Source organism: Ylistrum balloti, unplaced genomic scaffold, assembly GCF_031769215.1.
Source record: "Ylistrum balloti isolate Yb309-2 unplaced genomic scaffold, AGI_CSIRO_Ybal_v1 Utg369848, whole genome shotgun sequence".
Lineage (NCBI taxonomy): Eukaryota > Metazoa > Mollusca > Bivalvia > Pectinida > Pectinidae > Ylistrum > Ylistrum balloti.
This window is the reverse complement of record NW_026782002.1, coordinates 215,910-321,389: the sequence shown is the minus strand read 5'-3', so window position 1 is coordinate 321,389 and position 105,480 is coordinate 215,910. Positions and strand designations below refer to the sequence as shown.

Genomic DNA, 105,480 nt, shown 5'->3' with positions numbered 1-105,480 from the left:
TGTCAGTCATGTGGTAGTGCTACTGATAAAGACAATTACCTGATAAATTAAACATGGAATGCATCTGTATTAAAACATCACCCTATCAATGCATGTTCGCGTGCCTGAAATAGCCATCTGATCAGTATCAATTCCCTATTACACATTTCCATCAATAAGTTTGTGAAGCAGTTTATCTCTGACCTGGACATATTGTTCTAGATGACGAGAGGAAAAACCAAGCTTGCCAAGACCAGCGGATACTTGTCATTCCGGGCATTTTATCGGTCAATTCTATCAAGCTGATCATCAATATTCTCCGATTACGGTAGGAACATCAGGAGAATCATCGTCAGCCTCCCTGCGTCTAAGGCTGACACCAATTTATAGCTTGAAAGATGAGTTGGCAGTGGTAAACCTATAGGGTGTTTCCATACCACTTACAATTACACTTCTCATCAACTCGCGCTTGTGGGAAGATTTTATTGACAGTGTTGGAGTCATTCTTCAGATTCCGGGCATTTCGTAAGAGAACTGAAAATAGAAAAGTTAATTTGATACTCTGAAATCATTTTTAAGGTGAAAAGTAAATATAAACATGTTTTCATAACATTATTTGTTTGCAAAAGGTGTTTCTGCGTAAGATGTTCTCAACAGAAATAATGATGGGGATATTTCTTAACCATCAATTTGGGAGTTTGACAAAAATTATTCTACATGTCAGAGTATTTCTTGGCTTCGCTGGCATTGACTGGTAAATGTCAGTACGTACATGACATGTCAGTTACATGTAACCAAAACCATTTGCCCTATATTTTTAGTATGCATGTACCATATACACAAACAATTTATCATAAGAAAATAGCGTTTCACACTTTTTAAAATAGGGGATATATATAAACGTATACCAGTGTTTAGAAAATAAAATCAAGTTGCGTAGTGAGAATATAATGTGAAGAATGTCAACCACTCATAAATTGCATAATCGACCATTTTTAATTGTTTCCATATGCACCTTGCACATGTTACAACACTCGCACCAATTCAGAAATACATTCAAATTGCGCAATTTCATGAAGCGTTTTATTTCACTGCACGGTTAAAACCTTTCTTTGGTTTATTTGGATGTGTTGTTTAAAGGGTTATTTTCTGTTAGAAAACATGTATTCCAGTATAGTATGGTATTACGAAAAGTATATTAAAAACACCAATAGGAAAGCCATGACCATCCTTAATGCACGATATTAAAGTGTAATAAACTAGCAAAGCCAAGCTGGTCGATATTTTAACTTATTTTGACAACAAGCAAAGCAGGGATGTCAAAACAGTAGATAACAGAATACAAAACGATGATATCGAAAAAGAATAAAAAAAAAAACCAAATGTTCAATTGCAATCCAAAACAGATTGATTATAGTTTGTGAAGCATACTTTTTCCAACAGTTTATCGTTACTTCAGAGATGAGATCGGCTCCATACATATTGATGGAACCAGTTAATTAATGAGTTCCCTACGCGAGTAACTGAGAAAGTTGACATGAAGTTTTCGACAAGAAATATATTCAAGTTATGATTTTTGCGTCTCTGTCCTGGCCACACGTGCGAAGGAAGACGAGATGTATTAAATTCTTTCCCTGAGCGTTGTGTCCTCAGGAACATCTGGTTCCTAGAATCCATTACGTCTATTCAACGGTTTTTACTTTTGTTTATTTTGTTAAAGACACTTTTCAGTTTTCTCTTTTTATACATTGACAATGCAATATGTTTAATTTGTTTTCATTTCACATGTGCGTTTTTTGTACAATCTTAAGAATAGCAGTTAGTAGGCACTATTGGTGGACTTTCAGTCCACAATGTTCACCGTAACCTGCATGCTACATTTTAAGCTATTCGAATACTGGCATTATTCAGAATATGCAAAAGTACTTGACATTCCTCTGAAATTATCAGATATGTGAAAATTACAAAATTCATTTATTTATGAGGGTATTGCACCTCACCATGTAGATTTTGGCACTACCTTCGATATTAGCTTTGGTTTTTATCATTTGTCTTAGAGGTTTCACAATTTAGACTTTAAAGATCATTGACGAATCATAGCAGAACGAAACAGCGGTTTGATGCAGTTTAATACATAATTTGGCTCTACTATATCTAATTCTTAATCTGTATTGAAACGTACTTCTGTGTTTTTTTAAACAATCTCCATGTATATAGATACTTAACAGCTGTGCTTAAAAAGATAATAAAACATTATATCTTCTCTAAAATAAACACTGTACACCATAGGATTTGAGTATAACCACACTTCAACGTCAATTATTTATACACCAATCTGCGATGTTTCACTTCACGGCTATGTTAAATGTATTTTATCCTTGTGACTGTAACAACATAAACATTAACGTAAACTAGTGTAATCTCCAAAAGATTTACAAGTGTTAAACATCACTCTGCAGGTAAGTAGACTGATCGGATCTCATTTAAGTTTACATATCTAAAAGGGACTGCTGTCAGTTGCAAACAAATTCTAATAATGAGCAAACCCAAAATGTATCTTACTTAGGAAATCTTACCGACACTCAGGCATTCCAGGAGATTCATAACATCAACCAGAGGCATAACAAAAATGACACTTCTTTCCCTTCTACTTGAGTAAATTTTTAAATTAATACCCGATGACCAACTTTTTTACTTAATTTATACCTAGGCTGACAGCTCTATCGTTATCATTAACACGGATACTAGTGTCATTGATCAAAATCAAAGGAAACATAATTTATTGAATATGTTGAAAATACCACTCCACTTTCTCATCGCCAATTACTATGTAAATAGGAGATGTCATGTAATGTGTTTTTCTTAAAGCAAAATGTATATTTCTAATGAGGAAACAAGTTGGAGGTTTGATGGATGGATAATTAAGCTACCATATTTAAACACGAGGCTATTTTCATCCCATGCTTAACGTTTTGTGCAGAGCACTGCAGAAGGTTACACAGTATCTTATCAAGAAGCAGAACCGATGAGAACTTCTACAGATATTGATTCCTGCTGGAATCCTGTTCATTGCGATCGCTATCATGATTTTATTCGAAAGTATCGTATTTCCTTGTGCAGTATGAAATCAGAAGTTATTTTGTTCTCGTTAGTACTCTTGTTATTATTTATAAGGACTATTTTCTGAGAACATGGCATGACACTGATAGGCCTATGTTATAAAAGGATTAAGTGTTTACCGTCTAGAATTGTTGCTCTTATTCTCCTTACACATTTAATGGTTTCTGATGTAAATCGTAATTTTGTCCATCAATACCAAGAAAGAATATTCCGACATGTCAACACACTTAACTTCTAAAATCTAGGGCAAAACATGTACAACAGAAACATTCATGCAGATACTTCTGCAAAAGACCAGATGTTTCGGAAGAGAATTTGTCTTTATCGGCAACACCAATTATGCAGATCTTAGTCAATCTAACCAATGTCATGTTCCAAAATATGAACAAGATAAGAAACAAACCAACAGATAAACTAACGAACACCAGAATATCACACAAATAAAACATTTCCAAATAAGATCATTATGCCGACCGTAAATCTTCATCATTGTTTTTTCATTTATCACCATCTTTCATCATTATCATTCTGTAACGTGAAATTATGTTATTTTAACCTTATCTATTGACTTTGCTGATGTATCAGTTCTCTGCTTTTCTCAATATAATGTATCGTACCATTAAGAAATATATATATACATTTATGACAGGTCAATTTGATATCATCCCGTTGTAATCCGTAATGTTGTCTTCAACATACCCTGGTGCTACAGTTGTAGTGTTGATAGACTTTATATATATGCAAGTCTTACCAACAATATAGGTTATATGAAGAGTGTCACTGGTTATATATAAAGTGTCACCATGCTGAATTGCTTATTGTACAGTATGCTACTAGTACATATCACACAGATAAAGTGTGTAATACCGACTGCCACCAAAGGCTTCAATGCAAATGTGTATCAGAGGACATAAAAGTTTTTTATAACATCATATTATCTCAGTCTAAAGACAGATCAAATAACTTTCCTCATCTTGGCAGATCATAACCACTGCGAACAAGAGTGAAGCATTAAGATAACCCAACGTGGAAGGGAAAGTCAAGAAGATATATATATCTTTAATGCTGCAAAGGAAGGACATATTTTTGTCAAGTCCGTGTACCCGAGCAAAGTGTAGACTATTTGCTACAGTTGTCACTGTTTATATGACACAGGTGTTGTTTTCTCCTTGTAGCTCTTAAGCCGAATTCAATTAATACAGACATAGAGATTTGAGTGGTATTGTAGACCCAGGTACCACAATGTTAGCATCCCCTAAACGTGAAACTGACATCTTTGACATATTTTCTAATAGTAACATTTCCTTCCCTGTACCAGCATTGTAATTCGAAGTCGTATACTAATTACCACAAATTTACATCCCCTAAATTCAATACTGGTATTTATAAAGCGATTTGCACAATGTAACAATGCTTTTGTAGACGTATATAATACTAATTTTGACAATTTACATTTGTATGCAAAGAATGCAAGATCGATGTTGTTGATGTTTTAAGATTTCCTCTCAAACACCTTAATTATTGACATATTATTGTAGCCGAAATACTCATATATTGTTGTGATCTTTTTGTACGACCCCTCCACACGACACTTTGTGGTTCTTAGGCAGTGAAGCTCACTTTGCGTCTTGTAGTTTGTTGTCCTTAGGCAATACCCTTTACCCTAATTGATAAGGATAACGTGCGACCGGCCTCCCACATGCGATTCAGCGCAGTATCAAATACTACAGGGTAACCCGCTTAGAAAGGTTTCTGGTCTATTAACCCAGCAAACAAACAGATTCTTCATTAAAAAGTATAGTGATCTTATTAAAAACCTGGAAATAAGCTTTATTCATTTGAACAATTATCGACATTCTCCCTTCAAAAGACCAAAGTTTTACCTCAAAAACAACTAATTTAATCAATTTAATTTCACTTCCATTTTTTTCAAATTCAATTTGCGTTTGCGTCATTCTTAACTCAAACACCTTTTTTCTGTTGAATATTATTAACGTGATGTTTGAATAAACCCTTCATTTCAAAGTATTTTTAAAATAGAATTCTACATGTTCGCGCCTTTTTAATAACGAAGTCATGAAACGTGCAAATGTCAATTTAGGGTATGCCAATCACGTATAAAGACAAAAAATCACTTTAAACATCCATAGAGATATGATAAAGGAATAGATTACCGTCTTCACATTAATTTCTTTTATCAAATGTTTGACTATTCTTCATTTATAAATTACAAATTATTAATTACAAAGAAGGTTAAAGGATTCCATCTGAGGCGCCATTGATGAACTGGGCGAATCAGAACATATTTTAGTTCGAACAAGACATTGTTTTTCAAGATTACAGTCTTAATATTGACCCGGACAGTCATGGAACGTTAAACGAAGCTGTTTCGCAAACCTATATCACTCCAATGTTTTCAACATATGATTGATACCTCAGTTTATCTATATATCTTCGTATGCTTTTGACGTCATCTGTACACACAGGTAACGATGCACTGCATAGTGTTGACGTACGCAAATGCGCATCACCATCATTTGGTCTGTGATGTGACATGCCACGACATGATAACGACCCACAAAGCGTATTCATAATGGCGTCTATCAGCTTATGTCTCATTACGGTTAAGAATGTGATTTCGTAATTGCTCACACTTTCTTTCGTTAATTAAAAGGATTCATTTTCGCGGATATGATAAATCGGTCTACATTTTTTGTCTTTTCACAATATAAGCGAACTGAAGAACCTTTTGAAAATAATGACAACAACAATAACAATAAATAAAATGTCGACATGTCTAAAAATCATTCATCAAACTCGCATTCAATGAAACAGGTCAAATAATAAATAAAAGAAACATTTACAAGGAAACCCTATTAAGTACAAGGAGAATAAGAATATGTGTCCCGGAAGGGTAATCACAATTGACGAAACACGACATAATGTAATAAGATTTTTAAAAGAAATGCACAACCATGCAAGAACAAGATGTAAAACAGTTGATATTACCACCTACCTTTAGAACTATTTACTATCGAATGAAGCGATATTGACTTTGATGCCACTGTGTCGATTCCTTTTCATTTCTGATTCTCTTTGTTGTAATTAAATATATGAACGGATTTGGTCACGCATCCTGTTCTTAAAGTAGAGTGCAATTCTCTGGTAGTAGCGTCGCGAAGGCAGCGATTAGAATAAGTAAAGTACAATGACCGTCTGTAGGCTTAATGTATTTAAATAAGCCGATTTTGTGAGCGAGTAAACAATTCAGAAAAAAAATGTTTAAAGATGAGCAATTCCAATGACGAATAGAGCCTTAGTGAAGACTTCAGAATCACTTTGCACAAATTATTACATCATTTATCAGTTCATCTCGAGTCAGCTTTGTGGTGTTTATTTATCATAGTTTTCTTCTTCTAGTCTAATTTCATTACCTTTTAAACATTGTTTTTCATTGGCAAAAGTTGTATACTGACAAATGCAAGACTAATATATTTGTTTAATGGTTAAAATATTTTTCTTTAATGTGCATTACAGGAAAAGATAACATGAATCTCTAGATTAGTTACAATCAAAGAAAATATATAAAACTTTTTTTTTTTTAATTTTTGCAGACCATTTTACAGAAAATTTAGCAATAAGGTACCTGTAAAGAGATTCGAAAGATATCTTAATTCTGAAGAAAAAATAAGTAGGTTGCAATGTGACGGTACATCATAACAACAAATTTCAAAAATCTATCTAAAATTTACGCGTTTTGTGTCTACTTCATTATATTCAAGTATTATGTAGATGTATGATAATGATAATGTGGATTATTTACTATCTGAAACAAGAAACAGAGCATTCCTACTATTCAGTTTTGTTGTTTTCATTCCATCCGAAACAGCTTACATTCCAGTCAAATGATATGGTCTAAGTAATATTCGATTAGACGGTCCACTTCATATGCATTGATAAATTGCTTGAAATACGTACATGGCAGAGAGAATCGAACGGATGATTAAATTGACATGATATACAGTAGAGTTAATGATCCATAGTTAGAATGAGGAAACTTATCAGTACATGTCACTCTGTTATTGTAATCTGAAATATATTCCATAATCAATATAGATATTTCCTCGTTGTAAATGTCTGTTTTAAAATAAATGTACCATTGGTCTTAAGAAGACCACTTCTATTTATCACATTATGATTTCTTGATATCATTGCAAATGTTTATAAAATATTTGCAAAAAATATCAGGTAATTATATCAACGCGTATCCATTTGCATCTCATTTGCAAATAAATAACAGGCATCTATTTGAAGGACTAATGTTAAACACTGTAATCATTCTCGGAGATCAGATTACTCTGAAATAAAGACCACTTTTGTTTAAATGTCTCATTTAACCTATAAATTAAAGCAGGTGTTTTGATGATATCCTCACCTAAAATAAGACAAAATTATGTCAAGAGAATCCAGATTGGTATATCTAAGTGTTTCTTTTCCTGTTCAAGCATATCAAAGCCAAATTGCATATGTTGTTATCACATTGCATTGTGTTCATCAGTGATTTTGTATATCAGAAGACAAAAGATTTTAACATCGTGTAAGTAGCATTAAATTTTACACAAAAAGGCCTAATAACCTCCATTGTTCTTAAGGATATCATAAGACGGTGTAAATATATCAAAGCAGTATATGATTGTGTATAAATATATATAGAATAACGTTTTTATCATAATCTCTAAATCAACATTATTGTATCGGTGGTATAAGTATAGAACATGGACAACAGTTGTTGCTTCTATCTTTCCTTACTTAACAGAAACCTACACAAAGGGGAAAGTGATGAAACATCACATTTACTGCTTCACAGAGATCCATTACGCAGATATACTAATCCCGTAATAGTTTTATGGCCTGGTGGACATAGTTGACGGACACAAGAAGATGATAACAATACAAATAGGTCAACTTTTAAAACTATATAGGTCAGAGTATTATATAAAATAATTTACATGCCAGGGGAGCGTGTCATTTCTTTTTCTACAGCGGACAATATTTGTTTATGGTGACCAGATAAATACATTACCCGTGGCAAAATAAACGAAATGCGATACATAAAATAATAAGTTATCCGTAGGGAGTTTGACACTTCAACTGTTTGATAAAAATCAAAATCTATTTTGTTTGTTGTTGTTAATAATCATGAATGTTTATATGTATGCAGATGGTATCATCTGAATATAAATGAAAATATAAGATTTTGTCAATTTGTCAATGTCTTTGATTACAATGGTATTTAGTTGTAAGAGTATCAACCAATACATGTTGACTCATTAAATGCACCTAAATAGTAACCTCAATATTCCCGAATTATAACAGTTAGTCTTAGAATTCAAAATATCAACACTTTTTACCCCTTTAAAACAAATCGGTATAAAAGCAGAGTATACAAATGTAGATTTACATGAAGATTTTTATTATTGGGATATATGCAGTCATGACACGAGATTGGCAGGCGGCGTACAGTCATGTCATGTGATTATCACGTGAATACAGCCAATTATCAGAGAAGTCGTATTAGCAGATTCTTAGCAGTAATGCAAAACCATGTGATTAATTGCATACATATCATGTGATGTCATTTTGTTACGTCAGAGTACATTGGATTCCAAGGAAAAAACATCACTATATTCCTTTTTAAAAGGCTAAACCGCAGTTCAGCATTTTTGTGAATTAATTTAATCAGAATTCAATGGACGGAAAGTGAAAAATAATAATAAAATTTGAACATTATTATCAAATGGATTTCGATTTAAAAACCTACCATAATACGAAATCTGTTTTAATCTGAAATAAAAAATTACTTTATCAAACCTTCTCAATAAGCAAAAATATGATAAAATGGATTTGACCGACAATATTCAATGTGTCTGTAAAGATATGTACAACATAGTTTTCAATCGGTATTCTTTACATGTTATAACCGTAGTAAATAATATCAATTATATGAAACTACCTAATAGAAATGTATAATGTTGAACTGAATAATAAAAGATGAATTCTTTACATGTTATTTGTAAATTTGATAAATATGACTAAAACACTTTATAATCTATAAACGTTATTTATTGAATTATATTTATTTGATTGACATATCTGATAAAATATCTGGAAAAGTTCTTTCACAACTATGTTGGTTAGCAATAAGATTTAATAATATTCCGCGTTTCAAGATTTCACAAGCATTGAATGCTGGGTTCATGTACATCCTTACCTGTTTTTAAATACTTCGACCAATTTGGATTTCTTCTTATTTAACTCCTAGGTTAAAACAATAAAGGCCCCCTGTGTCACAGGCGAGGTCAACAAGGATGAAACAGCTGTTTTATGTAGTTTCATTCACTATTTGTTTATACCATCATGTCTATATTGAAATAAGTTGAAAAATGTTAAGCACTTTAGTAAAATGTTCTCTATATTTAGAACGACTTCAACTGGGTTAATCATGTACTATGATAATGGCATAGTAAAGGTAATGTTTTCTTGAATTGATTTATACGAGTTCATTGTCATTGTTTAATAATGCATTTATCACCTAGATACCGCATTGATGGTCGGTGATATAGGAATAGTGCTGGTTTGACAAGTAAGGAAGTAAATGTGACCTTGTACATCAGACATATATCCTGCACAATATGATATGAATCAGCTAATATTTTGGCAAGATATCAGTATATATTCATACACTGACCATTGGAATGTCTAACATCTTATCAGTGACAATAACCAAATTCTTCTGATGTACAATTTATACAGTTAAGCTTTTGGGAACGAACCTAAAGGATAGCTAGATGATTTTGTCGTGGAAAAAACGAATTTTGGATCGGCCTTGAGTTTCCAAAGTTTTCCCAGATCGAAAGTACTTACTTAAGTGATTGACACAAAAATGGCACCAATGCTTAATTATAAGATATATATCGTTCATGTGTCTTACCAAAACTCGATACAGTAAATAAACAGGCGGGCCAATATATCTAAGGACAGGACAGTAAAAACATCGGTAGAAGAACAAAATATGTAACTTTATATTTACTGTTAATGTTCCAGTTTTATCTCTCAATAAGCTATTTCCAAATATGATTTTAATTCAATGATACAGAATATAATTTGGAAAGAAAATGTTTAATTTCTAATTATCTTTTAACAATTGAACCACGAATTCAGTTCTGATCAGAATGACAGAATTAAAAAATTATGATTCGATAAAGCATATTAAGGTTCAGAATATATACATGTACTTGACATTCTTCGAAAATCATCCAATACATTAATTACAAAAATGATTGAATCATGGGTTAAGTTTAAAAAAACTTCCCAACAAGGTTCCACCATCAAAATTTAGGCCCTTAGCATCACTGACGAACCCTAGAAGAATAAAACTATTGTATGGTGCAGTTTAATTCATTGTTTGGTTTTATTGTATCTAAATTGACGAACCCTAGAAGAATAAAACTATTGTATGGTGCAGTTTAATTCATTGTTTGGTTTTATTGTATCTAAATTGACGAGCTCTAGAAGAATAAAACTACTGTAAGGTGCAGTTTAATTCATTGCGTGGTTTTATTGTATCTAAATTTGTAACAAATGTGCTATTTGTCTTTTGTACAATCTGAAACATTAATAACAATGTTAACTCTGAACAAACTATGGATAATTCTTTTCTGGAAATTGAGAACATTGTAATTCGATGGAAAGTTCTGGTTATGGTTTGTTTGTTTGTTTGTTTTTTTTTTTTTTCAATTTGACTTCATTTCACAAAGATAACCGCCATATTTTAAACATTTTTCGTCATCATCGGTACAACAAGTAAACAGCTTCTTTTGCGTTAGTTTAGATTTCCTTACAAACCGTTTTAGGTATACGTAACAACTCGATTGCCTTTTTATTTCCATCCTCGTCATTTTAACATCATACCGAGGGCACAATGAAAAAGAAAACAAGTAAAGAGGGAGGTAGCATTCGACACTAATAGTAATATTGAAGCAAACTAGTATTTTAATCTCAGCTGCATTCGCGACTTTTTCCGGTCTATTTGATTATTTAAAAAAATGTTCGCTACAATCAGGCAAAATGGGGAAAAAAAGTTTATAACGAAAGGTCTTTAATTGTTTTATCTTTAGTGTTTTATTACGGATTACTAAGATTAATTTTTATCCTGTTTGACCTTTTTTTCTTTTTTATTTCTAGCGACTTTATATATTTGCAAAATCACTTAACCACATTTTTATAGTCACTTGGGTGATATTCTTTGGGGGAATGTTTTCATTTGCGCCATATTTGTTTTTCGCCTTTGCGTGCGGTTTAGCAATCACTTTTTCGAATCAAACCATAAAACCATCTTTGAAAAAACTAGCACATTTTCTTTCACCATTTTAAGAAAAAAAAAGTTGATCATTAAACGCAATAGATAATTAGCAATGATCTACGAAGCGTTATATGCGTAGTATATACATCATATGTATTACTGAAATGAACCTATGGAGACAGATGTGTCACTATACCACTGTATTTTGTAAATCGTTCGCCTCCGGTTTACTTGTGTATTCGATATCATTATTTGTTTAGGTCCTCAAAGTCGTGTCGCGTAATAAGAGAAGGAGGGTACATATTGTTGATAAAGGGATGTGACAGATACACGTCTGTGGGTAATCTTATACGCACTTCGTATCTTCTTTTCATCTCTTCAATTTCACGCTAAACAGGTATTTATCAAAATCCGTTAAAAATTCTTATCGTGATATGTGCTGCCAAATTCAAGATAAAGCTCATGAAATTGTCACATTTCACTTGTCAAAGTATAATGGTAGAGTGAATACGCTACATTGTAATCTTTAGACCACAAATGGCACTTACGAGAAATAAAGTTCATATCGTATTTGTAAAATGTCTCATATCGCACATTTTTATTATACGTACAATGAAAAATAATGGAAATATATATGTCTTTTCTGTCAAGATATGTGAAATAGGACAGACACATTATCACTGTACGTATCGATAAATGGCACGATACGTGTCATATTTTATAGAAATTATTTTCTTTGGGAGACAGACTCGCTGGCTACTGGTCGTATCGCATGTACACCTGTTCAGAAAAATCTAGGCAAACGATCTCTCTTACTACAAGCGCAATTTGTAGGCGCCGAGCGAGCGTCTGATATGATATCTAACTAGTAAAACTAATGTAAATTATTAAGAAAGAGATCGCGTCTGACGACACTTATCATGATTATGTTGTGGAGTAAGTTTTTTCTTCAATTTTCCTAATTTACTCGTGTGAAATGGTTTAGTGAGTAATTCTGTCGAGTTGAATGATTTCTCTATCAAAATTGCAACATTACCGCGTTTTTCTTCCTTAAACATGATGTGAAAAAAGATGTGAATTTGCGTCGTTGCCAACCATCGATTATTTTATCCTTACTAATGATTGAAGGAAAACTTGATATTACTTCAGCGAATATTTAGTACATGTCGAGGATATTTAATTGCTCCCGTTTAATACCATAATATATATTTCACAAGTACCAGAGAATATCTATCTTTCTTTAATGTGAAGTACGAGTGAAATATAGATACAAGGACTGAAATAACCAAGTTATACGTTATACGAAACCATAAAGTTTCATTTTAGTATAACTTAGTCGATCCAAACTAATCCAAAACGTTTGACGTCAGTTTCACATTACTCTTGACTAGAAGACGTCATTTCTAATACGTGGTATCCTACCATTTTATATTGTTATCAAGTAAGAAACACTACACCATTAATTGGTGTAATTATATACGTATATCATTAGGAAAAATATGAAATTAATCTTATAGCAATACCATTTGGAGGACTTTATTAATATTTATAAATGTTGGTAATCCTGGCAAAGGGATAGTCTCATGTGGAAAATTTCACATTGATTCATGGCAAAATAGGATGCTTATTAACGGGGAGAATTATTCTTTGATGCTTTCTAGGCTAAAAATATTTATGAGAGTCTTTGTGAATCTTTTCATAGTCTTGGAAAGTTTTACGGTCGTTGTAATGAACTCAATGAGAAATATTCTATTCTTAGAGCGATATGAAGGTGGACCGTCGGATCCCTTCTTTTATACCACGCTCTCATAATTTCCTTGGATTGGCCAAGATTTGCATGGCGGGTGTCGTCGATGAAGCTCAAGACGCTTATTCTTTCGGAACACATGGTCTTACTTTCCTTGTCCTTTTTCAGGAGTCTCCATCTAAATCTTTAATGTTTTCACAGTTTACCACGTTTTTATTGAATTATGAATATGTTGATATGTTGGAACCTATCTATGGCGATGCTGCCATGGATTTCAATGCTTGTAGGATGCCATCAATAAAAAGGCTGCTAACCCCGAACGTCACCTTACATTTCATATGCTTAATTATGATCCAAATGCAGCAGCTTATCAAGATATTGGCATACCTTTCGATCAATGTTGATTTTTCTCCGTCCCCTTGCAAGTTTCATACTTTAAGAATAAAGCAGGTGTATGATACCGATTTATTAGTGATTCACCTATGCCGTATTAGACCTAAACATCTTTATGTCAGCATTCCATGTTCGTCTGTTAGTTGTTCATACTTTATTACCTAGCATCGCCTGTATAATGCAATTGCATGCATGCAATATATGGCATGATAGAATTATGACATAACACTAAATGTATTGGTTTGGTTGGTATTGCTTAACGTCCTATCAATAGCCAAGGTTATCTAAGGATGGTCTTAGGTTTGTTTTTGGGAGTCCAGAATATGTTTGTGTAAGCCTCCTTGTCATAATGCGGAACGGAAGATGACTTGACAGCTTCATCTTGTCACAAATCTTCGACCAACGTGAACTACTAACATTTTTAAAGACGCTGGTATGTTTCGACCGGGGAAGCATTCCTCACTCGGACGAACACTCAACTAGAACGATTAAAATAAGTTGATAGCTTGTTTCGCAGTTAAAGTTTACAACACCCAACTAAAGGCCAAATGAGAAGTTTTGTCAAGGGAGGCATGAGGAAGACTGAAAGATCTATAAATAAGAGAGAAGTGAGTTTAGTCGTCTTAAGATTACATAATAGGAGCAGCAGGTACAATGCTTACACCTTGCCTGCAGGTCGGCACTTGACTAATATTAATATTGTCATGTTTTATCTATGTTTTGATAAAAGAGACATCTTGTTGGAGTCCTATGGAAATCTCCATCGAAAAAGATCAATAAAGCAGAAAAGATCGATATTCAAAGCGTTAAAATGCGGGTAATAGATTTTCTCTTTTTATTTATTTGTTCATTTATTTGAATTTCTCGACACAAATTGGTCATGGATACATCTTTGCAGCAGGATTGATAATTCAGAAAATTTTATGGAAAGGTCACAAGACTTTTTGACTTTGTCAAAAAAATAATACCTTTGTGGTATTGTAGAAGACGTAACTTCTATTATTCCTACAGATACTGTGTTCAGATGACTTGTGTTTTCTGTAAGCTGTTGACGTTTTTAGTATTGCATTTTCAGCACATAGGTTATATGTGAACACTGTTTTGTCATATACACGCGCTGTGATATATTTTGTTGTGGTATACTGCCGATTTGTTTCGTGTTGTCTCAGTATACAGCTACTGAGTTATAATTTGTTGTCGTATACAGCCACTGTGTTTTAATTTATTGTTGGTATACAGCCACTGTGTTATGATTTGTTGTCGTATACAGCCACTGTTTTATAATTTGTTGTCGGTATACAGTCACTGTGTTATAACTTGTTGTCGTATACAGCCACTGTGTTTTATCTAGTTGTTGTATACAGTCACTGTGTTATAATTTGTTGTCACATGCAGTCACTGTATTATGTCATGTTATCATATACAGCAACTGTGTTATAATTTATTTGTTGTATACAGCCGCAGTGTTATAATGTGTTGTATAAAGCCACTGATTTATAATTTGTTGTCTTATACAGCCAACGGGTTATATGTTATTGTCATATACAACCACTGTGTTATATATTGCTGTATACAGCCACTGTGTTATTATTTGTTGTCGTAAACAGTCACTGTGTTATATTTTGTTGTCATATACAGTCACTCTCTTATATTTTGTTATCATAAACAGCCACTGTGTTATAATTTGTTGTATAGAGCCACTTTGTTATATATTGTTGTCATATACAGCCACTTCGTTATATATTGTTGTCGTAAACAGCTGCTGTATTATGAATTGCTGTCTATAAAATGTGTTATATTCTGTAGGTGTATACAGTCGCCTTATTACAAATAATCGGCATATACAGCCGCTGTTATATTTTTCTATCGTATACAGCCACGGTATTTTATTTTGTCGTCATATATAGGAACTTTGTAATGTTTTGTTGTCATAAAAGCCAGTGCTTTGCATAGGCGAACTGATAAATCGTCATGTGATACAACAGTATATCAAATCTGTAATTTTTCTCTTCACAATGTTTTTAATAAGTTGACATTGTTATATCTTGTCATTGTCTCGCCATACTGTGACATTTTGTAAATATGTCACCATGTTATATTGTATGTTGTTCCTGTATCGTTCATGTTGTTGTCTCATCATACTATCATAATAAGTAAATAATATTTGTGGCATTCTTCTGGCACTTTGCCATACTTGTGTTGGCATACTATTATATTCTGTCAATGTGTTACCAGTGTTTTTCTTTTTTGCATCTTGTTGTTATTACAAATGCCAATGTCTTGTTTCTGTGTTATGTTTTGGCACCATGAAACACTTTTATTATGTTTAGCATGTCGTTTTATCCTGTCACTGTTTAGTGGGTTTTTTACATTCGTTAACACATTTGTTGCTCATTTTATACTGTCATTTTATGAAGTTTTGTTGTGTGGACCACCACAGTGCTTTACTTTAATTTCTTATATGGCAGTAATTGAATATTGTATCACCACTATCATCACTGTGTTACGTTTGTCGTTTTGTGATGACTTTGGTCTGATGCTGCCACTTTGCGACACTTTTGTCTTTTCTTGTTGCTGCTATTAGAAATGGTCCTGCAGACAGCGCATAAGAACTGTACGTGTTGTTCCCTTTTCATTATTGTTAAGAGAGGGTGAAATTTGACATCTCATCTTTTCATTTCTTACGAAAAAAACTATGCTTTCCTAATATCTTTCTTGGGATTACCTCATTTTTGGACTTAAGCGGAGCAATTCTCTGCTTTACGATTAGCATTGTGGTGGTGCAAGGAATCTAAGAATAGAAGTTGTTATAATACAACCAGCAGAACCAGTGCGACGGTTCGATAACTACACGATCACCTCTATCAGGCAAATGACCATTGTGGAACGTACTAACACGGACGTACGTAGTGTACGAGATGGTACGGAATCGAAAACTTTTTCGGTTGTACTGTAATCCAATATACACTATAGGTCGAAAATAGTGTGACGAAATGGTAAACAGATTACAGGCCAAAAAATACAGCAGGTGGTAACAATGTACTATAGTCAATTAGACTACGCTTTGATTAACACTTGGTCATATATGTGCGAGAATTTGCCCCTCTCCCCCCTCCCCCCTCCCCCTCCCCCTCGTCCCTGTTAAGTACTGCCCGCTGTCTATTGACATATCCAACCCGAAGAAAATGTTCCAAAAACACTTGTTTACTTGTTGGAAGTAAAATGTGACTGGATGAAGTGTCCTGTGTGCGTTCGGCAGTACACTTAAATGTTCTAGCACTATACATTCAGCATTAGTCCACCAATATCACATGAAAATACAGTACCATCCAATCAACACAAAAACTCGTCACGTGATCTCACCTAAAGTACACAGGGGGATAGTCCGAAGAGTCTCAGTATCCATACGCAATTCCACTTTTGTCTTGGTCGCGTCAATGGTCAGAATTCCTTCCTATATAAAAACGTCAAATTCCAGCAAGCTCTGCAAAAGCCGGTATCCAGGCAATGTTTTAGATAGTTTAAAAAGCGCGAAAGTTATAAATCTTACATCGATGAAACGATAAATAGTTTTCCACAAACTGATATATGTTTGAAAGCAACTAACTATTTCTATTCGTTTTTACCAATAACTTTAACTTCCGGCATATTTACAGAAGTCGCTAGAATTTGGCGTTTTATATAAAGAGGGATTTTGACTATCGAGTGGGACAGAGGACAAAAATGATATCGCGTATTGATTGAGACGCAAAATAAAAGATGCAATTATTATATATTTACTGTATTTTACCAACTAGAACAGGGATCTAAGTAATTCTTTTATCTTTATATTGAAAATATAAGATAGAAATATATCTCGATTTCCTAATATTGCAAGACCGACTTTTGCCATATTAAAACGCTGACATTTTGTAAACAGATAATATTTAAATAAGATGTAATTAAATACAAGAAATGATGCATAATATTTAGTAAATATCACAAATTATCATATTTTATAAGGACAAAAGAAAAATTACTTTTAATATCAGTTCACACTGCTTAGATTAACTTGGTTAACTTCCGATTTTGTTGGTTGTTTTAAATATCTCTTTTAAAAAACAAAAGACAAAAAAGATTTTAAATTGAATAATATATTGAATTCTCCCGGAAGCACAGATATATATAATCTTTACTTTCAGATCATGAGAGATGCTGTTTATTTATCCTCATTTATGTATGTACTTCACACTCAAACTTCGCACATTGATACGAGGAAATAGTAATACAATAAATATCTGAGCCAAAAGAAGGGTCTTAACAACATACCAATTGTCCTTTTACCTCCTAGAAGAAATTACCGTTTGAATATATCTTAACATACCCACTGTCCTTATACTTCCTAGAATTAATTACCGTTTGAATACATCTTAACATACCCACTGTCCTGATACTTCCTAGAATTAATTACGATTTAAATATATCTTAACATACCCACTGCCCTTATACTAACTAAAATTGATCATTGTTTAATAGATCTTCAAAAGCATTTTTTTTAATGTGTAGACTGAACAAAGTAAAAAGTGTCTTTAATCAATTATATCCGTAATTCAATCACATTTATTCTGTTCTTATTTTATAACCCTCGTTTACTTTCGTTTATCTGCAGTGTAGATCACTTAACTTTCCACGCCCTGATTCATTTGTTGCACAATACAAAATATACACATGTACTAAACGGTTTTTTGAAAGTTTCTTACATATGTGAAATTGTAAAATTGCCAATGCCCCTTCCCTATTTCGATATTCATCTGTCTCCTTCTAAATCTCAACAATTTAGACTATGCATAACGGACGCTTTCTGGAAGGACGAAACATCTATATGATACAGTTCCATTCCCTACTTGACTGCATCTAATTCTAAATTTATTTTGATATGTGATACTCTCTTTCTTTTTATCCTTTGCACAACTTTTAATCGTAGAAAAATCACTTGCCAATCTCTTTTTATATAGGTATCAAAACAAATATTCGGTCTTATGGAAATCCGAATATTAATACATAAACACACAAAAAAGAAAAACAATTTTAGCAGAATTATTCACACAAGATCGATTTCTTCAGTACCGACAAAGCATGCATACGCTAAAGTAAAAATTGATATCTACTAATTGCAACGTCTCTTGTTATTGCCATCCATACGGCTAAAAGTGCATAAGAGCTGAAGTGAAGTTAAGGATATCCTGTGTACATGTTACCGGTACGGCAACACCATTAAGATCTTTATAAATCGACCCTATTATGTATTACGTTCAAGCGTTTCATAATATATATATATATATATATATATATATATATATATATATATGCATGTATATATTCTTTTTAAAATTTCATTTCCTTGTGACTGCAATCATACACAAATCACAGAATATGTACTTTTGCTTAGAAGGAGAAGTCCTAGATTTTTTATCATCAAACTGGTTATATACTAACAAGGCTTTTTATGTTACGTTTGAAGTGTGCATATACTGCCCTAGGGGTGACTCTAGATTTGATAAATGATAATAGTTAAAGGAATGCTTCGTTGTTATGCCACCATTTCCCAGCGGCATTATACAGGAATTTGATGATATATGGAGAAAAACCATACAGCAGTGTTAATGAAAAACGGCGAAATAAATAATCTGTATCGTAGTCCTATAGCTGTTCAAAATGGAAAATACAATAATAAATGGTATATAACATTTCTAGCATATTGGAAATCCATGTTTGCTCAATTAAGTTCAATTGTCTATTTCACGGTCAGTAAAGCTATTTATTCCTTTAAATATAAAATTTATTTAAGTTACAACAATCGTGGAACAAGTAATGTCAACTTTTATTAATCAACTTCGATGGATAGAACTCAAAGAACGAAGCATACAATAACATTTGCGCTCATTTTTCATTATGCAGTTACAAGGGCCTCTGTTTGAACATTTCTTTTGCTCGTTTATTCTCTTCGTTTCATCGATTTGAACAGTGAGCAAAACTTATCATAATGAAAAAACAATTATTGGCACCAGTCAATGCAATTAAATTAAGTATTTTCACGGATTTTCTTCAAGTAGATAACGATTACTTTGACGATCGACCTTGTAAATATGACATTAATCCTCTTAATAGTTTTGTTAACACATTCATTGACGTAATTCCCAACAAAGGTAGACTTATAATAATGTTATTATATTGTTAATGAGATGTTTGTTTCCGTTCCTTCACTGTAAATGATAGTTAAAGTATATGCTTTATACGTCATAAATCATAATTTCTATATGAAATTAGCAGATCTATTGCAGTCATTGTCATGATGAAACGCTTCACAATAACGGTAACGATGAAATACCGTTGACAAATATGTCAGGTGAATTTAGCCTGGAGCTATAGGATATGTAACGACAACATTAGGTTTGATGTAATGTTAGTTTGTGATTGCGATCAAAGACGTATTACACGCTATGTATTTTTGTTTGCTAGCATTGTTATTATTATGTAATTCGACACTTATAAGGTGTCCCCCAACATGATGTACAATACGCATCAACGTATCAATCACACCTGACCTATGATGTCAACCAACCCTCAACAAATACAATGGCGTAAACAGATCATTGGCTTACTTACTAACAATTCCTTTTTATAAATGACTAAATCATATCTGCCTTTAACATCTACGTTATGGAAAATTCTTCTATACGTTCATTAATTTAGAATACAATACGTAAAATAGCATTTGATCATATTCATATTGTTTTAGGTTAACTATCACGACTTAAATGAAAATAACGCGCGATCACTCGGTATCTTTTTGGTATTAAAAATAATCAATACATTTACGACTTTATATTGATTTTTGTAGAGCTATGGTACTATTTATAAGTCACGTCTGCGTGCGGAAGTATTTTAAGTGTAAAAAGCCTGTTCATTACGCAATGTAAAGGAAAAGGAAAGGAAAGCACGCAACGTGAAATCAGAAATGGAGATTAATTTACTCGAGCGATAGCACGAACGATACTTTTTTACCACAAAGCCTAGATATCTCTCCTAATTACATTTACTTTGATATTCTAGAATGAGTTTGATAATTGATGTTGAATGTTCACGCAATGCCATCTAAAATTTAAAGCAACGCATGCTAGCAATATATCATCTATATATCTGAAATCAAATCTAGACGTCTCATGAAATCAAAGGAGACATGTTATATATATTGAAAAATACTTTTTAAATATCTTTTCTTTTTTTTTAAATGTTAGATGATTTTTTAAAAGTTGTCATTTCATATACTGTTCAATAATTAACATCAACAAATTGCATTCAACATTTTCAGAACGAAACCGCACTTTTATCAAACAAAAGTTACTTATGCACTACTGTTTTAAATCCTTTGTGTCTAACGGAATCAAACCACAACAGAGAAGTTTGGTGCTGGTAGTAATAAAAAACACATATTTTATGAAATAAGATTAAACACAATCTGAAGAAGGCTGATAAAATTCATAAAACTGATGTCGCACCTGGATATTGAAGATTAATTTTAGAAACATTGCACATCCACCATTACGTGACATTCGATATCTTATTAAAGTATAGCTTTATTAATGTCACACGACTGAAGCTTATTTTCACCATAACGTCATCTTTACACCATTTTTCACTTTCAATACCACTAGCATTGAATATCCGTACAAGAGAACATAGAATGATCGTCATGATTGCTTTCTGCCTTCAAATTCCCCTAGGCAAACGTGACATTGATTTATATCACCAACATATTGCATGTTGCAATTTTATCACCAAGGATGAAGGTTGGACTGTCACTTAAGATAACAAATATATTTTACACGGAAAATGATGCCAAAAGGGATTTGCCTGTAGTTACATAGTTATTTCAGTTAGCACGAAGATATATCCCTCACTATTTGCCTAACAGAGTATGATCATGATGAAAAGACCTTGACCATTCTGCTCACACTATGACGCTTGTTTCTCAATATCTTTATCTCAATTGTTCTAAGTGTTGGCCGGAAATACACAAACCTTGACAGATGCCATTTTTTGTGAATTGGCAAAGAAAGATACAGATAGGAATGGCATCTACATGTTCTGATATTTGGCAGTTCCAGCAGTCTTCAATTATCATCAACGTTCATCATTGAAACAGAATGGGGACGACGTTATGATGGGCAAACAATTAGAGGTGGAGAAGAGTTCACATTGAATAATCTAGAGCAAAATAAATTCTTGGCTTAAAGTGGAAGGAATGGAAGATACTAATATAGCTACGTATATACGTATACTGAAACAGTTAAAAGACAAACAACGGACAGAAAGTGCGCAGGAAACAAATAAAACAAAAATAACAGGATATAAGTCCTTGGCAATGACCCTTACTGATAATGATGTACAGAACAGGTTCATACACAACAATGTTACAACTGCATCAAACAATCGATAAGCATCACCGTTTGCTATCAAAGAATACATTTACCGTTAAATATTTAACTGATTATAAAAGCCCAACATGTATCATTTATAATTAAATACTCAATTACCAAGGGTTTTAATAGGTCTGAATATATACATGTACATGACGTTGTTTTGAAATTATTCAATTCTGAAAGTAAAATATATAAATGATCTGCATTTTTGGCTAGAGCACTAACCATGTCTTTTTGAAACTTAATTTCAATCAATTTGAAGAATCAATTCGTCGCCTCTCTCCTGTAAGGAAAATTTAGGTCCTTAGCATTCGCGTCCTACAAGAACGCTACAGTTCAAATCATTATTTGATGTTACAGTTTAATTCATTAGTTAACGTTTATCCATCAAATTAAACTATAAACTGTATTGAGAAATGATATTCACTTGTGCATATTCTGTATACAAAAGGAAGCAAATATACTTCTATTAATATGTTACATTAAATTAGGTTACAGAGATCCAGTTAACAAAATATTTACTAACCTTAACAGACACCGCGAGACTATTTTAAGCTAATGAACAGAAAAACGTGACATATTTCCGTCATTTTCGAATTGATACAAAATTCGATTTATATTATATTTGCAAGAGAAACCGCTCGTAATTTTTAATATTGATAATAAATGTAGTGAAATCGATTTTAAAAATTGAGAAATTAATTATCAAGATTTTTATGCTAGAAGTGTTCAATACTTAAACAATCTAACAATACATTCCTGAATATTTTTCGTATGCTATCATAATTGTGTGTGCGTCTATGCATAATATACAAAATTTTCAATTGCATGTATTAATCATTGGGTTATAAACAATAAAATAACCATCTGGATTTGGTAATAACGCGGGTGTTTCTTCTTCACAATGGGATGCGTGACAGATAATGAGGTAGTTGGCCAAAAAATCAACCGCTTAAATGGCTGTTATTTTTATTGAAATATTCTGTCGATATTTTTAGTGACAGGGAAATAAAAAGGCAAATTATAGAGAACTTGTTTCTGCCTGAAAATAAGGACTGTTTCATAAAATGGAAATTTACGGTTTTAACAAGTCCGTTCCAATGCCAGGGAGAAATGAACCATACAACTCGCATGAGGAAAGCGATTTATAGAACACCCATTTAAAACACATCACCTCATGAAAAAAATGTAATCATAAAAACAGGTATTTCATAATCAACTTACCTGTAAAATAACGCTGTATTAGAAGCCGGGGAATAGGTAAAAGACAAAATTATATTTATACAGAATTAATATCAGACATTAATCTCATACTTATTGTTGGCGCGCCCATGGAATAAAATTGCATTTTAACTAAGAAGTAATTGTATTAAAATTGCCGCTATACGCACTATAAAACGAAAATATTAAAGGAAACAAAAGTATATAAAATACTTACTTCCTGTTGTTTTCGACTAAAATAATATGCTATGGGAAACATAATTTAATATTATAATCGAAATGTATAGAAGATTTCTTAATTTAACTGATAAAAACATTTTAATATGTATTGCGATGCTACACTGCATTTTAAACAGTATCTTACTATGTTACGGTAAAATACTTCTTTTCTGAACAACTTGCGAATTCATCCTTTTCAGATTTTGTATCAGAATTTTATCGACCATTTATAATCGCCATGAAAATAAAGATATCCATATGATTACGTTTCAACAAGGAGCATTCCTTACACAGTGGTAACGCTTCTGTTAGCTATGAGTTATTATATGTTACAGCTAATTGATTGGCACTTAACGAGGTAAGCTTTATGTAGAACGTAATCGTATTGGGTGCTTGTTGGCAACGTACATCGAAATACTGGCACTGAACTTTTATCCTTCTAAAATTCAGAAGCACGTGTAGGATCAGCTGACAGCTGACTTAGAACTACAGTGTAATGCACGTGTAGTGTTTGGTAGGGGGTGGGTTGATTTAACAGCCCCTAAATGCTAACCCCTGTGTTGTTTAACCTGAGAGAAGTCTGTCAATCTTTCTGCCGGACCTGTGCTACAGTGTAATTGATACGACGGTAATGATTCAATGCGATAGCTTGACCACTGGGTCGCTATAAAAGCGTGATCAGGGCCGCGGCACCGAACCATCTCTAACGTAACCGCTATACCTGTACAATCAGCTGATAGCTGTCAACGCGAAAGGATGCATCGTTCATTCCCTTCTCTCCTGTTCTCTTCTGTGTTGCTCTCTACAGTGTATGCTGTAGCGATCAACCAAACAAACGATACTTACCAATCCTTAGAACAGGAGAGTAAGGAACTCACTTCCATTCCAAAACAAGATAAATTAACAGAAGATCTATATGCAGATGATTACTATTCAGACATTTTACCGGAGTTGACTTTGGAACGTGATGGCAGTACTGATGTCGAATATGATATGCTGAATGATACTACAAATGCAACGTCCTTTCATGACTATGAAGAAGTTAAATATCCAAAGCATAAAAAGTGTCAAATTTGTAGAATTAGAGATGAACAGAAACGACATCGAGTGGAGGCAATTAAAAACAGAATTTCACATGTCTTGAAACTGGATGTACTTGGCATGCCAAACACGACAGCGAAACGATTACCAAAGGTACCATCGTTTTTACGTTTACGTGAAAAATATGAAAATGCGCAAATGCAATCTGATTCACCAAGTAGACGAAAGGAGGAAAGACTGCGGTACCAGGACGTACAGGAGGAATATGGCCAACCGGAGAGAACATATAGCTTTGCAAAAGAACGTATGTATCTAACTTTTATTCAAACTTGACTTAGTATATTACAAACAATAAGTATTCATTAGCAAAGACTTAAATTTCAAATGTTCAACACGTAAAGTGTTTTTAGTTTGTGATAGAACATTTGCAGAATAACTGTCAGTGTTATTATAACTTGTTTCATTTCAAAGATAAATTGTATTACGAGCTTAAATGCTTGTTTTGACATTGAAATCCATATATAACTAAGGAGACAATACGACACACATAATAGTTATGGTAAACATTAAGTTTAAATGATATTGATATTCAAGAAATTTGCCTTGCTTATCTTGCATGCTTTATTCAATTATTATTGTCAATGAACAGCAAAATGACAATTAAACGAAATTTACAATTACCACAAACCTCTCTCAAATCACTTCTTGCCAAAAGTTCTGTGAAAATTTCGATTTTTTAAAGTGCAAAACCAAATAGTTTACAAAATCATTAGCAAACATATTTTGGGATTTTTTTTAATATCTTATCACTGATTAATGACAGAACATTCTAGTATGGATTTTGAGACTGAACTCTGATGATTATAGATAATGCCACCTTACTAGCTCATTTTTATTGCATGATCGAATAATTACAATGATACGGTACAACACCAACCACACACTATGTAATTTTCAACCTGGGATTTGTAATCAGTTTCGTTGCCATAAACATTAAACCATTACCTGATCACAATTGCTAACAAACGAGTTACATCTGTCTCTGTAATATACTCAATGTAACAGAAAAGCTGGTATCTTTGTGAAGAAAAGATTATATTTCACTACTGAAGTTCCAAAGGAACGTACTACTTCTCCCTTACCTGGGTTAATGATAGCTCACTTAAATAGTCCACGTGAGAATATATACACAAGATGTTGACAAACACAATTCAATAAATATTCCATAGCAATTAGTACGAACAAACTTTGCTGTACAAACGTTTCGTTAAACTTATCATCCTGTATCCAACACGCTCGCTAACATTTTACCTCACTATGAACCGTATATATTTTCCAGTTGCGAATTGCCGACAAGTGAACGTTTTTGTACTTTAGTTTTGCCAAGATCCAGACGATATATTCTATTGCGGGATATGGGTCGAGGTTACATTGCATTCATACAGCGAGGGTCAGTAGCACACGTCGGCCTTCAGCACTATGTCTGCTCATCAAATCCTTATACTTGGACTTCTAGTCATGGTGCAATACGGTTAACATATATCAGTAAATACTGACTGCTACAGTCATAATCAGACATAAATACACGATATTTTGTATGAGTCGGCAGTTTTTTTAATCTTTCAACTGCTTTGTCAACATTATTTGTGGGCCATATTTTAGTTCATATATCATTAAACATATAGCTTATGTACATTAATACAAATCGACCATAACACAACACAGAGGTTAAATGGCTTAAAGAGTCCAGAAAAAATAGCATATGCATTGTATAGTCATACCCTTGCCACAGAATTTTGTTTTATCATTCCGTGCTGTAGCCAATGGGGCTATCTTGATTGCATTACATAAACTAATTACAGTTGTAACTATTTCATGGTCGCTGCCTTGTATTTATTTTCCGTTTGGATGTCATCTGGGTGACAGATTTCTAAAAGTAATATCGAGAACAACTGCAGTGTGATTGTTGTTCAAAGATAATTTCTTAATGACATGTATTAAAATGTATTATACACGCTTCAATTGAGGTGGAATTTATATTTTTTTTCTCGAGATAAATAAACTTGGAAAGCAGAAGCTAAACATTTTGTGAGTAAAGATGGCTGAACGCAGACAGAATACATACTAAGAGCGCATGTATAGCATTGGGTTCATTGGAAATGGATACGACTTTATTTGGCTTACAAACCCTTTGATTAAAAGGCAGTCTGGCCTACTGCACTGATCTTGCATGAAGTCATTCTATTCATCTTCTACAAGTGATACGTACATTTCACATCTCTATTTTGAAATATTTTCGTGTCTTTTTTTCCCTCTGTACGTTTACTTCCTGGGAGAGACTTCTGGAAATGCATAATATATGTTATCTTCAGCGACGTGTAAAGCGCTGGAGTAACGTAGCTCTACATGACGCCAAAATGACGTCATATTATTTTTCTGATATAGATTGAATTTACACGATCACATTAACTCTTGTGTTAAAGGGAGTCCATAATGCAAAATGTAAATTTTCGAGTAAATGTATAAATCAAAAACAATACTATTAGACAGAATTATACAAGTAGTCTGATTAATTTATATTAAGTGTGTCGAGATTAGAAACATATTTCGTATGCAACATATAAGGCACCTCAGTTTTGTCAAACAATCAGAGCTATACAAAGCAAAGACAGAAATCATCACAGCTACGCAAGAACTAGATATAAAATGGCAATGGATTAAATCATTAGATTTCTCTTGCATTACGTTTTTGGAAATATTTATATATAACAGCTAATTTGCCAATTCAACGTATGTTTTTGAAATCTTGAAAATAACACTATGTGCATATTGCGTTAAATGTTTAACATCACACATCACTTGGAGCACAAGTAATGAGTGTCAATGTCGGGTGGCGCAGTGTTAACGCACTCGCCTTTCACCTAGCCGACCGGGGTTCGATTCCCGGAACTGGACGTGAAAAGGTAAGGGGTCACCTGCCCGACCACGTGGGTTTTCCCCGGGTACTCCGGTTTCCTCCCACAATAAGACCCCTCGCGCGCTTACATCCGGGCCAACAAGAGTGATTATTATAAGTTGACATAACTTGTTTCGCAATTGTTGTAAAATAAATAAAGTTTATATTAATATATTCATACCTAGTTTTGCAAGAAAGATGAACAAAATAAGAAAATAAGAAAGTCAGTATTACCATTGCGTGCCGTTAAGAAAGTACCGGCAGATATAACCAAATCTGATAATTTTTAAATTGTATAGTAATTAACTATCGATTTTTTCATTCGCATGGTGGTCGAGAGAGGGATGAGATATTCCTCATTGGTGTCGAAGGCAAAATTACGCATTCGATAACATTTACTTGCTAGTTTCTGTGTGCTGAAACCTGCATGTCATAAGGGTTGTTATAGGAAGATATTAACTGCCTGTCAACCAAAATGTCTCGTTCAGTGAGTATCAGCGGTTGATAGTTTTGATGAAAATGGGTTTTGTCACACGTAATAATTTGATAAAGTCTAATACATCATCGCGTTCACGTTCACCATAATTCCTTTACTGCAAGTTTGAATTAAGATTCTGGCGACTTAAAGAATTTTCCATTGATGTTTTTGCATGTTGATTTCAGCGTACAATCAGAAACACTAAATTATTCGACGAATACTTTATGACCACACTTCCTAAAATTTTGATAATGGTCAAAAATGGATTTATATTAGGATTTGTGATTGTGAGAATTTAGTAATCATTAGAAAATGTTAACCTTATCATGTGATTTAACGTGAAAATCTGAACCGTGTAGGCACCTTTTATGTAGCATGTTATCGATATCAAAATAAGAGTCAATATCAGGTAATTAATGTAGGAACGTATTATTCGTATCAAATCATAGAAAATGTGAAACAGCCGATTTAGTGCAATTTGTATATAGGCACGATGGAAATATATACATACATATAACTAGACATCACGAAACTTTTACAAATATCACAAATAGTTACAATTTTAATCAATGCAGGTTGCATGACTGATGAAATGTTTGCTTATAGCTGCTGTTACCTAAATATGTTCGTATAATATTACCATTTTCGATGTTCCAGTACCTGACGATATGGACCAGGAATTTCCAAACACGATATATTTTGAAATGCAAGTCACACCAGAGAAAGAGACCAACAAAGCTCTGTTATGGGTTTACATCAATCCAGATGATGTCTTAGACAGGAATATGACCGAGATATATGTATATACAATTGACCCACCCGGTAAATTCAGTAAAGTTCCCACTAAACGGGAAATTGGAAGAAGAAAACGGCACAACATGAAAGCTTCAGGATGGCACCATTTTGATATACTAGATGAGGTTCAGAAATGGACCTACAGAACACATCTGAATCTTGGACTTGTGGTAGAAGCTTTGGATGAGACGGGTAGAAATCTGGTAGTACTTCCACCAACGTTTGGAGATAATGATGGATACGTAAGTCATTCTATTGTCGTTTATTGAAATGTTAAATATATTTTTCATTTATGTCATTCGTCTCTTTTCGATTGATATCATAAACCTTAATTTCAAATTTTGAATATCTACAATCCTTATATTGCCTTTTTATTGAGTTTTGATATGTTCATTCTCAAAGTGTGCTACTTTTATCTTAAACTATTCAGTTGCAGTATTGCGTTAATCTGATAATGACGCTCAATCCAATGAGTGTAATAAAACCATTCAATCTCCATAATTCTCAATAAAAACGAATGATTCCAATAATTTCAATCACCATGATAGACCTAGGGCAAAATATGACGATACAAAGGTAATATTATGGTTATATAAACTTTATGTGCTAAACAGCATTTTTGAAATAAAGTAGGTATTTTTAACTCATGAAAGATATATCTAATCCATGTGTGTGATGATCACTTGCATATACAATGCATTTTCTCCGTACGTGACAATACTTTCTAATTCCAAATTTAGGAGTGATGGAAATTCCAATCTAGTGGAAATATAGAACTAACTTATCAAGGCATAGTTTCACCGTGTTTGTGTTTTTAATTAGCTTTCTTAATTAAAAGATATGTCATAGGCTCAGATTGTATGGTTATAATATACTCCAATATACATTGTACAAAAGATAATGAAATAGCCAACCGTAACTGGCTGAAAACTTGCTTGTAAATGGACTCTATTATATCCTTATCATTGGATATCAGATGATTTGTTAGCTGTAGAACAAGGATTTGTCAAGCTATCGCTTGAGAAATTGCTTTCAACACTTTGCATATTATTTCCATATTTATTATGGATCCTTGTGTCATCCAAATAAATCTCAACGGCCCATTCAAGCTCAAGAGAGCGTATCATGATAATAACTATCTGATCGAGCGTCGTAGGTATATTAGTTGCTTAATACCTTCGACCCATTTTGTAATTGTATTAAGTATATTAAGGCAGGTGTGAAAATGCCTCGTCAGTATCCTTATATTTAACCTAAATACACAAACACAGCTGGACTAGAATACGCCCTTCAGTATGTTCCTAATCATCAAACGTAATTCAGAGAGCAAACACGTCAGCAATGTATTGAAAAAGGTCATGGGCGTTGAATAATATTGTTAGTTGTTAAACAAATCATGAATTGTGTTTGGCAAATGATTGCATCTATCGACCCTTAGTGATAAATGCACTTTAAAATACTAACAATTAAAACCCATCAATAAACATTTACCTTGTAACACACGTCATTGCTTTTTGAAAAGAGCATAATTGAAATGCATATCAAATCTACAATTTAAACAATCGATCCATTTAACTGTATTTACTTTATATTAACACCTGTTATATTTGAGATAACTAACACCTGTGATAAAATGGAGCGTTAAAACTCATATCGATTACAAAATACAAAAACGGTAAAAGATGACAGAAAAAAATTAAATAAAGTAAATCAAGTAAATAAACTTGCTGAAATAGAGGTCATTCTTCCAATTATGATTTTATCAATATCACTTTCCTTCGTGACTTTTTATTTATCTTTTCATTCATCAAAGTAAACTGTTCATTCATTTCAGGAACCTATGCTGGATCTGCGCACCTCTCTGAGGAAGTCAACACGGTCTAAGAGATCTTCCGAGCTCTACTGTGACCAAAGAGAGGAAACAGCTTGCTGTAGATACCCTCTAGAGGTTGATTTTGTCGCGTTTGGATGGGACTTTGTTATAGCACCCTTAACATATGCTGCTTACTACTGTGCAGGAGAATGTAAGGGCGAACAATTGGACGATACACTACATGCTCATGTCATCCAACAAGCACCGTCCCCAACCTTGAGTCAGCCAGCGTCAGCTCTTAGCAACATCGGTCCATGCTGCACTCCGACAAAAATGTCCGACTTAAATATGCTTTTCTTCGACCATAACTCCAACATAGCATTAACGCGATTGCCCAGGATGAAAGTAGACAGATGTGGATGTGCGTAAGTGAAGGATAACCCGTTAGAAAGAAAGAGACAGGATGGTCATGTATCTGCGAAATAGTAAAGGATGTTTGTTTGATTGGGATGATGGAAACTATTTGTCTTTCAACCATCTTTCTCCTCGTGATTGTAGTGCTGGTGCAACTAAACATATAAAACCGGCTTTGAGATACAGAAATGATTGTTTTACAAATAAGTAGAGAAAGAGACGACTGAATAGGGCAGATAGTACCAAGTATATAAACATTACCATTTGCTGACTTTACAGAGCAAGGTGTAATATATAAACACGAAATCCATAGGATGGCATCGTGTTGAGAACGCATCACCTTAAAGGTTATTGAGACGCTACTGTTTATATTATATTGTTGTCTTTTGGTGCTTTTAGAGATAAACAATGCATCACGTGGTGCTACGTCATACATTTGCGTCTTTCCTGTCGATCTCATTATGTACGTCATTTCCGTCATAGTCGCTAAAGCGACAGCTCTATCTGCCATATTATTTAAGTGTGTACTCTTATCACCAAGATATATAGTTCATACCAAACTGTGCTATAATTGCAGAGCTTTTAAAATCTCTATGTATTGTGTTCTATGTGTGTCGTTCCCATTTCAATGTTACTGTCATTGTGTTACTCTCAAATGTTCTTTGTTAATTGCATAGATGTTACCTTGTCAAATAGACAATTTTACAAATTCTTGAAATATATTTTGTAGTATCTGTATGAAATGCATATAGATATTAATATTAATCTAATTACAGATAAATGGTTGTATTTCAAATATATCAATTTGGTTAATTGTATTGATAATGACCATTGTTTATAAATGAAATAATTATGAGTAAGTTTTAATCTTTATGAAGTATAGAAAATATTTTGGAGTTTAACTCTGAAGTGGTATTGTGTTACAACCATTCTAAATGGTTAAGATTATATATCAAAGCATAATATAATTGTACATTTGATGTATAGTATAGTTCAGTTAACGAGAACGAATTAATCCGTGACATCAATTTATATGATCAAGAGCAAATATGTTTAGATATACAATTAATCAAATCTTAGTTTGAAATAATAAAAACATTTAAAAGTGGAATCGTAACCATGCGGTAAAAGAAAATATCATAAATAACGAATTATTGAGTTGAATAGTGATACAATATATGTATATATTATTAGATACAATTACATGAAAACTTATGCTATTTCTTTCATTCGACGCTGTTATTCGTCTCATTGTGTATTTTTTGTTTCACTTGTCCCATAATTTAGAAACTTATTGAACAACGTCAAATGCAAATGATTTGGACATTGCTTTAGTACATTCGAACCCCAACTTAGTCATACCTATCTTGTTTCTAGCTGACTTAACGGTCAGCAGTGTGACCGTATACTGTACCATGACATTGATTTAAATCAGCAGTATGTCAATTCGTGTCGTTTCATTCGTAGTCGGTGCATTGGTATTGAACCTATTTAAATGTGATGACAAAGATTCGTCATTTCGGTTCAATCACCAAAAATAACGTTGGAAGCTTATACCTTAACGAAACAGCATAATTGCTGTGATTACAAATATAACTTGTATATATGGCAAAGCACGGAGTGCTAAAATATCTGACTCAATTTTAAAATGATGTAATTTTGTTAGCAATCCAGCGAAGCATTAGGGTAGTAGCACCACATATGTAGATAATATTTCTTGACATGATTCATGCTTCTTTTGCATTCCAAAATATCATAGCTATATGTGATTGACAAACAAGTAGATTATAATAATACATTAGCATTCAATCACAGCGTTAAACGTTTTGTGTCAGACGCCATAATAATTAGAGACCAAATGTTCTATGTTCAATTACGAGAAATGTTTTATTGTTGAGAATGCGGAGTGCCTTCTGTGATGTATTGACATCGGAGATCTGTGATAGACAAACTCATTAAATGTGAAAATTTCAATCTCGACTTTGTTGTTTATATTACTCGGAGTCACGCTAATCACTACAGAAGAATTAGCGTAAAAGTTTGATCTGCTTTGTAAATAGGACCACATAGGCCTTTCACTGGGGTAGAAAACCAATAATTTTTATATACATGATATTGATATGTGTTGCAATGCTGTGATATGTGTTGGAATAATGTGATATGTGTTGCAATGCTGTGATATCAAGTAAACTAACACACGCAATTCAGCACTGCATTCAACTTCGTCTAGAGATTATCGAATGATTTCATATAATTATTCAATGTATAAAAAAAAATTAGTTTGAAGTCATGGTCTTTATCTATGGCGTATATTTGTGACTAGAATAGTCAGAATAGGTTATGCGTCATGCGTTTATATTAGACCATCACAGCGAATGCTAAAAGTAGGACCAACATGGCGAAAGTTTGGGCCATTAGTTTTTTTTCATTGTGTTTGGGTTTTTAATCTTTTATCTAAATAATATGTTGAATTTTTAAATGTTCAGACTTAGACATCGAATTGTATTTAATGAAACATGATATGAATAGTCTACTAAGAGCAAAATATGACGTTACAACTATAATATGACTAACTTGAACATGATATAACGACAGATTTACTATCGAATCCCTGGCTACTTTATATATAAGATAAAAGAATACTTTTTATATGTAGAATTAAAATAACAGTGTTATATGCAGCAGCTGTCATGGCGTATGTTTCAACACTGCTTCAACATAACCGGTATTGTTATAAACGAAATAATCCCTATTGTCCTAAAATGACAGGGCTCAATTTTAATTGTCACGATAACCTCCAAATACAAATGACCTAAAGAGATCTTGCCAATAACCTGAAAACGAAAAAAAGATCCCAAGAAATAAGTGTACCTAAAAAAGATAACAATTATCAAAGAGATGAAGCTTTAGTTTTTCGAAATTTATGAACCACGTATGATATGTAGTACGCACCCTTTGAGTATGGTATGACAAATCAAAGGCGACAGTTAGCTACATTTGCATTTGGCTACTGTAAAGTTTAGTTATTCAATGGATCATTTTTTGGGGGATTCATAAAAAAAAAAAATACACAAGGCATACATGTTTTGAGGAAGCCAAGGAATAGACTAATTTTATAAGCTCAATTTTCGAGGCATTCATTTTTCGTGGATTGAATCCATCTAAGAAATAGTAAAACATAAAATCCTCCGGAAAAAAATCTTCACTGTATTGGAAAGGATTGGTTTGAAGTATCAAAACATTAAGCACATCCTGATAAACAATGACATTATTACGAATTTTTTCACAAAAGGACACTTAAGTAAATTTAGAAGCAGATATAGCATTGAAAAAAATTGAATGCAATATATAGCATTAAAAGGTACAATTTTGAAGCTAAGAATAAGTATAGAAATTTCATCAAGGTAAAGTAGGTTTAGCGTAACCTCTCATGCCATGTTTTAATTAATTTTAAAATCCCCATGACAAAGAACATACACAGGCATTTGATACTCTTTTGAACCCATCCTATATTGGAAATCATGAATTTTTTTAATCATGGTCATAAACATTTCCATCTAAATTAATGAAAATGATTTCGATCAGCTTTGATTTCCTTTATATCGTCTAGTAACAGTTCAGGCTCTACGCAACACTAATATTTGCAGTTTAATTCATTGTTTGAAGTACTGTATGCAATTTTAGATTTATATTGAAAGATAATACTCATTTGTGTCTTTTGTACAATCTCTCGAATGTTTTTCAGGACCACTGACAGGCCAATCACATTTTACGTTTGTTTAATGAAAGGAATACTTTTTTAATATGAAGCTTTTGTTCAGATGTTAAGCTATTAAGTTCGTACAAGTTACATCTAAATTGAGATCATCCTAAATACACGGTATTAAGAAAAAGACGCTTGCTCTAACGGAACATCTCGTTTTATCCTTCTTGTATACTCTTTCATGAGTCTCCGTCAGTTTGTATAGTAATAGGACGTTAATATATCCTTTTGGTCATTTTAATTTGTATATGCGAGAGTTCTGACATAAGACTTCTCTTTTTTTCGTTTCCTTTTGAAACTTTCTTGTCAAATCTTTTCCTATTCTAAATCAACTTTTACTGAAGGGAAACAAAAATATATGTAATCAAATATACTAATAACCAAAAGAAAATAAATGTTATTGATAACACCAACTACTTTATTTAGAACTCAGTCTGAATTTGATGCTAAGATACTTTCATATTTAGGTCAGATATGAAAATGTGTTCAAAATACATTTCCTAGCATACCTTATAAACTTGTTGATTAAAACATTAACGAAACAAATATGTTTTCTATCAGATATTACAGAACGCATATCTTACATACTCTTACACAATAGCTATGACATCAGGCCCTTGTCCCCTGAAGGCCGTATCACGAATAATGCATCGGCGGCTTATCATATGTGACGTCAGCATTGATCTTAAATCATAGTGATATTGTAACATATTTAACATTGTCAATCATCAGATATACGTCATAGCGGGACGAAATTCACACGCTATACTCCTTGCCACAAATAACATATATAACACTAAAGTATACATATTTTGTGTATCTCAATACCAACACATTTAGATTCACCACGCTGCCAGTAATTTCCATTTCAGTGGACCACAAACAGCTGATCGTTACTGGCACATGCCAATCAAAACATATAAAGATACAGGGGGCAATATCATTGCGATTAGCACTTAACAATTAGAAGGCCTGCTTAGAATAATTCTTAGCGGGAGCTTCTTCAAACGGAATCGACATTTAATTATTTACTAGAGCAACAACGACTACACAGCAGATTTTCCAGTGTCAGCGATTGAATCACAAGTAAAACGGATTAATTCACATGGTGCTTCACATTACGACATGAAAGCAAACACATGTTAAGAATCTGACACCCGAAGTGTGGAACAAGTAGGGCAAACTGAAGTAGTCTAGCTACTATGGGTTAGTTTGAGATATGCTCTCAATACGCTTGTATTGGGTTTGAAATCAGAGTAAAATTTATATACACTCTGATGTTGTTAACACTTCCTCGCACTTGTTTACTTTCAGCAAACAACATTTTATAGTTTAAACTGCCAAGAGACCATGTCAAACTGAACGTAAAATCTGCTACACTAGCACTTCTCTAATTGACCTTCCACACATACTGGAAACATTACTATTATTTAACAAAAATCTACTATTACAGAAACTTTACAACAGTGTGCTACCATACCAATGGAAAATATATTTATTGAAAAGTCAGCATATCAACAAAGTTGAACAGAAGCACTTTGGACAATGTCAAAGGAAATTAGAAAGGGGCATAACTCCCTCAAAACCTTAGAATAACAACGACTTAAAAGACACTGTAAATTGCTTGTTATAACTTATTTATCGTAACACTAGAGACGAGCTCGTGTCACTTACTGGCTATCGCAAATAACAATATCGTATAATAAATAGTTATAATTGTCTTGTATTCATTAAAAAAATTAACGGAAACAGAAAAGACATCAAACGGAAAGGAATGTCTCGTATACCGTGCCATGTATAGCTGAAAATAGTTGAAAACAGGCGTGTGATCAAACAGAAAGCTGATTAAAGGCTTTTGATCAAAATGACAGCTGATTAGAGGCTTGTGATTAAAATGACTGTTGATAATAGGCTTGTGATTGAAAGGACTGTTAATTATTGGCTTGTGATCGAAAGGACAGATGACGATGGGTTTTGATCAAATTGACAGCTGTTGATAAACTTGTAATGATGCTAGGTATTGTTTTTTTTATCATTAAATGGACAACAGATGATGGTCTTGTGATCAAATGGTCCGGCGACGATAAGCTCATGACCAAAAGGAGAATTGATGACAGGCGTATGATCATAAGGACAATGGTGATATGCTCTTGACCAAAAGGGGAGCTTATGACACGTTTATCATCAAAACGAAGCAACTTTAGGCTCATGACCTGAAGGAGAGCCGATGTTAGGTTTGTGATTAATAGAACAGCTGATGATAGACTCGCGAGGAAAAGAACTGATGATAAGTTCGCCTAAAAGTGATTTGCGAACACGTGGAGTAATAATCTTGATAAGATTTTATTTATGAGTGTAATTATATTGGCGATATGTAGCGTTTTATAGTGGGGTCAGACCCCAGGGCCAATTCTTACATCATGATTGTGTTTATCTCTTAAAGCCTGTCATTGCTACATATGGTTAAAAGTGGATATCTCATCAGTTTTAAAGATATAAGAAGAACCCCAAGTCATATGGGGATGGGGCCAGACCCTAGTGCCAATTCTTACATCACGATTGCGTGTATATCTTTATGCCAAGCATTGCCGTGCATGGTTATGGGATGGGGATCTAAACTGATTCAAACATATTTCCCCAACTGAGCCCCTCCCCTCCTGCCATAGGGGGCAGAGATTCACCATTTATACAAAATTAATTCCCACTTCACCTAAACATAATTTACACCAAACTTGGGCAAAATTCAATTAATCCTACATGAGGATTAGGAAATTAAGACCTTGGAATATTTCTTCTCTTGGGCCTCGCCCCTCCAGCCCCAGGTAATCGAGACCCATGGATTGTACAAATTGATTCCTCTTCACCTAAACATGATTCAAAGTAAATTGGGACAACATCCAATCTTTCCTTCAGGAGAAGTAGGATTTTAAAGCATTTGCTCTGTTTCCTCTTTAGGGCCCCGTCTCTCCCGCGCCAGGGGGCTGCGATCCACCATCTATACAAAATGATTTTTCTTGACGCAAAGATGCTTCTGACCAAGTTTGGGCAAAATCAAACCATTCCTACAAGAGGAGTACGATTTCATAGATTTTGCTCCTTTCCAACATTGGCCCCGCCCCTCACGCCTAAGGGGCCGAGATCCTCCGTTTATATAAAATTGAATCTTCACCCAAAGACTCTTCTTACTAAATTTGGGCGAAATTCATTCCTACAGGAGGAATAGGATTTTAAAGGACTTGCCAAATTTCCCCTTCTGGACCCAACCCTCTGGCCCTGGGGAGTGGGCGGGACACACCATTTATACACAAAACTGTTCCCTTTTCCCTAAAGATGCTTCTAACAAAATATGGTCAAAATCCCCTTAGTCTTTCATGACTAGAAGATGAACCGTCGAAAAAAATAAGACAAACTCTTAGTATTAGAAACAACTGTAACAACATGAGTTGAACATAAACAAAACAAAATTGATCAGAGTGATATTGTGTTATTAACTGAATCGCAAACAGTACAACAAGTATGAATATCAACGTTAAAACAGTCTACTTAGCGAATATCTGCTACGTTATATCTGGACGTGCTTGCTTGAAGGCCTCCTCCGTAGACAATCTCTTCATCACATAATCGTATTCTTTTAGCTTTGGTAAGACAATAGCAATGTATCCCTCAGTATGTGGCTGGAATAAAAAGACATAGATGGAATGAGAATACGAAAAATTAGAATATTGGTTTGAAAATAAGAACAACATAGTTTTTTGTATACGTTAGATCGGTGACAATATTCACAAAGAAATGCTTGTCGATTATGTGTAAAGCGCTATGAAAGGGATGCTTTTGTTGTATTTTTTTGGCAGTTTCATCAAAATCCTAAGAAGAGGATACATCTTATTTCGTGCTATGATTCACATCTATTATTCATATCCGACATGTGAATCTAAATTTAGTTGTGGTAACGCGCCACGCACGCATCGTGCATACATCGTGCACACACATTCACTATACAGTATCAAGCACAATAGTGCGGTAGTATATTTTGTGCAGTTTGGTAAAAATGGTTGGCTTATATTACAGATTGCAAATAAACGGAAAACTCACGTAGTTATGGCGAAATAGCGATCATGGGCATATTAAGGTTGATTGGTGATTACGAAAGTCTCTTTTCGACTGGAACCTGCATGAATTAGTCTTATCTAATAATTTCACACACTGTACTGTAGCATGTGGTGTGGTTCGGGCAACTAAAATTACACATGCACCTTTATATAGGTATATTCGTCCCGGATCCGTACCGGCTAAGTATCCCGTCTAACAAACACAACACTTATCTGAGTATATATTTTTGGTTATAAGATGAAAGAAAAACGAAAACAATACAGAAGTAATGAAAATATCATTTTCTCCTTAAGTCAGGTGCGGCACTTTGTAAACAAAAGACTTCAAATTTTGAGTGTATATAAATATTATTAGTCCGTTTTAATAGATCTATATGTGTCTAACATGTACATTATATTAATGGCTTCATTAGAAAAAAAATCTTGGTTTTACTATTATGTATTTAAAAAAAAAAGAATAAACCCTATCCCACACTTATCTACAAGTCATTTCAAAATTCAACCACAACAGAATCGTGCACACATCGTGTTACGTAGTGCGATCCCACAGCTGTATATATATTTTTATATATAAAGAAGCATAATGAGTATTGCTGAATCAATACACTTCCCCTCCCGACCCCCGCAAGCTAGAGCGCTGACACTGATTATCTCCGAAAAAGTTACAATGACATTGACCTTGACCCAACGACCCTGATATTTTGATGCATTATAAGTGTGTGAAGTTTGATGAGAATTCCTTAAGGAATGGAGTCGCTGGAGCGCTGACAAAACTTGTACAGACGCAGGGACGGACGGAAAAGAAAATATTAGTAACCTCAGATCTCATGGGTACGGGACTAACAGAGGTGCACTCTCTTATCGATCCATGAATTTCTTTTATTCGTTTATGCAATTAGTTTATTCAATCAAAGAACAGTATTTTAGTTTTAATAGATTGACAATATATTTGTAGATTAAACACCGGGATAACGACATCAAGTTTTCGCTGATAGCAGCTGATGGAATGTTGTTTTAACGTACATGAAGCGAGTATGCCTGTCCTACATTCAGAAAGCTACAAAACCATACATCTGCCAGGAGGTTAGCATAACCCCGATACCAAGGCCAGTAATAATCAAATCATTTCATTTACACCACTTCCGTGTGTTCTCACCACATGCCCTGACCTATAAAGCATGGATATACCTAATTCAGAAAAATTAGGATTCCCAATGTTTAGTCGATAAAAAAACATAAAAATATCCATAACATTAATATACATATATGTATTTATCTTACAGCATTGGTGAAACAAATTAATAGCTTATAGTGATAGTAAAATCATATCAATTATGTATTAAAAAAGTATATTGATGATTGTTCATTGGAGACAAACAAAATATACCGTTTTGTTTTCTTGTTTCCCTTTGTTTGTTTTTTTTTTCATGAAAACGTTGGTCCAGTTAAATTACACTTGCTTAAATTGGAGTTGAAACACGCTTCTATTGTACATTAAGTCTTGTTTGTGATTTCCTGATTTGCTCCGATTTGTTTTCAGCGTACTTACAATTTCTTCCATACATGTTATGATTCAATTAAACGGATGTTTATTAATAAGCATATCGTTCAAATACCCTAAATCGCCTAATCAGCCTTCATAAAAGGTTTATCTAATCGATTAACGGTAATGTTTTGTTAGTATACTAGTGTAGTACATTGTGTTCTATATGTCCTTCCAATACTACTGATAACAATCTAGTCTACAACTGGTTTCTTCAATTTAAATACTACTACTAATAATAAAAGAAAACTTGGCAAGTATGCCCTGTTCGTAACTGGTATGTTCTCAGAAAGTAGTAAAGGTGACCTTGATCTTAATGTAAGACTATTCTAATATTTGGCCTTTGTATCAACTTTAATCAAAATTCTAATGATAAATGAGGTGATTGGATTGAAGACATCGATATGAGATGATGCAGGGCTTTACACGGTAAAATAAGACGGACAAAGCATATCCGTCCCTCTCCCAACTCATTAGATGATGTATGTGCAATAAAGCAGGAAACAAAAAGCAGCTATGTAGCTTCGTTATTTTAATTTGTTCGATTATTCCGGATATTTAGCATACCATAGCTTGAAACACGCACATAGGCATCAATTACTTGGTGTCTGTTCCCGATAACACAAATAATAATCAATTTTCAATTCGACATGTTGAGCTATCTTTTCCTATCTCGACACGAATTCTAGGCAGCTCACAGATGGTATCAAACCTGCTAATTGCAGTAATCATTATTTTATTTATAGACAGCTATTTACCAAACAGCTGATTCTACAGCGTTTTCTATATATTCGTGAGGAAGGCTATACGTAGAGCACGCGTTAGACAGCCCTATGACATCGATAACCTCTTCACCTTCTAATCTTCATTCCGAAACAGCATGACACGATACATTCGCAGCTCTATCATATGGGTGCTTTTCTTGGCCACTGATTCGCATGTGTCGGAGTGTATCTCTCTAACCTCCTACAGGTGTGTGTAGCTTCCATTCGCACTCCATAAATTTGATAGGAAAATGCCTTCAACTCCTAACATACAGCAGGCATTAACATCAATGAGAAAATACGCATTTCCTTCGCATTGCATCGTTACAAATGGTTCTCGTCAAAGGCATTTATAAAACCCTGTAATTACGTTATCTTTGAAAGCAATTAGACATGATGAATCTCTCGTCGACTCAAATCTAAATAACGAACGGTGAATCTTAAGTGGATCCTACCGCGATGACATTTGTTAACACACAGTGGAATTTAACGACTTCTAGTTGGAAATCCCATCACTTCAAAATCACACAATGCTTGCAACAGAACAAGATTTACTGCACGGAGAGTACACCAGTACTATTGATAGCTTACACAGTGACAGATGATGATATACTCTACCCAATTACACTTTAATAGTGGATAAAAAGGAAATGTAGTTATACTTCCTGCATGGTTCATATACGATATAAAAAGTAGTTTTGTAGTATTACAATATTATATTACCATCAAATGATTTCAAGATTTTATTTTTCTTTGTTTGATAAAATCTAACATAATATTCTTCAAAACTAATGTCAATCGACACATTTTCGGCCACAGGAACTCGCCAGACTTACATAATGTATATATATCTTGGCCACCAGGTATATGATGTTGACTTTCAAAATGTCTTTTTCAAAGCAAATACATACATTGAACATATATTTTACTTGAACTTACATTGTTATTATGAAATCATCTGCCTGCATCGTAGACTTAAATACGATATAAAAAAATATTCGATTGAAGAAAAAGTTGTAGGTAAAACAAAAACCGCGTGGGAATTTTTTTCCTCAATTTTCTTTCTTGCTCACCAAATACCTAAATTCGTGGTAAGTGAAATAAAAGAGTACAAAAGGAATATTATGAATTAGCTTTATCGAAAAGAATTGAATATGGAAAGGATAATAATAAATCAAAATGTCAAGAGAGAACTTCATGTCATGATGATGAAACTAATGAAGTTTGAAAGAAATTAATTAAAATCTGAGAAAGGTGATATCCGGACAAGATTAATATAATGAAAAAAAACAAAGGGCATTTATACTTCCAAACAAAAGCGAATCAAATTGCTGTTCAGGAAAACGCAATAGTATGTCGTGGTGATTAAGCCTTCGCAGTTTGAAAGAAATCGATTGAAACCTGAGAGAGACGATCTTCGGGCAAGAGCAATACTAAGAAAACATTAAGGGCAGTAACTCTCCGAAATACAGTCGAATCAAACTGATGTTCTGGAAAACACTAACTCCCTGTCACAGTGATTGGTCCTATTAAGTTTGAAAGGAACAGGTTTAAAACTGAGATAAGAGATCTCTGGACAATACAGTGACTCTTTCAGATATGATCATAACAAATTGTCGTTCGGAAAAACACAGCTTCATGTCACGGCCGATCGAGGGGAGGGGATCTCTGGACAAATAAAGGTTTCGACGGACGGCAGGATTGACGGATGAACGGACAACGCAATATCATTATACGGAAGGAAGCTAAAACAACCATTGTAAAAGCTACTATAGTTTAAATCAATTGAGTCAAGTTTATGTGTGAGTGACATCAGTGATAACAATACGCTCTAACCTATCCAATGTTACAGACATGTTTTCCTGTTTCAGCGTTTTGTGTGCGGTATAGCTAGAAATCATATTAAAGACATAACCCTATCAAGATACCGATTAATCTGATTTTTAGTCAAGAAAATGAACCGACACATTTAAGTACATCCACCAGCATCGAAATGCTACATTTAGAACGCGAGTACTTTAATAAAAAGTTGGTTCACCCCTATTATCTTATTCACCTTCTTATCAATTATACGTGATGAAGTTGTTTCTCTAGTACTTACATTTACGTTTTTGTTCTTGTAACGTACTTAAATCAATGTCTTCTACCGTTAACGAAACGTATTTTTATAGAAGTATTGACACGTAGATTCGACATAAATGTCACATAGTAGCAATATATACAACTCAGCTTGCAAGCTTCATCTACATTAACTTCTCTACTTCAAGTTAGCAATTATTGGATATTAACGTCATCTGTCAAAAAAAGAACGCACATCTTTACAGATGTTGAAGTATTACGGTAGGCATAGAACTAGGTTTCACAGAAATGTAAATGTGGTGCTTCGTTCTCCATTGCTGATGAAACAACTAATCAATAAACTAATTATGACATTATAATGAGGATGACGTGACAGTTACATTGCAGACGAGGAATCTAATTGAACAAAAAACACACATAAACTAATTGGTAAAATTACTAAAATGGTGCAATTCCATGAAAAGGTTCGTCTAAATGACTATCAACACGATTTACGACACGAGGGACGTTTTAAAGTCAAACATATGTATTCAAACATTATCAATATACAGATCACAATTAGCATACTACCTGGTTATAGTTGAATACCTAGCGTGGTCAGCCATATCTAACTAAGCGTTACTCTCAATAACTGGATGGCAACGATAGAAACATATACATAGCTTATTCGTAACAATTGCAAATGTATGTATTCGTCTTTACCTTGATATCGTAACGGTTCTGTTTACCAAGATTAACATCCCGGGAAATTACTGAGTAGAAAACACAATACCCAGAGTGGATTTTATTTTATTATATTTTTTATTTTATTTCATTTTTTTTTTTTTTTTTTTTTGAGACTGCAAAGGTAGCCTTTTTTACTTTCCAATAACGTCATGTTTGCTTTATTAAAACCTCCATTATAACTTATTAAGACGAACAAATAAGGAAATGGTTGACGAATCTCAATCTCTTTATTACATATAGTGAAATAAAATTGTATTTTATTTGTTTATGTTGTTATCTATCTCAAGCTTCCAAGTTATAGTTCAGACTTATGGAGCAGATTGAAACCCTTCAGCTGATTCAGACATAATGGTAGTGTTCAGTTTCGTGTAAAAATCTTCGAGATCGAGATAAATAGCAAATATAATGGGGACAGGTTTTTTCTCTTATTTTACCCCGACATTACAATTCATCATTTCAGATATTTCATTTCCATTTTCATTACAAACGTTAGTAATGCATATAAATTGAAAATTACTTAAAGCAGTTTCCTACTTATATTACTTTGCCTAACTTTTTTTCGTATCCCAAGTCTCCAAACCAAATCAAATGCCTTTCTGAAATCCATAGATAAACATTTTTTTTCAATTAAAAACAACGAATGAAAGTTAAGGTATTTTGAATTAACAAATTGTCAGTGATAGAATGATTTTTCCTGAAGCCAGTCCAACTTTTAAGACTGATAAGTCATTTTGCTAAATATGTCGATAAGTATTGAAGTAAAAACTCTACCAATTATTTTATCCTGTAAGTATCAAAATTCCCTTTACAGCCATATACAGGATTAATAACATCTACCAAAAATCAGGCAGGTAACATGTGTTAGATATAGCATTAAATAACTTAAAATACAAAGATTGAAATATGTCTACAGTAGATTTTAAAAACTCATCCAGGATTCTAATCTGAAGCATTATCATAACTAAAATAAGAAAGTTTAATTATTTCACTTTTCATAATTTCTCCTTTAAAAAAGTCATCAAATCTTCCATGAATGGGTAATAGTAGCGTCATAGATTTCATTAGAGTTACCTCCCTTGTTCAGCTCTTCGCGATATCTAATTTCTGTCCCTTACTATTACCATCAATTTCACTGAGAACGTCGAGGCCTTCCTTAATTATGTTTCCATTTTCTATTGATGGATTTTATCAGATTTATTTTAAGTCCTCCTGTACTCTATGCCGGTATTTTTAAGAGTAATTTTGTTGTGTGATTTTTATCGGCATTGTAACTACGTTTAGCTTTATGAAAATCTAGTCGCTTAATGGCATTCCCTTGTAAATCGAGGTTTGCTAGTAGTACATATTCTGTTGGTTTGATGAAAAACCTTTTTTCCTTAAAAAAAATCGCTGACTGCATTTACTACATATATTAGTTCGTCGTCTGTGACTAAATTATATGGTTTCCCCGAAACCAGGACCAATATTTCAACATTTCTTTCGGGTTACCAATATCTTCATTACAAAGGTTAATACCTTATCATTATTCCATTTCGTATAGTAACGTGTGGGCGAATGCTTACTTCCACCATTCAGATTGTTCGCTTCTCTTATTTCCAAACAGAATTCAAGTCTACAATGACCATGTGGAATTAAAGGTTTAAAATCGAAAATTTCAAAACCGGCGAGTTCTTCAAAAAGGTCTAATGATAATAAAATATAGTCAATTACAGCTGTATCATTACAAGTTGTTTTACCAACTTAACAGTCCTTTTCAGATGGATTTGTATTATCATTTTCACTGGGTGTATGTACCATGTAACCGTGGTACAACCGATACGGATGCCTGAGCGTTATCTTTCGCTACGCTTACTTTTCTATTCTTTTCACAAAAAAATTCAACAGGCCAAAGAATAATACATCACTCATGGAGATCGTAACTACCTTGTGTGTGCGTAATATTGTTTGACCCGCAAATATAAAACCAGAGAGGCTTATGTATCAAAGATGTCTCTGATAAAAGTCGTAAAACGATTATGGGATAAATTCCTTCTTGTAATTGGTTTTATCCCTATTAAATCAACATTTAACAACAACAAAGAATAAGATGACGCTGTTCTAAAGTATAAAATACAATACACACGTGTACCGTCGGCGATCGTGGAAAATTTAATTCTCCATTGCTCAATCAATTTTTAAAATATGAACATAAATCTTAGAAAAATGGTGCATTATCATATCTACGATGACGCTTACTATACTAATAAGTTTTCAGAAGAGTCTTGCTAAGGCATCTGTACGTCGTAGTTAGGTATATGTACGATGTAAACAAAGGTGTATGTACGATCTGTACTAAGTACGATGTACACTAAGGTTTTTGTACGATGTATACTAAGGTTTCTGTACGATGTACACTAAGGTTTCTTTACGATGTATACTAAGGTTTCTGTACGGTCTGTACTAAGGTTTCTGTACGATGTACACTAAGGTTTCTGTACGATGTATACTAAGGTTTCTGATCGATGTATTCTAAGGTCTAGGTACGATGTACATTAAGGTCTAAGTACGATGTACATTAAGGTGTCTGTACGGTCTGTACTAAGGTATCTTTACGATGTATACTAGGTATCTGTTCAAAGGTGACATACATATGTAACTATCTCTAAGTAGGGTTTCATGTTTGTTGTTTTTCTGTATGTTTTATGCATCAATTACAATGCGGTAAAGTCCCAATATGATATAAGCACATAGGAACCTAACTACAAGTGACAAACAACACAAATATAAACACGAAAATAACACTTAGAAGCCGAACGCATTATCCTCAACGGCATAGATTGCTGTTTGGTGACATTTTGATGCATCAAGTAAATATCTCCGAAAAAAACGTTGTAAAATCATAAAAGCGCTTTGCTAAAGACACCCTTTCATGTATTTTTTCTAGATGTTGAGTTCACACTTCAAAAGCATCCGTATCTGTACAACGTTAAATAATTATAGCATTTATGGTTTTGCGTAACTAGAGACCAGAATTCACGGTGACACGGCACGAATGTGGGAAATCCACGGAATGCAGAAAGAGCATCGCCAAAGTCAACAGTAAACACCCTTCACGTCAAGGAAGCGAGGGAACATCGCTAAACTCGCTAGGCTTCAGGTTTAGTCTTCATCAATGTCAATACGAACAGCTGATACAGAGTGTGAAACGACTTAGTGTCAATGAGTTAATTATCAGCAAGGCTATAGTGATAGCTTGGATTTATATCCTTGTGGACATTTAACACTAAAAATGCAAATATGTTTTATTTGTTTATTTGTTTTGGACACTCTTAAATGAACGAATGAAGTTTTTTATATACACTTACGAAATGAACATGGAATACGACCATTCTCTGAATTCACAGATTCTATTTCCATATCTAAGCACATTAATGTCTTGGTTGGGTAACACTGGTATCACTCCAATATCCTGACACTTCTAAAGATATTTTTCCTACACTCGGAACATTAACATGCATTACGGTCATACCTAATTACGGCGCGTGGATATCCGACCAAGTTACCAAGCTCTGACAATAATTGTTTTGGAATCTCATCCATCAGGAGATGGGAGTAGAATAACCAGTTCTCTTAACCACGTTTGATTAGTTTTTTTTCAAATTCAGCTGCGCTGATCACTTCGTTGATATGAATATTTCTATTTCAAATAACGCGTTTTCCCCCCCTTCGACCTTTACCGGTCGAAGGCCTCGGCAGTACTGTTAAATGCTGTTCTTTATACAAAAATTAATCATGTTTTATGCACAATCTTTTTCACAAAGCACCTACTGCTTAAAGTGTTAAATAAATCCTACCTAGGTGGTTGTGACTTCGGTTTCAAATGGTCTGTTACGTCAAAAAGCGGAAACTGATTATCTAATTTTTTAAATTATTTTTATTCCTTTTTTTTACGTTTGATAATATCCGAAATTGATTAACACGTATTTTCAAGGAGGTTTGTAAGGCAGTTTGCATAGCGAAAACAGAATCAATCGGTTGTAATTAACGGACTCCTAAACGGATTTCCCTCTGGGAATTCATACACTACTGCCGTTCGATTCCCCATAAATCTCGTATAGAAGTGACGCAATAACGGACCACTAACAAATTAATTTATACACAAGGGTTCAGATTAGGAGGGTATTTGTTTCGCGAACATATCACAACTACACCGCTAGATCTGAGATAGCAAATGCATAAATATCATGCATTTCTATTTCACAGTTTCTATATATGCACACTGTATATCAGTAAGATGCCTGCAAAACTTGAAGAAATGTAATAGACAGTAAAATTTTATCTCCCAATGATAGCAATATCATCCCAAAGCTTACACATTTTGCGACAAACAAGGAGAACAATTAGATTTCTGTTGTTTCATTGCGATGCATATCATGCTTGTGAATTCAGGGTTGACCTACTGCACTTCCTGGCGGTTTAATATTCAAACACTTGACAGATTCTACCGGAAGATCTTCAGAGAATCGAAAAATGTACTGTACCACGTTCAGTCCAAACCAGGATAGCAGCAAAAGATATATTACAAGAAGTGAATCATTAAACAAAAGTGAAATATTTTATATCGTACCTTTTCTGTCAACAAACATGGAGAATGAACTAGATTCTCGTTTATCTCTATCAGCTGTGCCGGGAGACCCGCAGGAAATATGTAGTTTTCTCCGTCTTCACATTCAATTTTACACAGTTCTGAGGCCGTCTTCAGCCACTGTGCCCCCTAATTGCAAAATGAAAAAGAAAAGATAATACTAATATACAAATATATCCTTGACAGATTAAATAACAAATTTACATTTTGATATAGAAACAAATCAAATAATTACTTTTTTCAGAGTTCATTGAGTATCTGTGAAATCGAGATATCAGGCGCTGAAAATTATCAGATCGCTTAAAATCATTAGCAACAATACACAGCGAAAATGCTATGCAGCAAAACGCGCAAGGTCAGCTGGGGCATTGTTAATTAATGGCTATAATACTAACAAAGAATAATTTTATGTCTGTATTTTATTGTACATACGCCCTGCTTTTAAAGGATATCCTTGATCTATAATCGCTCAAAAGCCCTGTACATGTGGATTTTATTGTGATCATTTGTAAAATGTGGGTCACCGTCATCAACAGAATGGCCTTCTGGAAAAAGCATAATTTGTTTTCATTTCCTCCCATTATCAATTATTTGAAACAAACCGCAGTGTGGCAACAATTAGGGACTGATGAATGTATTAGAAATAGCCGCACACACGGAGAAGAAATCTAAAGTGCATTCGTTAGTTTTAATGTATGATATAATATAATGAAACACTTTGATTGCATGATAGCGGTATAATACAATCGTCTTTCAGTGACTTTGCAATTTAGAAGCATCTCAGCTACAAAGTGTCGATTATGTATAGACCTTAATTAGTTTGACCTATGACGCAGGTAGGCTTTACATTAATCAATCTCGTTACCAAATAACTGAAGATATAACTGAAGAAGTTACAAGGTTAAGTGATAATAATAACTAGCAAGACAGCAAGTCTAGGCACACTGATGAAAGTGATCTGCTTTCTTAAGACTAAGTCCAGAGGCATTAATGAAGTCACAATTAGTCTAGCTGTACTAGTAAGGATGTTCCTCTACATAACAGTCAGCAAACAATAAATACTAGTATATAAACAAAAACTTGATTTAAATACAAAATCAATAAAGCGAGGGTAAGTATGAAAAAAGGAAAATTTACCACGGACTCCTGGAAATATAAAGACCAAGTAGGCCGAACGGGCGATCGTCTGCTGTTTCATCGACGACACCCACCATACAAATACTGGCTAATTCAAGTAAGAAATGTCATTCTTACACAAGAACAGTTTACACAACGTTATCATCACGCATTCTAACGAGCATGGAACACAATTAACTTCATATCCCATAGGCAAACACAAGAGACCGAAATGACGACCATAAAACTTCCTCATAACAATCAAATTGCATATCTCAAAACTGTTTTGGATGTTAATCTGTTGGCTGACAACATCTGTACCTGGTATTACGAACAAGTCTTTTAATGCCGAATCAAAAGCGAGATGTAAGCACCGTAGGTTTGGGAAGTGTGTGTCTTTCTATCTAGACAGAGAAACTTAAAATAGGGAAATCAAAATAATCATATTTAATGGAAATTTTTCTTCCTGGATGTGTTATTATTGACATGAATATATAAAAAGTGAAATTGAGTAAGTATGGTGTGTAGTTCCTGTTTTGATCAGTTCTTCGAGACTAACAAATAGTTAACGATCTAGACTTCGGCTATTTTACTTATGAAAGTTCAAATTCACAAAGTAAGCCGTTCCTTCATTCTGGACAGGATAGTGTATAGAATAGAAAACCGTAATGATTTTGAAGACGTTTTCCAAGAGCTTGTCTTCAATATTAGCCATTGTCAATGGAGTTTAACGCCCCTGCGAATCTTCTATCAAGAACCAGCTAGAATAAACTGCGATAAAACGAGGATTTCTGTGAAGTTTAAGAATCCTTTAGGAGAGGGAGGTCCATATTCTTTTAACTAATCGTTTATTTGCGTGATTGTAATACTGAAGCATGATGAGCTGATGTATTTTATCTCTGTACGGATTGGATAATATAGGTAAGGTTCCATGGTTATCGCCATACAAGAGGTCTATTGTTACTGACGGAATTGATTTTTCTATATCACAGGAAGTCTAAACGTACAAGTGAACTTGATCTATTAAAATAACGCTTAATCAAGCGTAAAAGTCAAAGACATGTCGACAGAATCTTAACTCTAATTCGAATACAGGGATACCATGACAAACCAGTGGAGCTGATCAGCCCACATACCGTGCAGCCAGAAATTTTAGCGGTCGTAATACTTGGCGACATGAACAATTTGATATTTAGCCATTAAGGAAAAGACTGACATTTTTATTTTGTGTCCATAACGATTATTATACATATTTATACTTATATCTTACTAAAAGAATCTTGAGATTTTCACAACATCGTCACGATATTCCCACATGTCTGTTTAAAGCGGAAATTTTTAAATGCTGCACGAGACTATCTGAGCGAGCGACCGCGAACAATCATTGTCTGCCTTACTAAAGTTACGTATCACAGAAAGAAGTTTGTTCAATTTAAAAAAAAAACTGTTTCTTATCAATCTCCATTGAATCCTTAAAATCATTAGTCAGAGAATTCCGTTCTGATACCCGAGAAACAAAACAATTAGTGCGGGAATGCGAGGCGATCATGGGCTATATTTAGAGGCCAAACAATGACGTAACATGAGTCGATTGGGCTTTAGGATATGGTCAGTTTTCCAAGATAAAATGTATTGAAAATACCGATATTATCAATTACAATGTACATCACTGTCACTCGCATCAACTTAAAACTACTCTTAGCCTATCAGATATAATAGAAAGTGGCAACATGTCTTTTTAATCTACGTGTTAACTTAATGGCTATTAATATTATCTGAATAGAAACTAGCGTTAAAATAACTTGCTCTACGGAAACATTAAGCCTTAGAGTATCAGTGATTTTAATCTACTACATAACAGTCAACCGTGGTACTAGTACATTTGGTCTATCTACATACAGTAACAATAAACACAAGGTTACCTCTGAAGTTCATACTTCTTCTCTACACTAAGTCAAGAAGTATTAATAAAATTCTTATATCTTCGTCAAAGTCTAAGGGACTTTGACCTTGATCTGATCACATAATCATTAGTATAAGGGCACTAGTGAAGTTAATCTAACTACATAACAGTTAGTCGACAGATACTACTGATGTGGATCTGTCTACCTAACAGTTAGTCTAGAGATACTAATGAAGTGGATCTGTCTACATAACAGTTAGTCTAGAAATACTACTGATGTGGATCTGTCTACATAACAATTAGTCTAGAAATACTAGTGAATTGGATCTGTCTACCTAACAGTTAGTCTAGAAATACTACTGATGTGGATCTGTCTACCTAATAGTTAGTCGACAGATACCAGTGATGTGGATCTGTCTACATAACAGTTAGTCTAGAAAACCAGTAATGTGGATCTGTCTACAGATGTGGATCTGTCAACTTAAGAGTTTGTCTACAGTTAGAGTGAAGCTGATCGGTCTACATAACAGTAAGTCTAGAGATACTAATGAAGAGGATCTGTCTACATAACAATTAGTCTAGAAAGATAATTGAAAATCCTCAGTAGAAATTAGAAAATGACTTTCTAGTAATAAATGAGCATCAGAAGGAAATTTTAATATTGATATGATTGCCTGAGATCAATGCAATATGCATGACTTCAATCAGGACTACCATGTAACATGAAGAGTTTGATGTGTAGAAACATTCCCCTATCATTTTTTCCTATAAAACTCAGGAATTCATATCTTCATGAATTCATAGGGATTATGATGCACATTATCAAATCATTTGATTATTGATTCTTTGTTCAACTGGATATTACTGATATTTCCTCTTTGGTTTTGTTGTTTGTCCTGTTATAATGATTTTTATCATTAAGAGGTTCAATGGGCTTGCTTTGCACATCTGGTTATCAATGTTGGTTAATCAGAAGAAGTTATGTAAAGGTTTTGACAAATTTGACCCTTGTGACTTTGAATATCTGTCAAAGTCATTTCTCTTTGAAAAAATTGTCAGGCTTCATTAAGGGACCAACACAGGTAAGACAGAATCATTATTATTTTGGTTTTGCTCATGCAAAAGATAAGGCTTGAAAATATTTTCTGTTCATTTTGTTTTCCTTTAAGAAAGCGACATCTGATTTACATGGTATGTGTCATTGATGAATCAGAAGACATCATTTTAGAACACTTGGTCTCAATATCCTTTGACCCTTTTAAGGGTCTCTGTGCAAGTCTTTCTTTTCTAATTAAGTCTGCCCTGGTTTCATTGATTTTGCAGAAATCTTAAAGTCCAATTCCTCAAAACTTGGCCAGTACATTAAGATCCCATATGTAATGAGTCAATGAAAAAAGTAATTCTTTAATAAAAACAATGATATCTAAAGCCCCTATCTAATACAAAATTTCTAAACCCTGTCACCAAAAACACAACTTTCTCTACTATTTACCCAACACTCCTGATTAAAGTGCCTGCTATTATCCTTACCTTTTTGCCTTTGCCCGACACCTTATTGTCCAATCTGTTGGCCTCACTGACATCAAAACTGACAGAGGTCACTTTCTTTTTCTTTGCTACAACAGGATGACTGGGTGCAAGGGTAATGATGCATACTCTACAAGAAAACAGTTATGGAAAATCCATGATATTCTTTAAAAGCTTGGTCCCTTTTCAAAATAACAGAATCTTAATACACACTATATTTTCGTCCATATTTCCGTTTATCGTTGACAAATAATTTCAGTCAAATGGTCAATGATCAATGTGTTCACGGAAATTTAAATATTTCCTTTTTAACATGTTTAAACATGTATATTTTATTATAGTTCAAATATGTAAGATACATGTACAAAACTCACTAGTTCCACTATCTCATATGGATTAGTGAATGTAATGTTAAATAAGCAAAGTGATTTATTGCATCATCCAAGCACAAAAAATATATAACAAAACATGTTGAAAGAAAATATGAACAGAGGACTGTTGACTGCAAAGGAAAAAAAGAAAAACCAACAATCAAAACTTAGAGTCCATTTCTTTTGAAATCAGTATCATGATAAGCTGATCATAATCTATGTGAAAAGTTATACTTAAGCAATATGTTGAGCAAGAAATAATAAAAAAAAAGCAATAATTGTCATCATCTTTACATGAAATTCTTATCAAATCTCACAAACTGTAAAATCATATATATGTTTGTAGAGGTGATAGTTGTGTGTATTTAGTGAATTAATCCCTGAATCAGTTACCAATTAAAGATATGCTTATGAGAATTATTTATCCATGACATCATGTGACCACCATAACTGTTTCTTTTTTAAACAATGACTTCCATGCCCCAGGAAAATATATAACAGTAATGCTACATGTTGTATAGTTACTAACAGTATTTTATAGTTTCTTAGACACAACATCATGCTAACTAATTATAAAGTTGTACATTTGTTTCAAAACTCTTACAAATATATATATATACATCATACATAACAAAGAGCCTTATCCATTAAAAACAAATTACTGCACAACATGTTTCAATATAACCTCCTGCAACTGTAATGGACTGTTGAATTTACTGGTTTTAAAATCCAACCTGAATATATTCACCTATAGCTAAAACCATTACTGATTAAAATCATACAAAATTGACATAATCAAAACTGGCATTAAGCATCTTTTTGAAAGACTGTTTACATGTTTGTCAATTAGGCATTCAAACAAACTCTGAAAAATAGAAAGTAATCTGCATCATCTAAGTATCAGATTACTACAGTATAAACTGACATCCGGCGAACAGAACTGGTTAAATTCAAAACTGTAAATGTTTATTTTACAGAGGATGGAAATAAACACATCTTGGATATCAAATGGCAGCTGATCCAAAAAAGAAGAATTATTTTCATGTACATCTTGAGACTTACTCTGGTAAACTTTAGTGATCTTAGATTTCACAACATTAAAAAGTAAATATAGAAAACAAACATTACCAAACAGATTTAAAAATAGGTTTCATCTTCAACATATATCAAATCAACCACAAATACAGACAACACTTTGTGACCAAACAATTGTGCCTTTGTTCCTGATCGTTTTAACTACATCTAAATTTCAAATGCAGACACAGAACTAAGAAGGCTGAAATATGTACTCACAAGAGGTGTTTTGAAATAAATAAAAGCAATAAACAGATAATAAAAAATATGAGAGCAAATACACTGAGCAACATCACTTTCAAGAGGCTATAATATTTTTAACTTCAAAGAACTCAAAATTGTCTTTATTCCATAAATTGTTGGAGTGAGTTTTAGTAATGATCTTGATCCTCAGTGCTTGCAAATGATTTATAGCATAAACTATGTCTCATCAAAATTGAATGTGTTTTGCATTCAGGGACCTATAAAATTATGGCCCTATCCTCACTCTTGTCTCTTTCCTACTATGAAATAATCATTTCAACTTTCAACCCTACCCATTCCTTACCATAAAATTATGGGCCCATCCCTCATTCATGTCACTTCCCTACCATAAAATAAATCAAATAAAAATATTGCCCCACTTGGTACCTTTGAACTCTTTCACTTCTCCACCATGAAATTATGGCCTCCATCCCTTAATACATTTCTCAACACCTAGAAGCAGATATATAAAGCAAATATTTCTCCATTTTTCATGTAGGTTTCCTTTGAAATGATATGCCATATGCTACAGGCTTACCTGTTTGAGTGTGCCAATACGCATACATCCTGGTCTTCAGTTTTTCCTGTGCAAGGAAGAAAACATCTCTTTTTAATTCACTTTGGAATGTAATATCATTTTCACTTCTTATTATGTGTAATTAGAATAAGATTTTCTTGAAAAGTAATAACTTGTATTACGTTTAAAATTGCAATTAAAAGTGATCTATTTCATTTTAGATATAAAACCAAAAATAAGAAATTACATCTTGTTCCTGAAGTATGTGAAAAAAATGTATGATGTTTTTAAACACCATATCTTTCATGTACATGTGAAATTGCCTTATAGTGTATTGTCCCATCATCATTGAGATCAGCCACAATATATCCAAACATACATGAAGGTAATATAATAAATTAAGATTAAAACAAATAGAAGAAATACTTAGAAAGGCGGATTCTGGATTTATTTGCATGGTATTAATTTTTTTGTTTTCTCCCAAGATCCAGTATCTAATGAAAGTTACCGTGCTGACTACAGTTCAAGGGAAACAACTCTTATAAAACTAAAAAGTCATTGACATTCTGTACGTTAATACGAAAATACGTTTCAATTTACAAATAACAGTAATTGAATCCCTGGTCCTAAACATAAGCAGCATAACAGTTATCATTTCACATCTTAACACGCATGTAATGTGAGGGAAATATCTTCTCTATTATGATAGTGTTGTTTCCCCCATTTTGTTTTTCCAGGGACGTACGATACAGAATTAGTATTATACGTCCCTGGTTTTTCTTTTCAGGTTTGGTATACATCTAAGATAATAAATATGATACAGTGGGGTCAACTTTCTGAATGGAGAATGTACATAAACTTCAACAGTTACACAGGTTTATATGTTATGTAAATCCTTCGGCTATCGGAGGTAGCAGACGACAGACATCATCTATCCACTAATGGATGGGGACAGATGTATGCAATTCAATGCTGAATATACTATGCTGATAAAAACACTTTCAAAAACTTATAGAACCAGTTAGAATTACCTATCTTGTATTTTCGTTTATAATATCGGTCTGTGACAGACAAACGTTCCTTTACTTTCTCTTCCTTTCCCATGCTGTGTTCCATGGCGGCCATCTTTTAACTTCTGGTCCTTCATACGTTTGTAACGAACGTCACAGCATGGACAATGATTCGAGCTATAAACGCAGACATGAATATTTCCGGAACAAAATAATTCGCTGCTTACAACAGACACAAATCACATTTTGTTTCAGTCATGTTTATAACTTTGAATTGCTCGTATAAAAGCATACAGGTCCGCTGGTTTGGAAGAAACTACCTAGAGTACACGGGAAAACAACTTACATGCAAAGCTCACTACGACTCCATCATTAAAACCAATACTACAACTCCTCGCCCCTTTCCTTTTACAGAAATATTTCAGTAGATATATACCTATGTAATTCAAAATGTCAAGGTTATGACTTCACGCGCATATAACATTATTTATTCTCGTAAATGTCTTAAAAACTTTATATATATATATGTATATATATATATACTACAACATCTGTTAATCCAGATTGGAATTAGTATTAAACAATTTATGTAGATCCTATTATCATAGAGAACTTGAAATGATACATTGTCTATCACTTGTTTTATTTTGTTAACGTTATAGAATCCAAAGACGACATCTCCTCCCTGTTACCAGTACTCTTAATCTGGATACTGGCGTTCTACTGTTTGGAAACGATAAGTTGGTGTTTTATATCGAAATTACACGTTTTAGAAACTCGCAGAAGTTCACCAAATCCCCAGGGGAAAAAGAGATAAAAAAATATGATATAAACAGATCAGATTGTTTATCGTGTACGGTCTTTTTGTGGTATTCTTACAACTTTGTCTTACCATATGCCTCCCCGTTCGCTGTCAGTTCACTACCATTTCTTCATCGTCGTCTGATATTATTTAGTTATGGTTTAAGGTAGCAATGCCGCTTCCTGCATCGCGCAATGAAGATGTAGCTAGGATTAGTAAAAGACATAAGTACTTAGCCAGCATATTATGTTATACAGTTATAGTTTTATCATGTGACTGACGCTGTCATTTGCCATTGTCGGAATATACCCCTCTCACACACATATATATATATTGCTTTATTTGGCACTCTCGCAGTGACGAAAACCAGCTGTTATAGACGTGACCTGTGTTGCATGTAACTGGACCGAATTGCATTCTGCTTTACTGAGATAGATAGCATTTTCATGTAATTAACTGTTTAGATAATCGATGCTGTATGTTGTACAAATATTTACTAAAGAAAGCTCATACAGATACTGACATATCCGTTGAAGTTTGGAACTTAATGTCCACACGGACCAATCATTTTAATGTACGTCATCAGGTATATTGTTAAGAGTATCGTCAACGCCAGGTAAACCAAGCTTGAGCAACAAAGTTTCGCAGTTTCTGTAGTCTAAATTTTCAATAAATGATTCAGGATAAATAGTAAACACAGCCGGTGTCTTAAACTATACACTGCATTTTGGATTGGAACAGAAAGGAAAAAGTGGCGAGCTTCTATTTTTAAGGCATTTACCATGTATTCTTAAGTTATGGTAGGGTAAACGAATTTCAATAGAATCTTGATTCAATCTTAAATTCAACGCGACAAGGTGAAGTATTATCAACAAAAGAAACATTTACATTGGGGACTCGTGAAAAAGTACACGGACTGGACAATGTGTTCCGGAAGGGTAAGCGTCTTTTGCTTTATCAACGACACCCGTCACAATGATAATTGGGAGGTGTCGGGACATAATATGGCACATTCAACTGACATTTTTTTGTAAACAGATGGGAATAATGTCGCTGTTGGGCAAGGACCATCTTTTTGATGCCACCTACATGTTCACATGGGTAATTTTATCTGAAAATTAAAAATCCGTATCAAATACTGTTTGTAGTAACCAGAGATAATCACCATGGCCAGACAACTGACGCCAAACTCTCGATTCGGTGATTTAATTGAGAGGCGAGTAAGCTATATAATGTACACCGAATCAGGGGCCTAACAATATAGCTATATCACAAAATCATTTCCAAATTCATGTTGAACTGAATACTGTAAATTGAAATCAGTCGCATATGATGTAACATAATTGTAATCGATATTTTCTTTATTCAAGGATGCTACAGATCAAATTTGAACATTAGCCTGTAACTCATCTATTTCTCCAAAAGGGTCCCATCCCCCTGGTCATGGAGGGCTCACCCCACCTTCTATACAAGATAACGCCTCCTTCACTGACGATGCTTCACGTCTACTAACTCAAGGTGAGCGATTTTTTACGGTAGATTATACAGCGGCATATCCGTTATGTAGATAAGAAAAAATCCAAAATGTATGTCTCTGATCAGTAAATTTAACATTTCTTCGTTACAAATATATGATTTTAAAAATTTTAGATGAAAATTAGTTTTTAAAGTTGAAATTCAAATACGAATCTCTTTCGTAGTCTTACCAAACTTTTAGCAAAACGATTATTTTGACAACTTCAATGTGAAATAAAAGCAATGTTATGTTTAAATCTCCAAATGTATGCCTCTGACTATCAAGTATAGTAACTTTCCAACACATTGATATAAGTTTGACAAACCTTGTTAAAAATCAGTTGTGTCATTTTTAGGTGAAAATTGCACATAATTTCAGTTCGCAGTCCCAAGCTGTACAGGTAAACATGGCATCAATGTACAGGTATCGATGAGTCATTAGACGGACTGTTGTTTATATATAGTTAATAATCATATTGCTTTCTGATCAAAGTACATTTGATATCTTCGAAATAGATTATTTCATATGTAATTAACGAAATGAATAATAAAATAGAAATGACATTTACACACAGCGGCAAAGCTGTGACCAAAACATAGCTCTCAGTTTGTGAATAAGCTACATGTACTATTCTTTTGTATTATAATGATTTAAGAAGTATGTTAAGGTGTAGTGCTAAATCACCCAACATCATAATTTTATTTATCTATATATGTTTTAGGGTTGAAGGAAGTCAAACTTAATTATTCAGTATTATTCATCAATACAGTTTAATATCTGTATCATGTGAATATAGGTTGTGAGTAACACAGGTAAATCTAAGGTAATAATCCAGGTACGAAAAATAAACTTATATGAAACAGTATATAGTTGCCTTGCTATTGTTTCCTAAAACAACATCATGCTGTTGTTATAAACGATGGCTCTCGGAGGGAACCTCCTCTATACATACCGTTCGTATAAACCATTGGTGTGAATATATACTGACCGATTCATTTAAAGTAATAAAACCAATAATGACGTATCATGCAAGCATTATTGAAGAAGTGTACAATGTATAGATTATGTTGACGTTGATACTTACATGCACAATCATTTTAACGATGCAGCCATGATTACAACAGAGACATTAATTCTTGATTTTGTTTTATCTGTGTTCAGAATGCTTTAAGGTACTTTGGGGAATTCGAAATTTATTCCATATCCCACTTTAAAGAAGATACAGTCAAGTGCACACACATTTGTACGTATACCTACATAAATATGTAGGGGAGATATTGTGTAACTTGAGTAAGATCATTTTAATTGACAATTCATTATATACCGTGACTATTTTTATCCCCTTCCATGAATACAGAGTAAATATTTTCTCACAATATTTCCACTTACGCTACTGGATTTTGGAACAGCCCCCCAACAAAGGCTCTGTACTCCCCTTTCTTACTTTGGAACCCGTTATCATATCCTTGTTCCGGCCCTGTATACATGTACCTACAACTATATTACTTAAATACATTTTTTACCTCCTCGAAGGCATGGCTTGCGCCTGTGACGTTTCTTGTCTGATATAAAAATGTTACTCAATTAAACACTGAAACACAATGCTGACAGAAAACAATATTTTATTCATAAACGAGTAACTGAAAATATGAAGATTTGCACATATCTAGCTTGCATCACAACAATGTGACATATAAATAATGGTGACATGCGCGATAGTGCAGCAACATAGGTAAATATGAAATGCATTGTAATTGATGGAGGCGTTTTAAAATATTGCTTCTATCAAGAATAGAAATAAAACACGGAATTTTTATCACAGAGATCAACTCAGTCTTCTGGAAAACATACGAGTTACCTCCCTTCCCATACATGATATGCCAGGATAACGGTCCACGTGTACAAGAATGCGTAAAACAAAATACAATATTTTACTGCATACGATTTTGATCTTTCAAAGCCGTATAAAGAAGCTGGGTTTTGAGACTGAAATTATCATCAGTTAAAGTAGTGCACATATGACTAAGTTTTGGCATTTTATTTTCAGTTATATAAGTGTATTTGTTTAAAATATATTTAAAGCAATATACATATTCTTTTAGTGAATAATCTGCAGAGCAGCGCAAATACGGATAAACTGACAAGGCTTTGTAGTTACGGCTACTTACAAAAAAGTACATGTATAATATATATTTACTACTCCACTAAAAAGCCCAAAGGACGTGTCATATAATCAGAAAGCATGCCATAGTTATCAATAAAATATAACGAGACGCGTCATATAGGTTAACGATTCCAATGATAGATCTAGAGAAATCGGGTTTCAGAAATATTCGATCCATCCCGGGAATTTCGGAACCCCTCTTAGATTATAGTGTCATTGTAGCACCATTCATGTACATTTAACCAAGACGGTATAAAGTTATGATACAAAACCAACACACTGAATGCAAATATGGATGTATGAACTGACACACAGTAATCGAAATACTGTTTTGTTTTCTCACTCACATTATTGAGAGACTGAATTATTACATAACCCCTCAAATGCCCTTTTTGCGGTATTTTTTTTTTTTTTTTTTTACTTTAGATTATCCCTATATTGAAATTAAAGTTCCAGGTTAATATGAAAATTTTCAGTGCAAATTAATCATCACCAGGCCGTTTCTAATACGAGTTAAGATTGGATCAAAATGACGGCTTACGACGCAATTAAAATACCTATCGACATTATTACATAGATGTACGCATACCTAAATCAACCTGTATGCTATCAACGCCCCATTCCATTTTCGTACTCGGCATATATATATATATATATATATCGGTACAGTTCACAAAAAGGCAGTAGAAACTGACATTATGAATTTGTATACATTATTACATGAATTGTGAAAATTATTTATCAAACAATGGGGTTCTTGCATCCCCCCCATCTGAATTTTGACATTACTATGAATCAATCTGTTTTTCCTGTATCATAACAAGTTGTAGAATAAGGAAACCGTTGCATGATGCAGTTTAACCCATTGTTTGGCTCTATTGTATCTGATTCTATATTTTTATTGAAAGGTGCTATCAATTACAACTTGTGTGTATGCGACTGTCTCAGTCACAGGGAAGTCGTTGAGTTCTTTGGGATTTAACTTTGATAAATCATTGTAAACGTGAACCTCGTCTCTCTCCCACATCCATATTTATTTTTATTGATCTAAATTTGTTTCTGAAATCACATACTTGAACGACATTCTGCTGACCTTTGAGACAGGTAAGCAAGATTTGAATGTCCGGATCTATAATTAGACGACTTAGTATTAGTCAATCGGAACACCATGGCCGATTCCAGGTCGTCTTGAAAGGTACTGTAATCAGGCGAAGTGTTCCGAATGAGAAATAGTGTAAAACGATTTACAAGATATCAAAGTGTATTGGGCATCCACAGATGATCGATTTGAATGTAAATTGCAATTATTGACAAAAGAATTTCTTAATTGTATAATCACACATACTGAGTTCATTAATGTCTTTATTTTACAATGTTTGGACGGCTCTAAACTTTACATTATATTACATTGGTATATGTCGCATCCGGACATTGTATTTTACACAGTTGCAAAAGAAGAAAGTATGCGAAAAATGTTGTTGTTTTTGTTATTGTTGCTGATGTTGTTGTTGTTGTTGTTGTTGTTGTTGTTGTTGTTGATGATGATGATGATGATGATGATGATGATGATGATGATGATGATGATGATGTCTTAAATTTTGTTTTGGAATTTATTTCTTTATCATAATTATTTCAATGAACGCTTCATAATCTTCATTTTCTAGTGGATTTATTTCCACGAATTCTTTAACAGTTACCTTCCTACATTTGTACATATTGAAGTGGATACTCATTTCATGAACCACGGAACTTTATTTCAATAATAAATTACGGATCATTCTATTTCAAATACACTAATTCCTGCTAACGAACACCTGCTTAATGCCCTTGAAAACATTTAAAGAATAGGTGACACTTTCCGAAGAGACATCTGTGAGGCATAGAAAAGACATATATGAAATTGAGTCTTAAAGCTATTCTTGACGGACACATATTTTGTTATCAAGGATGAAATAAAACAGCTTAATGTTTGTTCTTTTACACACGTGACGTCATTACATAATTACTTATGACGTAAAAATGGGCATCGTTACACATATAAAAGGTTGAAAACACCGACGTTAAACAGCGGGTACATGGTACGAGTAATTATATATGTAGCATTATCCCAATGAATATTCAAAGTAAATTGGCACCAATGCACTATGAACTCTTATAAGACCTGTGTTGTTTAAATTTTTATGTACCATATCCATGCTATGGTAGACAATATTATATACAACAATTGTGTGTTGTTTTAATGGCGGTACGTTTCATTGACCTCAACTTGGACTATACCTCATCTGATATAAACTGTATACCAATATCAATGTTATCTATTTGACCAGAATATCAACAACACAATTACATACATGTGCACGATGTATGTCTGTAGTATCCACTGAATTGTAGTTAAAACTACAGCAAAACCGTACATGCACTAAATATGCCAGACTCATCCTCGCAGCTGCAACGAAGGGCAGGCATTGACATGCGTCAAGCATTAGTTTGGCAACGTAAAAGAACTTACATAAGATACATAATATTCCTAAACATTTGTATTCTTGTGACCGCAGTAAGATATGGTATATCAGCCACTTTCAAAAGTCAAATGAACATCTATAAAGCTCTACTCAGGAATTGTATGTAGTTCTGTGATGAACTGACTTAGGATCTTAAGATCATCTTCGGCAGACCAAATTCTTAATACCGTTTATCGTCATCATAAGAGACAGAAGTCTACCGTGTCTGTATCACATATACCTCGTACTGTTTCAGTACACAGAAGCCCTATCCTTACATATAACGTCTTTCCATTGTATCACAGTCGGCATCATTGTCTCTCATTGCAAAGCACGCAACGTCTTTGCAAAACGGATTCTATAAACAAGAATTCAGGATATGACACACGCCCTTGATTTTTGTGCCTGTCTAGCTTTCGCTACAAATCTCGCTACCTGTAGGGCGGTGCCCATACTGTTCTTGCCTTGCACAATGTCTCCGTTCATAGTACGATACCCGTTTGGAGTGTTCGATTGCAAGTTCCTACTCGGTAAACACTGAAGAAATTCGACACTTTCTTCATATTCCGGATCTGCTATCGACAAAACTGTGAAGCTACCGTCTACAGCGCCTATCACGACAGTTTCACCCTCTGCTGTGCTTACCATTGCTTTGACTTCAGCATGTGCTTTAAAATTGGCAACCATTTTCCCATCGGACACACGGAACACCCTTATTGTACGGTGCCCAGAGTGATAGTATACAACATGTCGATCATTCTGTGTAAACATTACATCTATGCTGAACACTCCCTCAGCCACTCGTGGAATGAATGTCCGTACCGTCTTCCCAGTTTTCAGTTCTAAGAGTTGTAATCCTCCCCTGTTCGGGGCATACAACCCAAACTTTCCATTTTTCATTACCATACCATTCCATCTATTCACTGACCTTGGAACAGTCTTTTTCTTTAGGTCAATGACATTTCCTTTTTCTTCATCTACAAGTACAATTTGGTGAGGATCATGCCTCATCGCTCTCATGGATTGCACAGGCTTATAGTTATTATACTTGAGTCCGAGATTATACAGATGAGTGCCTGACTTGGCGTGGTAGACACCAAGCACATCGCCGCTTTTATCTGTAGCGAGTACCGCGAAGAAAGATCCGTCTATAGTCAGTACTCCCGGTTTTAACACTCTGAGATTGTACTCGAATGTGTAGACTGGCTCACCTTCAGGGAACGTGTAGGTGACCACCTTTCCCTTATTGAACCCTTCCTTTGCCAAAGCAATTACACGTGTGTCACCTTCATTCAATAGGAGTTGCTGAATATCCTTGTGAGGAATTACTTTCGAAGCTGATTCTTGTGATACTTCCCAGATGAGAAGTTTTCCTGATTCAGCAGCTGCCACATACTTTCCATCTCTTGTTATAACAGCCAATGATACCACAGACTTTGTCTCAAGAGACAACTCAAGTTTTCCTGTTCCAAGATTCCACACACCTATGCAGTTCCTACTCGTTGTAACACCGTAATGCGTTTCCGATGCAAGATCGATGGTTTCGATCGGTTTTTCCATTCGGTCAATGGAATGAACATCTTCCAGGATGTTGTCGAAGTTCCAGACTTTGATAGTTTTGTCGATGGAAGACGAAATAACTTTATTACAGCCTGAACTAACTGCTCGTAACGATATGATTCTACCGAAATGGGCATCAAGAACTTTCACCATATTCCCTTGCTTAGTGTCCCACACATACATATTCTTCCTAACACCGGCCACAACAAAGTGGTTGTGTTTTGTAAACACTACCAAAGTACTAAGTTGGTTTTTGGTAGGAATATTGCGGGTTCCCGGGGGTAGCTTGAGTTGAACAAGTGCATCCGTTTTAAGATTCCAAAGTTTGTACCCAAGTGCAATTGTTGCCACCAGGTAGTTTTCATCCTCCGAAAGTGTCAATGCGAACACAATGTCGAAATTATCCCCTAGAGTGCGATTATAACGCCATACACTATCCTCCCGTTCGTAGACTGCCACAGCATTGTCGCTGATTTCAATGCACGTGTAAAGGATATTCTTTTCTTTGTTTATCGCAATGCCACTGTGAAACTCAAAAGGCTTGATTGATTGATCTTGAACCTCAAGAGCCATTTCCGTATCATTTTCAGTACCGGACTTGCATATGAGATAAGTTTTGTCATCATTGCCGAGATCTACGGCAAGAAGGGGCATCTTGAGAGGCGTGTCATGTTTAGATATCAGCTCCCCGCGGGTGTCATATAAATACCATTCCTGACTAGTCCAGATGGCCACATGTGCGTTGGACATGGAGGTTCCAATGATTGAATCGGTCTTCCCGTTCATAACGGGTGTGATTATTCTGTAATCACCGGTCATAATGGTGCATATTACAACCTGATTATTGTTTGTGAAACTAGCAGCGTACTTGTCATTTTCACAAATCGAAAGATTTGACATTATGCCGTTTATTCCCGGTACAACATTTCTGAACACTTCTCCGTTAAGCAAATCCCATATTATGAATTTGTTCGACACAGATACAAGGTAGCGGCCGTTTGAGGTCGTACCAATACCAAAAGGAGCAAATGGATGTCCTTCTAAAGAGTATTGAAGCGGCCCACCTGGCGTATGGAGGCAATGGTGGGCTGGAACCAGGGAACAGTCCTCTAAACCATCACTATCGCACTGCTGAATCAAACTTCGGATGTTTGTGTTTTGCTGGTAGTATGGAAGCAGGCGTCCAATGATCTGAGGTCCAAGCATGTCTGGATAGTGGCTGAGGATGGAACTGGACAGACGAATGGCATCTGCAATGAGTTTAACATCCTTTTGGTAAACGTGTTCCAAGAGATCTTCAAAATCTGCCAGGACAGACTGCAAAGGCATCGAACTGAGTTTTGCATGAAGCCACTTGTAGTTGAATAAAACGGTTGCGTAGAGATCCTCGTACTGATGAGATCGTATCAAGTGATAAGGTAACTCACTTAATTTTCTAAGATTGTAGCGTGTGACAGTACCATCTGATGAAAATACTAGTCGCTGAATAGGAACCTTCCTGTCACTCTCTCCTTTCATCTCGTCAAGTTTGAACATACGACGTTGGCCCTCTGTGTACTCGAATGGTTTAGGAACTCCGCCACCCCAGATTCCAAGGAAATACTCAGAAAGGTTTGCATGGACGGTACTGACGAAGTTTAGATTTCTAAAATACCTCTCCTTCGCGGCCTCTATAAATTGTCGGTGGTACCAACCAACTACATTGACACCGTCAGCCTCCCTCTCGCTGAGATATCCTGGGAGATCGCTCCTAATTCTTGTCCAGAGTAAGGGTGGGATCCTTCGTACAGGCGGAAGATGATATTGGTATACATCATTCAGAACCTTTTCATCCAGGGAAAGCAGATCTTCCAACTCGGATTCTGACACACCACTTTTCGCAGCAGTAATGTATCCAAATGCGTGTGCCACTAACGTTTTCCCGTGCTGAATCTCGATTCTTTCATACAGCTTCATAATGCTGTCATGTATCGTGAACTGAAGGACGGTGGTATTTGGCTTTGTATATGATTTCCATGTGCATATCTGATCAAATACAAGTTTTACAAAGAGTGGAAGATTGCACTTCGTGAAGGCTTCATTGACTAAGTCCCATTGCGATTCAGTGATGGCTTTATTTGCATTCTTTAACCAGAACTTCAAAATAGTTCCACTTAAGTTTTCTCCCAAGGGAAGCACTGCGACATAGTTCTCCTCTGGTTCAATCATGATACGGATAGTATCCAGTAGGCCGTAGAGTCGTGGTAAAGTTGATAAAATCATTTTTACATTAGGCGGCAGCTGAGCTGGAAGCCATGCAAGCTGGTGTGCACCATCCGAACCTGACAACTGATCAAGTGAATCCAAGATCAGTACCAATGGTTTCTCCTCTGTTGCTAAAGTAAGAAGTGTCTTAAAATGATGTATCAACGGTGCTAGTTCATCTGGGATCTCGTCCATCGGCGAATCATATAAAACACATATTTGCTTGCACAGACTGGTCAACAACGGAATAATGGTTGAACTGTTAGGCGTTGTACCGAGAAATCGGATGACTAGCATTGGTTCTCTCTCCTCAGGAAACCATGATTTTATCTGAAATTATGACACATTAGCCATGATTAGTTCGAGAAAATGGAAAAATGTACTTCTTGAAAACTAATATCCTTTCAATGTTTTCTTGGGTATCAATGGTTATCGTTTTGGTCACAAGTATAAAGTGCATAGATATACATATACTTAATCATGAATCGTTAAACATTTGACTCTACAAAAGTATTTGCTGAATTCACATAAGTCCAGGTTTTCATCCTACTAGAAATGGATTTAAATCAACGACTAAGTGGCAAATTCGGCACAGGATACATCCGCTATTATAGACATAATTGATATGATGGAAATGAGAGTTTCCAATACAAAATAACTGTAGTGAGAATAATTGTTTACCTGGCTTGCACCTTTGGCAGTCAAAGAAGTCTTTCCGCATCCACTTTCTCCATGTAGAACAAACGGCCTATTTGAAGGACCGACAATGTGTTCTTCTATCTTCTTCACAATATCTTCGCGTCCTTGAAACACTTTACAATACTTTGTGCACGCGTGAAGGTGTTGTAGTGCCTCTGTAAACACAGGATCACTAGACAATCGTTCATGCTTTGCCATAGCATTGTCCACCAGCATGGCAATGGAGGTATGAAAGTGATTCGTAAAGTTTTCTAAGTATTCCTTGTGCGTATCTTTGTCAATTCCTTCTCGTCCCCATTCTACTTTGAAACGAACTAAATTACTTTCTGGCATTTTCTTTGTTAATTTTTCATCACGAAGTACTTGAAGAAGCTTTTGAGCCTCCCCATCTATGTTTCGGGCAGCAAAGTCTACGAATTTGTAGGCAAAACGGTACATTGTTGGGTTGATATTGGCGATTTCTCTGACGTATGCAAGACAATGGTCTTGTACATTATTGGCTTTCAGGATACCACGTTCAACTTCCCTCTCAGTTACTGTAAGATAAAGCGATATTATGAGAAACTACATTCAATAATATTTCACCTCAAAATTACGAAATAACATACAGTTTATGATACCATTTTACGTAGAGCATAATTTGATGCGATCAAATGTTTGCATGGCAGTACTGAGGAAATGATTAGGTTTCAAGAAAATGTAAATGATACCAACCTGCTAAGCTACCATTGTACTACTCACAATGTAATTAGAAAATAAAAAGAATCGAATAGAACAAGTCCATTACTATGTACACTACTTGCTAACTTCAAAACTGCGAAATTAATATAAACGATTTAAGATGTATAAAAAGAGTAAACTAATTTGCAACATTTTCTTATGATGATAATGTACCTGACATGAAGTAGTTGTGCATCTGTTCTCGGTCAAGCTTTTTTGTGATGAAAAGTACTTGAGCGGCCTTCCTCATTATCCTTTGTAGCTTAAGAAATGTTTCCCACCATGTGTTTTGATCAAGTTCCTGCAGCCGCTGATGTCTCTGAAAAAAAAATATATCCACAAAATTACAAAAAGGTTATAATTCTTTGCAGTAGTTAATCTAATGATATTTTCTGGATACTGAAGTATCTCCGGGGATATAAAATAGATGACTATGAACAAATGCGAGTATTGGTAAGAAAATTTAGAATGAAAGGCAAACCTCAAAGAATAGCATCTTCCAACGTACTGAATCACCAGGTCAACTAATTTGCTAGTGGAAAAGATGCGTATATTTATACATCAACTTTGGAAATGAAATTAATAATCAATCCTTATATGTTAGATAATAAAAATAATATGGCACGAAGTTTTAAGCCAAATGTTTTTATATAGTGTGGACTATAATTATGTATCTACTAAGTATCTCCCATAATGTTTAGCGTGCACTTAACTTAGCGATGTCTTTGTGAATTATATATGGGTGTTATCTGTATTGAGATATGAGATGGTATAACTTAAATAGTATGTTATCGTTTTAGAGTTTATCATACTACTATTTGAGACTGAAATTCATGACCGCGTGTGTCGCTATTGCACGCGAGATAATCTAACTAATCATTTACATAGTGAAAATAATTACACATACAGATAAAGATCTTTGTAATTACCTCCTGACGCATATTGTAAATGATGACATTTGATCTACAAAGACGAAAAAAAGGAAATATCTTTATTCTAGCAATTAACTGATTACAGCGACTGTCTGTCGCTTTTCATTTTCACTCAAATAAACGAAAAAAAACAGGTACATGTATACATCATTAAATGATTGAACAAGTTATTGACATTTCTCAAATTAGAATCTATGACGCAAATGCGTGTCTGTATATCTATTAGAGATGTATTTTATCAATACAGCGCGGTATGAATAGACACCGGTTGCTTTTTTAATATGCATGACGTAAATGTTTAAATAAATGACAAAAAATATCCTTGTCGTCTTGACCAACACTTTGTGTCAATGTACCGTCGACTGACAACAGTTGTATTCCATATCATATAACATCACACATTTGAACACAATTTTATAAAATATTTAATTTTAAAGGTTTTAAATAATATCGAACTATACTATTACAATTGATTATGCCATTACCAACTAAAAGCTGGTCTAATCACTTTCAGTTACTGACCAGAAACAAACACACCGTTGCCAACCGATCATGTCCCATCGATTATGGTATTCTTTGAAACAAGTAAAATATTAAAGGATTTTTTCCTTTATTTAACCATAGCTGTGTTAATTATAAACCATTAACCGTTCGAATCTATACCGACATCAAAGATAAATTTTGACTTCAGGTTTTAATCAAGAAACTTGTCATTAAAATGTGTAAGTAATGTACGTCAATACTTCAATAGAAAACTGTACTTGTTTAAGTCATCAAAACGAAATGAAAGGTTTTTTCTGGTAGTTAAATGAGATTCTAAGATCCTGTATATAAAAAAAATGTATTAAAATAAGAAATTAAAAAAAAACATGCATGATCTGAAAGTTTCCAAAAATTATATTAAATGAACAGCCAGGGTCGTTTTCAACAAATATGAGGCACGTCGCATGTTATTCAGTGCTGTCACAGTAAGGCATTTTGCCCAAGGACATAACTGCGACAATATGGACTGGTTAGTTCATCAGCTTCCAAAGAAACACCAAGTGCCATGGATTGGAAGCATCATACCACACATCAAAATAATGAAAGACAGTAAATTTATTTGCATAAATACACTTTCAGGTATAACCTCATCAAACAGAAAAAAAAATATGTCAAGCATGTTCAAGTCTCAAAATATTACCAATAAATACAAAAAGTGTGAAGAGAGGAGGGGTTAGTCCGCTTTATAGAAAATATGACCCATGATTACTTTTTACCCTCGATGATGAATAGCAAACTTATTATGAAGTTTTTAAATCTAATTGATTTCGAATAGACTGTTTCATCGAGTGTAAACAAGATTCACGTCATGGACATATTTTAAGGACGTCACTTTCAACCTACATAGCAAAAGAGCTCCTGTTTGGTTCAATACACATTATGTAAACGTTACACTGACGTGTCCAAACATAGTTGTATATCATACAACGCGACAATTTCATTAACTGGTGCATCACCAAGTTAATCGATAATCATTCCTACCTCGCAGTGCCTAATAAATTAAATGCACATGAATGGGATAGTTTATCCCCAGTAACTTTGAAGAATATGGTAGATGAACACGGTTTTACCACAACTAGAGCAGAAATTATTCTGTATACCTGTTTTGACTGTTGTTTCTATCTATTTTATTGACGGGTTTTCAGGTCAGTTATCTTTGATTGCATGCATATCTAACAAGGGAGGTGAACCAATTATACAATCTGATGTTCACATTCTATGGTTCAACAATAGTGTGTTACAATTACGTTGAAAAATCCATTTGCAGATCTCTGCGACAAGAAATGCGTCACGAAACCGTTTTACTGCAGATACATCCACAGCAGAACAGAGCAAATGTTAGGAACCTCTGGCGAACAAATTTTCGCATGAACTTGTTAATTTTCGCCTTGTACTAGTTTAATCAAATCGCACATTTTATTTTCTCTTTAATGGGAAAAGGACGAAACTATCATACCTTGTTGTTAAAGTTGGTGAGTATGGAGCTAATAGGCTGCAGGACATACACAGCTGGTACCGTGTTTTCGTCTTTCATATACCACTTATCAAGGACCTCGATTTCGTCCTTCACAGACTTGACGCACTCACGGATCATTTCGAACTCAGTTGCTACGATGAATGTTGGTAGGGGACGATATCCGTACTTCTGTCCGAGAAAAACCTGTAACAGAAAATAAAAGAATACTGATATTCCCCCATAAAATCACTATTCCAAAACGAAATTGATTAAACGGTGAGTTATGAATAAAGGAGAACATTTCTAAATTTCTTAAGCAAAAATAAAGGATTACTTTTTTTCGTTTGTGAAAGGTTGTATACTGAAATTGTCAATACCGAATACATATTGGCCAACTATTTTAAATGGAAGAGTTGTAATGATATATATAAGTATATCGATTCCAACGAATACATTGAAGAGCTTATAATGAATTAAGTTATAGATTCGAAGATCTAAATCATGAACTCCGTCAATTATTTATTTTATTTTGTTTCTTAAGTGTTGTTTTTGGATTTTTTTTTCTGTTCTCAAAATGCCGAAAAACAGAATCCATTCTCAAAATGATGAAAAACATAATTGCCCAAAAATTACTGCCTTGACATTACAAAACTTAAGGTCATTAAATAACGGGCCATTTTATTTGACATGATAGCATTATCTGTGCATAAAATCTTTCGAAATTAAGACATATCACCATTTCACATTTGATTAAAGACAATGGCATTGATAAGTTACAGTTAAAGTGTCTACTGCCCTATCTGACCTTACGAAGACATTAACCGACTAAACCAAACTTCTGACTTGAGGGCATGGATCACGAAAAGACAATGATGGAATATTTGATACCAATTAAAGTCGGGGTTACTCGGTGCTTCCTCTGACTCTAACTATTCCAGTATTTATATCTTCATATTAGTTATGATTGATTGGCAATGCTGATCCCAATCTAATATCTCCCTGACATGGCAGGTTCGACGCCACTCACAACGGTATTAGAATATGCACCAATTATCATATCACGTCTACTTTACTAACCAGTAACTGCTGTACAGTAAACATGTAAGGCCAAAATGAATAAATTTGCTGATGATTATTTCAAAATATATCAATGTTTGTTTCAAATGCCCAAAAAGTGACCATGAAATTAGTGAATTTAATGTACAGTTCAATATTTTTCCAGACACTTAATAGCGTTTTTCACTGAATATCATCGTTTTCATTTGTTGTTAACATTAAAGGTATGTGTGATAACACAAAATAACAGCTACAAAACGTGGATATTTTATATGAAGATATATGAAACAAGAATGGCATGGAAATATCCCAAATTAATTTGACACAATTTTGATCATGTAGCGAAAGGGATCATTGAATAAAACATTCAATTCAAATAAATACCAGATTTAATTATGAGACTCCTTTATTTATTTATTTATTTTTATTTCTCCTTAAATGAACCTTGTAAGAGGTTTGTTAGAACTGACATAAAAATAGTCGCGTTATTCTTTAAAACTTATGCATATAAGATTATAAGTGGAGAACCTTTTTTTTCCTATCAGAACTTTAAGTGTAAGAGGGTTTTACTTTGTCTTCAGTCAACATTTGCGACGTTTTACAATTACCACAACTTAGTTTGTCTATGAAATAATGATATATACTTGTTGCCATTCATTATCAAAGGATTTCATTTGGGAAAAAATGAAATATGGTGATGATCATTTTTATAGATAATGTCATAAAGTTAGTCACCACTAGATATCCGAATGAGGTGAATAACAGTCATAAACTCATAGAACAAATGATAAAGAATGAAGTTATATATATGGCTATAAATATGGGTGTTTAAATTAGACCACGAAACTTCCATAATTTATTTAATTTAATAGGACTGCGTTTTGAATAATGGTATGTTCCAATTCCATTGCAATTTGACAGCTTAACAAAAACAGTATTCCAATCTCACTGTAAACTCTACGATGTAATGAATGGAATATCAACCACGAATGATTGACCCCTGAATTATTGATTCTGCTCGCAATAGAATTAGTAAAAACGTAAATAGATATTTCTTTGTCTACATGATGAAAAATTAGTAATGCATGATGTACAGTACCATTAACTGTCAACAACCATTGATTTCATTATTGTGAGGATGATGCGTTGCTATAGCACATCGTTTTCATAACACAGTCGTTTGTTTCTCTACTATTGTGATTAGCAGGAAATACTACAAGATATTTTCTATATTCTTGGGCTACATCCCTTCCACAATTAATACACATATTCATGAATAGAAACGAATGATATATTTGCATTATAAACAACTACTTAAATGGAGCTAGGGCCAGATATTCTTAAATACCGTCAAGTGTAACTAACCTAATCATATTCAATTAAAGTTATCGGAATTGAAATCACTATATGATAACACTCTATCTAGTGCCATGCAAATAAAATACAAAGAGAATATTTTCTATGAAAATGGCACAAGGAGAAAGATGTATTCATTAAAAAACGAAAACAGCAAAAAAGCTGATATATTGGTATTTGATTTGAACGTTTATAAACAGAATCCATAATTAAAACACTCGAGTCTAAGTTACAATTTTGAAAATTGTTGAATTACGGTGCTAGTGAAACTCCTATCGTATAGAAAGGCACTGTTCATTTTTGTAGCTTTTGTACAACAGCAAAAACAAATGCTAGCTAACTACCTCATCATTTTTGTTCGTTTTTTCATAGACATAGATATTACATTACAATACCTGAAAGAAATACGTCTTATTCACTTATTCAATGAAAAGTATGTCCTATGTGTTCATTTTACATGTAATAAATAATCTGTTATCATATGCATTAAAATTTGTATTTGTTAATGGATATTGTGGCTCTGAAATACAGTATGCCGATTTTATCTAAGTTTAACACAAAATATTAAACCCAGCCCAGAGGCGATTTAACATTAACACAGAACTATTCAATGGTAACACTTGGGTCTATATATGCACTCTCTGTCGCGGACAATGCATAATTATTCAAATGAAGGATTAAATGGAAACATTCCCCCTGACATGTGCGTAAATTGAAGTCTATAGTCCCATCTTTGTAATATTACAGGCTTCTGTCTAATCCCTTTATTGCAGATGAATGATAATTTCACCTTTGACCAATTCATACCTGCTTACGTCATTAACCGGAAGATGTTTCCCCGCACGTAGATACTATGTATTGATTGGCTAGATGACAAGTTATTTATTATACCTAACCAAAGGATGTTGATCTATTTTACAATTGAGTCTAATGGAAATGGCAAGTTTCTAGCACCTATGTATGGGCTTATCTTAATGTCTGGTTCATAGAAATTATCAAGCTCATTGATTTTATATCATAAGCCCGCGTGGAGTTACCACAGTCGCTTTGTAATGAGTTTAGTCAGCTTGAACGTTTAATTAATAGTAATTTTCTAACGATATTTTCATTGATTTAACTATTGACTTCTTTTACATATACATCAATCACATGACATTCAAACTAGGACTACCAGGAGAACACCGACCCCATTACTTAAAGTCCTATTAAATACATGGATTCAATAAATAATGTTTGGACTATTCATACCTAATCACTTAACGCTGAGATAGATAACTCAGTCGTCACCTCTTTGTGGCTTTCCTTTATTACCAAATAACTACATTTGATTGAATCTGTGTTTCTGTAATTTCCAAACAATTTCCATTTGTGATACTTTCAGCCAACACCGTTGTCATGTTCAATTGCTTTTGTGTGGGCGGAAGTAACCCCTTCATTTAATCAATACCACGAGAAGAACTCTTCATGCAGATTTACCTTCCATGGCTATATTGCAGGCCAGACCATCAACACGCACTGATCAGCTGTATTATAACTACCCATGTCTCTTTAATCTCATGACATGGTCTTTGATTTCGTAAAGTTTTAGTTGGTAATAAAAGTGTGCATGGATATTAAAAGCAGTAATAAATCGTCGACCTATTTTGGTGGCTTTGAACATTAACTATAAATCATAAAGTCTTCTGCGAAGATCCTTATTGGATGAAATGTACAAACAGTTAGATAGAAGTGAGAATTTCCTTTTTATTCATAATATTGCAGGAAAAGAATTACTCAGAAATTTCATTTAACTATCGTAAAAGCCTTATGTTCGGTTTTGAAAGTTTTTATAAATAACATAGCAATACCTCCTAAGACTTAAAACAACGAGCCCTTAGTATCATGGCCAGGTCTGGATGAAGGAAACAGATGTGGGATGTAGGTTTATTCTTTGTTTGGATATGCAGTATATCACTCTAAATTTCTAGAAAAAGTTGCTAATCTTGTGTGTCCGCTGTAGGTCTATACTGATTACGAACTCCTTCTGAAGGAACGGTATCAAAATGAATCTGTACTCAAACCCGGAAACCTTAACTTACTAACGCTTAAGAGATACTCTATCTACGGTTAGATGCTGTTAGCAATATACCAGGGTGACAATCCTTGTTAAGAACAAGACGAGAAGAGATTACATCGATTCTGTTTCGAAACGATATTTGTTGATGAAAGGAATTGCTTTTTTGTCATCCTTCCTCTTTCCTTAGGAACACTCGCGTAGCATACAGTATATACCAATTAGGCCCACCATATCATGCACGTGTTTCCAGATGAATGCCGATATGGTATACCTACTCAAGCGTTAATGCGCTGTAGAAAAGGCAAGAATGGATGCGGAAGGTTGCGTTATCATTTCAGATCAAAGACAATATATAATTCATCCGTATTCAGTGACACTGAAGGTAGATTTAAAGTGATCAATTGCTTCAGACGGATATACATTAGTAATCCCATAGAGAAAGATTGTCAATAGAACAAACTTAAATGATATAGAATAAATGTATTATTGGGATTGTATAGTTTGCTTAAGAATCAAAATAACACGCAATATCAGGTATTTTATGATATATATCCTGTTGGGTTTTGATATTAAAATGCTTTGAAGTATGAACGGGCATGTTGTTCATGGTCTCGCAAAAGCCATCTGAAGTCAATCTTGATTTTGAAATTAACAAATTTATATAGTAGAAAGTATTGTTAGTCATGCAAAGGAAGATAATGGAAGATGCTGGACTTTACCCAAATTTAACTACAGAACCCTGAGCATATTCTTCAAATATGATGAAAGCAAGTCAGACGCCGTTCCAATTAAGAAACAAAAACGTTGCTTAGTAGACTAGATAATGGATGTCGTATGAACTCTGTGATGGCGTAAACTATGGATGTTGTGAGAAGGTTCTCTATCGTTGATGCCTTTTCTGTTATAATACAATTGTTTCGATGATACTACTATAAAATTAATATTTTCACGTCAGAATATAAAGGTTTACTTACCACAAAGTTTGGACCTATAGAGAGACGCTGACAATTGTCAATTTCTTGCATACATAACTGTGTGGTCATATGATCATCTGTGGCTTCATCTCGCACTCCCCATCTCATATCCACCACCTACATAGACACAAAAACAGGTTCTTTGAGTTATTGAATACTAGTATGAGCTATTGCTTGTCAAAAGTTTATCATTCAACACTTCCAATTTTCAGGCACTCAAAACAAAATATACTTATATAAGAAATGAAACTAGTCAGAGAAAAAAATAATAAATTGATATGTTATTTTTTGAAAATACGAGAGACCCATTGCATGCCATCTGATGTATACAAATTACGAAATGTATTTATTATGAGGCTGCTGTACCTCCCCGTCTCGATTTGACTTTACTTTTGATAACTTGATTTACGTTAGTCGCCTCCTAGGCTTCAAAATTTAGATCCTTAGCATCACTGACGAGTCGTAGTAGGACGAAACAGCTATATGTGACTCTACATTATAAAAATGTGCTATTGTACAATCCACTTAGACGTCATTGTCTAGCCAAAACACCTTGATTAATCAGATATAGGGTAATATAATGAATCAGCTGATTCGTACATCTAAGACCCGTTAATGATGACATTGTTAGAAAATTTGAATCCTATGAGGCAACTATTGAAAATCCACATTGGTTTAATTCCGTGTTGAAAACCAGATGGAAAGCTGCACTTAACCCAATATTCAGTGATTTTTGTACTTTTGAATGCTTTCAAAACAAACATCAAGTGCGTGTTTACTGAGAAATGATGTGACATCAACAACACTGCAATGCTTCTTAATGACCATTGACGTAATTTGATGCACGTAAATATGTGTTGGATGTTACATTTTATATTTTTTATGCTTCCTACGACATATTCTAGTATCAACCAACTGTTATAATACAGCTCTAGAGGAAAAGATTTTAGTCACACTCCATTCTATTGGTGTGGATATTTTATTTATATTGGTAAGATTTTTTTTATCTATATCCACTTCATGTCAAGAGAATATCTATGGGAAATAATGCTACCTATGGGCGTTGGCATATTGTACTTGAACTGAAGTGTGGTAGCCTCGACATGTTAGAATGAAACTCCAATCGGTCAATTCATACTAACTATGGGCTTACCGGTGATGCGCCAAGCAGAGATCCGTAAGAACGAATTTTTTATGGACTTTGCTTTATTTCCCGTCTTGAGAAAGACCCGTATGCTCGATTGATTGCGATAACGCTCAAAATTAAGTTCAAAAGCAAATATGTTTCAAAGTGAGTCGTTTGTAGGTGTAGGAAGATTGTTTTAAGAAGACATTAGATAAAGTTTCTTGCGGTCACACGACTGACACATTGTGTATAATTCATCTGCTGTGCTAGTAACAAATTAGATAGCTATATGAAACAAATCACATATTATCATGCACAATGAGACAATATTCCACCTACTGCTGAAACTGAAACGGTCAATATGTATCAGAAAACATTAGGACGCACTATTACCAGGTTTCATGCATCTAATGAAAACCGTCCATCTATCAAGCTTCCTTTGTGTGTTTGACTAAATGGCCCTGGATGATTACTCCGTCCTGAGGATGGCCGTCACTTACTCTAGACATTAAAGAAACGGATGTCTCAAAAACTCATAATTACATTGTATGGGCTAATTACAAACAAGGAATATAAAACATAATTGAAAATAAGGTATTGAACTCATTCTATAGCAAATTATCACGCTGATAATGGCATATATATTCAGTTTGGTTTAAACGGGCATAACCCGTCTTGTGTACAATATTTATTAACATGTGATCACTTCGATATACAAATTTGACTTTAACATAAAAAGCAGTTGTTGCGTGACAGAATATCATTTTGGAAGTCAAAATAAAAGTGACACGTCATTACAAACCGGAAATTACCCTGCCATTTTTAAACACAACCAATGGAAGCAGTCCCGTTTTTAACGGGCATTATGCAATTAAACACAGTATGGTTGCGTTGTAAAAAGTCACGGTAGTTAATGACGAATTATTAGGATACGTCCGAATGATTTAAAGCGTCCGCGTCTTTTAGACGATTATTAAGTTGTTAAATATGGGTTGCAATGATAAAGCGTCTAACTGAAGTCGATAAAAGCAATGATGCTATTTTACATCCGCATTGAAAACCCGACTTCCGGCACGAAGTGTAAATGTTGGCTATCACTGTCAATAGTTGACAGAGTTATGGCCATGTCTAGTGTGGCAAGATATCGCGTCTGTGACGTCATTAGATGTTGTATTTCAAACACTCTCTCGCCATTAATGATTTCAGTAATTGACCGATTTACTCAGAAAACGGTCAATAATGTGAATGTTTCTTGGCCACAGTTTTCGGTTACTTAACATTGACTGTTATGGTTGATCCTTAAAATGCAAGATGTAAATATTGCACGTCTATTCTTTTAAAAAATGCAACAAATAAATTGCAACCAAATGCCCGAAGCCTGCACTGAACATTATGCTAGAATTCTTTTGCAGGACATTTCCTTATTGTTGTAAATTAAAACACGGGTGCACTTTAGATAAAAGCCAGCTTTAGACTAAGTAGTCGTTTCATTTCTGTCGTTGGTAGAAATTATAAATTTAAATCACCTTTCATGACAGAGTTTGAATTATGCCTATTTGAAAAAGGTTTTTTTGTGGGAACATTAGAGACTGAAATCCAAACTTCATCAGATCAGATAATCTCTACTAAATACTGAAAAAAATCAAAGTATTATATAGTCGTGTCTGAAAATTGTACAAAAGAAACACAATTGAATTACACCATTTAATACCGGTACAGAATTACAAAAAGTGGAGTCAAACAATGTATTAAAATGTTTCACACAGCTGTTACTCCTTTGACTCGTCAATAATGTTACGGGCTTGAATGTTGTAATCTAAAAGGCGACTAAGGAAACTTCACGATGATCGAAATAAATGACAAAATCCAGATAGACTGGTGCAATAGACACATCATTAAGTTAATGTCGTCATTGTCATATATCTGATAATTTCAGGATTTGATTATCACGCCAGCAGCTAGGAAGCAACTGGATGTATCACGACAGCTTTAAAGTGGAATACTGTATCATTTCAGTTAGAAACCAGCTACACATAGGAAACGACTGGCTGTATCATTTAAGTTATAAAACGCTTCCCTGTATCACACCAGCTACAGCTAATAAACGTTGTGTTTCATAATATTAGCTAGGAAGTCACTTGCTGTGTTTTTTCAGGTAGGATATGTGTGTGTTTGTTTTGAAACGACTGATAATGCCTGTTACGATGACAATATAAATTAATAATATATGTTCTACATCAAAGAGTGACTGATTCCTTGTGGAACTAATTAGTCTTCTTCAAGTGTTTATTCCATATACATCACATAGAACACAGGGTTTATAGTTCAATTCCCATCCTAGGTAATATCTATTAAGCTTACTAATTGACTATAAAGACTACAATTAGAACGCCTATTTACCTTCTAATGTTTCACCAACTTAATAATTTATATGCAAATATTTATATACCTAATTTACATGTACAAACTCGAAACTACAGCGACCCGTACATGGGTGGTCAGTATTCTACTTTTACCATAATCAACAATAAATGTTACAGCTATAAATAAAACATTGACGAAATAAAAAAAAATAACTTAAACACGTATGCAGGTTACAGGATACATATATCAATAGATATCTACAGTTTCAGGCCGATTTTGAAAATTGTCGACACCTCGTGAGAGTTTCATTTCGATAAGCACAGTAATCAAAACTCTAACGGGATCGTGGGACGGCAGCAATTTTCAAATATGTGCTTAAAGTTGTTGTTGGAGCAAATAACTGGATATATTTATCTATCGTCATTTAATGAATTTTACATGTTTTTCTATTTCCTATAATCCATGCATGGGGTCGCGGTGGTCAAGTTGTTAAGGCCTCTGAGCGCCTTCATCACTAGCCTTCTGCCTCGGTGTCACGGGTTCGAAGCCTACGTGGGAGCTGGCCGAGGAAAACAAGTGGTTAAGGCCTCTGAGCGTCTTCATCACTCGCCTTCTGCCTCGGGGTCACGGGTTCGAAGCCTACGTGGGAGCTGGCCGAGGAAAACAAGAAGTTAAGGCTTCTGAGCGTCTTTATAACTAGCATCCACTTTTGAATCGCGAGTTGATTGGACATCAAGCAACAATTAGTCTGTATGCCACAGTTTAATTCTTCTTAGTAATGGCCTTTGCTCAAAACATATACACCGTAAAAATTCCACGGGTCAAATATTTCGCGATCGAATTATATATCAACGAATTCATATTTCGCGATCTGGACGTGAAAGGACATTTTACACACATGTGTCTCATTATTTCACGGACTAAATTTTCGGGGTCACTTTACTGTACCGCGAAATAGTGAAAATATCATCCCGCAAAAAATAACCGGCTATATATAAAAGTAATTGATTTTTGTTGATATTTTCACGAATCCTCTTTAAGCTTGCGTCAGTTAAGAGTAAAGATGACAAAAACTTCCAGCGAATAAAGTATCAAAAACATGAATATGCCATGCTAGATTAAGTATAAACACATCTAATACCGGAAATTGAATTTCTTAACTAACAATTGATCTCCGAGAGGGTAATCCGGAATCAATCCAGAAAAGATGCACGTGACCTGTGAAATGAGGTCAGTTCCGGTTTACCATTGTTCTTTTAATGAAACAGGGATCATTTTAATGGACTTGGATGATTGAACACTTAGACATCGTTACTAGTAAATTGATTCATGAATTTAACATCACCAATAAACACAATATATCGAGAATTACGTTTGTTTCTTTGTGTATTAGCTATATTGCATCGTGTGGGGATGAATACTCCAATAAACTTATTTCATGTAGCCATTCCGTGATTGCAATTATTATAAACATTCATAATGCGACACATAAAATGTACTCGTTAATTGTCAAACACCCACATAGCATTCACTTTAGCCATAACCTCCAGTCGAAGAGGCGTCTACGTTCAGACTAATGCTTCACATGGGAATCGTATTGTAAAAATTGCAGTGAATAGAAAAACGTAAAATTTTAACAATCAAATTTCCCCTTACACAAATTCTGCGCGTCAGCACTTTTAAAGAAAAATAGGTGGTACCTTACAAAAACCAACAAGAGGATATTGTTATTTCGGAAACAACATATTGAAAGATCAAATATTATAGAAGAGCAATATTTGAAATGAGCTAATATTAAGAGTAAAAACCCTTTAAAATTCAGAGAAAGACCAAGGGCTCGAACGGGTAGGGCGTCTTTTGCTCCACTGATGGAACCAAATGTGTACAAGTAAGTCACATCCAGTAAATGCCACGTTCTCTTAATGTGGATCTGGTAACTAACAACGAATCAACAAGCCAAAACAGCATATGATTAACATTTACAGATAAATAAAAACAAAACATTTTAATATAAATAATGAAAAAAATTATGCATTGAAGCAAATAATAAAAAGATGAAACATTTTTAAAATAAAATAAAAGTGATTTAAATTTGACATCTCATGGTTTGTTTATTTCAGGAACAATAGTTGTAATAATAATAATAAAAAAAAACAACAGATGTTCAACATTATTTCATTGACATTAAGTCCTGACCTGTCATAGTAAATCATTTACAAATTAATCGGAGTTTCAGTACGATTGCCGACGTGATTTGATTTGTTGTCAAAATAAGGATCAAACTTATGGGTAGCCATGAAACAGTGTCATTAGGACACCCGTAGTGATTCGACATCGCGAGTCCTGTTTAATCCCCATATAGAACGAGATAGCGCCTACCGTAATAGCTTCGACTTACTGCTAACTGGGACATCACTTATCGTTTAGTAGTATTCTATTTAATTTTAGTCGGTGGAAAATGAAGCGTTGATCCGACAAAGCCATTTATCTCAAATTTTCTTAGCTACCTACTAACACATCTCAATTTGTCGCGGTGGAATCGCAGATAAACATTAAATACATAACAATGGCGGCACTTCTGATCAACATGATTTATGAGGCTATGGAATCCCTCTTCACTCGACGCTGCCAATTTTAGTTTTCAATCGGGCGCTTTCTCGTGAGGAAAGTTTAGTTGTAGCACTAAGGAGTCATCTGCTTAACACACGGTAGAATATTTCAAAATAATAAATACCAAAGTACGACCGACGTGTTAGAAATGTTTGGTTAAGATTTTCGTTAGACCGATTCAATTATCAAGCATTTTGTCGATCAATATGTCTGGATCAAACTGATGCTTGAAATCTCCCACAGGCTGGGACGGAAACATGTTTGTTATCAGCCGATAAGTAGGTTAGAAAGGTGAGCTATTCTAAGCATGGTTATGTTGACATAAAACAAGTCGTGTACGGGTTATCATAGTAAAATAAAAAGAAAAATGTTTAAAATATTCCAGGAAATCGTGATGAGGTGGTAACATATCTATCATCTGTTGAATTTATTTCAAATAAGTGTTTTATTATTTATAAGCGCAACAGTATACAACGCAACAATATTCAAAAACATAATTTATTTATTTATTTCAACAAAGGAAGAAACTAAATAACACATGTTTTTTTCTATAGGAATGAACTTTCAAACAAAGTTTATCGATTAACATAAATGAACTTTGAAACTGATATCAAAGTCAGGTGTAAACACATTAGTGTATATTTATTTTGGCATAACAAAGTACATATGATTAAAAGTATCAGAACAAAATTTAAACAGTATCTTGTGTAAATACTCAAAAAATGAAATATCATATCTATATGATCGTTTATCAATTTCAGTTGTAATTTGCATTTTCTGAGCAGAGGGATTGGTGCTATCTCGTTGGTACGAAAATCTAAGCGAATTGTACTCAAAAAGACAAGGAAAATTCCACCGACTTCCTGACATAAATAATTTGATATCATACTGTTTTAATACTTCAAGTGTAATAGGTTTACGTTTTGAAAACTTTCAGTGTGTAATGTAAGATAAAATCATAAAAAAACTAAACTGAAAACATAATATTGTACCTTTGGTATAAATTACCATTATGAAAATATGTTCACATATGACTCAAAACCTTTCCGGAACTCGAATGACGTCACTGTCCTTGCGGCCAACAGACTGCGTAGATTTAAGTACACATGCCGTTAAAGGTTTAAAATAGGGTAACTTGATAAGTTATCTGTCTTTTGTTTCTTTTGAGTACAACTTTCATATCCTTCCACGTCAATTGTCCGATAACACCATAGGCATGCGGAACTATATCATAATCGCGTGTTAGAATCCATGATTCTGTTAGTACAATGGGAAACATGTAATTTGAACAGGTGTATGAAGTGTTTGATAACCCATATGTTTAATACTAACAACACGTACGTGCTTGGGAAAGATTTAAATTCCACGTAAATATGAAATAACACGTCACGTCGCGTGGCTTTGAAATAATACATGGCCAATTGATTAGAAAATTGGGTTCAACTCAGCGGATTAATTCTTTTAGATCGGCTTAACTGTGCACTATAATACAAAATGTTTATCGATGATAACACGGCCTTGTACTGGAGTGGAATGTTTGCACCAATCAAGTTTATCACAGTACAATATCTGCACCAAGTTATAGCATATATTGATTAAGATTTCCATAACAATGTCGCACTATACGATTATTTGCACTAAAATGAGGTCAGGGGTAAATTTGAAGACTTTCGGTATAGTTGTAAAACATCTTTTATCTATTTATTTATTTTAAACTGGAAGCTACATTTCTAATGTTTTTATTGACTTCAAGCTTTTCGAGGCGATACTTTTCAGGCAATGTGTATTATTATGATAACATTTACTATGAACATGAAAATGATAACTTGGGCACAGCGACTACAAGAATTTTATGGAGGATGAAATACTAAGTTTTTGTAAAATGCCATACACTACAAAAATACGAGTGCATTTGTACCATATCACTGTCATTTATCGTCTAAAAACAACAAGAAAACATTAACATGTAAACATAATCCCAAACTCAATAAAACTAATGCAAAATATAAGCAAAAGAACATTATATGGAGACTCCTGAAAAAAAAAAAGATACGACCAAGTGTTCCGAAAGAGTAAGTGTCTTCTGCTTCATCAGCCAAGCACCCAATGTAAATCATAAAAATCGGTTATAGTGGATAAAAAATTATATCGAATCAGGTAATAATTTATGTTATCTGTTAATATGACAACCTGACAAATGTGATTTTCTTTCTAAAGCGAACAGAGAATCACTCGTAAATTATAGAGAAGGTTTGACGAAGAGGTTCAAAACACGTTTAGGTTAATCTGACAAAGATGAGTTATGTCATAAGCAAGGGCAACCCATCGGAATTTCTGTTAGTTCAGTCAGGCGAAATACTACATTTAGTAAATATTGTGAATTGTAGTATTTGTGAAACAATGTATCTGTTATATAGGGCTGTATAAAAGGATGAGCATTGAAGTATTTGTGTGTTTATTCACCTTTAAGGCTGTGAGTACATAGCTGTATAATTATGTATATCTTGTGCTATTTTATCCGTTAGGCTATACACTTGAATACAGTGGATATTGTCTATCCCCAAGGCTGTTTGATGGAATACACAGAAATTCATTTATCTACAAGGCTGTTAAATTGAATACTCAGGGGTTCATTTACCTACAAGGCTGTTTGATGGAATACTCAGGACTTCATTTATTTACAAAGCTGTTAAATTGAATATATGAAAGTGAATTTATCCACAAGACTGTACATTTGAGCACCCTGGCCTTTATGATAAAGTAAATTTGAGTCAATTTATCCACAAGGTGGACAATGAAGTCCTAATGATATTTATCATGTAAGGCTATACAATTGTGTACCGTTCAGGACGTATCGATTACTTCTCAGTGTAAACAAGTTATTCTATTATCGATACGGTTAGGTAGCTGATTAGACATGTCATTGGTCTCCTTTCATAAAACACATATGAATATTGCTTTCTGATATTGTCGGACGATTCAATATACAATTTTTACGTGCACTACAAATTCTAAAAGTCATTTTATTGGGTGTGGGGGTAATATTGTACATATATACTAAAGATTTTGCATGTATATATATATATAGGGAGAGAGAGATCAAAATTGGATGAACATTCCAAATAGGTATCGTTTTATTATCGCTTTGTTTATTTACTTAGTATATTGATGTGGAAATATGTACGATTCTTTATCTAGAAATATTACCAAAAAAGGCAAATCGATACACTCGGATCGATATTAATTCAAATAAATTTATAACCATAATAAGTATCGATGGCCAAACACTAAAATCATTGTGTCTCAGGTTTACCACCTACATTTATTTTTTTCTAACTAGGAATACGTTAATAAAAGTATATAGAAGAGGCGATTTGTTTTATAATATTTTAATGTCATTTTGTACATGATTTTTGGAGAAGTTATGTGAATCAACAGTTCAGAGAAACCAAAAGTTCGAGTTGTACTGGATCTTAAAATGACCTGTTAATGAAAAAAAACAACATGTGAACTCAATCATAATCCTAACTGAAATTCAAGAAAACTATGGCAAAATAAGATTTAAAGAAAAAGACTGCGTGAAAAAGTACAAGGAGAATAACTCCAGGTGTTCCGGAAGAGTATGCGTCTTCTACTTCATTGACAACACCAGTATTAGTAGCATAACATATATAAGAGAAATAATGATAATGAAATTTCGTATATATTTGCCAATTTATTACATATATATTGATCATCTCGCTGTATCATTTTGCATTGTCAAATTACTAATTTCAATACGAGTTGTCACAAAAAATTTCAAATGATTGTTTGGATCTACTGTATATAATTCTAAGCTTGTTTTCGAAAAAGGTTCCTATCATTTTTTACACTATACAAATATTTAATGGGCCGTGGAACGTTAGATATGTTACTGAATGATCATATATTTTCGTGGGGCTCAAATTTCGTAGTTTTAAATTTTCGTTGTCATTTGATTTCGTGTATAAATCTTGCTCAGGAAATCTACTAGTGCTTAAGTCGATGTCAATTTTTATCTCCATTATTTCGTTGACAAAAAATTCGTGCTTTAAGAGTTAACAAGACGAAAACAAAACTCTCATGAGAAATAACAGTTCAACAGTGCGTCATAACACGTCGGTGCTTGCCAGGTAGTTTTCATAATTATCGTTAGGTCATTAGGTTTGTCTTTCGTCCGTTTTTTGCGTTCTTTTTATACTTCGTAACTTTTATCAAGCGACAGTAAGTTAACAATGAAAATCTACATTAGCAATTGTCATATCCGTGAAATGATGTGACAACAGATCACCGAGACTTTTAAACATACGAGATCAGCTTTCTCAGATAACACAGTCGCAATTATTTCCATGTTTCATGTGACAAACAGGATGTACATATTATATAAATAGATTATAATTATGTTCAGTCTGCCCGTAATTCAACACAATCATCATCTGTAATTGGTTTTGCCAACCGTCTGTCCGTGAACTGACATATCTGTAAATTGTCTCAGACAAGTTATTTGTCATTTACCTGAAAACGATTAAAAACTGACTGATTCTCAGTAAGTAAATTATATGACACCACCACAGGTATAGTGATGTACAACATCGAATTACCCATAATTATATATGTTTAACCCAAATTAAAAACAAAGAAATACCTTCACAATTTACGCAAGTTTAAACTGATCTAATTAGTTTTCACATATGCAGGTACAAATGAGTCTATCAAGAGCTTTTCATCCTAAATATGTTATAAGGAGTTAATTACAGGGTGATAAATATGAATATGTGTCATACTAGCTTACTTCTATTTGCTTCTCTGTGTGTTGTCTTTATTTAAATAAAATGTTGATCAAAATTAATAAAGCTTTAACTAAAATGCGTTTCAATAAGCGAAAACAATGTTTCCTATTCGTTAGCTATCTGTGCTGTGATGTTTTATATGTGTTTACTTTAAATAAAGTTAACAGTTGGTAATATTCGCGGAAAATTTCTTTTCGCTATAGTCGAGGTCATTAAAGACAGTGCGGAATTAAATACCAAGAAAAAAATTCACAGTGAAACAAAATCTTAGAAAATACATATTACATGCCTTAAATATGAATACCAATATCTAGACATGTGCGACATTCTATCCCAGTTAAGTTGCCTGTACCGAGAAACAGCGAAATATTAATCATCGAAATTGAACAGCTTTGCCGTATCAAAAGTTAAACTAATATGACAAAAGTTCTTAGATGAATTATAGTTTACAATACAATTTTCTAGACCATTGAAAGCTCTGTGACTACAAAATTAAATCGTTATGTATTAGTTTTAGCCTTTTTCGGATACATGCCAATAACAACAGCTATGCGCTTGTAAAAACATTGGTAGTGGCGACAGTGTCAGAATAGCACCTTCTGGTATTGTAATCGAAGGCATAAAGACAAGAATGTCAAATAAGTTTAACCACGATCAACCTTATCATCAATATACAACATATTTAGCCTGACAATCCCATCAAGGGATTAAATTGATTTGTGTAAGATCTAACGATAGTATTATCGTTGCTGTATCCGAAGTAAACAGTTATTGCTTCTGATATTGGGCGTCTATCATCCTTGTATGTAATTAAAGGACAGATTCGACAGGTCAAACTTATATGGTATATATAAGGATTTGTCAAAATCCCTTTGATACTAGATAGGTCTGAAAGGTAACGAAGCCTATTAGGGTCATTTACCACATAAATGTCTGGCGTAACTACGAGAGAATTTATTGGTTACTATGACACAGTCTCCTATACCTAGAAAATAGAGAATTCAGTCGTATTGTCTTATCATATTCCTTTCATATTTTCCTTATATGTCGTAACTTTAGATACCTATTCATAACACGATATAAATACATATTTCCATACATTTTAAATGACGCGTAATTGAATACCAAATTTCGATATAGATTGAAGATTAGATACAAAATAACTCAGTAATAACTTTGACTTCATCATACAGACATTCTATTCTCCTAGGACTCGTCAGTGATGCTACATCATACAACTGTTTCGTCCTTCTAGGACTCGTCAGTGATGCTACATCATACAGCTGTTTCGTCCTTCTAGGACTTGTCAGTGATGCTACATCTTACAGTTGTTTCGTTCTAGGACTCGTCAGCGATGCTACATCATACCGCTGTTTCGTCCATCTAGGACTCGTCAGTGATGCTACATCATACAGCTGTTTCGTCCTTCTAGGACTCGTCAGTGATGCTACATCATACAGCTGTTTCGTCCTTCTAGGACTCGTCAGTGATGCTACATCATACAGCTGTTTCGTCCTTCTAGGACTCGTCAGTGATGCTACATCATACAGCTGTTTCGTCCTTCTAGGACTCGTCAGTGATGCTACATCATACAGCTGTTTCGTCCATCTAGGACTCGTTAGTGATGCTAAAATCCTATAATATTGAAATCTACGAGACGACGTAGGAAAATCAAAATTGACCGAAATTTATGTTTAATAGTAGAAGGGAAGTTGCACTGTCTTCTTTATTGAATATGTTTAATAATTTTCAATTCTAGATTTCAAAAAAAAAACAAAACAAAAAAAACGTTAAGCACATGCATATTACAAATCGTGCAATTATTCAGGTTTACAAGAACATGTTTTTTTTTTCATAACTACGGTTTTTCAATCACATATTCTATGTACGACTTTTTTGATATTTTGTTCTTTGTGTTCAGAAGACGACAGTCACATCGGTGCATCAAATAGAAATGTTTGATAAGTCAGAGGAACGTGAGGTAGGTTCATGTTTTCACTTCCATTTGGATTTATTCTGAGGATTTGAGAAAATCCTGCCCTCTCTACATATAATTGGTATGTTGATATTTTCACCAAATATTGATCTAAACATTCAATTCTCCCTTACTACACATGAAAATCACGTGTACACTGTAGTTGATTTCCAGGTGTACATGTTACCGCCTCAGGTAATATCCTAAACCGGAGACCACATTATAAGTTTGGAACAGGAAGATTCAGTGATATTGTACTATTAAATTAAACATCAAAATTATAAACATGATGGATGTAATATGGATGATTTTGAGTTTTCCATCGCGGATATATAAAAGACTCCATATCAAAGGGAAAGACAATAAAAACACGTAACAGGTGTCAATTTTAGGTCACATTTCAGTCTTTAACATGTTCTCTACTGATATACCGTCCCTTGTGATCCCAATGTCCAGACGGTATGGTACGTACGTCAGAATTATAGACTTCACAAATACAGGTTATAGAAAAGCACTGCATTATGACTCTATTCTTATACATCTGCATGACTCGACTTCTTACTAAATTGTCTCTGGCATATGCTGTTACCAAGGTAGGGCGAGAGATTTGTTTAGATTGTCAGCCCATCAAAATCTAAGTAAACAAAACGGTCCCACTAGGTCAACAAAATGTCATCCACGCTATCTCTATAACGTACCGCTTTGTAGCTCTTGTCTCGCGGAACATATCCTCCTTTATCAGAAATTTTAATTACATTTATATAGATATGTAATAGCTAGGACCAAACTGTGAGTAGGCTCTCATCCGAATATATCCTCCTTCAAATAATTGCATTTAGTGTCGTGTCATAGGTATATACGCGACATTCCGTTTCACACTGTACCATGTCTATATCCTGTTAAAGACGTCCTGATTCTGTTGTATGTCTTGAGTATCCAATGTATTCACGGATCGTCTGTGACCGATATCTAAAATGTTTTTAATCTCTCATTGAATTTTCCTTAGAAGAAATATCTTTACCACATATAGGTATCTAACGCGCAACTTTTTACAGTTAAAACATACACAATATATACATTGTTAAGTCTAAAAATTTTAAAAAAAAATTTAAAAAAAAAACGAATTTAAAAGCATTTCTTCGATAACAACAGGTGAGGCAATATCAACATCAATATTTAGTTAATATACTTTAGTCTTCTATTTCTCTGAACGAAATTCTCTGTCAGCGTATCAAGTGTACGTTTGACAATGAAACTAAATTACCGAAAATATTTACAATGAATTATTAGTCAATTTGACACTCGTTCAAATATTTACAAAATACCTGTATGTAATCACTTGAATTCGGCTTCAGCAAGTTTACCTACTCAGGTATAAACAGTGTAAGGCTAATTGAAAAAGAAAACCGACTCCTTTGTAACCGCATTGAATGGATGTTAAACGGAACAAACAGTTAGCATGAGTATGAGTAGCCACATGCACTTGAAAAGCTTCGGTAGATATCATTTACAATAGATGTTTGTGACTCATAATTTCTTTCTAAAACCTTTTCCCAATTTTTCGTCCTATCAGCTTGTTTTTGTGCAATTCTAAACACACATTTACCATGGTTAGAATTCATCCTTCAGATAAATGTTTTTCTCCTACATGTGAATAGAATAGTCAGCTGTTGAACTGTAGGTGATTTTAAAACTCATCCTCAAATTGAAATGTTCGTAAGCGTCCCGTTACTGTTACTACATACTTTTCTTAAATTCAGGTAGGGTACATATTATTTTAGTACAGGTGGATTTCGTCAGAACTTTTTATCAATGCAACAAAAATGTATTTATGATGAAAAACACGAAATTTAAGACTTCCGAAAATATCTAATTTTACAGTACACAATATTAATTCTTTTTAATGATTAAGACAAGGTTAGAAATCGCTATCTTTTGAAAAATATATTACCAACAGGATGCCTCTGTAATACCTTACCCATACTACCTATCTTGGTCTGTAATCGTACAGATGCTGCTTGTTTGAATATATCTTCGGAATAGATGTACTGATACGGAAACAAAAATGAACATCAAGCGAAAGTATCAGAAAATGCTACTAGCGTGAGAAATGGGTCAACCGACAAAAATAAATGAACTCAGTTTTAGGTCATTGCCAAATACATTTTCCTTCCCCCTCTTTTTTTCTATGAGGAGTTCAATTTTACCGTATTTTCGAAGATGGATATAATAAAAAAAATCTCGACAAATCATATATATAGAAAACCATGAGAAAATCTGTGCCATTTAAGAGGGGGGGGGGAAACTTACAATATCGAATTCGAAAGTTACAGAACAAATCACCTTATGGCGATTAACTTTGTTAAAGAAAACCCACCTGTATTCGTCTGCTAGCTTCCATTACCTTCCTAGACAAACCAAGGAGATCTAATTATATGATAAATTTTTATACCTAATCCTCAGCTGCATCTTAGGTTGAAAATTTAGGTCCTTTAACATCACTGACGAGTCCTCGAAGGACGAAACACCTGTTTGCTGCAGTTTGATTCATGGTTTCAATCTACTATATCTTACTGAAATTTGGATCATCAGGTGTCATTGAATTGTGTGCCTTTTTATAACCATCGAGATTGTAGGAGGGAGACACTGCTGGTGGACTTGCATGCCACATTTTAATTCACTCAAATAGTGGAACGGTTCAGAATGTACATGTACATGACGTTCTAAAATTATCAGAGATATGAAATTTACAAAATTCGCCAAATTATGGAGCTAATGCACCTCTCGTCTAGATTTTGACATGTCTTTCAGTCATTTCGGATTTTTCTCAGTCAGTTCTTATCTAAATATTAGGCCCTAAGCGTCACTAGCAAGTCCTAGAAGGACGAAACAGCTGTATGGTGCAGTCATTTCATCGGTTGGCTCTTACTGTATTTTTTCAATTTGTATGAAAATGTACTATTCAATAATGTGTCTTTTGTACAGTCTTCATATTCTAAAGACAGGAAGCCAGTCGGATATAAATTACTCACAGAATTACTCTACCATCGGTGAGTGTGTCATTAAGAAAACAAACTTACTATATGTGGTGTGGTATACATAATTTACAAGTCGGTGATACAGCTGATGTCCCACGATACACAATTTGAACTTTATACTTTTACCAATCTACCATAGTTATTTTGTTCAAACATGCCTATCATTAATAAGCTATAAGCTTATGTGGGCCGGATCGTTTATTCATATAAAAAAAGAAATGGGACCCAGAAGCTAAATATTGATATCGTTGTGAATACTTTCTTCACTATTTATACAGAGTTCTGACATTCATCAACTTAAGACTTAAAATGTCGCTAAAACGTCAGAATCATTTGGTCTTGAATAAAACACGACCTTAACAAGGTACGTTCTCCCAGTGCAGCTTCTGTTTATCATCTCTATTATACTGCTTTTTACAAATTTTGAGACAGGAACCTTGCTAATGCCCTACTAATGTCCCGAATCACTTGCAAGGAACAAGGACGAGTAGAAGTATTTTATTTCCTCTTCTCACCTTCAAAATATGACTTCAAAGACATCGTTATTCCGGTTGTATCTAGCAGTGTTTCAAAGCGATGTTGATAAGTAAAAAACAACTTTTATGTACTCGGTAAACAACTGTTTAATCACCGGACTTGAAATTACTCGATACAGCATTTGCATTCTTTGGATCAATATTCCTGTCGCCGAATTTGTGATAAATGATTACAACATAATGTGTTTATTGTCAGTTGAGTTAAAATCAATAGAATTGTACTGTATTGAGTGTGGTTCAAGAGGAATTTACTCGAAATCATTGTTTAGACAACAGGTACGTAACAATACATATCTGCATTTTTTTAATAGAAACGTTTCTAATATTCATAGTTTCTTCTCTAAAATATCAGTACGCTAACTTTATGAGAAATGAATGGCGTGTAGTGTATTCAGTAGATATTTAAAGTGCACCAGAGCCTGTATCCTCAACCTATGGTGTTTACATGTCGCAACTGATTCGATATTCAACGACTGAATATCGAGGTTTAGTGGTATGCACGTTGAAGTTGGACGTGCTTGATGCTCGTTAATTTGCAAGTTGGTTCCATTGTTCTCATTTGAGAACGTGACATTACTTACTTGGATTGACCAAGGTTAAAATGGAGGGAGTTGTCGGTAAAACAAAAGACATTTGCTCTTCCGGAACACCTGGTCTTATTTTCCTTTTACTTTTTTGGGAGTCTCCGTGTAAATCTTTCCTTTCATACCCTGATATCAGTGAAGTTGAGTTTGGATTAAGATTCGGTACTTTCTTTCCTGATTTTGATAAAAATTAGAGGAAGTTTAACGTCATAACGTTCCCAATGGAAATAATTTGTATACATGTATATGATATGAAGTTTGATGCTCGGTAGTTTGCCTTGTGATTCCATCACTGTACCCTCATGCTCACGCGAGAACGTGACAACACATATTTGGATTGGCCCAAGATTTTAATGGCTGGTGTCGTCGATGAACCAAAAGACGCTTACTTTTCCAGAACACCTGGTTTTATTTTCCCTGTACTTTTTCAGGAATCCCCGTCTGGATTTTTCGTTCATATTTTCCTTAGTTTTATCGAATTTGAGTTTAAATCAATATTTCGTTGACATATCGGTATTTTCATTGTTGGCATTCCAATAAAGCAATACGCCATTATCATTATCTAGATAATGAAACTTCGATATTGTAAACAATACACTGTATTAGAAATATACGCTGCCTACAGTGTTTGTGAACGATCGTGGAGTATACGATCGGCAATTACTGTTGAACACTAACTCAGATGAAAACAAAAACGTCAAATATTTTTAATCCATGACGAAAATTAATATTCAGAAAATGTAAAATGGCAGATTTGGTAAAAGTCCCTTTAAAACTGGAAGTATTTTGCTCCAACGTGAGGCATTTATTTATATCTTATATATATATATATGTACATATTGTCGATACCTACTGAATCGTTAAGAGGTGGGTCTATACATTCGCAAGGCCTAACTAAAGCAGTCAATAGTGGTTAAGGACCCCCGCGTAGTAATACACATTACAAATTATTCAGCGGAAAATTAAAATTGCTGATGATATAATTTTCATTTATTCGGATGGTCGTGTCGATCAAAAAGCGATGAATGTTTATAAATCAATACTGTAATGAAAACGCATTCAAAAGTCCCTTGGTACACATATTAAGCAAGATGCAACGATAACATACAACGTGTTATCTACTTAGTTTATTTCCTATGAAACACTGCCGTTACGGTACGTGTATGTACAATATGTTAACAGAGTGCTTTCAACAGTGTCTGAATTTCGCTGTTTTTTGCTATAACATGGCTTGGCGAATATTAATCTTTTGAGAAAGAGACACGATGCATTGTTTTCTTTCTTCAATGGCGAAAACACGACATGGCTAAAATGCCGATTTTTTATCCCAAATAATAAAATTTGCGCGTGACGACATTAAAATGGTATACGATGTTCGACATACAGCAATGAAATATTTTGATTTGAAATAAATCAGCTATGTCAATAATGAGAATGACCATAAGCGTAATTCAAAGTATGTTTACATTTTGAATAAACCACGTGACTATCTACCTGAGAAGAGGAGAATATACAACAATAAACTCGATAGCGACAAATACGGACACATTAAGTTGGATAAACCCTTTTTTCAAAACATAAAATATGGAAATATCGCTACAAAACAAGATGAAAAAACAGACAACTGTTGCAATGTAATCGATAGAAAATTGAGAGGATAATTAAACATGTTGTAAATAAAAACGTTATTTTAATTTTAAGTATTGGTAACTTGTAAATCATATGTCTCTATTTATAAGTGTCATCTGCTACTCCTCTCTGCCCATGGTAACATTGTAAACAATGATAATAATACAATATGATCCGTCAGGGATGCTAATCATTTATCTGCGTTGTTCGTGTCCCCTTGTCTGCGTTGTTCGTATCCCTTGGGATCGCACGATCTAGACAAGTCTTTGTCATCATTTAAATGTTTGAATTAATTATATTTATCAGTGGAGTAAATAATTTACGGCACTTCGGTTTATGGAGAACTTCTCTGTCTCTCTCTAAAGTTATAATAGCCCGGTTAGTTTGTTCCATAAGTAAAACTTAACTCAAGAATTTGGTAATTTGATGATTATGCTTTCTGATTTTTTTAAAATTCTATATTTAGTAATTTTGATAATGTTTTATAGATATGACACATTCTGGTCGCGCTTTTGGCGAAGGTTAAAGTAGTCTTCGCATTGTCCCGTAAAGATAACGGAGCTCTGTCGAATTTATACGTTGTAGTTCGGGGTTTGTCGGACCCAAATATGTATCCTAGTATTAGCCTGTAAAGGGTTAGATTAGAAACATTTATTTAGTGGAACCCTATGTGAATTCGTCAACATTGTGAAATAAATTTCTGTTTATTTATTGATAAGGCGCGGCGACTGTACTCTGTACCCTTAATCCCCATCCCGTACCGGCACCATGTCCCCGGGAGTGTGCACAGGTCGCCTACAAATCTAGGTCACCCGATCCTAAATACATATCGGGAACCCAAAACCAAAACAGACCTCATGGGGGGTCAGGTAACCTCGGTTAAATTGTCTAGGTGTGCTTCACGTCATCAAGCTGCTGGAGCCCAATAACACTATATTCATAAAAACATACACACATTGCGTGTATGAATGTCATAATGAGATTTATATCAATCCGTCAAGGCAATCTAACACTACTATATATATATATATACATCAAACTTTAATGCATTTTCAAGGAAAGGAAAGGAAACACAAAACGGAAAATCAATTGTGCTTATGCAACGATAATAGCGTGTGTATGATGAAGATAGATAATTTGCATGATATTTGATACTTGACGTTGTAAGTTGTCAAGGTTCGATGGTTCCGATATGGAGAACTGCGGTATTATGCATGTTTTGTTTATCAAAAAACTCCACAACCAGTCCTATCCTGGATATCATTGTGGCTTGTGACTTATAAGCTATCATCAATCAATATCTGGCAAAACAATCTATTTCAAATAACTTGCGTGTTTCACATCAGTAAACAAACAATAGAGAGTTCTAGTATTCGTGTTATACATCACTGTGATGTCAAAAAATACATAACAGTCATTTAATGTCCAAAGGATATTCAAAACTTTTCAACAGCGTTTGGCGCACAATAACGAATATCGTATCTTCAACGGAAAATTTGATTTGACCTGCAAAGTTACGTTTTCTGGTGCAGTTTATTAATTAATTTCATTAATTAAAATCAAATTTATCTTAAATTGACATTAATTGATACAAAAATGTAAATGTTTAAAGGAAGGGTGGATATAAAATAATTGATTCAAATATCTCTGTTGATATCTCTGTAGATATTTTTGTTTGCTGTTTGTAATCGCCTAGTGAACAACCAGCCGTTTTGAGACGGAGTCTCTATATGGTAATTGGTGGCTACGTCACTGATCGTCATACGGGAGTCTCGACGCATGCTTCCCAAGATCATTGGGTTATTGAGTTTTGCTCTATGACAAATATATGACAACAAAGAAGGGTTCATGGTCTAGGGTCCCAAAGGAACGTCAACTGTTCCCAATCAGAAAACCATCCTTGGCTATCGATGATACCGTTATTTAAGATTGCCGACATCGATGCTGTATAGATGGAATTATCTTGGCCCATAAAATAGTACAATATCTTTGTAAACACAGCAAACGATTGATTTAATGTAACTTGATAATAAATATAGGTATATATTTCTTATTGTCTAAATCAATAGCTAAATAAGATATATGATGGACGTCACAACAATGAAACTCACCTGGAATTCCAATCCATATCTTTCTCGAAGATATTCCTTTAATTTCGGATAAACATTTTCCATGAGCGCATTTCTCTCGATGGTTGTGTCTGTAAGAAAAGAAATTCAGAATAACCTATACAGCTTCATGCTAAATTTCCTGCTGGTATGGTAGGACAGACAAAGAAAACAATTGCGTAAAAGCTGGACTTCTTATCCCTGGGTGTAGATGTCAAAAAAGTTGTTATTCAGACCTCGATAGTGATAAAATAAACTGTACAAGAAAAGAAAGACAAACATCGATACAATGCAGAATAAACATCGGAAGGAAAACATCATTGGCTTCATTACAACATCGGTCATGAAAAGTCGATATAATACAAGGACTAGGGTTTAGGATGAAAATCTTGCGATCTATAGGTGTTTGTTTTTATTTATTTGTTTGTTTGGTGCGTTACGTCCGCGTAACAACCAGAATCATAGGAGAGCGAGTTTCTAAGTAAACAACAACTAAAATTTCATTGTTTATCTGATTTGAAGCCTTACGGCTCATAAGCTTTCATAACAACATATAATTGATACGTAAGTAATATAAAATACAAAGACATTATATCATTATGTGTAAAACTTGTGTGTCGTATTTAGTTGGTATAAATACTCTGTCATTATTATGTACAAGATAGACAAATTAACGGAAGATGGACAGCTCTTGTATAGTTACTTTATATAAAGGCAAGGAAAGAGAGAGTTAAAAGGAAAGCAAGTGTTGCAAAAGAGAACATGTTAACTTTGGTCTCTCTTGCGTCCCAAGGAGGAGGGCAGAGAAGAAAGCCCTCGACTCTGCAGGGACGAGAGGCTCGCAATTAGACGCAATAGACTCTTTTGATACACGGGTATAGGATAATACAGGATAAGTGAATATTACAAACAAGTACAAAACACTTGGTGATTCTCTCCTTCCTCTCTACACATTCATGTAACGTTGTTTTTATGTTTTGTATACAATGGAAAGAATTTGTTGAACATTTACGTCTTTCAAGTACAGTGTGAATTTATATAAAATGTATTTCAAAATTAAATGATTTACAGTTTTTTTAACCACAGGGAGGAAATAATGAGGAATAGAGTAACTATTGTGTTTTAAACCCTAATTATCACGAAATGATACCATAAATCCAGTAATACTGGGAAAATATATATCTTCTGTGTCTATTGATTTCACTGTCATTTTTACTATCTTGTAAACATATTAAAATTGACCAGAGTTTCTCTCACAAATTCAATAAAATTTGATGTAAAATTTGAAAATGCCATAAGTAAGTGTACCTAAGTGTAACCTCTGGACCGTATGTTTATTTGTTTACGTATTCTCTTCTTTTACGGAAAACATATATTTACATAATGTGTTTGCCTTTGATATATAGGTATCCTTTATAATCCCTGGTGCAATTTAAGTTGTTTACTTCAAGTACTTTACGAGATGTGCAATAACAACGAAAAATACATAAGAAAATCCAATAACAGTTGGAGCGGAGCTTTCTGAAACACGTCTCCGTATAGAACGTCAATGTAGGTCCCGATACTTTTCAATATACAACAGTTCACAGCCGAATTCTTCAGCCCTTTAGGTCACTCTATTCACGTAAATTGAATTATGATACCTGTATTTTCTATTGGGTTTAAGTTTCGGTATATACGTAATACATACATTGTATATTCTAGATATCAGAATTCTTGTTTGACAATATGGTGTCATGGTATTTTTCATCGTAACTACTTGACATATAATATAAAACCAATTTCGTTACGTTTGACTGGTCGTTCTTTATTTCCTCCTTAAGCAGAACGGACGTCAACGAGTCTATGCCTTTATACGTTTCTCATCATTATTGATAATACATCCGTATCAATCAATATATATTAATTATCCCTAAATATATTGTAAATATATAGGATTTATGTGGGACCTTTAACTACTTGCCTACAATATCAACCAGATGATATCTAAATGTGATTTCAACTGTTGATTCAATAGAGATGAAGGCACAATATACGAGAGCAGTCTTCTAAAAGACGTTAAGGTATGTACTTTATACCATGCGACTCTGACGACAGAGCAAGGTCTAGTGGGTTTTCAACCTAACGTCAACTTTCTACTACATTTTTGTCTATAGTGAAGTGGCCATATGGTTTGGTATGAAGGTATCCGACCCCACATGGGTGCTAACGTTATATGATACAACTTCCGTGGTAACTGACCTGACCTCGATCGAGATACCATGAAGACGTGTAACTGGTGAGGTTTAGATTATACAATTTAGAACAGCAATGCCTCTATCGGGAATATGTATAGGAAGGAGCGTGAGATAGCCCTAGATTGACAAAGATGAAACGAAACCTTCAAAAGAAAGAATTGTGTTCCAACTAGGACGAATACGAACCAGTGCTGGAGCCGAAAGAGAAAATAATGACCACTGTATGTCATTCGAAGTGACTAATCGACATCATCGGGGACATTAAACAGATCATTATAGCTCTGCTGCCCCTATTGCAACACTAGGAATGTTATTATGGCAGGTGGTGTCTCCCTAAACACCTGTTCTTAGATGACCTTAGCTATCTGTGTCCCCAGACATACGTCCTCATATGACCGTTGCCGTCTGGAAGACGTAAAACTTTAACACACAAACAATTCTACTGTTTTCTATTTTGTTGAAATCATGGTATATTCCCTTGTTCTCGCTTTCTCCGAAATTATTAATGTTCTGGCTTTTTACGCTTACATGCTGTTGTAAAAGGTTTTTTTTATTGTATCGTAAATAATTTGATATTCTGAAAGCATAACTGTACTGGAGTTACATCAATGGTTGTCACGTATTTTGGTCCCCCGTCTGTCAGCGTATTATCTCCTCTGGACAAGTAAAAATGTAGGTTAGACAAACCAAACATAATCAAATTATTGGCAGCTAATATCATGCTTATGCAAACGAGGCTGTGCCACACTCGGTCATAATACAAAGCAAATATTGAATTTTGAAAAGAATGTTATTGTTAATCGATATTAAATGGAAGAATTGCAGACTAGGGTATGGGATCTAACGCGAACTTGGGGTAGATAACGCAGAAATGCTTTGTTTTATGGACTGTTTCTGATAACGATAGTAGCCAAAACCGGATGTTTGACACGCGTGACAAAGATAAAAGTAGGAGATGGTCCGATTTCTCCGGTCGTGTGGTTCTATATTTATCCCGATGTTGTTCAGATAAAAATACTATTCTGTCTCGTATATTGCTGACATGATATTGCTCAATATGTTTGTGTGTCTTTTGTCAATAAATAATTTCATATTTGATAGATGTATGTCACCTTCCAATCATTGAGCCATATCGGATAGGAATGTGTGTTTCATTCATGATCCGTTCTAGATGCAAGACTACCTGACTTTAGGAATAACATACACCTACACTGGCTGTTACCCAACAGAATGACGTATATTACGATATCATGTCCATATTTCAGCTCATCTGTACGAAAACTACCACACAGAGCAAAAACAAACAAGAAAACCAATCGATGCTAATATATAGTCGAGTTTCGAATTCAGATCCTGTTCAAGTCAATATGGTTGAAAAACATATGTTATCCAAAGCTCAGTCAGTGTTTAACGAATTAATTGCAACACTTTATTTTCTTTCCAAAATTATCAGACATTTGTATACGATATATGTTTAATTTGAACCTAGGAGAGTCGAATTATACCCTTTAAATCAAACTTATTCTACATAGATTGGCATCCTTTCCTCATTCCAAAACGGATAAACACACAACTTTATGCAGTATCCTGTTGTTTATCAGTGTATGTAACAGCTCTGAACTTGAATTTCCTCATTGCTCCATTACTTGTGATATATTATATTTGATGAGATGTGAGGCATGAAAATTAGCTGAATGAACTAATTATGGCGTGACATCAAAGGTCAAAAGAACGTAACCTTTCGATTTCGGAGTAAAAATCTTGGCAGATTAGAGGAAAGTAAAATTAGAAAGTTAGTTATTCTTATTCCGGGTAGCGAATAATTGTCTAATGTTACCTTGCTAAGGGCATAGTTTCTCTGACATACTCTGTATTAATTATACTGAGAAAAAGAACTGTTTCATTACACCTCATGATTGTGTATTGAAACTCCTGGTTTTCCTGGGCAAGACTTATACACTAAATCAAACGCCAACGAAAATGCACAATACTATAAAATCACGAAATTTGAGCACCACGAAAATATACAATTCAACAGTATATCGATCTTAAATTCAGATAATTCGTCTTTTAACTATTTATAAAAGAGCTGTGGATCCTAACGAATGTAGCAATCGAAATCATTTTGGTGGTGTAATTGTCAGTAAGTAATTGATTACCTAGTTATTACCCGATTATATATTGCCGTTGTTAAGGCGCAGTTTTGTTGTGAAATATACACTATACCTATCATTATAGAAATATGATAAATCTAACGTAATATTCCCCATATGATCCACGCCGATAACTCGTCAGGTAATCTGACAAACACACAAACAAGACTTCGACAATAATACAGGCTTAAGTTCACTTGACATGTATTCAATTAACGTCTAGTGTGATTGTACATACTAGTATACCGAAGTGTTCATACAAGAATAAAAAACGTAATTTACCGTAAGGCTTTCAACCCTAAAAGTCTGGTTAGATTAACAAGCTAAATATGCATACATGTTGTCAAGGAATATGCTCAAATTTCTTTTCTTGTGAATATTTCTTTCAGCATTTTTAATTATTTGTTTATTTATTTATTAGTTAATCTTGAACATGTTTTGACCAGTTTGTATCACCAGAAAACATCCAAAATAATCCATTAAGCTATCAGTGTATCCACTGAAGATGTTTTTGCTGGTTGAAATCATTAAATTTTAGATATCAACTTTGTTGATAAAACCATTAGCTGGTTTTTAAACCATATGAAAGGATATAAAATTATATATATATATATATTACTGCCTAGCAAAATTTGTGGAATTTAAAGTTATCAATATCCATTTACAATAGGTTCTAATTAGTTTGCAAGAAAATACTAATTAGTTACGAGAAAGTTATACGATCGGGTTAAAACCACTTAATTATAGTCGCGAGCTAATTAATTTACTAATTAAAGTTTACGTGTTTTGTTCCGACCGACAGAAATCAATACTACATACTATTATAGAGCTTTCTCTTCTTCCATCATTGAATTTTATATTAGTTATATGTGTCCATTGTATTCACGTTCATAGCCACTATTAAGGTGAACCATTTAGCTCTTCAAGTATAAGCAATGCGAAACAAGGAACGATCCTATAAGCAAGACGGTTCCACAAACTACAGCGTATTTTATATACAATTAGGTAGAAGTTCAAACTTGATATAAACCGGGGTTTTATATCAGTATTGACTTTAACGTCACAAGGTATAGTTAGATACACATTATGTTAAAAAGGCGTGCCGCTGTCTTCAGTTATATTCTGCAAAATATTTGAGAGAAAAAAAATCACAGGATATTTCAAAACTCAATAATTGATTTTATTTCAATTAAAGTATTTAAAACGGACCGAGTATATGTAATATCGGTTTTATTTGGAATCTAATGAACCGATCCTTTCGATGATATAAATTCATCTGTGAAACATATTTTAGTTGTAAGAAAATGTTGTCTGAATGTGAGACCTCTATATACTAAAGTCTGAATTCATCAATTTGATTTATTACATACAGAAAATATTTTGTAGTATCGTGAATGGATAATGTTAACCTGTTATATATAAAAATAAATCTGTATGTTATATTATAGTTTTGAATAATTTCATTTGCAAGCGTTTAGTTGTTATGATACATTGTAGGTAAACCTCAAAAGTCCGGATACACGGAGATGGGTGTAGCTATCATTTCGAAGGTGTCAGTAAATCGGTAGGAAATTTATTCTAAATAGCAAAACACACGTTAAGTTGACAATACGCCGAAATTGTCGGTTGTCGATTTTTGTTTTCTTTTTCTTGTTCGGGATAAAAACCAAAGACGAACTCTTTAAATCTATACCTTTAAACGCCAATGTGAATGGTTTTATTTAAGTGGTGAAATATGAAATCGTCTCTTTTCATATTTCTTATGTAAAGAACAAAATATCATACCATGTTTTTTCTTACGTAGGTCATTTTTAAATCATTTTATCTTAATCTAAAGCGGGTACGTTCATTAGCAGAGGAGTATTCTGTGGTGTCACAGATCAAGAATATGGAGCACTAAAGCTTGAAATACCATTAACCAATTATCACTTACCTGTAAATGTAGAACTAGTAAATATACGGACGATTTTGGAACTCAGAGCCGGTAAATTTCCGAGGCACCCGGACAGTACCCTCTGCAGTTTCTCCTGTTCTTCAGGGGGTAGCTCACCTGCCTGACCCCCGGGCTCAGGGGCAGTACCCTCAGGAGGATTTGCCCCCTCCATAAGCTTAAATCCTGTCACACTTTAAATTCTTGAAATGTAGTATCCACGCATTTGAACACAAAAGAGCATCTGCTTACATATAAATCACACCATTTTGACCATGTGTTTATATCCGGTTTCCAGCTATAATCCGGGTATTTCCAGAAGACAATTTACGGGGATATGAGCATTTTCCTAGCTTTTCTTCAGTGCCTCTGTGGAAAAAATGAAACAGAACTTTTCATCGAAGCCACGTTACTTTTGTAAACTAAAGCGTAACGTATGTTATGTGTACCAGGTTATTTCTCAGGTAAAATATATACAGGTGAGATTTCTGTTGGTACGCCGTGTTACCTACCCATATCATAGGTACATACAGGGTAATGTGTCCGACTTGGTGTGGGGATTAAATCCGAGGCCAACACTTGCCAACCCTTCTGTTTGTTTGTGTTTGTATAAGGGAAATGTATGGTACACTAGAACCTCACTGATTGATTCAGGGACTTTTAAAGACATGCAGTCAAATTGTTCATACACCGATCTTTGAAGGTCTAAATTTAAAAACCGAAAACTTCATGTTATATTTTAACTCCGCTAACAATATAACAACATTCCTCATTGTAACATTTAAAATAAATTTTCTAATTTAATTAATTTGATAGAATTAATTTCAAATTCATTAGACCTAGTATGGACACCTTAGTGATCTTTTAACTCGACGGTTTACTGAGAACACTGAAACTAAAGCGGGTTTCAAATCATTTAACATAATTACATGACCATGAATTTTGAATCCCCTCCCCCCACTCCTAAGTAAATAAATAAAATATCATGTTGTTGTTGGATTTAAGTTACGTGCATCCTGACTTTTCCATACCGTTAAAAACACCGTTAATCAATTACATGATCAAATATTGATATTCATATGAAATTCCTGAAAAAAAATCAACAAAGTCAATTATTTCCACCGCGGTGTCCGCTTGTAGCAAAACCAAACACACATTTCCGGTGTAAATTTCCTACTTTGAAAAATGACTAAATTGGTGACAACATGAACTAAGGATACAATTACACTTATTTCTGAGGCTGTTAAATGTTAACTAAATATACTGGGGTTTACAGACAATGTCATGTCGAAATGTAGCTAAATACAACGTAAAGGAAAAAATACATGTATCAATTTACATGTGTTGAAAACACAGGGGATTAATAAATAAAATAAAATATATATGTATGATAATATGATGATATGTTCCTATATATATTACATGTTGGCTGTC

At 34.1% G+C, this 105,480-nt stretch overlaps 3 protein-coding genes across 3 annotated transcripts; 1 reads left to right on the top strand and 2 right to left on the bottom strand.

Annotated features, from left to right (window-relative positions):
* Positions 1 to 24,029: 24,029 nt before the first annotated feature.
* LOC132545439 (growth/differentiation factor 8-like) lies at positions 24,030 to 32,974 on the top strand. Its single transcript, XM_060209123.1, has 3 exons — positions 24,030 to 24,848; positions 28,636 to 29,015; positions 30,608 to 32,974. Exons 1-3 carry the CDS (start codon positions 24,260 to 24,262, stop codon positions 31,013 to 31,015), a joined length of 1,377 nt encoding a protein of 458 aa, XP_060065106.1. The 5' UTR covers positions 24,030 to 24,259; the 3' UTR covers positions 31,016 to 32,974.
* Positions 32,975 to 38,231: 5,257 nt separating this feature from the next.
* On the bottom strand, positions 38,232 to 56,484 carry LOC132545449 (protein Abitram-like). The gene is made up of 5 exons (XM_060209133.1): positions 56,391 to 56,484; positions 55,381 to 55,426; positions 53,158 to 53,284; positions 48,591 to 48,737; positions 38,232 to 38,437 (listed from the first exon to the last, which is right to left on the bottom strand). The coding sequence occupies exons 1-5, from the start codon at positions 56,482 to 56,484 to the stop codon at positions 38,321 to 38,323; spliced, it is 531 nt and encodes a 176-aa protein (XP_060065116.1). The 3' UTR covers positions 38,232 to 38,320.
* Positions 56,485 to 63,724: 7,240 nt separating this feature from the next.
* LOC132545458 (NACHT and WD repeat domain-containing protein 2-like) lies at positions 63,725 to 104,221 on the bottom strand. The gene is made up of 7 exons (XM_060209141.1): positions 104,050 to 104,221; positions 97,730 to 97,818; positions 76,949 to 77,065; positions 71,507 to 71,710; positions 68,750 to 68,894; positions 67,838 to 68,391; positions 63,725 to 67,486 (listed from the first exon to the last, which is right to left on the bottom strand). Exons 1-7 carry the CDS (start codon positions 104,219 to 104,221, stop codon positions 63,725 to 63,727), a joined length of 5,043 nt encoding a protein of 1,680 aa, XP_060065124.1.
* Between the last annotated feature and the right edge of the window lie 1,259 nt (positions 104,222 to 105,480).

What these genes read in the sequence shown, in the direction of transcription:
- LOC132545439 (XM_060209123.1), top strand. Translation starts at nt 24,260, where the DNA reads ATGCATCGTTCATTCCCTTCTCTCCTGTTCTCTTCTGTGTTGCTCTCT. An exon ending in ATATAGCTTTGCAAAAGAAC is followed by an intron (nt 24,849 to 28,635) that starts GTATGTATCTAA and finishes TCGATGTTCCAG; the next exon opens with TACCTGACGATATGGACCAG. An exon ending in TTGGAGATAATGATGGATAC is followed by an intron (nt 29,016 to 30,607) that starts GTAAGTCATTCT and finishes CATTCATTTCAG; the next exon opens with GAACCTATGCTGGATCTGCG.
- LOC132545449 (XM_060209133.1), bottom strand. Translation starts at nt 56,484, where the DNA reads ATGGCCGCCATGGAACACAGCATGGGAAAGGAAGAGAAAGTAAAGGAA. An exon ending in TGTCGGGCAAAGGCAAAAAG is followed by an intron (nt 48,738 to 53,157) that starts GTAAGGATAATA and finishes TTTTGCAATTAG; the next exon opens with GGGGCACAGTGGCTGAAGAC. An exon ending in CATGTTTGTTGACAGAAAAG is followed by an intron (nt 38,438 to 48,590) that starts GTACGATATAAA and finishes TTTTTATTCCAG; the next exon opens with CCACATACTGAGGGATACAT.
- LOC132545458 (XM_060209141.1), bottom strand. Translation starts at nt 104,221, where the DNA reads ATGGAGGGGGCAAATCCTCCTGAGGGTACTGCCCCTGAGCCCGGGGGT. An exon ending in GATATGGATTGGAATTCCAG is followed by an intron (nt 77,066 to 97,729) that starts GTGAGTTTCATT and finishes GTGTCTATGTAG; the next exon opens with GTGGTGGATATGAGATGGGG. An exon ending in CTGCCAAAGGTGCAAGCCAG is followed by an intron (nt 67,487 to 67,837) that starts GTAAACAATTAT and finishes TCATAATTTCAG; the next exon opens with ATAAAATCATGGTTTCCTGA.